The sequence below is a fragment of the Barbus barbus genome (assembly GCF_936440315.1).
Source record: "Barbus barbus genome assembly, chromosome: 45".
NCBI classification, from domain to species: Eukaryota; Metazoa; Chordata; class Actinopteri; order Cypriniformes; family Cyprinidae; genus Barbus; species Barbus barbus.
Genome location: NC_136723.1, coordinates 20,251,816 through 20,395,994, shown reverse-complemented (window position 1 = coordinate 20,395,994; position 144,179 = coordinate 20,251,816). Strand labels below are relative to the sequence as shown.

General features: G+C 37.3%; 7 protein-coding genes and 1 pseudogene across 17 annotated transcripts in view; 6 read left to right on the top strand and 2 right to left on the bottom strand.

The window, feature by feature from the left end:
- Window positions 1–19,119, bottom strand: part of LOC306864565 (leucine-rich repeat-containing protein 75B-like) — a 48,243-nt gene extending 29,124 nt beyond the window's left edge. The window contains exons 1-2 of the mRNA XM_079408662.1: window positions 18,582–19,119; window positions 12,998–13,126 (exon numbers count right to left, since the gene is read on the bottom strand). Of these exons, the coding sequence (XP_079264788.1) occupies window positions 12,998–13,126; window positions 18,582–18,854 (402 nt within the window). The 5' untranslated portion in view covers window positions 18,855–19,119. The remainder of the gene's footprint in view (window positions 1–12,997; window positions 13,127–18,581) is intronic.
- On the top strand, window positions 677–6,181 carry LOC306864567 (uncharacterized protein). The gene is made up of 3 exons (XM_079408664.1): window positions 677–1,447; window positions 3,963–4,137; window positions 4,241–6,181. Exons 1-3 carry the CDS (start codon window positions 1,368–1,370, stop codon window positions 4,295–4,297), a joined length of 312 nt encoding a protein of 103 aa, XP_079264790.1. The 5' UTR covers window positions 677–1,367; the 3' UTR covers window positions 4,298–6,181.
- Window positions 19,120–24,538: 5,419 nt separating the features above from the next.
- LOC306863815 (glutathione hydrolase 1 proenzyme-like) lies at window positions 24,539–32,593 on the top strand (annotated as a pseudogene). The gene is made up of 10 exons: window positions 24,539–24,689; window positions 26,106–26,195; window positions 26,549–26,741; window positions 26,926–27,024; window positions 27,764–27,843; window positions 28,595–28,744; window positions 30,631–30,767; window positions 31,646–31,845; window positions 31,962–32,084; window positions 32,331–32,593. The product of its transcript is annotated as a glutathione hydrolase 1 proenzyme-like (transcript).
- A 3,015-nt stretch (window positions 32,594–35,608) lies between these two features.
- On the bottom strand, window positions 35,609–49,096 carry LOC306863750 (glutathione hydrolase 5 proenzyme-like; the record flags this gene model as incomplete). Of its 2 annotated transcripts, XM_079407287.1 has the most annotated exons (12): window positions 35,609–38,400; window positions 38,614–38,724; window positions 39,150–39,256; window positions 39,347–39,438; window positions 40,388–40,569; window positions 41,007–41,140; window positions 41,237–41,383; window positions 41,499–41,656; window positions 44,079–44,274; window positions 45,432–45,527; window positions 45,904–46,031; window positions 48,871–49,096. In XM_079407287.1, 12 exons carry the CDS (start codon window positions 49,029–49,031, stop codon window positions 38,248–38,250), a joined length of 1,665 nt encoding a protein of 554 aa, XP_079263413.1. In that variant the 3' UTR covers window positions 35,609–38,247. The 2 variants fall into 2 exon arrangements, with proteins under 2 accessions (XP_079263413.1, XP_079263412.1); XM_079407286.1 differs by having other exon boundaries at window positions 35,611–38,400; window positions 39,150–39,438; window positions 48,871–49,031.
- A 26,727-nt stretch (window positions 49,097–75,823) lies between these two features.
- Window positions 75,824–100,536, top strand: LOC306863700 (calcium-binding protein 1-like). 2 transcript variants are annotated; one of them, XM_079407201.1, is made up of 8 exons: window positions 89,428–89,776; window positions 93,603–93,761; window positions 95,576–95,606; window positions 95,926–96,069; window positions 96,327–96,436; window positions 97,474–97,548; window positions 97,633–97,705; window positions 99,508–100,536. In XM_079407201.1, the coding sequence occupies exons 1-8, from the start codon at window positions 89,648–89,650 to the stop codon at window positions 99,531–99,533; spliced, it is 747 nt and encodes a 248-aa protein (XP_079263327.1). In that variant the 5' UTR covers window positions 89,428–89,647; the 3' UTR covers window positions 99,534–100,536. The 2 variants fall into 2 exon arrangements, with proteins under 2 accessions (XP_079263326.1, XP_079263327.1); XM_079407200.1 differs by lacking the exons at window positions 89,428–89,776; window positions 93,603–93,761 and adding an exon at window positions 75,824–76,499.
- Window positions 100,537–101,735: 1,199 nt separating this feature from the next.
- On the top strand, window positions 101,736–114,638 carry LOC306864272 (glycerol-3-phosphate acyltransferase 4-like). Of its 4 annotated transcripts, none has more exons than XM_079408192.1 (14): window positions 101,736–101,921; window positions 102,360–102,844; window positions 106,825–106,886; window positions 109,975–110,541; window positions 110,626–110,908; window positions 111,691–111,765; window positions 111,902–111,991; window positions 112,104–112,197; window positions 112,290–112,405; window positions 112,516–112,571; window positions 112,861–112,946; window positions 113,031–113,159; window positions 113,769–113,848; window positions 113,959–114,638. In XM_079408192.1, exons 4-14 carry the CDS (start codon window positions 110,487–110,489, stop codon window positions 114,065–114,067), a joined length of 1,173 nt encoding a protein of 390 aa, XP_079264318.1. In that variant the 5' UTR covers window positions 101,736–101,921; window positions 102,360–102,844; window positions 106,825–106,886; window positions 109,975–110,486; the 3' UTR covers window positions 114,068–114,638. The 4 variants fall into 4 exon arrangements, with proteins under 4 accessions (XP_079264318.1, XP_079264317.1, XP_079264319.1 ...); XM_079408190.1 differs by lacking the exon at window positions 106,825–106,886 and having other exon boundaries at window positions 101,794–101,921; window positions 102,360–102,453; window positions 102,565–102,844; window positions 110,472–110,541; window positions 113,959–114,632; XM_079408191.1 differs by lacking the exon at window positions 106,825–106,886 and having other exon boundaries at window positions 101,766–101,921; window positions 110,472–110,541; window positions 112,885–112,946; window positions 113,959–114,632.
- Window positions 114,639–121,771: 7,133 nt separating this feature from the next.
- On the top strand, window positions 121,772–137,691 carry LOC306864267 (uncharacterized protein). 5 transcript variants are annotated; one of them, XM_079408173.1, is made up of 7 exons: window positions 121,772–122,296; window positions 129,075–129,502; window positions 130,457–131,202; window positions 131,365–132,230; window positions 133,867–135,102; window positions 136,584–136,695; window positions 136,826–137,691. In XM_079408173.1, the coding sequence occupies exons 1-7, from the start codon at window positions 121,947–121,949 to the stop codon at window positions 137,030–137,032; spliced, it is 3,945 nt and encodes a 1,314-aa protein (XP_079264299.1). In that variant the 5' UTR covers window positions 121,772–121,946; the 3' UTR covers window positions 137,033–137,691. The 5 variants fall into 5 exon arrangements, with proteins under 5 accessions (XP_079264299.1, XP_079264298.1, XP_079264297.1 ...); XM_079408172.1 differs by having other exon boundaries at window positions 130,457–132,230; window positions 133,867–134,868; window positions 134,944–135,102; XM_079408171.1 differs by having other exon boundaries at window positions 130,457–132,230.
- A 925-nt stretch (window positions 137,692–138,616) lies between these two features.
- LOC306864273 (transcription factor IIIB 50 kDa subunit-like) lies at window positions 138,617–143,703 on the top strand. Its single transcript, XM_079408194.1, has 6 exons — window positions 138,617–138,759; window positions 138,852–139,001; window positions 139,096–139,155; window positions 141,836–142,157; window positions 142,235–142,412; window positions 142,942–143,703. Exons 2-6 carry the CDS (start codon window positions 138,854–138,856, stop codon window positions 143,551–143,553), a joined length of 1,320 nt encoding a protein of 439 aa, XP_079264320.1. The 5' UTR covers window positions 138,617–138,759; window positions 138,852–138,853; the 3' UTR covers window positions 143,554–143,703.
- Window positions 143,704–144,179: the final 476 nt, after the last annotated feature.

Below are 144,179 nucleotides of genomic sequence, written 5' to 3'. Positions count from 1 at the left end.
AATGCATTTACGTGGACGACGCTACTGTTAATAGTTCTACAACTTGAAATGTTTGTAACTTGGAAGTGGAGTTGAGCAGGATCGCTGGTATCGGAGAGACTGAAGTTGGATCCTATTATTACTTGCATGTGAGTAGTGTTCTCAGGTCGAAGAGGGGATGATGTGCTTCATTTTGGGGAAGCCAGATGTGGGAGGGGGGTGGTTGACTTTGTCCAGAAGAGTTCTATATGTCGATGTTTTCTTTTTTTTTTTGGTAACACTTTATTTCGATAGTCCACTTTAGACATTCGACTAACAGTAAGTAACTTTGCAACTAAATGTCAACTAGCAGTCATTAGAGTATTAGTAGACTGTCTGTTTATTATCTCCTAACACTTTATTTTGATGGGTCCACAACATACAATATACTAACTATCAGAAACTTTGCAAGTATATGTCAACTTATTCTACTAACCCTAAACCTACAGTCTAATCTGAGAGTTAGTAGACATGTAGTTGCAATTTAATGAGAATTAGTTGACATGTAGTTGACATATAGTTAAAAAGTTACTTATAGTTAGTAGCATGTCTAAAGTGGACTATCGAAATAAAGTGTAACCTTTTTTTTTCTGGAGTGCCTCATTTCAATGTCTTATTTTATCTTTAATTGTTCCAAAGACTGATGACTAATATTAATGGGGAAGCTATTACATTGGCTTCTTGGAATGTAAGAGGGCTTGGTCATGTAATTAAAAGGAGTAGAGTGTACAAACAGTAGTTTGTACATTTGAAATCACTCAAGGCTGATATAATATTTCTTCAAGAAATCCACCTTAGTGTAACTCATCTATGTAGACTCAGGACCAACTGGATAGCTCAGGTTTACCAGGCCCCATTCAATGCCAAATCTAGAGGTGTAGCTATTCTTTTTCGTAAGAATGTTCTTTTTCGACTTTCATCAATGGTTGCTGATCCTCAGGGAAGATATATAATGGTGCCTGGGCATATTAATTCTCTCCCTATAACTTTGCTTAAAATATATGGCCCTAATTTTGACGATTCAGATTTGTTTTTGCAAAATCTTTAGCGTAATTCCAGATGCGCTCAGGAGGCACAGGCATAGCATGCGCATTCGAGGGGCTGGCACTGGAGGGTTCATTGTGCTGAATCCGGAGGCGCGCAGGGAGACTGAGACTGTGTGTTACCTTTAACTCTCTCAACTCACACATCACGTCGCTGAATGCCCTTCGCTGTTGGTGGTGTCTGGGAGTTCCGTTGGCCGGTGGTAAGTGATCCCGAGCCGGAACAGTGTCACGAGGACCTCTCCGTCGAGGGCGAGCGGCACGAATGCCCTCATGTAGGTGAGTGGGTCGTGGCTCGCCTGAGCCATGGCGACGAACTTGGCTCGTTCATCCATGTTAATGGTCCGGTCTTCTGTCACAACACATAGGAGCCAGGGAACGAGGAGGTGAGGAACTACTTCAAAACATTGACTTTATTCATCAAAACTTAGGGAACGCTAGAGACACGGAAAGACATGCACAGAATGACGATTGAGACTGGGCACAGAGGCAGGGAAGCAGAGGACTTATAAACACTGGGGAAAACTAGATCATTAATAAAACACGGCTGGAGACTATAAATTATAATAAACTAATGATGAGAACTAAACAAGAACAGGAAACCGACCAAATAAGGGCACGAGAGGAGGGGAAACACAAGACACAGGAAGACAGGACTGACAATTCACATATCCATGGTATCTCTCTGGCCAATACTGAAAGTCTGATCAGTTAATATGCTGATGATCTTATAGCGCTGATGATTCATATGCTGATCTTTTACTGTGTGTTATGGATCCTGTTGTTTCAGTCCCTAACATTTTTAATTACATCGACACTTTTAGTAAATTATCAGGATACTCAATTAATTGGAATAAAAGTGAATTTATGCCTTTAACAAATAACTTCAGCGATACCTTTTTGAATAATATATCATTTAAAATAGTGAAGGATCACTTTACATATCTTGGTTTGAAAATTCCAAAGAACCCTAAATATTTGTTTAAATAATTTTTTTTAGATATGTTTAACAGAGTTAAATTAAACATTGAAAGCTGGAAACTACTCCCTTTATCACTAATTGGCCATGTGAACGTGATAAAGATGGTTGTTCTCCCTAAGTTTTTATATCTCTTCCCAAATCTTTCGATTTATTTGCCTGCTACTTTTTTTAAACAACTTGATTCAGTTATTCTTTCATTTGTATGGAACTATTGTATGGAAGAAATTCTTTGAAGATTTTGAATCAGATTAATACATTTTATAAATTACCAAAAGTTTCAGTCAATACACTAATATCATGTAATCCTTCCTTTGAGCCCTCTCAGATTGATGGTACTTTTTCAGGATGGAGGAAAAAAGGTTTATACTGTATAGGAGATCTCTATATAGAGGGTCAATCTGCATCTTTTTCACAACTTAAGAGTAAGTTTACAATCCCACAGTCTCACTTTTTTCGTTATTTGCAAATTAGAAATTACGCAAAGAAAAATGTTCCACAGCTTATAAATAAACCTGAAAATCATATTATTCATGATCTTTTATCTTCTCATCCTGAAACCAGATATCTGGTATCTTGCTTTGTTCGTGCTTATGCACTAAGCACCTTAAAGCAGTCTGGTCTACTGAATTGAATGATGAAGTGACTGATGAGATCTTGGAAGAAGCCTTGTTGAGAATAAAGAGTTGTTCGGTAAATTCAAGATATAAATGAATCCAGTTCAAAGTTATACGTTGTGTTCATTATTCCAAAACTAGATTAAATAAAATATTTGCCTCTATATCTTCTCAATGTGATCGATGCAATAGGGCGGAGGGGACACTGGCACATTTATTTTGGTTTTGTCCTGTTCTGTATGTTTTGTGGTCTAAAATTTTCAAATTGTTTTCTAGTGCTTACAAAATTAATATTCAACCTGACCACAGTCTGGCTATTTTTGGCTATTCTGATGTAATGGATGCTCTTCCCCATACTCATCAACAGGCTCTAATGGTAGGCATGATTACAGCCAAAAAAGTGATACTACTCAATTGGAAATCTCCACAAGCCCCTTGTTTTCAGAGATGGTTGAATGAGATGCTCTAGTCTACATTATCCAAATGGAACAGTTACATTTTGGTGAGCTCTCCTCACAGAAAAGATTTGAAGCCACATGGGGAGCTATCTTGAGAATCTTGGAAATCTAATTACTGTATTCTGGAATCCTCTCCTTCTATTTTTTCTAAATATACATTCCTGAAGTATTGGATTTATAAAACAATTGTGAATATTGTCATTTATGTTACCTATATATATATTATATATATACTTGTTTGTTTTTTTATTTGTTTTTTCAATTGAGGCAGTCCGTTTTTTTTTGTTTTTTTTTGCTTGTCTGTGTGGGTGTAAATATGTGCATTTTGTTATCCTATGTTGGTTACCGTTTTTTGCATTTGTGTTTGTTAATATAACTTCTAAACTTTGAATAAAATATAAAAAAAAAGAAAAAAAAAAATCAATATAAAACAACTAAGGTAAGATTTTTTAATGTTTTTAATAGAAGTCTCCTTTGCTCACCAAGGCTGCCTTTATTTGATCAAAAATACTGTTAAAACAGTAATGTTGTGAAATATTATTACAATTTAAAATAAGCTTTTTCAATTTGGACAAAATTTTAAATGCAATTTATTCCTGTGATACAAAGCTGAATTTTCAGCATCGTTACTCTAGTCTTCAGTGTCACATGATCCTTCAGAAATCATGTAATAAGTGGATTAGGTGTTCAAGAAACATTTCTTATTATCAATGTTACAAATAGGTGTGATGCTTAATATGAATGTGAATTAAATTATTTTTGTTATCTCCTTCCCCTCTGCTACTACTCAATAAACCAGTTGATTGTATTGCACTTACCTCTGTGTCCTGTGTCTGTCTGCTGACAGAAGATCAGACCAGAACCGACGACCAGAGATGGAGTTCCCGAACCCCGCTGCTGCGGATTCCCTCGAAGAGATGGTCAGCGCTCTTCAAACAGCTCTCTCTCTGGTCACACACCCTCAGTCTGCCTCTGCCAGTCCCATGGCCATCCCTGCAAACTATTCGGGTGTGGCGGTTGAGGTGAGGTGACATCCAGCGGTGAGTACCCTCCAATTGGAGCCTGCTATCTCTGCCCTACCACTGCTAACGGTACAACTGCTCACCCCACGTCATTTCATTTCAGTACCCGCCCTCGTGGACTCGGGATCCTCAGGCAATTTCATCTCACAAGCCCTCCTAAAACAGCTTGATTTACCCCGCCAGAGACAGGCCGAGCTGAAGATCGAGACCATACAGGGAAAACTGCTCTGGAGTGGGCACATCAAGTTCTGGTCTCCGCCGATCACTCTGCAAGTAGGCTGTCTTCATCAGGAGAGGATTTCCTTTCTGGTTCTGGAGGGACCCACCGTCGATATCATCCTGGGACGCCTCTGGCTATCTCAACATTCCCCCGAAGTCAGATGGGATACCAGCGAGATCCTCCAATGGAGTAAAACCTGCATCCAAAACTGTCTCTCCAACGTCCCTGTAACCCTGGTTGGTAACCTGAAGCTCCAAGTTCATTCCACCCTACTGGAGAGCCCCGAACCTCATGAGGTTCCAACGATCCCATCTGACTACCTGGCGTTCCAGGATGTGTGCAGCAAACAGGCAGCCACGAAGTTACCACCGCACCGGCCATGGGATTGTGCCTGCTGCCTGGAGCTATACTCCCCAAGGGTCAAGTATACCCCCCGTCCATCCCGGAGCGCAAGGCGATGGAGGATTACATCAAGGAGGCTCTCCAACAACAGTTCATTCGCTCTTACACCTCTCCGACGGCCTTGAGCTTCTTATTCTTGGGCAAGAAGGACGGAGGTTTGCGGCCCTGCATCCCGTGTCTAGAAGGCATTCTTCAAACTCCTTGATGTCACCGTCAGTCTCTCCTCCAGGTATCACCCCCAGACTAACGGCCAGACTGAGCGGAAGATTCAGGAGATTGGGACATATCTCCGGGCCTACTGTCATGACAACCAGCACAGCTGGAACCGCTTCCTCCTGTGGGCCGAGTATGCACAAAATTCCCTCAAGCAAAGCACCACCGACCTCACCCCTTTCCAGTGCATACTCTGCTATCAACCCCCTCTGTTTCCCTGGACAGAAGAGCCCTCTCACGTTCCAGCTGTCGACGACTGGTTCTGAGCGAGAGAGTTTGGGACTCAGCTCATGTCCAACTCCAGCAGGCAGTGTGGAGACACAAGACCTATGCAGATGCCCGTCGGTCTGCAACCCCCGTCTATCGTCCTGGAAATAAGGTCTGGCTCTCCACCTGTTATCAGCGTTTCCGCTATATTGGTCCCTTTTTCATCGAGAGGCAGATAAATGAGGTCACCTTCCGTCTCCAACTCCCTGTACGGTATCGCATCCATCCTCCTCAAGCCTGTCTCTCCCTCTGTCACAGAACCCGACGAGCCTGCAGTACCTCCTCCCGAGATCATCGAGGAGCCCCTAGTCTACAGGGTGCAGGACATCTTGGCGACGGGGGTGGTTGCCTGGAATATCTTATAGACTGGGAGGGATACGGGCCGGAGGAAAGATCCTGGGTGGCCTGGGACTATGTGCTGGATCCCTCTCTCCTGGCCGAGTTTCACCCGAACCACCCTGACCGTCCCGCACCCAGAGGCCGTGGCCGACCCCGTCGCCGTAATAGGGCATCAGGAGTCGCCCCTGGAGGAGTTGGTACTGTGCGAGTCACCAGTCCCCGCAGTCTCCACCAACGACACTCACCAGATCCCAATCCCCTGATTTCTGATCACCGCCACCTGTCAGCACTAATCAGTAGCACTATATCCCTGCACTCCTCCCGTTCACTCACTGTCTGGTCTCAAACATTCCATATTGACTAACCTGACACACTTACCCTTTGTCTACTTATCAGTTGCTCCAGTGTTCCTATCACTGTTCTCCACCGCTCCTGTTCTCCACGCTCCACTGTTACCTCCAGATCCCCTGGAAAAGGAAAAATGACCTTCACACTCAGATAAGCCCCTAGAGACATTCCCATTCCCCGCCTGCTTACCTGGACATTCTGCTCATCGCCTTCCACTCTGCTACTACTCAATAAACCATCTGATTGTATTGCACTTACCTCTGTGTCTGTCTGCTGACACATGGTGACAAATTAATTAATATTTGAGGGGAAAATGTGCTTAATGGTGATGTAAATAATGTCACATTGTTAAAATCTTAATGGTCCTAAAAAAACTCACCATCATGAATATCATTTTGATTTTAAAAGCAGCAATTAGTACTTCAAAGAGCGGTACTTTTACAACATGTAGCTTGCGATGAAGATGAGAGTTCAATTCAAATGTCTTAGTTATTTATGCCATTTTGAACTACTGGGTGAGAGGTTGGTTTAAAACGATCTCAAGGCACTTCGGTCAACAATGTCTGCAGCCATTTCTGCATCAAAACAGGCTTTGGCTCGCCTCTCTCTCTTTAAACGCATTGGCAGAGCTGAGTAAATTTAATCAGTGCTGAAGCAAAACAATGCAAGCGAGGCAGGAAAACAAAAGACTGGGCGAAGCCGTCGACTAGCTCGTACTATCAGTCTAAGAAATGACAGGAAATAAACATGTACATCTGGTTGGCCTCCTGATGGCTAATAAGTCAAAACAAAGACGTTTGTTAAATCTTTAATGTATATTAAGTTGGTTTCTGGTAGCAGAGAGTGACAGCAATTATCGGACTAGTTTTATTGAACTCCCTTAATAAAGACACCATCCATTTGATGGCGTGCTCTCCAGAGGGAGTTTTATTGTTGGAAGGATTTATGTGGACTTTCAATCAGCGACTGAACATTAAGACATTAGCCATAGCTCAAGATGCAACTGCCAGAGTTTAATGAAAAACTGTCAATTGTAAGACCGTTAAATGAAAAAACTAAATCTATGTGCTACGCACAAACAAAAGCTCATTAAAATGCCTTTCCATATTTCCCATGATTCCCATCATGAATAACTGCTGCGATTGAGGATCCCCATCAGCTGACTCCTGGGACTCAAAACTTCATTATTTGCCGGTGTAGTGAGACACACATTATACTGTATTATATCTACCCACGTAGATGACGTTAAACCAGAGACAGACGTCTTATAAAGATAGACCACACGCAGCTGTAAAGTCCCACTTTCCAGTGAAAAGAGCCACCTGTGTACAGCTTTTCAGTGTTTCGAGCAAAAGATGCTGATTTTATGACACAACTGTTGTGCTGTTTTGAAAAAGTGACATCATCTTTCTTATATGAAGTTATTTAAAGGGGCAAATTAGGACAATTCTAAGGGCCCGACAATGGAGGGGGTCCCCCGAGGGGGAAATGTGATTTCTAGCGAGGGACCCCCCCCCCCCCCCCCTTTAACACGATTGCAATTTCTACTGAGGGGAAAGCGGGGGCCCGAGTGAATAAGCTGTCCAGGAGGCCCAGAAACCATAGCGGCGCCCCTGTTGAGATGTACACTCTAAAAAAACACTGGGTTAAAACAACCCAATTTGGGTTATTTTAATAACCCAACGCTGGGTCAAATATGGACAAACCCAGCATTGGGTTATTTTAACCCAGCCATTTGGGTTAAATCTGTGACCCAACATGCTGGTTTGTTTAAATTAACTCAAATATTGATTGAAAACTACTTTACTATTGCTGGCTTAAAATAAACCAAAAATAGGTTGGCAATTAAAAAGCAGACACAGTATTACTAGAGGCAACAGTAATAATCAAAACATGGACATTTATTAAGTGAAAAAACCCAATGACAAAAATATAAGACAAATTGAATTACGCAGCATAGTTTTCAACTTTGCATATATTTAAACTCCTTTAACAAGCATTTTAGAAATAAAAATATAACATTTAAAAATAATATTTTAATTCAAGTGTATTAAACGGTTGTCTGTTATCATTTTTAACCGAAATAGTGCCGATTCTCGTGCCGGTGGGTTGCTGAAATCTGAGCCAGCGATGGGCTGCTATTACCAGGGGAAACTGCGAAATTCAGACTGCCGCTTCGCGTTTCACTCATAGCTGAAAGATGCTGCGACTGACTTCATAACCTGTCCATAAATAAATAGTACAGAGTTTTGAGAACATATTTTATCATGCCAAGTAATTAGAAGCAGTATTATAACGAATAAATTCAGTTTATGTTATGCAAGGCAAGGCGTTTCCATCACGTGTAACGACCGTTGCTGACACATTTAGCTGACTGACATCTTGTCTCCATGTTGCGTTGTGTAAAATAAAATAATTTACAGCACAATAAAGACTTTAGAGATGGAATAAAATGTATACAAACCTTAATTTAACTGAAGAAGTCCACTAAATTGGCGGAGTTGAGGACTCGCTCTCTCCTGAGGAGAATGAAAAGCCTGTGCTTTGACTGTAACCCAACAGCTGAATTAAAGTCGTGGGAAGTCGTGGCCTAATGGTTAGAGAGTCGGACTTGTAATCCAAAGGTTGTGAGTTCGAGTCTTGGGAATTGTAGGTGTGGGGGAGTGAATGTACAGCACTCTCTCCACCCTCAATACCACGACTGAGGTGCCCTTGAGCAAGGCACCGTACCCCCAACTGCATAAATGGCTGCCCACTGCTCCGGGTGTGTGTTCACGGTGTGTGTGTGTTCACTGCTGTGTGTATGCACTTAGGATGGGTTAAATGCAGAGCATTGATTATTTCATTGGAGGGAAATAACCCAGCCACTAACCCAACATCTGGGTTACACACAAAACTACCCAACACTTTAACACTGATGAATAAATAAATAAATTCATTACCTGATAAATGTACACTAATAAAACTAAAAATAAATAAATGACAGATAGAAAGAAAGAGAGAGAGAGAAGTTGGAAACAACTATTTTGCTGGAAATGGAACTAGCGACACACAAACTATCCAAAATTGAAATGAATCAAACTTTCTAATGCCACTTATTAATTTGATGAGTTTTCCATCAGTGGATTTCTTTTTTATCTGGTTAATTCACTCAAACTGTCCAAACAAACTGATTAATTTAAACGAATCAACTTTCTGATGCTACATATGAGTTTAGTGAGTTTTCAAACAGATAATAATTTCTTTTTAATCTGGTTCATGTACATGAACTGAACAAATGAATGAATTAAAATGAATTCCAACTCTACATACAAGTTTTCTACTTTTAGTTACCCCTCAACACTAATTACAAGCATCACAAACATTTAACAGGTTTGGCTTTCAGGCAAGACATCTGAATGGCGTGAATCCATTTCTTTGAGAAGTAAGGTGGCTTTTCTGAGCTCAATGGGATGGGATTTGGTCTACCTGTCAGCAGGTAACAGGATGTTTATTAAGTCAGAGAGGCAGAAAAGAAGCAGAGAAAATTGAGAGCCCTTCAATCCCTCGCCCTCGTTTTCTGGGTTTAGATGCTTAGCTCCTCAAGGCTTCTGCTGTGAACGAGGCTAGCAAGCATTTTCACAGCTGCAAACTAAGAGTCCAACTGAGAATAAGAGAAAACTTCACCACAAATCCAGCCTGAATACTCTTTTTGCCATGTTAATACATTCCCTCTAATCCCACTGTCCGGCTCAGATCTGATCCAAACATTTTTCCTCAGCAAGTCCAAAACTACAGCGCAAATGTTTATTGTTGGTTATGGTGCTTGCATAACCAAATTTTTATTTTTTTTGGTCTGTGTGTGTGTGTGTGTGGGGGGGTTACGTTAAATCTATCTATCTATCTATCTATCTATCTATCTATCTATCTATCTATCTATCTATCTATCTATCTATCTATCTATCTATCTATCTATCTATCTATCTATCTATTCCAAATGCCTAAAAACCTTCAAACATCTTAAAGGCATTTGAATCTTTTTTTAAAACTTTTAAACAAGGTTTTGTAATGTTTGTTTTGCTTTTCTAGTTCAAAAATAAATGTCTTTCCATTTCATTTGATTTAATTCCATGATGTGTTTCTGCATGTTTGCAGCTCTTTTTGAATTAAATTCAAATTGAACTGAAATTTTCGTTTGGAATTTTCTGAACAGTTCACAAACCTGCTTTCTAGATCAACACATTTACAGGGTACTAAATGAGTTGCATCCTAATTCAGTCTATTACAATTGTTTATGCTCATGACGTGCTCCTGTTCTTACTTTAGCGAGCTTCACATTGATTTACTTTCAAATTGGACTGTTGCAGTACGTGACAGGGAATCGAAAGGCAATGTCAGAGTCAGCCGTTTAGTCATGACCTCGCTTTCATTCTTAATCAGGGAGTGCCGATAGGTTACGTTAGGTTATCCAAAATGTCTGCTAGTGGGAATCTTCCTTTATCAGACATGCAAGTAAGTGACAAAGTTTGCTCTGCACAATGTTTTATGTAAGAAATATGCAACCCAGGCACACTGCACTGTGACTATAAACGTGACTGTGGCGACGTGTCTGAAAAATGACATTATGTTGCTTCTTGAAAGTTTCACAACACTTTCAAAGTGAAATATCTAGGGAATAGTGCCAAAAGCACATTCAGTTTAATCTAAAACAAATCTGTTTTATTTTGTTGGTTGTTATACGCATCACATCAGTTCAGAATTGAAAGTCTGAGGAGTTGCACTACAAGATTAATGCTCTATCACATCTGGAATGCACCACCTACACTAAACCCTACCTTAAACTTAACCAATAGTGTTAAAAAAGGCAAACATGAGACAAAAATGCATTTGATGAAGTAACAATATCATTTTAACTCGATTCTTTAAGTAATTCTTTACACTGACTCACTTCCTTGGTAAACATGAGAGTTCATATGATTCTTTAGGGTCTTAATGAAAAGTCTATAACATACTTTGGTTAAAATTTCTCAATGGTAGTGTAAAACAACACCCTTTTAACCTGTCAAAAACAGCTCTGTTTACAGCAAGCCGTTATGGTGCATTTCCCTTTAAATGCTAATGAGCTCCGCTCACCCCACCCCTCCCTTCTGTGGGGTGATGTGCAGTTCTCTGAGAGACTGTAAATTTTAGCCCCATTCATTGTGAAACTTGCTAACTAGCATGTTATTAGGAAAGGCGATTTGCAATTTTACGATTCATTAAAAAACTTATACGTGGGACCCTCACTTCTTCTGGAGGTAGAGCTGGACCACAAACGTTTTGCGTGAACATAAACACATTTAGGTATATCGGGGCGCATTCCCTTCAAAAACAAACAGCGTCTTCAGCGGCTCAGATGTTGGGAGTAGATGGCGACTATTATGTTCATTATTACACCCAACAAAAAAACACCTCAATCGCTTAGGAGTCATTCTGGTCTACTCCTGCTCTGACGTCGAAACAATGGCGGACTGTCTACATGTCACTCAAGGTAAAACACCAGTGTCATTCAACAATTGTGGGAGGGGCCTTGGCCTGTGTGATGTGAAGAATCTGAGAATAGGGTGACCAGACGTCCCGAAAAATTCGGGACAGTCCCGAAATCTAAGCTGCTGTCCCGAATCCCGCTCTAATTGTCCCGAAAATTATACTGAAGCAAAATCTTAAATAGTTATTGTCTGATAAAACATAAAAAACTGTCCGTGGAGCGAGGTTGAGTCATCCTGCAGCCTGGCAACCAGCCCCCGCCGGCTGCTCATTGGCTGCAGCATCTTGTTTTTTTTTTTTTTGGTTCATTAACTTCAGTTTGAAGTATAAAAATAGCGTAACGTTACTTCTATATTATATAAAATTATATGTATATGTAGGCTACTTATATTAATAAAAACATGATTGGTTCAGTCACTTTCGTTTGAAATTCATTATCTTTATTATTCATTATTCATTACCAATGAATGTAACCCCCCCCCCCCGTCCCGAATTTCAACCAATCTCATCTGGTCACCCTATCTGAGAATGGCTTGATTTTTGAAAGGGGTCATAATTTATCAATATTTAAAAAAAGCACTGGGTGGATCTTTATCATTATTGTGTGTTTGTGTACACACACTGCCAAGACACATTTCAGTTCAAACAACATGTAAAAGTGAATTTTGCATCCGATGACTCCTTTAAATGCAAATGCAGTGCTGTACCAGGTGAGCTAATGAGCAAGTTTACTGAAGCTGGTTATGTGATACAAATGTCAAAACGTATTCGTTTACAAACCATGCACCATGGTAAATCATGCACTGAGGTCATATCATAGTATCATGCAAGGAACTGTGCAAAAATAAAATGTTATTAAGCAATAATTTGCCCCTGTTATAATCATTTGTGTGAAAAGGAATAAGAGTTGTTGGTGTTTTACAGCCACTAGCGTTCATTTTAGCTGGAAACTGCAGTCAGTTGTATGTATATGTTTTTGGAGTTTTGAACATTTTTCCAAAGATTCTATGTTGGAAACATGACAAATGTTGATTCAATTTGCTATTCAAAAAAAAGTCTCGAAAGAAAAGGACAAGTCTTGCCCCTTCAAGTGGATCTATAATTGGAAAGTGCTCCTCTCGCTGCCCTTTCTGTCCAATTAAGTCCAAACAGAACTGTGGAATTTCAGCATGGAATGAAAACATCACTGATGGCTCTCTTGAGCAAAATAAAGGTCAGTGCCATCTTTCTGTACTTCTCACTCTTTGCAAACTAATTTAGGACAGGGCTGAAGCGGGAGCGCCCAAACTCCAGTCCAGGCCGTAGGATGACAGCTGCCCGTGGTCTTATACAGGCGGCGAGGCTATAGAATTGGCCTGCCAAGCCTCTTACTGCCAGCTAAAAATAAACGCTCTACATATCTGGAGACTGAGTAATGAACATGTGCACAGGTTTTGGCTCAAGCTAAAGCAGGGATTCAGAGCTAATGTTGACAGCTGTGGGCTGGTATCGAGTCAAACCCTTCGACTAGCCACCTCCTGAATTTGTGTTTACGATCATCTTCGCTTATTAGCGCTGGTGACTTACCCTCTTTGGACACTGCATGTCTCGGGCCAAACTGAGCAAAAGCTCATGGGAAATTGGATCCACTAGGTTGAGGAAGGCAGCGTTCTTGTACAGGATGTCGTTGAGAGATGTTCCCTCAAGACCCAGGTCCTGTTGAGAAAAAACACAAGAGAGATTTTTAAGCACGAAGGATTACAAATGCGAGTAAAGGTCACTGATAAACCTCGATATTCAACAACTTAATCCTTAATCACGAGATTACACGAGGGGCTTTTTTGAATGACATGGAGTTAAAGTAATTTTTGGATCATGTTTACTTCTAGCGCTTCGGAAGCAAGAAAACTCTAAATAGAAGCCGAAACGTTTGTTGATCTATTGCTAGACTAGCACTGCTAAACTTTAAATCCAGCTTCTTTACGCAAGCAGGAGAAAGTGTGTGCAGACACAGTGACAGCTTATTAGCTGGGTTTATCGTAGACATCTAAAGTGTTTTCCCCCACTGAACTGCTAAGGCAAGCGAGTCTGATACAACCAGCCCGGGAAGAAAAAAACATGTGGGAGAATCAAGACAAAAAATTCCCTGAGGACCACGCTTCTTGTTTAATCCACTGGCTAGCGCAATTATAGGGACAAAGTGAACATATGTGGCCCTGGACCACAAAACCAACTGTCTTAAGTCTTAAGTGTAAATTTTTCGAAATTGAGATGTATACATCATCTGAAAGCTGAATAAATAAGCTTTAAATTAATGTATGGTTTGTTAGGATAGGGCAATATTTGGCTGAGATACAACTATTTAAAAATCTGGAATCTGAGGGTGCAAAAACATCAAAATATTGAGAAAATCGCCAGCATATTACAATGCATAATAGCAATGCATATTACTAATCAAAAAACGTTTTGATATATTTACGGTAAGAAATGTACAAAATATCTTCATATAACATGATCTTTACTTAATATCTTAATGATTTTTGGCATAAAAGAAAAATTAATAATTTTGACCCATACAATGTATTTTTGGCTATTGCTACCAATATACCCCAGCGACTTAAGACTGGTTTTGTGGTCCAAGGTCACATATAGAACTGAAAACAGGGGGCGAAACACATTTGATGCCTTCAGGCAAACGTCAGCATCACAAAGCAACAACTACACCACCCTGTGAATCGATTCAGAGACAGATCCCACAGAAATTGAAGAAGAAACTGGCAGGAGGAGGAAAGCTGTTGAGTCTCACACTGATATATTGCATGTCTTTTTCGCAGGGATTCCCAGACATCTGGAAGCTCCTCCAAGCTCTCTGTTTTTCATCTATAAGGCATAAGCACAGGCCATTTCTGTTCTGCAGTACTCTTTGAACCCTGTAACTAAATGAATATGATTGCACTGTAATTTAAGAAAGATGTTCTATAAAAGCATTTAGCAAAACTCTTTGTACTGTGTATCTTTACACACTGACAAGAACAAGTGGAATAAAAAGCTCAAGTTAGCCATTGCTCAGTAAAAGATTGAGAGGGTGTCAATTTAAACTTAATTTTTTAACCTTTTAAAACTGTGATAATACAAGTTGAGGCAAGCCAACAAATACGACAGAACATAACAGAATTCATCAAACCAACTACTAATATTTTCTAACTTTTTTTTTTCAATAAAATTATGTCACTTCCTGAAGGATGATGTCATTTAAGAACTAGCTGTTGTTGAAGAAAAAAAAGACAAAAGTTTTTGTTAGTTAGATAATGCAAGATAGTAAAACCTATACAGAAATATTTTAAAATGTAAGAAAAAAAAATTAAAGAAAAAATTAACCTGAAATATCATTTAATATTTCTTTTTTTATAGTAAAACTGATCAATCAAGCCAACTACAGAAGTTAAATGATTTCAAATTCATCCTTATACTTATTTAAGTGTTATTTTAGCATTATTTATACACAATTAGGGTATTTATTAACATTTTGAAGTAGCTTTTTATTAAAGTTTGAATTTTAATTTAGTAATTTTGTTATGTGTTTATATTATTTTATTCGTTTTTGATTTTTTACATTACTATAAAGCTTTTAATATACATTTTTACGTTTACATTTTTCATATTTTATTTTATTGCAGCTTTATTTCAATTGCCTAAAGTGATTCTTTAGTAAACAATAACAATACTGATTGTGATAAAAGTAAACTAACTCATTTGATTTCCATCTTTATCCAATGTATTAAGACACATGATGGAGACATGGATGGAGACCCAGACAATATTGCAAAGCAGAGTCCTATCTGGGAGATTAACATGCAATCAAAGAGACAGCATTTTAAATTCAATGTTATTATACAACCACAAAATCTTTGTAGCATTGACATCCACTGCATGTGCTCAGTAGAGCATGTAAGCGTAGTTGTTTCCTGCCTTTGCTCAATGAGAGTCAACGGTGGAAAATGAATTGCACTCATTAGGGCACAGGAAGAGCTACAGCAGAGATAAGAGATGTTGTTTTTGTCCTCCTCTCTTTGGTTCATTTTCTCTCTCTCTCTGCAAAAGGAAGCATCCCTCTCCATCATTATGACCCCCAGTTGATTAACATCCAATCCATTTTTCCCAGAATTGAAAAACTGCTTTTCAATGCACAGTAATTAATTTCTTTCAGCAATCTACAGTCTTAAAAGGTAGCGAGCTTTGCCTTGACGTGACCCCTCTCTCCTACAACAGGGTGTTAAGAGCTTCTAGGGCTGGGGTGATTGAGACAGCTCCATGTTTGGAAAGCTTTTCGACTGGCTGGGCATCCACGTAACAAACTGCCATATCTAGTGATGACTGAAAATGCACTTAACCGTGACTAAATCTGAACTATTTAACAGATATTTAAATGATTAGAATAATTCGAACAAATTAAGTATCACCTACCAGCTGTCACGAATGATACTTTAAATCAAATGGATTAAAAAAAAAAATCCAATGGACCAAAAATTAAAGGTGCTGTATGTAAGTTTTTGACTCTACTAAAGCATAAAAATACCATAATATGTTTGCAGATATTTAAGAAACATGCTCAGAAAAACAATGCTACAGTCAGTTATTCTCCTTTGAAAGTGTGCGTTCCGGGACGGAATGTCGGTCTCTGTTTTGGTTTGTGAAACCCGCCCACTGCCAGTTTACCCAATTGTATTTCGGCATGCCGGGTTGCCAGTTGGCGGGAAACACAGCGTATTTCATTTCAGTCATCGTCATGTGCGCTCGTTCTGGTTGGTGTCGTCAATCTGGCAACGTGCGTGTGGGTCAAGTCTGAGGAGGAGGAGCCGGGTGAAAAAAACCCTCTCCAATATTTTGAATTTGGGCTGCAATACCTAGTTCAATTCTACATACAGCACCTTTGTTTTTATTTTTTTATATTTATAAGATATGACATAGCCTAGTTGAGTAATATAACTCGAGCAAGAGTGGCATTTTCCTGAATATTAGCTAACGTGAGCACGATCGCAAATGTGATATTAATTTTAGAAAACAGTTAAAAGAAATTAATATTTATTGAGTAAAATTTTAGACTTAATATTTTTTTCTGTTTTGCCAAGGAAAATGAAAACAAACCTGGAGCAGAACATTTGTACATCTCAGAGAAACATGAATAGCGGAACGAATCATTTGAGTCAGTGATTCAATGATCCATTCGCAAAGAGAGCCATTTGCTTCATTTTCAAATGAATCAGCTGTTTTAAATGAATGATTTGAATGAATGATTCAATGAATCACTCATTAAGGGACTTACCGCCACCTACTGGTGATTGTAGTGTCTTTTTTTATTTTCAGGCCTAAACCAGCCAAGGTAACATTGTTTAATTATCATTATTGAAAAAAATCCAGAAAATATCGAGATATAAATTTTTGTTGATATCATCACAGAGAACACCTTACCAACCTCATAACAATGTCCTGACAACCACTTGGAAATCTTTTTGCACAAACAAGCACAGAAACTGTGACAATCTAGCTTTAATTTACTGTTTTCAAGCTATCAGATCTCCCATCATCTCATTCTGTTCCAATTATCTTTTGATCCAGATGTCCAGACTCTCCCTCCAGATGTTCAACAAGCTAGAAAACGTCACATTAAATTACTCACGTTGCAAGCTTTTCTCAGCACCTTTTATCTAGTGATGGTGGAACAGGAGGACCCTCATCATCAGGTTGCATACATTGAGTTGTTCCTTGATTTGAGGACCCTCTTGACAAGCTAATCAATAAACACAATTCAATGGCACAAAATCCTTCATAAAGTCCATTATACGTTCTGATTCTATCATAAACACTTCAAAGCTGGAACTGTGGTGCTTTCATTAGCATACGCTGGATCTGCACCACTGGTCTTACTACACAGGGTATCAAGACAATCTTACTACACAGGCCATCAAGATAAAATTATGGACTTACAGAGCACTGAGGTACCTGTCAATCATCAGCTGCAATATCTCGGCACTGGACCTCAAAAGCTGAACTGTTCATCAACATAATCGAGACATCAATTGAATAGCTTTGGAGAGGTTGGTTTTGCTCTGAGCAGTTTGTGACATCCTGAATGTCTCCAGATTTTGGAGACCAGCTCATCCTTTTTGACAATTACAGTAAATGTAAATCAGAACATTTATGAAGCAGTTATGTAAAGGAAAGTTTTGAGTCATTGTGATGATTTTGGATTAGGTTGCGAAGAAGCTGTGAAACAGGTTTTGTCAAGCGTGATGTACAGAAAAGCTATTACTATTAAGCTGGTTTGTCCATCATAATCTAAGATACAACACAAAAAGAAACATAAAACATAATGGAAAATCATATGAGAATCTGAAATGTATTTACTAACAACCCAGAGAAAACATTTAATCACTCAGTTTTCTAATACAAAAACACGAATGTCCAAATGAAATGGTAAAAAAAAAAAAAAAAAATACATGTCAACACCATGGTACTTTTCTGATTTTGACATAAATGAGTGTCCATATTTATGCCACAGTATGAATTTAAAAGAAATATGATTATAACTGTTATAACTATAACAGCTAACATAACAGAATTCATTAATAAAAACTTTTTTTTAAACAATATTTATTATTAAATAACCAATTTACTAATTGTAATTCTATTTTGGAAAAGGGTCTTAACATGTGAGTACCATAATATACCATGGTATTTTACCTTATAAATACAATGGTGCACTACGGTAGGACTTGTTTAGTACCGTGGCACATCACCATGGTATTACCACCCCCGTACCATGATACTTCCAAAGTACTTTTTGTAAAGCTTATAACTTTAGCAGTGCATACAATTAATTATTTATTGCACCCAGATTTAGGTTCTCTTTTTGGAATTTCATACTTTTCATTGCAGAATTTAGCACAGTTTGAGAATGTATTCATGTTTTACAAGGTTATATTTTCAGGGTATGATTTAAATACTGCAGTCTATACAACAAAGAGATATCATTTGTGATTTTTCTTTTCTTAAGTGAAGACATCATGCTACAACAGCATCATCTTCATCATCAGCAGCAGCAGCAAAAACAACCTGTAGTTCTGTGTAAGAAACTACACAATCTGGTTTATTAACAAATGATGTCTTGTACCTTTCTAAGCAGTTTCAACACATCGATGGCTTGCTCCGCCTTTTGCTCCTTCAGCAGGGTTTGGATCTCCCGAACCCAAGCCACTCTCCGGACATACGGGCTGGGACTGGATTTGCGCAGCATCCCGGGGAGCTTGTCCGACTTGAGCATGAGAGAACTGAATAAAAACTCTCCTCTTCCTCCGCTCCTCTTCTCCTCATGATGCTGTCGACCCCTCCGAAAGAAAGTCGCCTGGCTGTCCAAACTACTTTGCCTGGTCAACTTCGATCCCATGTTTCAACTTTCCTATTTCAGTATCAGAATCAAATAATTCAGCGTTTTTTTCATATAGCATGTGTAAAGTAAACCTTATAAGATCTCTTTAGTGAGTGCACGCTCATAATTGCACTTTCTCGTGGTCAGTTGCTCGTATGATCAAATTCATCAAGTCAAATTCATATTGAGCGCACGAAATGATAATAATGTCACTTTCTCCTCGTTTCTCTTGCCCCTGCGCGAGTCCGCTGTGTTTGTGTTCTTCCAGGCTTCCCCAAACGCCACGCCCATATCTCACTCGCTGTCCAATCAGAATACTCGATTCCCACATATGTTTACAGGCGCCACGGCTCCGCCCATTTTTAACAGCTCAGTGTTTATGATGGTATGTAAATGTATAAGTATTTTTTCCCACGCAACTATATTCTTAAAATATCAAGAGAGTTTTTTTTTTTTTTTTTTGCTATTTCAGCAGTTAGAGATCCATCCGAGCTCGATATATAGGTCTGGATCGCTAAAGACCCGAATTAGGGGTGGGCGATATGGGAAAAATATCATATCACGATTTTTTATAGAAATATCACGATTCACGATTTTTATCCCGATTCTTTGTTAGTTTTACTATTTTGGTTTTACAAGTTGTCTGAGCATTACAGCCAAACTAGAAAGACAAAGATGCATGGCAGATATTTAGGCCAAAGTGGGTGAAGATAAAAAATCTTTGTCATTATTTTATTTTTCTTATTAAAAAATAAGAACAAAGATACACATTACAAATACACATAATATACAAATAAAACAAACAGTGCTTTATATTACATATTTTGTTTATATTACGTATTTGTAATATTTTTCTCTTTGCGTTTTGTTGTTTTGTTAACATTAAATGAATAGTTCCCCCACAAATTAATATTCTGTCATCTGTCTGTCAATTCTGTCATAATGTTGTATTTTTATATCATCATTTACTCAAAAGTTGTTTTAAACCGGAATGAGTTTCTTTCTTCTGCTGAACATTTATAAATGCTATTTTGAAGAAGGTGGAAAACCAAACAGTTGCTGGTCCTCAGTGACTTCCATAGGATTTTTCTTTCCTACTATAAAAGTCAATGTAGACCAGCAACTGTTTGGTTTTCCACTGAGTAAATAATGACAGAAATTAAATTTTAGGGTGAACTATCCCTTTAATGACAGTCGACAGCATGTTTAGTGTCCTGTCCCTTTAAGAGCTGCACGCATCTAATATACAGACACGCATCCGTTTCTCTCTTAACTATTTACTTTCATTTTAGAGATAACCAACTCAGTCTGTATGTAAACCTTGTGTGTTTTGACAGTATTAGCGCAAAATATAACTTAGTTGAGTAATCAGGCGCTGTTAGACAGGCGTTTTAGTGCGCGTGCTTCAGGTGTATGCGCTCAGAACAAGCGCACGTCAGACCAGCGCGCGAATTAAACATTTAACCAGCAAGGCTTGTATGCAAATAATGTACTTTTGCGATCGCGAATAAGTGCAGTGTCCTGTCAGAGTAACTCTACTGCTGTATGTCGTGTTGTACAGTATATAGAGACGGCGGCGCCAGAACTGTATTTGACAATGTGCGCGGTAGCGCGATACTACGATATTTCTTCAAAAGCAGATCGTGGAGACATTTTTATGGTCCACGATCAAAAATCGTCATATCGCACACCCCTAACCCGAATATGTAATAATGGTTGGCAAAACATTCATGCATTTAAGGGTTAAAACAACATCAAAACTGTGTAACTTTATGGAATAAAATGTCGACCAATGAAGAGGTAATAATGACTGTCAAGCTTTGGGGTGTTGATCGACTCCATCTACGTTTTGATTATCATTCTGAATCCAATTCATAGTCTTTTTTTCAGCTTTTTGTTCAAAATGTTGTTTAATTCTTTATTTTTAATTTATTTATGAAACTTAACCACATTCAAGTGTTTTTAAAAAAAGAATGCATGAAACTAGAGTAAAATGTTTTTGTTTACAAGCAGATAGCCTGTTCTATCTTTTGATGTTTTGTGTTCAAATATTCATACAACAAAATATGTACAAATTAATACCTAAATAGGGACATAGTAGTATACTTAAAGTATGATGTAAAGTTCACTTAAAGAAAACTTACGAGTATACTTGCAGTATAAAACTAGTACTAAACTAGTAGTTTACCGAGGCTATACTTCAAAGTGTACTACAAATGCTACTACAATTATTTAATTAGTAAATAATCAGTACCTATGAGTTCACTTTTAGTATAGTTGCAGTACAAGCTAAAAACGTTGACGTAAGCTAGTTGTGTACTCAAAGTTTACTACTGTTATATATAAACAGTATACTTAAATGTATACATTTATATACTAGAAAGTGGGTCAATTTAGTCCCAAGGAGTATTGAAATAGTACACTTAGAAATATACTACTAGTACACTGATATTTGTATACTTACTACATAAAGTATACTTATACTTGAAATTTACTTAAGTATTCTTAATAAAATAAACTTGAAGTATACTACTTTTTGGTAAGGGTTACTTGCGATTCTGAACAGCCGACTAGAAATGAACATTAATTAGTTTCTGGATTAAAAGAGAAAATTATTCTTGTGTCGACTTTAATCAGTTATTAATCAGTTACAGGCTATGTAACTAAATTTATCTAAAGAAGCTGTTTGCTAAATCGGGACTAAAGGCGTCCTAGGCCTACTTCACAGTATTTCAAATAATAACAATAATAATCATTTATTTAAAAAAAAACCACCATGGTGTCAGTCCTGTCTTCCTGTGTCTTGTGTTTCCCCTCCTCTCGTGCCCATATTTGGTTTGTTCCTGTCCCCGTTTAGGTTTATCAGTTTATTAGTCTCCAGCTGTGTGTCACTAATTATCTAATTTACTCCTCTGCTCGCCCTGTGTTCCCTGAGTCTGGTGTCAGTTGTTATACGTCATCCCTTGTGTTCTGTGTCTCCTGTGTTCTAGCGATTGGATAAATGTTGTTTGAACGATTCCCTTGTCTCCTCGTTCCCGGTCTCCAGAGAACGTGACACATGGATATAGGCTATATCATGGCATAACCATTTAATACCATCACCATTTTTTTTTTTCTGTATGGTTAGGTTTTTGTTAGCAGCAAAACAAATTATGCAGTAAAATTATCACATACAGTACAAATCATATACTGACAATAAAATAGTACAGAGACATCTATCAAATTTTTTTTTTTGGACGTGGCAATACCATGGTATTTTGGACAGTTTGTATTCACTGGAAGAGCTGTGTTGAGCAAAGGCATTGAAGAGGCTTGTTGTTAGACCAGTGTTGTTTTTTGCAGACGTCCTTCTGCTGTGATTGTGGCACAGGTGGGTTTACCATAACAACACAACCTGTGCCCTTATCACCGGTGTCCATAAAACAATTATGGATGATTTCACAGACTGATTTGGTTAAAGTTTGATGGCCATTATAGTTAGACATTGAGAGCTAGACGTTTACAGCATTGGCTCGGTCAGCCTGTGGGAAGGAAGCTCATTCTATGGGACACTCTACAAGAGGCCTGTGAAGTCTACAGGTAGGTGATACTCCATATACTCAAACCTCAACATACATTAAACTCAGAATTTTTTTAATTAATGGAATCATCACAAGAGGTTTGAATATTTTCACACAGAGAGCAAAGAGAAAAATATAAGGCGGCAGAAATATTGTGCAGCATCCTTCCCGTTGTTATGTCTTTTATATTGGAACACACTTAACTCAGAGGATTGTAATTTGTGCTCTTTTGTTGTGATTTGTAGGAGGAAATAACAGAAATCTTTTGCTCTTTTCTGTGCGTGTGAGAAAATTCTAGTCTCATGTGTGGTAGGTTTAATTTTGTTGGCTGCAGGCACTGCAGGTTTCTCTGAGATGTGCTGCAGTTCATTCCCACACACAGCACAGTCTGACAGGATTTAATGTGGACAGTAGAAGGGCTTTGAAACTATGAAAAGGTGCTTTTCTGAGGAGGATTTCACTTCATAAAAGCCTTTTTTATTCCAAGTTTTCAAATTATAAATGCATGAAATCTGGCTGCCTTTGGCAGGGATACATGAAGCTACATTAAGCAACATTTAATGTAGAATACAAAAGAGCCAGGATGCATTTTATAATTCTTTATAGTGCTCTTTTTGTGCTCAAATAATATGGAATCAGGAGTTGAATGACACTGGGAACCAATAAGCATGTGTAAAATTATCAAATGAGCAATTCATTACAAACATTTTTAATAGCAAAACTAGAGTAGAAACAGCAGCAATGGAGAATCCTGATTGGCTACAATCTTCCTCAGAGGAATACTAACAGCCAACTAACAGAGAACAATTTATTACACTTTTTTTGAATGCATAAATATGCCTCGACTATGTATTTAGCAAGAAGACCGTGCTTAAGCCAGAATTTGGCCATAGTTCAATTAAGACATTTAAGTAGCTTTTATAAATATGCCATAGATTAAAAACATTACTGGTGTGCATCTTGAGGCAAAACAATGAATCTAACATATTTTAAGATGACTCGGTGCAAGTTTCTTTCAGCTGAAATAGCCCAGACATGCATTTTAGTCTAGGACCAGGCTTAAGCCTCGTCTATGAAAGCGGGGGTAAGACATGTAGTTTCTGTGAAATTTAAATAAAATGAATTACATTCACATTACATCAGAATTTACATTATTGTAAACAAACAGCAAATATCTTAGAAAGGCCATAGGAGGAAATCACTGTTAAAATGTTTTGTTTGGTAACATCAGAGATCGTATTTAATAGCTGAATCATCCACATTTCATCCTCCCATACCACACACCAAAGAAAGATTTTAAGCATCACATCATGCAGTAATTGGTTTTTAAGGTATCAACTGCAATGTTACATTTTTGTAGTGCAGATAAACACTTTTCTTGTACTATTATTGGTTTGTATCAATAGCTCTGTGAAAAGCCATGTGAGATGAAATATTAGAATACTTTGTCAGGTTACTTAAAAATGTGCTCCAGGAAGTAAAATCCACTTTAACTGGTTTTATGTAAGTGATACCTATTATTTAATACAACTGAATCAAACCGAGCACACTAATGAACATCATTTTAAAGGTCACATCCGGTAGGAATAGATACTTGAGACTCAACACCAGAGGTGATAGGGTAAAAAGTGTTAACTAACAGGTATCATCATACTTCCCCGGTTGATTAATCATTAATTCATCAAAAATGTTTTAAATGACATGTTTTATGAAATGTTACGTAAACATGCAAATGAGGCATTATCTAATTAAATATGCACACATTTGAATACATGTCCAGAACAGAAATCTGAACGCCAGACAAAGCTAGGTTCAAACTTGTTTCATTTGGTTGACATCATAGCTGAAGGTTTCTTACAGAGGAGATTTTGGATCACTCTTTTTATCACATAAATCAGAAAATATTGTCAAGAGCCAGGAATAAAGGAATGGAATGTTTTATAAATCAGGCAAGTGGAGATTTGTGCAAAAGAAAAACAGAAACTTTGGGTACAGATGCAAAAAGATAAATTTTAATAAAATGAACAATCATATTGCACATTTTTGTCAATGCAAAATATATTTGTAGTGTTTTTCATCAAACTCTTTTAGTTGTTGTGCATACTGATATTTCAAATGATCATGTCAAGGTTTGCATGCCAAATGCCCTCTCTGTCCTCCAGGGATATCCTGAAGAGAGGCGGTGTCGCTGTAGATCCTGCCATTGCTGCTCTTCTGTGCGTAGGATTGATGAATGCCCACAGCATAGGCATCGGAGGAGGGCTCTTTTTCACTATTTATGATGCCAAAACAGGTATGCAGTCACTATTACCTGTCTGATTCAATCTGATACACCAGTCTGCACTGTCTGTGTGTACATAAAGAATTTCTGCACATACTTTAAGGATCTATTTTTAGCATTTAATTTTTTTAAAATATAATTTACATTTTAATAATATTTGCTACATTTGTTTTAAAGCTATTGCATTTTTATATTGTATTGACAACTTTTAGTTTTTATGCACACTGCATAAATAAAAGGTCAATTATGGTAAATAATATAATATGTAATGTAATTTGTGTGTGTATACACTGTAACTGGGTGAACGAGACGTGAGACGTGCGGATCCATTTGCAAGCTTTTATTAATAAACAGAAAAATAGCAGGCAGGGTCAAAACACCAGCAAACGGGTATGGCACGGGCAAGACACAAGAGTAATCCAAGGGCATGCGTGGGTCCTCGATCGGCGAACAATATCCAGAGGGCTTGAGATGAGGGGTAGTCCGATAACCTGAGCAATAATCCAAACGAGGTACACACAGAGTCCGAAACGGTGAGACAAGGGTAAATCCACGATACAAGGGCGGGAAACAGGAAACGAGACCATAAACAAAACAAACTAAACTTAGAGAACACAGAATGGCTCGGTAAGGCAGCTAACACTTGGAGAGTGTTATACACAGAACCAGACTCAGAGCTTGACATACACACAGCAGGCTCGGTAAGGCAGCTAACACTTGGAGAGTGTTATACACAGAACAATACTCGGCAAAGACAGAGAGGAAGTTCAAGGCTTATAAAGCGTGTGTAATCAGTGCAATCAGCTGTGTGATCAGAGCAGTGTGAGTTTGGTGACAGCTGTGTGTTGTCAGTGCAATGGATGATGGGAATTGTAGTTTGTGGGTGAAGTGCAACACTAGTGTGGTGCAAAAGTCAATGTGATGGAGGAGTCACCTCTGGTGGTGAGTAAACGGAAGTCCACAGACCAGATTCGTGACACACACGCACACACACACACATATATGTATATAAATTATAAATATATACTGTATGTATGTATATATATGTGTGTTTTATGCACACACTGTTTATAATTTAATATAAAAGTAAGTTTTATACATACTAGTGAATTTAAATCTATTTTTATATTTTATTTGTTTATTTTTAATATTTATATAAAAATGTATGTATATATACACATAGTTAGGAATACAGTATATGCATTATTTGCAATTTTGTATTTATATATTTTCATGCACACTGCATAAATAAAATGTAAATAATTGTAAATAATACAAATGTTAAAATGTGTCTGTGTACATATTTTAATAGTTTAATATATTTTATATTATTTTTTTATTTTGTATAATTATATAATAATAATAATAATAATATATTTATATTTTTGGATTTGTTTATATTTATAGATTATTACTTTGATTTTGCAGGAAAAGTCGAAACCATCAATGCACAAGAGACGGCCCCTGCAAACTCAACCAGAGACATGTTTGGAAATAGTACAGACCTTTCCCAGAAAGGTATCTTTTAACTACATTGCATTAACTGGGAAATCATTAGTGAAACAGGATTTACACGATTAGTGGCCTTGTGAAATGGTGCTAGCATGGAGAGATAAGCATCAAAAACTATTAACACAGTTTCAACAATCAATAACTCACAGTACATCAGGCTCTACATATGGTTAATATAGGACTTTTCCAGGAAAACCACTGAAAACATTGTACACATGGTCGCATGTCACAAGTCATCAACTGCCATATATTATTTTTAATTGCAGCATTTTTGTTTTTCTTAAGTTCAGTGTTTCAGATCTGTTGGGGGTTTTAAATAATAAAACATGGAATAAAGTGTTTAAAACATTCATCCACAGGTGGTTTGTCCATTGCTGTTCCTGGAGAGATTCGGGGGTATGAAATGGCCCATAAATGGCATGTCAAGCTTCCATGGAAAGAGCTGTTTTTACTAAGCATACAACTGGCCAGAAACGGCTTTCCTGTTGGCGGAGCATTGGCAAGTGCCATTAACTCAAACAGAAACATCATTAAGGGTGATAAGAAGTTATGGTTAGCACACATGGAGCATACACAAATATTCTTACTTTTAACAAGGTGCACAAAGTAATTTGTCTTTGACAGTGGGGTGACATTAGGGGGTTTTATATTATAAAAAAAAATATATAATGTAATTTGTAATATGGTATATCCACTGTAAAACCACTGCGTTTATGCACTAACATTTTCGGTTCGGTTCTGTGTTCTGCGATTCCACCGGCAACATCCTAAAGGAAAACGACACCATCACCTTCACAAAACTGGCTGACACTTATGAGTTCATTGCAGATAATGGGTATTACGTCCGCTAGGGGTGAGACGCAATAAATAATAAAAAACAAAAAGACTTCCAGCAGGCCGTCAGATCAAAAAGAACCCGAACAAATCACAATAAATTATAAAGTAAATTTATTATGGATTACAAAAGAAGATAAGAAACACCAATAATTAGTGGATCTCCCAAAGAGACCCACAACCCAACCAGAAAATCATTAAAGCAATACAATTAAAGCAATACAATTAAATATAAAATTAATTAATGAAGTGGCATTTTTCGTCAGAGAGACCCAAAGCCAAAATAACAAACAAAACCCAATCTAATCAAATAAAACGGCAATATAAATAACCTACCCCAAAGAAAAGAAAAATAAATACAACCAACCTTACCTAAACTACTCTAAACATAAACATCATGAAAAATGAGGATTAAATCAAAAAGGCAGGTCTCTCCTACATTTCTACCACATTCCAAACTAAGCAACAAAGAAAGAAAAAAAGACAAAAGAAACACTAGAAACACATTTGGTCTGGCGGCTAGCAGGAAGCCCGGAGCAGTGCGACCGGCCCGATGTCACACCAACTCGCTTCTGAGAAACGGAAGAGGCGTTTTAAAGGAAACCGCCAGCTGATCATCCAATTACCGTTGCTAGGCGGCAACACTTAGCAAATCAGCGGCGATCTGAAACTCAAGAGAAAGAAAACATCCAACAACATATAAACATTATAAAACATAATTACACATAACGTAACAATGGGCCTGATGCTTTCTACAGCGGACAGCTTGCTGAGAACCTTGTGAGGGATATCCAAGCTGCAGGATTTTATTCACACATATGTCTATTCCATTATTTGGCATCAATAACTCATAATCTGGACTAAATCAAAAGTGTGGTTGTATGACGTGATTTAGAGGTTTTCAAACTGTACCCCAGAGGACCTTGAATGTGAACTATGTGAACAGCAACAAATAAAAACACAGTATACATACACATACACTGTATATGCATTGCTTAAATTTGAGTTCTTATGCACAATGCATATAGATAAAATGTAAATTTTTATTACAATGTAATTTATATGTTTATATGGATTAAACATAATTTTATTTATTTATGAAGCACAAACCGCACAAATAGGGTCTGTATTACTTAAAAATATCATAATATTTAAATGTCTGAAATCCCCTGAGCTAACCCTAAAACGTTTCTCGAGTCTTCTTTAGTCTTAAGCCTTAAGTCAAAATCTTGATCCAGGAATACATTCTGCTAGTAAATCACTATAAGCATAGAGCCACATTTTTTAGTTCCTGTCAGATGTACTTGACTGCCCATATTAGTGAGTTAAAGATGCTAAATTGTGCAGTTTCTAGGCTTCTTTTGTGGCTGGCGTGTTGTGGTTCATTGATTTCCAAATATTTTACATCCCACTAATTCCTGCAGTGCTGTCAATAGTCCACCCAGGCCGAGGTGTTGAAGGATAACACACAATTGGTTGTTAATGACTAAATCAATAACTCTGTAGGTTTGATCTCATTAAGTTGCTTAGCATCATGTGTAATACGGGTGTCTGCGTCGTGTGTGTTGCAGATGGGATAATAACTCTGGAGGACTTGAGCAATTACAAGCCCTTGCTGGATGATTCCCCCCTCACTGCCACTGTGGGTGATTACACAATGGTGACACCAAACGCACCTGCCAGCGGCCCAGTCCTCACGCTGGTACTCAACATCCTGAGTGGTAGGTACAGAGTTCACACACTGGACAGCCTATCCAGGGCTGCCTTTCCCAAAAGCATTGTGACCCTAGAAGATTGTAGAACCATTGCCAACAATGGTCACAATGCAGCCCAGGACACACATTAACTATTCATGCCTAAAATTGCTTTTATATATAGGGGCATTTTATATATAGCCTGCAATTTCAATAATATAGGCTAAACTAAGGGGTTTTTCTAAATATTATTTTGAAAGAATATTTCTGCCCGCTAGAAAAACCCCCCCACACAAAACCAAAACGTTGAAATGGTTCCAACATGTCACGCAAACGGTCATTGGGATACTATTAGTTTTTTTTTCTATATTTTCCGTTTTCGTTTTAATTTCATTTATGATTTTGTAATTATTTTTTTTTATTTTTTGTCATTTTTATCATTTTATTTTTTTAAATGTCTGTATTTTTTTTATTTATTTTTTATTTCAGTTTTAGAAATGAAAAATTGGGCCTTCAACTAACTGAAAAAAATATTCAACGTTTTTTTTTATTTGAATTTATTTGTTACGTTTATTTTATTTCAAGTAACAAAATTTTTTTTCTTTATGGTTTTAGTTTTACTAAACTACCCTGACCCAAACTCAATAGCGATTTTAACAACCAATTAATATAAGTCTGTATAGTAGGTTTATTGTTCATTCAAGTTGGACATTTCCAAAAAATGACTCACTGTTCTGATTCAGCACTGACAATCTTTAATGTGCTTAACTGTTTCCTCATGCCGAACAGTGACTTCAGAACATCCCAACTTTTCTTTGCTACAAGCCATTAAAATTCCTCCACCCTTCGCTCCTGTCTCCCACACCAACACTAACGTGGGCTGTTTGCCACTAATTGGACACAAACCAAGCATGGAAAAATCCATGCAGTCAGTGTGTTCCGACCCTTTCCTTGGGGTTCCACCAGTAGGGGATACTCTGAAGCAGCCTGTTATCTGAGATTCATCAGCTTTGCTTTCTTTCGGCGAGCTGGACGCTCTCTATGGCTCTGTGTCTTGGTCTTTTTCAGACACCCACTCTGTAGCTTTACTGATGAGATACTTAGTCATTAAGTTGCTGCCAGACAGGGCACGGCTGTCGATAAACACTGTTAGCACTTGTTTTTTTCCACAATTTAGCTTGATTTATTCAGTCGTTATGGAACATCTTCCATGGTGAGTCATTCATAATTGTTCAATTATTTCAAATAGACGGGTCTGGCATGAATGGTCGAGACAATTTGAGAAGTTTTCAGACACTAAAACGGGGTCAGTTGTCCAACAGTAAAATAATAGTTGACCTAAAAGTGAAAATGACAGCACCATTTACTCACTGTCATGTAATTTCCTAAACCATATCACTGACTTACTTTAGTGGAACACAAATGAGATGTTTTGCAGAATGTTCTGCAGCATTTTCGGTCTTTAAGAACTGAAATTTTCCATAATAATCACATTTGTGCTTCTGCATATTCAGATTTGATTAGATGAAAGAGAAAAACAATTGCATTTGGCTTCACCACAGATTGATTACCCAGCTAACAAAAATGTTCTAAGAACGTTTTGCTGACATTCCCATTATGTTATCAAAAATGTTATTTCTGAATGTTCTCAGAACGTTCATAACGTCCAGTTTTTGGAACTTTTTTTTGGGGTTATGCAATCATTAATTAAACATTCCATTGTATCATTTAGCAAACATCATGGGAATGTTACATTTGAATGTTCTCTGAACAAGTAAAAGGCTTCTGAAGACCTTTCTATGGCAGTCGTCTTGATGATTGGCAGTTCTAGCCATTTATATGACAACAGTTAGCATGGTTGAGTAATCACAGAATGTAGTGAATCTAACTGAGCCCTCATTCTCTTTCCTCAGGTTACAACTTCAGTTCAGACAGTGTCTCCACCACTGAGAATAAAACCCTCACCTATCATCGCATAGTAGAGGTGTTCCGGTTTGCGTATGCCAAGAGGAGTGTCTTGGGAGATCCAGAATTTCTCAACATCTCCAGTGTAAGTTGTAATGAAAGCGATACTTCATTTAAAAAAAAAAGAAAAAAAAGGAAAAAGAGACATTCTGTCATTTACTCATCCTCATCTCATTCCTAACCTGTATGATTTACGTTCTTCTGTAGAACACAAAGATATTTTGTATCATGCCTGTTTTGTCTTCCTTTTTTTCCAGTATTTTTATTTTTGATATTTCTATATAAATTATTTAATTTAATTTCAGTTTTAGTAATTTTAGAACTTTATTTTATTTTATAGATTTTTTTATTTATTTTATTTTATTATATTTGTTGCCAATGCAACATTTCTTAAGTTTAAGGAAAAAGTTTTTTTTTTTATAATTATTATTATTATTTTAATATATATTATTTCAGTGATCAAAACTGATTTTTGATGAGTTTAGTTTTAGTTAATATTAACAACACCATTTTGGACTGGACTGATATTATGTGACCAAAAACAGTTAAAACATTCTTCAAAATATCTTCCTTTGTGTTCTGCAAAAGTCATACAGGCTAGAAACGACATGAAGGTGAGAACAGAATTTACATTTTTTGGATTCCTTTAAGTGACTTTTTATCAGAAGAATATCTCTAAACCTCAACCAACATGCATTATCTTAATGTAAAAATGCTCACATGTGTCTTCAGCAGCTGTACACATTGACACAGGCGCATGTTCGCCAGCTGTGATCAAAGCCATTACTGAAAGCGGCGTGCTGTATCTCACACTAATCAGAGAGCATGAAAATAGTGCGCTATTGAACGGCTCATTGTGCGTTCGCCCTTTTGATCAGCTGTTCTTTCAAGCTGTAGATTACTGTGCCGCCAGCAGGGCCGCAATAATGATCTGCTTTACCTCCTCCTCTTTCTCGCTGACAGTTCATCCAAAACATTACCTCGAAGGACTACGCTGACATGATACTCCAGAAGATCACAGATAATATGACTCAGCAAGAGAGCTACTATGAACCCGAGTTCTACCTTCCCGACGATCACGGCACATCACATGTGTCAGTGGCGGCAGAGGACGGCAGCGCGGGCGCCGCCACCATCAATATAGTGAGGCATCTCAAATATATGTCATTATTTATTCAGAGTGTTTACACTTTTTAGGAAAATCAGCTTCTAATTGACTTACTTATTCATTTAATATTAATATTTGTAAATTTACATCATATTCTTTTTCTTCTCCCAGTTTTGGCTCCAAGTTTATGTCAAATTCAACTGGAATTATACTGAACAACGAGATGGATGACTTTAGTTGTGATCACCAATAACTTTGGAGTTCCTCCTTCTCCCAACAACTTCATTGTCCCACGTGAGAAAACATAACTATTTGGCAATAACATATTTTTTGTAGTATATTATAAGCCACATGAGGCCATACTTTACCTTAAGTTTTATGCACAATGTTTTCTTATCATTACATATAGTAAAATTACTGTAACAACAATATGAAATTACTAGTAAAATGTAATTTTTTACAATGCAGGTGAGTATTTTTGAGTGCAAGCACTGATCTGTGGTCATATTTTGCCCTAAAATGAAAGTATTATAACCACAGATATATTTAATGTTGGAGTGAAGCATCACCCGGATATTTTCTTGATATTTGCTTTGGTTGTTCTGAATACACATGTGGTTTTGGCTAAACACAACCCACTCACTATCAACCCACAGGCCATTTTGGAGGGTCTTGCTGCGAAGAACCATGTAATAGAGGTGTTGAAGTCCATGGGCGTAGTGGTTCAGGCCGTGGTGCGGTACAGTGCTGGCCTCAGCGCTGAGTCAGACCCCCGTAAGGGAGGATATGCAGCTGGGTACTGACATCCAGGTACGATCCACGTCTCCGGTCCATCTGGAGGCAATAGAGATGCTACTGTGAGACCCCAAGGACACTTTCCCCTCATGCTGCTCTGAAACAACCTAGTGCCTCCATCAGAGATACAGGCGAATCAGCTCTGGACAATCAAAAGCTCTGGTAATGTTGATCTCTGCACACTCCATTTTCAGTGAATGAGGAATAAAACACATTCAAATACGCTTAACAATGGAAACACACCCTCTTTCTTCAGCTGTTTCTTCTGATAACTTCCATTCATCAAAATCTCTACAGCTCTTGTTTCTGCGGAGTGGTATTTATACGCTAATAAACGTGTTTTGATGGCCATTATGAACTTTCTTGCGTGACTTCTGTCCATACTGAGATTTACATCCTGGCAAGAGAACATTTTTGCAAGACTTAGCAGGAGCATCTCAGGGGAGGAAATTTTAATCAAGCTTCTAATAAGAGCTGAAGCATGAAGCATGTCCCACGAGTATGTGGTCCTACCCACAGGCATCGGCCCGACATCAAGCAGCATCATTAATGCTGAAGTTGTGGGGGCCAGAGAAAAATGACATAAACAGTCCTTAATTAAACTTTCAAAATTGTACTGGACTAGAAAGTAACTAATAAAATGTATGTACAGTTTATTAAATTAAAGGAAGAGTCCACCCAAAAATAACAGTTTAGTCATAACAAACCTGTATGGCTTTCTTTCTGCTGTGGAACACAAAAGAAGATGTTTTGAAGAATGTTGGTAACTGAATAGTTTCGGGTCCCACTGACTTTAGTCATTTTTGTCCACAAGTCAGTGGGACCCGAAACCATTTGTTTTCCAGCATTCTTCAAAATGTCTTGACTTTTTTCCACAAAAAGAAATGCATACAGGTTTGACACGCCATTTATTTCAGTAAATCACAGTTTTGAGGCCAGACGTAGGATATTTCAGCCTCTGCGCTCCAGAAAGGAAAGCTGATTTGCACTTTAAACAGAAGTTCACGAGTTCACACTTACATATATTTAGCACGAGTTACGTAATGCGTATTTGGCGAGTATGGTAATACGTAGTTGGCGTGCTGTCCTGGGGAAGGGCTCTGAGCTCGGGAATGGCCCGAACCCAGAGTATCCCCCCGTGGTAAGGTGAGAACTTAGTGAATTTGGTGGAGAAGGGGTGGTGGAGGGATGCTGATAGACCGTCAAATGAGTGGAGGTATGTCAGCTGTATTTATGTCTGTGAGTTGATTGACTTGATTGCGTACCACTTGTGTTTAATTAGGCTAAGTATCTGACGTGCTCCTCCCGAACTTTGTTAATAAAACATCATTTCAAAGCTTGTCGTTATTATAGCGGCTCATAGCTGTTATTAAAGGTCACGTTGTGAAGTCTGTTTAGATCATGTTTTCATATAGCAAACTCTACACAAGTACATGGACATATTTTGAGCACAGTCCCTGCCCCTTCATTTGCCAATATTTTAGCATTGTTTTGTGGTTTTCGGGGGCGTTTGTTCCCGTCGGGTGGCTTTGAGAGCTTTTGGGTTCGTGCTAGGAAAAGGTCAGGCTCTTTCACTGTTCCCGGCCCTCCCATAGGGGCTGACAATAAAGCCCTGTCACGTGGCACTCGTTGCTACAACGGCACCACCATTTAGCCCAGAGCACAGCCCAGACTTTGAGTCTAATTTTTGAGGTGGAACACAGTTTGAGACTATACAGACCCATGCGGCAGGTTCAGACATTGGCTTGCTAATGATTTTATGCCGGTTGAAGACTGCTTGTATCTGCTGCATTCACATCCAGTCAACAAACTGCAAGGCTATGGCAAATAATATTGAGTTTAAAGGTTCACCTCATCCTGAATGCAAATTTAGGCAAAATTTTGCAGGCAAATAAGGTCCATTGTCTATTATCAACAATGTAATGATGTATGGTGCGCATGAGTCTCTTTCAAACCAAGAAGCTTTCTGAACCTGAATTTGTGTGAAAGTCCATATTATGCTAATTCAAATTACAGTACCTTAACCAGCTACACCTTATCAAACTAGTTGTGATGTCACCTGAGCACATTAACATACGGCAACTCATGCATGTGCCCAACTGGTTTGTGAAATGTGCTTATGTCACATTGTTACATATTACTAGGTATATTTAAATTAGTTATTAAAAGCCATTTTTGCACTTTCATAGACTGAATAAAGGTTAGACACTATACTGAATTTAACATCAATGAAAACAAGGCTGTGATGAATATATTTACAGTTTTCAATAGCAGGTGCTACATCAGTGCTACATATTTTCATAGCTCGCTTTCTAATTTTAAAAACCGTTTTATGCAACTTTCGGTATGCTGTTAAATAACAATAGAATAACACTTGTATAATTTCTCACAGCCTTTTTTTCAACATTTCTGTCAAAAATTAAATACAGTAGCTACTACCCTGACTGGGCTATATGGCTAGACTGGCTGGATTAATAAAAATGTATTCAACTGACACTATATGTACATTTGAAAATGACATTTGTGTAAGGGTGCTTGTGTATTGTTGATAACTGATTTTGTTGACCGTGTACAAATAATAATTGACTATATGTTTTTCGTGCCAGTGTGAACACGTGCCGTTGGGTCAAAGAAGATGGAAAACACTCACGAAAAACTAAAATATGACTGTTTTGTGCAAGAAACGACAAAACGTGAGGTAAGAGTTATGATCTGTAATTAACCCGTGTATAAAGAACAAAAAGAGAATGAATTCATAGTGGGAGTCGCGTGAATGAGGATCATTTGCATGTTTTAATAATGCATATCTCTTCCCTCCGAGGGAAAGCCGTTTGCATTCACCTCACTGTGAACACACATAAAACTGAATTTAATCACATTATGCTTTGTAGACTATAATTTCTCCCGTCTTCATGATTTATGCACGGCCTCATTTGAGCTTGTGCCTGGATGGTGGACAGCGAAGGCTAATGCTCAAACTGAACCATTTTCTTAAATAATAAAAGCCAAATAAAAGACTCATTTAAAGACATTAGGAAGGATTTATTGTGATGTATGAAACAAAAAGATTCGAAATGCACTTAAATTCCGTTAATATGTCATTCTGTAGTGCATCATGGGACATGGTTATGTTGAATATCCGTCAACTTCAATGTCTGAACAGCTCCAATAAACAATATAAAAATAGTAGAAAAGTAGAAAATATTTATGATTGAAGTTCAACCAACATATGATGCTGTTTATAAAAATATCACAATGGAAGATAAAAAAGTGCATATGAAAACTAGAACATATTCACAAGCAGTGTTGGGGGTAATGCATTACAAGTAACGCGAGTTACATAATATTACCTTTTTCAAGTAAATAGTAAAGTAACGCATTACTTTTTCAAAAAAGAACTAACAATTGTGCTTCATTTGTTTTTTTTATTGCTGAAGAATGTTGAACCTTCTCCTGCGTTCTACTGTACAGACGTGAATTTACTTTTCCTTCAGTCTGAGGTTTATTCATTACACTTTATGGTGTGAAAGGGCTTTTATATTTGCTATGATTAGAACTTCTTGTATTAAACACAAACAATCAAGCCCTGCTCATATTTAAAAAGTAATGTAACGCATTACTTTCCATAAAAAGTAGTTAAGTAACTTTTTAGGGAGATTACTTTTAAAAGTAACTTTCCCCAACACTGCTCACAAGTAATAAAACAATAATTGCTAAAATAATCTCGTAATTACAGTATTTGATATTCAGTTTAGTGACATTCAAATTTCGATTTTCTTAAAACAGTTTTTCCCAACATTTACAGTAACAACTTTAAAAATGGAATAGATTCAGTAAGATGTATTTAGAAACACTGACCTCAGGTTAATCACTATTAGCTCTCATGAAATAGTGCTGCTTTGTACATAATCTGAAAATGGCTATGATGACAGTTTTTGCACATTGCTAAAAGATTTGGCTACAAAAACGTTACTTGACATTTCCATAGTTACTGGCCAGGAAAAAAAAAATACAGCTTATTTAAAAAAAACAAATATAAAATAAGTAGAGTGCTGCTGGGATGGTGTATTTTTGTAGACCAGTACCTGCAACGATTTAGCATTTTCATTGAGTGAAGGACAATGTTCTTTTTAATGGGTTTCTGGTTAAATGCCAGAAATAAGGTCTGTGGTGAACACACACTCAAGATATTTTCATGATTTATTCTACGACATAAAATACATCATTAAAACAACAAGTGGCTAAATGGGACTACAGACATTTTCGGGGACATTAAATGTCATCACACCGAACAGAAATTCTCATCTACTCGCTAGTTTACTTTTACAGCCTTGTTGTGTTTCTAATCATGCTCTTGCAAACTATTCTAACTCCAACTTTCAGGAAAAAGTTTCTTTTTTTTTTTTTTAAATAAAAACTGACTGAAGCTTTATGATGGTGGACGGTTATGACGGTTGAAGTCATGTGGCCATGGTGTAGTTCAGTTAACTAACTCTATAATAAGGCGCTTTCGCACTGGAGGAAACTTTTCATAGTTCCTAGAACTATAGGTGGAAGTTCCCACTTTTTGGCATGCTCGCACTGCAGGAACTAGGAACAGTTTTAGTTCTAGGACCTCCGTTTGGGGGAACTAATTTAGCTCCTACTTCAGAGTGGGGTCTAAAACAGTTCTATAGGAACTACCAGTGATGCAGGTGTACGCTGATTGGCCAAATGCATACGAAACACCGGCTAGTTATCCAGAATTTTTAAAAAGCTATGTAACAGTACTTACTCCGTGAACATGGAAAACAGCAATAACGGCATTTACCTGTTGTCTGCAGCATCCCGTGCAGAAACCCACGACAAACACAACAAAAACAGCTCCGAACACGTGTCCAATTTTCACCGGATGTTGATATTTGTAAATGGCGTGGATAAAGGCATTGCTGTTGGCTGCTTCGGAATTCCTGCTGCCAGTGTGAATGCAACCAGGAAAACGGCCTGAGAGGGAAATTGTTTCTCTAGGAACGACCCTGTTGGCTAGTTCCTAGAACTACATGGTGCGAAAGTGCCTTTATACTTCTGGCAATTGTATGTAGGCTTCAAAATGCATAAAAGTTTATTTGTGGAGATGAATAAAATGTTTAAGAATCATAAGCTTTTGTTGGTCTTTTTTCAGCAATTATCCAAAAGCAAGTGGAAAAATCCAATTGGGTTTCTGTCGAGACTTTCTGGGTTGGCCTACAAAAATACATCATCGCTGCAGCACTCTATAACATGTGCAACAATTTATGGTCAAAAAAATGTCACCAACACAGTTCAGCCTATCAGATCAAATCTACCTTCATTATATAGTTGACTCTTTCCTAAATGAATGCCAGTGTGGTTTTTGAGATGCAACCCTTCCTCTGTGTGACAACTAGCCCCTGTCTCCCTGACATACAAAACATACACATTTACATAAACATTTACATGCACTCAAATCTTACTGTAACTCTCGTTTGATAGAGTCCAACAAAAGTGGACATAGACGGACAAATGCACACCATTGTGCACAATCCCCCCATATTTGAATTTATGTTGTTAACAGGCCACCCTTTGTTTCCACCCTCACTTCCTCCCAGGTCTGATGAATCACCACACCAGTTTCTAACAGCTGACGGCGCAAACAGAGGCAGGGTCAGTATCCCGCTGACCCACCGAGCTTCCTGGCATCAGATACGGCACAGATGCACTGCCCTTCTTTCGAGATGCCGTTGACCACATTGAAAAATGGGTACATGTTGCCCTTCATGTTGTTGTGTCCTATCTTTTGCATTGCATCGATAGAAGACTGAGAAGAAGAAAAGAACAAAATGTTTCTACTTAAGTCATTTTTGATGGCCTGCTTTATAAAATGATGATTATAATCAGTGACCGGGGGCATTTCAAGAGGAGGTAAGAGCAATTACAATCAATACGGCCACACTGTCAATATTGGATTATGGGATTGTGATTCATGGTAACCTCATAATATTAGAGCGGACCTACATTCCAAAGGACTTACCTGGTCGTATCCAGGCTCAAATAGAACAGTGTTGTTGGAGTCCACAAATACTATTTTAGCAGCAATAGATTCTTTAAGGTTCATCCCAAACCACAAGTGGTTCATAATGGACTGAAATAGGAAAAGAACAAGGGGATGTTCGTTAAAGAGGATTTGTCAGGTTATTTTCAGCAGGACATCTCCATACTGCATCTGTGGCATGCTGCCAACTACCGCATACAATAGTTTTTAATGCAGACAATTTTATATTTAATGTTTTCATACACATTTTAATACAACAATTTTACTAAATTAGGTTCTTTACAGCAGGATATTTCTGTACTGCATCTGTTGGATGCTGTCAGCAACCACAGACAATCATATTAGAACACATATGAAATTTGTTTATAGAATGTAAATGGAGGACTAAGACAATTTTATAGCTCAAGTAACTTTTTTACTGGAAAATATATGCAAGTGCTTTAACAAAAATATGTTTAAAGTCAATACTGACTGTATTTCAATGATTTTCTGGGAAAAAATGGAGTTTGACTCACCAGGGCCATGGCTGTGGTGATATAACTTCCTCCTGATCCACCAATCACGACAGTCTTCTCCTTGGACTGCAGGATGGTAGGAGCCATGGAGGAGGGAGGCTGCTCACCTGGAGAGGGGGAAAAAACAGACAATATGGTGACAAGAAGTTTCAAGACATGCAAAATGTCAGAAGATATATTTGGTGAAGGATCTTCACCTGGTTTGACAGAATCTGCTCGGTTGCAGAAGTCAGCTAGCTCGTTGTTGAGGATGATACCCGTTCTAGGAGAGTAAACAGTTGACCCAAACCTGAAGAAATAAGATTTAAAAATATTAGTTTTCATAAATATTAGAGGATTTATTATTTCATTTATAATATTATTGAATTTGTAATATTTTTATTAATAATATTGTTTATTTTTTAAAAATAATATAGGATATCTGAAACAGAGTGTCTAGACTTAGTGTCTATTTACACTAAGTACAAATAGGCCATCTTTTTGGCAGAGGCTATTTACGCTAGCTCTGCCCACCAGCACATGGTCGGGTTAGTCAACACTACAAAACAACAGCAGCTCCAGTGGAGTAGATGGTTAAGCGCATGCCATTCATTGTCTTTTTGATGAAACAATCCAATAGTTATTGTTACATACCATGATTTCGGTTATATACATAAAATAAAATAAAACTAGAAAGAAAAAGCAAAACTAAATAACTGAACACACAAGCACAACAAACATATGGAACAAAACAAAACAAAACAACCCCTTATCTCCCTCCCCACCCTAGGGACTTAAATCCTGCCACACTAATGGTGCGGTCAGCACCGCATGATTACTCAGCCTGCATTATCAAGATATAAGAGAAGAGGAGGCCAAATCTTATCAAAGTTATCCAAACTGTTTACCAACCGGAATCTAATTTTTTCCAGATGTAGTACCTTAATCATTTCTTCCAACCAAAGTTTCGCTGATGGGGTTTCTGTCGTTTTCCAAAACCTTAGGATAAGTTTCTTTGCCACAATAAGTCCATAGGACAGCAATTGTTGTTGAGATTTTTTAAGTGGCATGATTTTATTAGAAAGAAAATCCTGCTATTTTCACTTAGTGTAAATAGCATATAATTGCTATTTACATTTAGCGCAAATAGCCACTGCTTATATAAAAGGTGTGTGTGTGTGTGTGTTCACATACTATCCTTTTAAACCTTGAAACACAAACAGGATCTCTGCTGAGCATGTGCTGCAAATGTGTCTCACATGTGGTTGATGGTGCTGGTGACTGACACAGCAGTGCCATCTTCTGCCAACACTGAAACATGCGTGGTGCCAGTGTGGTCAGCTGACGGCGTGATGTTGTAGTAAGAGGTGTTGTGCGTGGAGCCGTCAGTGATCAAAGTCCTGATATGCTCAATGAACTTCTCATCTTTGATGTACTCCATCTGCATTCACAGGGCACAAGAAAAACATGAATAAATCAAGTATACTTCCCAGACAAATTTATTCAGTTTAGTCTGATCATTATTTGCATTTAAAAAAAAAATCAAATTTTTGCCTGGTGTGGAATTATTAATGATGTTTCTAAATGAGATCAAATCTCTTTGAATGCATGCTTCGTTAACAAATATTTAGATTTAATTTCAAATATTAATTGCTTGCATTTGTGTGGCCTTCATGAAATAACATCCGGCCTTTCATAGTATTTACTCAACCCTGCACTTGACATCTAGTGATATTATGCTTACTACTGCCAAAAATAGCAAATACAAGTAGGCTAAATGAAGCACATGAGAAACTCTGCTGTTGTGTAATTTTTAAATGAATGTTTCAGACAGAAAAGCATGCCATTTTGATTTTAACATAAAACCAACCCAAGTACATTATTTTTGGAGCCGAAGTTGGGGTCTTTGAGGTTGTGCTTTTGTCCGTTCGCAAACTTAACCGCCTCAAGGAACCGATGCAAATTCAAGGTTTTCTGGTCCCCTTGGTTAGAGGCTGGAGAAAGCCTGAATCCTGAGGAAATCAAAGGGAGGTTTAATATTTATAAGTAAGAACTGCTTCAGTATAGCAGGGCAAGTTGAAAGTCTTTCTTTTGTGATCTACTCCTACCATGCATTAGTTTGAGGATAAAGCTGAGTATTGCTCCCCCTGCTGGTGGAGGAGGGAAGTGCATCGTGTAATCACCAAGTTGGACTGACCAGGAGTCATTGACTCTGACCTGAAAAGTCTTCAGATCTTCTAATGATAAGATTCCATCTGGAAAAAACAAAAGTAAACTGTGTAAACAAGCACACCTGCCAAAAAACTATTTCGAAAACACTACATCTGTTCTGATTACAGCGACTGCCGTATATATACAAACAGTTCGTACTTTTCTCTTTGACATCCAGTATCAAGTCCGTGGCAATTTGTCCAGTGTAAAAGGCATCAGCGCCTTCTTTAGAAATCGTTTCCATGGTTTCCGCTAACTTAGGGAACCTGAGGGTGTCCCTTGGGCTAAGAGCAGTCTTGTCCTCGTAGAACAGTTCACTGTACAAAAAAATAAGCTTACAAAACCAGACAGAAAGCAACTCAAGTAACATAAGCCAGCCAAGTGTAACAAAATGTGATGAAACTTGCCAAAAAAAGGAGTGGGTCATATTTCACCCCAAAACAGTAACAATGAAAAAAATAATAAACTTGAAACATCATGGTATTTCTTGTAATGCCAATATTACTGAATAAAATGCTGTTTAAAGATGTATATACTATTTATTTAATAATGCTCATCAGAGCTGCCTTAATTTGAGCAAAAACACAGGCCTAAAACGTCATAGTGTCCAGTACTTTAATATTTTAAAATAACTGCATTATTATAAATGAATAATATTTATTCCCGTGAGATAGCAAAGATGAATTTTGTGCTGTTTAAAGTTCTTGTTTTCAAAACAATATTTTCCAGAATTATTTGTGACCCTAGACCACAAAACCAGTCATAAGGGTAAATTTTGGGAAATTAAGATGTATCCATCATCTGACAGCTGAATAAATAAGCTTTCCACTGATGTATGGATACTTTGTTAGGATAGGACAATATTTGGCCGAAAATGTGAAAATCTGGAATCTGAGGGTGCAAAAAAAAAAAAAAATTGAGAAAATCGTCTTTAAAGTTGTCCAAATGAAGTCCTTAGCAATGCATATTACTAATAAAAAAAATTAAGTTTTGATATATTTACGGTGGGAAATTTACAGAATATCTTCATGGAACATGGTCTTTACTTAATATCCTAGTGATTTTTGTCAAAAGAAAAATCGATAATTTGGACCCATACAATTTATTGTTGACCATTGATAGCATATACCTGTGCTACTTATGACTGGTTTTATGGTCCAGGCAGGGGCGGACTTAGTGATTTGGGGGTCCTTAGCAAATTTCAGGTACGGGGTCCCAACATAATAACTATATACTCTTTTACGCCTAACCCTTATTTTGCTCGCTAGCTCTCTCTCTGTCATGAATCTGGTCTATGAACATCCGTTAACTCACCACCAGAGGTCACTCGCTCACCACATGGACTCTTGCACCACACTAACTGTTGCACGCCACCTCAGACTACAATTCCCATCATCCATTGCACTGAGGACACACAGCTGATTGCACTGATCACACACCCTACATAAGCCTTGAACTTCCTCTCTGTCTTTGCCGAGTATTGTTTTGCGTATAATACTCTCCTAGTGTTAGCTGCCTTACCGAGCCATTCTGTGTTTTGTAAGTCTAAGTTTAGTTTGTTTTGTTTATAGTCTCGTTTCCTGTTTCCTGCCCTTGTATCGTGGATTTACCCTTGTCTCACCGTTTCGGACTCTGTGTGTAACTCGTTTGGATTATTGCTCAGGTTATCGGACTACCCCTCTTCTTAACCCCTCTGGATATTGTTCACCGATCGAGGACCCACGCATGCCCTTGGATTACTCTTGTGTCTTGCCTGTGCCATACTCGTTTGCTGGTGATTTGACCCTGCCTGTTATTTTTTTTATGTTTATTAATAAAAGCTTGCAAATGGATCCGCATGTCTCTCGTCTCGTCAGCTCCGTTACACTCTCATTATAGCTATAACTATTATTTATTATAACTATTACCCCTTCTTCACAACTTAAGTAGCCTAAATAATTAGTCAACCTGATGCTATTCTAAAGCCATACCTTATTTTTTTCGGATCACAAAAGACATTATATTAAAAAATGCTTGCACTTGTCCATTTATTGAATTGTAAACTTCTTCAGTCTTTTTACAAAAAGGATTAAAAAGTCATAAAGATTATCCCATGCAACTCCTTCTGTATTCCAAGTGTTCTTAAGGCATAAAATAGGGTTTGCCGAGACACAAATCGAAAATGTAATCTATTAAGCGAAAATCTCCAGTCATTGCATTCGTGCATTTATACGCATTTTTAGTTTATAATTCATTTGCATTTATAGTTCGCTCTGGCGCGCCTAGGAAAATTTTGAAACATCAAGACAAAAAAAATTATGACTTGAAACACAATTTCTTTACAGAGGTGAATATACAGTATCTGTTCGGAGACAGTCAAGCGGACTTAACAATTACCTCGCCTATTGGTTAAGTCCGCCCCTGGGTCCAGGGACACATTTGATAAATACAAAGTTATTTAGCAAATTGTGTTTTACAATAGACAAAAATGGTATTTAATAGAAAACTAGAGATAGACTCAATGTTGCTTTGATTCATGCAGCAGAAAGTTTCTTATTAAACAACAATGAATGAGGTCTTATATTTCTTGCAGTTTGCCTGCAGCTAAGTCATAACCTACTTCTTTGACACTGATCGTTAAGAATGCTCGTCAAGGTTCATCATACTTATGCCCTTAAATAAACTATTACATTGAGATGTCAGTCATAACAATAGTGTACATGATAGTGTGTTTGTGTTTGTGTGGAGAAGATACATTACCAGAGTTCAGTGCCATTAATCAGACTTTTAATAGGCTTTTTCTGCAAGAAATCAGTGAGGTAAGCTGGCATGGGGAAGCCCTCTCGTGCCAGCTGGATGGAGGGCTCGAATAGTTTGGCCCAGGGCAGCTTTCCATACAACTGATGAGCTTTTTCATAGCCACGGAGTTCTCCTGGTACACCTATCCAGTGACTTCCTGTTAGACGCGTGGACAGATAAAGCATAAAATAGTTGCTGGAGTACAATATTTTTCAAAAGTTCTGATTTGCATCACAGGAATAAAATACATTTAAAATATATTCAAACAGAAAAGCTCTTTTAAATTGTAATAAAATTACACTTTATTACTGTTTTTACAGAATTGATCAAATAAATGCATTAACAATTGGTATTGTTTGCATTACACATTTTGAAAAAATACATTTAAACTTGATTTTTTAAATTTTCTGAAGATCAATTATAGGATTTTGTGCATGATTGACAGGGTGTTGTTAGGCTGTTAGTTATGTGCCAAAGGTTAATATTAGGGTTAATTTAAAGTCTTGAGTAATACTGGTCTAAAACAAAAAAGAAAAGCCCTTTTAAAGAACCACTGAACACTGCCAAATCAGATTATTTCCAGTTTTAGAAACCTTTTGTTTTGTTTTCAGTGGACATTACTGCAGTACAAAGAACAACACAGTGAGTTTCGTTCTTATACAAGTTACATAAACTTCTGCTTTTAGGGAAAAAAAACTAATCTCTTTTATCTGGGAAGTAAATTTGTTTTACAGAAAAACAGTCATAATTAGAGTTGCATTTGTATGCATTCACAGCATGTGAACTTTTAGGCACCTACGCAAAATTTGTCGACAGTAGAGTCTAGCAGGGTAAATATGTTTGGCAATAGTGACTGTCAAAATGACATTTTAACTGTCCGGGAAGTGCATTTAAGACTAAGAAACAAGCAAAACTAGTCCACTTAGGTACATTATTCCTCTTAAGAGAGAATTCCCCTATCCTACGCACAATGCTCCATTGTACTTCTATATTTCCAAATGGCATGTTTATGAAATCTTTAAAAAATATGTCATTGTTTACTCATGCCACTTATTATTTTCCTTCTTCCGTGAGACACAAAAGCTGACTTGTCCAGACTTGGTTTTTACACAATAAAATTGAATGGTGATTTATACATCTAAACTGTTAAAACCCAGTTTTTATTGGAAGAAAGAAAATAATGTAGGGTTGGAATGACATAGGTTGAATACATGATGTCAATTTTGGGTGAACTTATGGGTGATTTTAAATTCAATTCTAAATGAGAGGCCAATGAGGGATAATTTACCCTGCTTTCATGTGGAAAAGCTTTACCTGTAGCAAATGTTAAGGTTTTCGGACACTTATTCAGCAGATCCGCTTGGACACCTTTTGGGACTGTTTCTCTTGAGCTGATGATTTTCACTTTGCCTTGAAAAACAGAGGACTCCGTAAACTGATGGAGATTTTATTTTTTCAAAACAGCGTTCATTATTTATGTCATGTACATTTTTCTTAGTCTCTTTAAAGAACACTGTTTAAACAATAAACAAACAGGTCAGTCCACCTCTCCATAACATTTCTAGAGAAACTCAATGAGCTGTACCAATGAAAACTAAACTTTTATGAATTATGAGTCATAGTAAAAATAAAGTAAATGACATGTTCTGATTTGTTCATAAAAAGGGCAATAAAGAAATGTTGGTTCGAAAGACTTATCACCTCAAATCACAAGACCTAATATGCTAATTTCCATTGAATTATATAGTGCTTTTTACGCAACTACAATACATATACATAGACATACCTGTTTTGTCCATAATGGTAAAGATGGCCCCTCCGCCCAAACCCATGCTCTGTGGGTTGACCAAACTAGTGCAGAGCAGAGCTGCGATGGCTGCGTCCACCGCTGAGCCCCCCTCACGCAGCATGTCCCTGCGAACAGAACACGTCTCATAAATTTAGCACTGGGTTACAGCAATATTCTGAAAACAAAGTTCAAGTGGCTAAATCTGCAAACTCCAACAATGAACATCATATGTATTTTTAATGAGCATAAATTAAATTCTGCTCAATTTATTATTTTTAGCATGAAAGTACTGATAATATTTTTTTTTAAATGTGAGATCTTTCAATGGCAGGGATGGAATAAATCAAACATCCGAAACGTAAAAAAAAAAAAAAGTACCACAGTCTTTATATCAGTGTTAAGTGATACGACAATGACCATCAATCACAATGATGCATCACTCATATTGACGATAACGAACAGTCCTTGAAAGCATATCAGATTGTGATGGTGTGCATTGATGAAGTCAAAAATGCCGTTAGGACGACAACAATCCAGTGTTTGTTGTTAAATCTGAAAATTGAGATTAAAGATTAGATCAGTGTTACAGTGTGAAGCGGTAATGTTATACAGCCACTTTTACAACAAAAACAAGTCAAGAAAGGAAATTCCCATAGGAAAAACATCAAATTTCCCTTTTCCCATTCCTAAATAGCAAAGAGAACAAATGGAGAGCAAATTCCATTTTTAAAAATGCCAGTTATGGTCTGAACAAACAGAGCCTTGTTGTTCCAGAAACTTTAACCTCCCTGTATCTCACTATAAAAACATTACAGTAGTTTGCTTAAGTCAACAATAATAAACCATGCTTCGCACCACGAGAAGGTTGAGAGCTGTTGTCCCAACCAGTGTTGGGGGGGGGGGGGGGGGTCAACACATTACAAGTAATGTGAGTTACGTAATCAGATTACTTTAAGTAACTATAGTCAAGTAATGCACTACTTTAGAAGGATATATCTGAGTTACTTTTTCAAATAAGTAACTCCAGTTACTTTGTTTTCACATGTGTCTCTCCTGTCCCCATGTTGAGAGACATCGGGAGTAAGTTCAGAGGCGTTGTGCATGCTGTGTGAAAATGCTTACTGTATTTCTAGACTAAATATGAACTTGTATTTACTCATCTCACCTGCACAAAAACAACATGTTAAATGAGACAAATATCATTATCGTCACAGGTTGCAGTGTAAAAAAGGCGCACGAAAAAGAAGAAGAATTCAAACAATCTTTACTAAATCCACAAGAGGGGTAACTCCACAGAAGGCAGGAAGGAATCACACGCACAACACAGCATACAGACACAGACAGAGCACATGAGGGAGAAAACACAACAAAACAGGTCCATAGGTCTGACAATTATGTATTTAATCCCATTTTATTAACCAATGTCTTTGCTACTGACCTTCAATAATCCAATTCAACCATACTAAGCAAAAATGACACAATTGTGTTTAATTTCTGTTATTGGTGTTTAACTTTCTTCTCCTGCTTCATATTCTTTATGCAATTTGTTTGAGCTGCGACCTCTACTGTACAGACAGGAATTTACTTCAACCTGAAGCATATTCATTTCACTTTTGGTGTAAAAGCGCCTTTACATTTGTAAAAGAATAACTTTTTTATATTAAAACAAACAAGCAAGCCCTGCCAAGATTTAAAAAAGTAACTCAAACGTAACAAACCTTTTTTTAGGGAGTAACACAATATTGTAATGCATTACTTTTAAAAGTAACTTTCGTCAACACTGGTCCAAACCACGTAAGTTTGCGATATATATATTATGTATTATATATACATATATGGTCTGAATGAGCCACCAAAACTTATTTACTTTATCCCTGTAGGGGTTGAATACTGATCAACAGCACTCATTAAGATGTGTCAATAATGCCAGACACACAAAAAAACTTTTAAATGAAGCAGGCAAGCGAGAAATAACCTCGGTTAGATGATGTGCCAGACTCTGGGTAACAACAGTGTCTGTGGAGACGTAATGTTCTTTACTTCTTTAACATTCAGAGGTTGTTTTGTTTGACAAAATGTGAGTCGAGTTCCAAGCATCACATGACATTATTCTAAAAGAGGACAAATACCTCCTCTATCCAGGACATGCCTAGAAACCTTAACTAACTCCTCTATCCTTTTAGAGCAGGTTAAATTGTGACCCCAGATGAAACACCAAAGCCAAGTTCTTTGAAATGCAGTCATAAAAGACTTCACACATTGAACAAGGAAACACTCTGTAAGTTTGGCACAAACTGCAGGAAATGTGGACGAGAGACAAAAAATGTGCCAATCTAAGAGCATGACTTCTTCATAGGGGTTTGTGAAGCTGGTTGATCCAGTTTTGACTGGCAGGAGGTCTTGGCTGTCACTAATGCCATGGCTCTTGTCAGTTTAATGAGTGCTCAGAACAAAAGATCTTGGATAAGGTTGTGTGCAGCATCACAGAAAATATTTTACACAGAATGCACAGAATGTCAACAAGATTGTATGTACACAATAGTATGGACAGACCCATTCTACATTAAACTTTTTAGTTATTTTTTCATATGTCATAATTCTAGTCATTCTAAATCTATAAGATCCATCAGTACAAGTGTATCCAAACTCAAGTGTCACCATATGTTCAGTGCTGCATTATCTAATCTCTTAAATTGATTATCTCTACATTGTTTATACTCATTGTGGTTTGAAATAATAGGCTATGTCTTCATATTAAACACTCTATATTTAAAACAAACTTTGCCAACAGCTTATTAAAAACTATTCTTGTAGCCAATGTTGCAGCTACTGACATGCAATTGAACTCTCTGAACTTGTACTGCAGCTGTATTGCATTGAACTGAAAGTCAGTGTAGCGTCGATGTAATATTTTCGATACATAAGATTCAGATCTTAATTCGCATAACGCGCACGTCTTCTTACCTGCCAATGTCGGAGCACCTGGAAGAGTCCGCAGAAACAGCAGCGTGCGTAAACGCGCATCTCTGTTTGGTGGCTAAAATGATGCAAATGCAGATAATCACAACACAGCACACTATAGCGAGTATGCAGAAGCAGCAGCGTCTCGACTGAGATTTGGCCATGCTTTGATCAGCGCGAGTTCAGCAGGTAGAATGAGATGCGCGCGCTGCTCACTGACTTTTTGAGTGTCGGGGCGGAGAGGAGGCGCGCGACTGAGTGACTTTAGGAAGCACTTAAACAGAAATGAGATGGTTGTTTAACTTCATAAACTAAAATGTAAAACATTTCAAATGTATTTTTTTTTTTTTTTTTTTTTTTTTTTTGGATGATTAGAGTTTACAGCTCATGAAAGTCAAAAATCAGTATCTCAAAATATTAAAATATTTACATTTGAGTTTCAATGAATGACCATCCCTACAGACCCCTGACTTGGCAATGGTCCAGAAGATGAACAATGACGCCCTCCACAAAGAGGGTAAGTCACAGAGGTTCATTACTGAAAGGGGTGGCTGTTTACAGAGTGCTATATCAAAGCATATTAAATGCAAAGTTGACAGGAAGGAAGAATTTGGGTAGGAAATGGTGCACAAGCAACAGGGATGACTGCAAGCTTGAGAATACTGTCAAGAAAAGCTGATTCAAACACTCGGGAGAGCTTCACAAGGAGTGGACTGGAGCTGGAGTGCATCAAGAGTCACCACGCTCTGACATCTTTAGGAAAAGGGCTACCAAGCCACTTCTGAACCAGAGACAACGTCAGAAGCGTCTTACCTGGGCTGTGGAGAAAAAGAACTGGACTGTTGCTCAGTGGTCCAAAGTCCTCTTTTCAGATGAAAGTAAATTTTGCATTTCATTTGGAAATCAAGGTCCCAGGAGGAAGAGTGGAGAGGCACAGAATCCATGTTACTTGAAGTCCAGTGTGTTTCCACAGTCAGTGATGATTTGGGCTGCCATGTCATCTGCTGGTGTTGGTCCACTGTGTTTTCTGAAGTCCACAGTCAACGCAGCCATCTACCAGGAAATTTTAGAGCACTTCATACTTCCTTCTGCTGACAAGCTTTATGGAGATGCTGATTTCATTTTCCAGCAGGACTTGGCACCTGCTCACAATGCCAAAGGTACCAAAAGCTGGTTCAATGACCATGGTGTTACTGTACTTGATTGGCCAGCAAATTCGCCTGACCTGAACCCCATAGAGAATCTCTGGGGTATTGTCAAGAGGAAGATGAGAGACACCAGACCCAACAATGCAGATGACCTGAAGGCCGCTATCAAAGCAACCTGGGCTTCCGTTACACCTGAACAGTGCCACAGGCTGATTGCTTCCATGCCACGCCGCATTTATGCAGTAATTTATGCAAAAGGAGGCCCAACCAAGTATTGAGTGCATAGAAATGAACATACTTTTCAGAAGCCTGACATTTCTGTTTAAAATATCCTTTTTTTATTGATCTTATTTAATATTCTAATTTTCTGAGACACTAAATTTTGGGTTTTCATTATCTGTAAGCCATAATCATCAAAATTTCAAGAAATAAAGGCATGAAATATATCACTCTATGTGTAATGAATCTATATAATATATGGGTTTCACTTTCTGAAATGAGTGACAAAAAATATTGACCTTTTTCAAGTCAAGTCAAGTCAAGTTGAGCTTTATTGTCATTCTGCTACATGTGTGGACATATAGTGGAAAGAAATGTTGTCTCGCAGGACCACGGTGCTACATACTAGTTAAACATAAGATAAACATACAACAATGCACGTATAAGAAAAAAACAATAGACCATCTGACTATACATATACTATAAATACTATAACTACTATACCTAGATGCCTAGACATGCACAAACTGAGACTGTACAAGAACTTTACATATATACCCTAACCCTAACCCTACATGAAATTGTGCAAAAAAAGAAAAAAAAATAGAAAAAAACTATATGTATTTCGTACATTAAATTGTTGTGCAGATTAAAGAGAGATTTTGTGGGAAGCAGCACATAGTGCAAAAAGATTTGTAGTGCAATGCTCAAGTAAACATTTTCTTATTGAGTCTTTGTAGCAGGGAGTGTTTATAGAAAGTGTCTAGTGTGCATATAGTGGGATGAGTTCGTTATTACAGGTGCTTTGTATAGCCCACTCACCTGTGTGTAGCACACTCAGAATTGCACTTAGGGAAAGTTGTCAGCTGTATTAATGAGTTGGGTGGGTGGCGGGTCAGAGGGGGACAGGGAGATTAGAGTTAAGAGCTCTCACAGCCTGGGGAAAAAAGCTGTTGAGCAATCTGACAGAGCGAGCTTTGATACTCCGGTACCTTCTACCTGATCGTAGGAGCTGGAAGAGGTTGTGGGGTCTTTCACAATACTGGAGGCCTTGCTGGATCATCGTGCAAGGAAAATGTCCAGGGGAGAGGGGCACCGATGATCTTTGCGGCAGTGTTCACTGTCCGTTGTAGGGTCTTGCGGTCAGTAGCACTGCAGTTCCCATACCAGACAGTGATGCAGGTGGTCAGCACATTCTCAATGGTGCCCCTGTAGAAAGTGGTGAGGATGGGTGGCGGGAGACTTGCCCTTTTCAGCCGGTGGAGAAAGTGGAGGCGCTGTTGTCCCTTCTTGTTGAGTGACGTGACGTTGGTGATCCAGGTGAGATCCTCTGTGATGTGCACCCCCAGGAATTTGGTGCTGCCGACTCTCTCCACAGTTGAGCCGTCGATGGTCAGTGGGGGGTGGTCAACAGAGTTTCTCCTGAAGTCCATCACAACCTCTTTTGTCTTACTCACATTGAGGGACAGGTTGTTAGCACCACACCATTTCGCCAGCTGCGCCACTTCCTCTCTGTAGAGCGTTTCATCGTTTTCGGCGTTCCGGATAGGGGTGGGAAGATTATTCCACCAGACAGGAATGGTGAACGAGAATGTTCTGGAGAGTGATTTTGAGCCTCTCTGTGATGGAACCACAAGGCGTCGCTCACTAGCAGATCTCAGACTTCTGGAGGGGATGTAGTTTCGTAATAGTGAGTGGAAGTAGGAGGGTGCTGAGCCTGTGGTAGTTCTGTACGCAAGCATCAGTGTCTTGAACTTGATGCGAGCTGCCACTGGTAGCCAGTGCAAGGAGATGAAGAGAGGTGTAACATGCGCTCTTTTGGGCTCGTAGAAGATCAGTCGTGCCACTGCATTCTGAATCATTTGTAGAGGTTTGATTGTGTTTGATGGCAGACCAGCCAGAAGAGCATTGCAGTAGTCCAGTCTAGAAACAACAAGGGCCTGGACAAGAAGTTGCGCAGCATGCTCTGTCAGAAAGGGCCTGATCTTTCTGATGTTGTGTAGTGCAAACCTGCAGGATCGAGCAGTCTTTGCAATGTGCTCTTTGAAGGTCAGCTGGTCATCAAAGATTACACCAAGATTTCTGACCGAAGTTGATGGGGTAATCATTGATGAGCCTAACTGAATCGTGAAGTCATGCTGTAGAGTCGGAGTGGCAGGGAAGACCAGAAGTTCCGTCTTTGCCAGGTTGAGCTGTAGGTGATGTTCTTTCATCCATGCCGAGATGTCCGCCAGGCAGCCTGAGATCCGTGCAGCTACCGTTGGGTCATCTGGTTGAAAAGAGAGATAGAGCTGTGTGTCATCGGCGTAGCAGTGATAGGAGAAGCCATGTGCATGTATGATGGGACCCAGCAATGTAGTGTATGTGGAGAAGAGGAGGGGTCCAAGAACCGATCCCTGAGGAACTCCAGTGACCAGTTGATGTGGTTTGGATACCTCCCCTCCCCAGGCCACCCTGAAGGATCTACCGGTGAGATAGGATTCAAACCAGCGAAGTGGAATCCCAGTGATGCCCAGTGATGAGAGGGTAGACAGGAGGACTGACGATTTGGAATCAGCCTTTGCAGTTCGCAGGGCTTCAGTGACTGAGAGTAGCGCAGTCTCTGTTGAATGGCCACTCCTGAAACCTGACTGTTTAGCATCCAGTTTGTTGTACTGTGAAAGAAAACGCGAGAGCTGGTTGAAGACAACTCGTTCGAGTGTTTTCCCTACGAATGGAAGGAGAGAGACAGGTCTGTAGTTATCTAAAAGAGAAGCGTTTAATGTAGGTTTTTTGAGCAGTGGGGTTACCTGAGCCTGCTTGAATACTGTGGGGAAGATGCCTGTGAGGAGAGATGTGTTGATAATGTGTGTGAGTGCCGGTAAGAGTGTGGGAGAGATTGTTTGGAGAAGGTGTGAGGGGATCGGGTTGAGAGGACATGTTGTAGGATGGCTGGAGAGGAGAAGTTTGGATACTCCTGCCTCGGTGAGGGGACAGAAGGAGAAGATGGGAGTTAGAGCAGTGGATGTGGTTGATTGGAGGTCCTGTGGAGTTGAGAACTGGTTACTGATTGTTCTAGTTTTGTCTGTGAAAAAAGAGGCAAAGTCATCAGCGGTTATCAAAGTGGTGGGAGGTGGAGGAGGGGGACAGAGGAGAGAATTAAATGTTCTGAAGAGATTACGCATGTCTGGAGCGCTGGTGATCTTGTTGTGGAAATGTGATGATTTGGCAGTGTGGACTTCAGTAGAGAAAGATGAAAGCAAAGACTGATACCTACTCAGGTCCGACGGATCGTTTAATTTGCGCCATTTTCTCTCTGCCACTCTGAGTTTGGTCCGATTCTCACGAAGAACATCGTATAACCAGGGGTTAGAAGGAGCAGCCCGTGCTGGCCTGGAGGAGAGAGGACAGATGTCGTCTAGACAAGAGGTTAAGGTAGAGCATAAAGTGTTAGTGGCTGCATTTACATCCAGAGAAGAGAAATGGGTAGGCGAGGGAAGAGAGGAGGATACTAGCAAGTAAATAATTTAAACAACAGAACTGCGACCAAGTTATTCAAAAAACTTACGCGAACTGTCGTCCGTCTCTTCTGGTGACTAATCGGCTTTCCCAACCTTAGAGCAGGGAACGAGCAGTTTAAATACTTTCACAGTCGCTGTTGCCAGCTTCTGATCAGCCCAGCCAATATGGTAGGACTGCTAATAGCTCAAGACGAAACTAACACTTTGCACAACTATTCCTTCCTAGTAGCAAGTAAATAATTTAAACAACAGAACTGCGACCAAGTTATTCAAAACACTTACGCAAGCTGTCGTCCGTCGCTTCTGGTGACTAATCGGCTTTCCCCGTTTAGCCCATGCAGATGAATGGCGGAGTCTGGGATGTTGTCGTTTAGTCATGTTTCAGTGAAAACAAACACACAACAATCCCTTGCCTCATGCTGTGTAGACCGACTGAGTTGAATTAGGTCCAGTTTGTTTTCCAGAGAGCGAACGTTTGAGAGCATGAGTGTTGGAAGAGCCTTGTGGGGTTAGCTCTTAGCCTAGCTCGTATACCTCCGCGCTTATTCAGCGGCTGACCATCGACGGCTCAACTGTGGAGAGAGTCGGCAGCACCAAATTCCTGGGGGTGCACATCACAGAGGATCTCACCTGGACCACCAACATCACGTCACTCAACAAGAAGGGACAACAGTGCCTCCACTTTCTCCACCGGCTGAAAAGGGCAAGTCTCCCGCCACCCATCCTCACCACTTTCTACAGGGGCACCATTGAGAGTGTGCTGACCACCATACATTCATTCTCTGCCTTCCGTCCTCTCTTACACCGCTTGCGATGCTGCCTTGTGCGGGTAGCGTCAGTAGGCGAGGCCGCGGTCTCGAGGTCCGGCTTCAGCAGTAAACAAAGGCCTCGTAGCTTCTCAGTAGCCGCCGGCGAGAGTTGGTGTTTGTATGCGTTGCTGATATCCAAAAGACTTTGGCGATCATAGATGTGTTTTGGAGTGATTTCCTTATGAATTGGCGGTAGACTGACACTATTTGGAGACGAACAGACGACATTAAAAGACATAAAAGATCAAGATGTCATCTTTTTTTCACGATATTCTAATTTTTTGAGATGTACCTGTACTGTACTGTGACTTTTATGAAGCCACTCGCCCCTTGCCGTTATAAAACGGTGTCTACTGAAATCTGATTTTAAAACGTTATATAAATGTTTACATTTATTATGTTTAATTATTCAGTTGAGAAAAAAACAGCAATTCTTTCACCAATTAATAGGCTACAGTTCGTGGTTGCCAACGAAATTCGTGAATGTGCAGCTCGTGCACTAGGCTATTTATCGTTATTTACAACTTCCTGCACGTTCATCAGTTAAGAATTTATAGTCAGAACAATATATTTTTATTACATTAACACCATAGTAGCCTACATAAATATAAATCAAATTTTAGAAGAAACAGTAGTAGCTACAGAAGACTGGAGTTGACATCTAAAAATGTATATAGCCTATAATTACACAAGTTTGTGTGCCCATATAATCTTAGCATTAGTGGTAAACAGATTTGGCTTTATATCTGCAATGGAGGGCTCAGAGAGGCTATTCTACTTGAGCTCCGATAGCCTCGTATAGACAGAAAGATAAATAAATAAAAATGCAAAAAAAGGAGGAGATGGGGAGGAGGAGGGAAGATTAATTGGAACATTAGATGGGTGTACTCCTGTCAGGATCCTGCCCTTACTGTCTTGTCTGTGTTTCATGTTTCTATGTTTGTTTTGTGTTTGAGCACATGGCTCTGTCTTTGTTGTTGTCTGCCATGTGCTCCTCCTATCCTGCCTCCTTGTTACCCATTACCGCGCCCCCTTGTTTAGTCCTCGTTGGTCTGAGTGTTGTCACCTGTCCCTCTCGTTCTCCCCTTGTTTGTCTGAGTGTTGTCACCTGTTCCTCATGTTCTCCTGTCCTTTTATATTGTTCTATATATTCCATCTAGGCCGCCTGTCATCATTCATTCTCTGCCTATTGTCTGGACTGTGTTCTCTCCCCTCCTCACCATCTCTTGTCCTGTCCGTTATTTTAATAAATTGTCAACTCTTATCCTGCATTTGAGTCCTCTCTCATAGAAACCCTGACAACTCCTCCCTTAATTATGTTAATAACTTCACTTGTGTTGAATTCTTTCTATTATTTTTACTTTTAGTCATGTTTGTTGTTTTCAACTCTTGACTAGTCTGTACCAACCAACTTTAGTAATTCATTAGCCTAACAAAAGTTAATAAATATGTAATTTGCCCTCAAGGCGGTTAGTTTATAGTTGCACCTAACTTGGTTATCACAGTTTTATTCCAGTAGAGATATTTAACAAAGAATGAAAAGTAACCGAACTTCGCTACCTCAAACTTTAAAAAAGTAAATTAATAGCCTATACTTATGAGAGTTAGATGATAAGCTATCTTGATGATCTCAATTATGGAAGTGTGATTCCTGAGAAAGACTCCATCTCTCCTAGAATTTCATATCAACGATTTCTCATACTGCAGTCACATTTGGTAAGAAAAACAATCAACTCACTTCAGTCAACTCATCACCATACTTATCTATCATGAATGATGACAGCCATAACCGTTAAAGTTGTTAGGTGAGTTTGATTACACTAGGGGAAAAAAAAACAAATTGGCAAGAGACAATGTCACAATCCACAATGGCCTTTGAAACTTTTCTTTATTAGCCTGGAAAAATTCACAGAAGTTGATAGAAGGCACACTGAATTTAATGAACCGAGATAGTGTTTTTATTATTATTATTATTTATTTATTTCTATTTACTGTAAATTAGTTTTTTTTTTCCTGTTTGTTTTTTGTTTTGTTTTGTTTTCACAGCTTCCTCTTCAAATGAACTCTACACAGCTGTCTTCCTGTCACTTCCTTGGAAGTTCTGTAGGTCAAAAGCATCACATAAAATTGATTAAATGTGTCTTTATGCCCATTTCTCAAGAAAAGATGATTAGCTCGATCGTTTACATTGTGAACTTTTTTCTTACCATACAGAGGAAAACAAGATATTTCCCAAAGCAAAATATTTCCTCATCCATGTATAGGCCTACCTGAAGAAACAAATAAGGTACAGACAGTTTTCTTTGTAATTGTAAAAATAAAGAACTCTATTCTTAAACTTTTAAAGGTATAGTTCACCCAAAATGAAAATTTGCTGAAAATGTATACTCACCCTCAGGCTATCCAAGATGTAGATGTGTTTGTTTCTATTTCTAAAGCAATATTATGGATAGAGGACTTGTATTTTAGCTGGAAACAATGATTTGAAGTTAAAAACACCTTAATGATGGATACGCATCTTTTCATGTTGCAAGACTTTAACTGATGGGCTGGTGTTGTGTGGATTACTTGTGGATGAATGTGATGTTTTATCAGCTGTTTGGGTGCCGTCAGAATGAGAGTCCATTCACTGCAGAGGATCCATTCGAGAGCAAGTGATGTGATGCAAAATTTCTCCAAATCTGTTCAGATGAAGAACTCATCTACTTCTTGGATGGCCTGAAGGTGAGTACATTTTCAGCTGATTTTCATTTTTGTGTGAACTATTCCTTTAAAAATAAAGGTTTTAATTTGAAACAACAAGGGTGAGTAATGAGTAAGAAACTTTTTAACCTGTTTTCTAGTTCTTTAGAAAAGCATCAATGTTCTGGTGCTTTAGAAATACTTCGAAATTAAAACACTGATCTACAGAACATTTCATTTGAACTTTCCTAAATTCCAAAAATATTTAGCAAAAAATGGTTCTAGCTAAGAAGAATCTTTATTTTGAGTGAAGATTCATTTTTTGCTGTAGTTTAAGGTTTCTTGACTTGGTTATCAGAAGACACAAAAGTTCAGCGTAAAATTTTAAAGCTTTCAGAGCAGAGTATTTCTTTAAAACACCACCACATAGACGTTTTTCTGAAGAACACAAGAATAAAAATAACTTTAAAGGCATTAAGCTAAAGCCATTTTTGGTTCTAACTGGAGCTTTTTTTATATGTAAAAGTTGATTGAAAACAACTGTGTGCTGTTACATGAAGAATGAAAGTGAAGTATTTGTTTTGTCCTTGAACTGAAAGCAATTGTTTTGATTTTCACCACTCTGTGCCTGTTACAGCATGTTCCCATGAAAAGACATGGACATCTGAGAGAAAGATCTTGGTTTGGACATGTGATAAATATGCTGTTTCGATAGATACTCATTATTCGGTTGGCACTATTAATAAGGTACAGTCAGAATGTCATTATATATGATCTTCAATATTTAAAACAAAACCTTGTCTTTTAACAGTATATATAAGTGTGAGGAAATGTTTCTTGGGAAATCCATCATTGTGCTGGAGAAAACTAGTCATAAAATAAATTAGACTTGACCTTATTAGTAGTTGTGTAAACAGCACCTGGAAAGCCCCAAAGTGTGTTTTGTAAATTGCGGCAAAGATAACAGTAATGATTAGAATGATAAATATGAGGGTTGATCTGGTGATGAGTGATTTTTTGTATAGCCAGTTTAAAGATGAAGATAAGAGATACGATGACTGTTGAAGCTGTATGAAGTTGGCTTCATAAACTTCTTTGAGATGAAAATGTCTTGAAAGTCCATGACTAAACTAAACCTCATTTGAATACCAAACAGATGCCAAGTTAAGCCCTCTAAACACTCTGGTAACAGTAACCACATTGGCAGACACACAAAGTTCAGACTGCACCTTTTTGTGTAGCCAAAAATTGCATCATCATTTCTTTACCGTCTTGTATTTCCAAACCCATATGACTTTATTTCTTCTTCATTTCTTCTACTTTATATAACGTTTTTGGTGAATGGTGTTGCAAAATATCTTCTTTCGTCTTTTGCAGATGAAAGAAAATATACAAGTTTGTAACAACATGAGGGTGAGTAAATGATGACAGACTTTTAATTTTTTAGTAAACTGTCCCTTTAAGCAATATCACACGAGTAAGACTGCTGCTGTTTTACTGAAAATCATATGTGATTCAGTCTGTTCAGAACTGTGATATTTCTCAGCACTTGGAGAACTTTTTATCAATCTTATGTTAATCTGAGAGGGAATAGCTTAGTTTGCACAGTCAAGATCAACGACGCCCGATCCCTTTTCATTTTTTTGTCAATTATAAACTCTCCTCTTCAATACAAGCCCTGACAAATCAAATTTCAAAGCAAAACAAAGAATGAAAGAAGACTGCAGGCGTTGGAATTCAACATTATACACCTCATCCATTCACAGTAAATACAACTGATCCTGGAATTGTAAGATTCAGCTGACAGCAGACAACCTCCTTAGCACAGGTAAATAAGCTTGAGGAGTTGTTGAAACGCTGAGTCTCACATACAGTATGAACACAATGAGAGAGTTCCTCTTGTGGACGGAAGAGAGCAGTAGTGGTCTGGTAGTTTCTCATTACAAATATGATAATCTGTTATGTCATTTATGACTTACTATAGGACTATTGTCTCATTTTTTCTTTTTATTTTTTCTTTTAAGAAAGTTACAGAGATGAAGTTTATTCTTAAAGGGATCATTCATCCAAAAATGAAAATTCTGTCACTATTTACTCACCCTCATGCCGTTCCAAACCTGTATAACGTTCTTTCTTCTGTGGATATTTTGAAGGATTTTCATTTTTGGGTCCCATTGGCTTCTTGTATGGTCAAAAAATGCAATGGAAGTCAATGGGGACCGAAAATGTTTGGTTATCAACATTTTTCAAAATATCAGCAAAAGAAAGAAATGCATACAGGTTTGGAATGACATGATGGTGAGTAAATGTCTTTCTTAATTTGCATTATAAGAGACTTGTTAACTGTAATTTATAAACTGTATTAACTTAAAAACTCTATTAGCATGCCGCTTTATTATCTGATGAAACTAATAATAAAATCCTGTCATATTATGATTTCAAATGAATTAAGTGGTTAAAAAATATATTTTGTAAAACGTATGAATGGCAGTTACAATTATTTTGCCATTTCTAGTGACAAACCACAACTAGCATAGTTAAAAACAATGTGAACAAACAGATGAAGAAACATTTAGTACAGGAGACACGAGCCTGTAAGAATGCTTTAAAGTGTCTACTCACCTGTTTTTCATAAGATGAGAGACAGATTTTATTGGTTATAAAGGTTATATTTTTGTGCTCTTTCTAGGCTATATTATCCGTTTAGAATTTGAATAAATCATAAATTATATGGTTTTCATATAAATGTGGGATTCCTCTTTGAAACTGCAATGATTGATATAGGTGATAACCATAGTAATAGATTAGGGAAAAATATGAAATGAAATATTAAGTCTAGAGCACCCTTACTAATTTCAGAAGCAGCCTTAGTGATTTGATTCTGGAACCGGGCCTGTGCCGATTAGAGTTAGATAGCCACGAGTTTAGTGTGGCAAATTTATTTAAATCTTTTTATTAAGGTATTCAATGAAACAATCCAATAGTTATTGTTACATATACCATGATTTCAGTTACATACATAAAACAAAATAAAATAAATAAAAAAACTAGAAAGAAAAACAAAGCAAAACTAAACTAAATAACACATAAAAAACTGAATACACAAGCTCAACAAACATATGGAACAAAACAAAACAAAACAACCCCTTATCTCCCTCCCCACCCTAGGGACTTAAATCCTGCCACACTAATGGTGCGGTCAGCACCGCATGATTACTCAGCCTGCATTATCAAGATATAAGAGAAGAGGAGGCCAAATCTTATCAAAGTTATCCAAACTGTTTACCAACCGGAATCTAATTTTTTCCAGATGTAGTACCTTAATCATTTCTTCCAACCAAAGTTTCGCTGATGGGGTTTCTGTCGTTTTCCAAAACCTTAGGATAAGTTTCTTTGCCACAATAAGTCCATAGGACAGCAATTGTTGTTGAGATTTTTTAAGTGGCATGATTTTATCAGAAATTCAAAATATCACAAGAAGTGGGTCAGGCTCTAATACACAGTGTAAAATATCTGACAAAGTTTGAAATACTTCAGTCCAGAATGAGATTAATTTAGAACAAAGAACATAACTATGCAAGGGAGTGGCTACATCAGTCTGACATTTGTCACAAACTGGGGAGACATCCGGAAATAGTCTATATAATTTATTTTTAGTATAATGGAGTCAATCTTAAATTGAATAAGGCAGTGCCTAGAGTTGACAGAGCATGTATGAATATTCTCTAGTACATCAGCCCAAAATTCTGAACATATCTCCTCCTCCAATTCTTGCTCCCACTGCAATTTTAAACTTTCTGTAGAAGGTAAATTCTTTGACAACAATTCTTTGTACAGTACGGATATCAGATGACTGACCCCACCTCCAAGTCCCAAAAGATCATCCAAATTAGCAGGAGTAGCCTCATTAAGACAGGGTGTGTGCTTTCTTACGTAATCCCTGATCTACAAATATCTAAAAAAGTTACTTGCATGCAAACCATATTTATCCTGCAGCTGTCTAAAGGTAGCAAAAGTGCCATTTGTGAATAGATTTCCAATAGTCTGAAATCCCTCCATTTTGTAAAAGCAGCATCCATAGTAGAAGGGGTAAATGAGGTGTTCCCGCTGATTGGTAACAGGAAAGACAATGGCTTTATTGAAAATTTTGATTTGATCTGCTTCCAAATACGAATTGTACGAGGAATTATACAGTTATGTTTATATACTGGCTTGTCTATCTTTATAGGGGACAGTAAGACTGCACCAATATCGTATGGTCTACATGCCTCTCTTTCCATTTGGATCCAAAGTATGATCTAGCCACAATATAATATTCTGAAGAGTACAAGAATAGTAGTAAAGGGCAAAATTTGGAAGTGCCATTCCACCAACAGCTTTCAGTTTGCAAAGGTGTGCTTTACTTATTCTATGGGCTTTGTAATCCCACAAAAAGGGTATAATAATGGAATCTAGTTGTTTGAAAAAAATCTTCGGTAAGAATATTGGGATGTTTTGAAAAAGATAAAAGAATTTGTGGGAGAAAGATCATTTTAATAATATTAACCCTTCCTATTAAAGAAATGGGCAGGGATCGCCAGAACTGAATATTATTTTGCAGTTTAGTCACTAAAGGGGCTTTAAATTAGCTTTAAATAATGGCTGAAAATCTTTTGTGACATCAGTTCCTAAATATGTAAGTTTATATTGCATTATTTTAAATGGGAAGGTTTGGAGAACAGAAATATCTCTGAGGCATTAATTCACTCTTAGACCAGTTGACCCTTTAACCTGAAAATGTGCCGTAATGACAGACCGTTTCTAAGATTGTTGAAATAGTAGACTGATGTTTAGTGATATATAACAGGATATCATCAGCATATAATATTTTGCTTACTGTGTTATTTGTGGTATATCCATGTATGTTGGTGTTAGAGCGAATAGACTGTGCAAGGGGCTCAAGGGCCAAGGCGAAGAGTAGAGGGGATAGTAAGCAGCCCTGTCTAGAACCTCTATATAGACTGAAAGGAGGAGAAAGAATTCTATTAGTAAGAATCCTTGCGCATGGCTTATGATAGAGAATTCTTATCCACCTCTCAAAATTTTCATCACTTTCAAATTTTCTTAGAGCTGCGAAAAGATAAGACCATTCTAATTGGTCAAAAGCTTTCTCTGCGTCAAGAGAAACAATGACCAGATCATCTATGTGTGTGTTTTGAGAGTAAATTATGTTAAAAAATACGTCTGAGGTTCGAAGACGAATGCCTATTACGAATAAACCCTGTCTGATCGGGATGAATAAATTTGTCCATTACAGAACTAAGTCTATTGGATAAAGCCTTAGCCAGGATTTTTTGGTCACATGGCAAAAGTGATATTGGCCTATAGCTACTTACTTCTACTGGATCCTTCCCTTTCTTAGGCAAGACTGTTATGATGGCTTCATTTAAAGTAGGAGGTAACCTGCCAACATTATATGCTTGAGTGTACATTTCTAATAGATGAGGTGAGAGCAGATGGCCAAATTCTTTATAAAACTCACTGGAATAGCCGTCTGGCCTAGGGGCTTTCCCACATTTCATTGTCTTGATAGTGTCTAATATTTCTGAAACCGTGAGCCCAGCATTGAGGGCATTACGATCTTTTTGGACTAGAGTGGGAAGGTCACAGCTGTCTAAGAAATCTTTGACAACTAGATCATCATTTGAGGACCTAGAAGAGTATAATTCTTTGTAGAATTGTTTGAATCTCTCATTCATTTCATTATGTGATGTTAAAATGTCACCATTTTTTGACTTTACTCATGGTTCGATCACTTTCTATTTTCCTAATTTGTCTTGCCAGTAGCTTATGGGGTTTGTCACCAAATTCAAAACATTTTTGTTGGTGTATAGGAATCCTCGGATGATCTGATCTGAAAGTATCTGATTATATTTAAATCTTAAAGAAAGTATTTTCTTATAAGTCTCTATGGATGGATGTACAGCGTTTTCTTTATCTAAACAATTTATTTGCTGTTCCAGCTCTACCAATTTAGCCCTTTTTCTTTTTTTTTCTTGCAGCCTGGAAAGAGATACCTGATAATAATTAAGGTAATAATTCAATTAATTTCAAAAATTCTGATAATCAACCCCTGATATAAGCTTTCATAGTCTCCCAAAGTATTGAGGGGGATGTTTCAGGACGATTATTCATCTCAAAGAAAAAGGAGATTTGTTCTCTTATATAATCACTACACTTTGGTTGCTTTAGTAGCTGTGAGTCAAGTCTTCATATCCTATCACAATGAGGCATGCAAGAAACATTTAAAGAAAATGAGAGAGGAGCATGATCTGAGATCACTATGTCATGGTACACGACTTTACTAGTGAGGCCCTCGGCCCGGCGGAGTCGTCCCCCGACTCTGATTAAACCAAGTGTTTGATCATACTGTGAAGCAAGACGACTCTGGGCAGATATGGATTTACCTTTGGTTAGCGCATTCACCTCTTCTGGGAAGCTGTCCCTCTGAGCTTGTCTTAACAAGTGAAGTTCAGTTGATATGGCATCTGCTGCTGGAAATGCGCTTTGCCTTTGGCTTTAGCTGAAGCCATGCTGATAAGTCCATAAGAGTGTATGTTTTGTCTGTCCCTGTGATAAGTATACCACGACTTAGACAATGTTCCACAAACCCATCACGGTAGCTGGGAGGTAATTTGACTAAAAGTCTGTCTACATGTGAGCCACATTTCAGTTCATAGCCATTCTCACCCTCCAAAGAACATAGCATGCCCACTAGACCGTGTACTGAGAGCGCAAAGTTATCAAATGCTTCAGCATCCCCTACTCTCACTGGTGGAGAGTTCAATATAGCCCCGAGCTCACTCTGTACAAGCTGACGGGGTTGCCCATATTTGTCTTGGAGGGCTTGCAATGCCGTGTTGTACAGAGTGAGATCATGCATGTAGGCTTGTGCCAATTTGTAGGCACTTGGTAGCTTTAATCGGTCTAGAAGCACTTAGTATTTAAACTGCTCTGTAAGATGAGCATGGCCACAAATGAGACTGTCTAGCGCCATTTTGAGTAAGGCGAAGTCAGACTCTTTACCACTATCAAATTTAGGCAGAGCTGGTTTGGGTATACCATATGAGCTGGCAATCAACATGTCCATCATATTGACTGGAACTGGTGGCTGTACACCCGGAACACTAGGCATTGATAATGGCTGTGGGCTAAACTGCAGTTGTCTAACAGGTTGTTGTAGCTGACCTGTTGGAGGATGAGGTTGAGACTCTGCTGGGACTAAAAAGGAAGGTTGCTGGGCATAGCTAGTCCCTGTTGAATCTTGAGACATATTTGACTTAGCTGTAAACGTAAGTTTAGTACCAGGCTGACCTAGACTATAGGTTTGTCTATCAAAAGACAAGGATGACTGCACTGTGGTAGGAGGGTCGACATCTGCAGCTGGCAATTTTACCTGTTGGGGGGACATGCTCGACAATGCTACAGGATAGATAGGAGAAGAAACAACTGTTACAGGCTCTGCATGTAATAGTTTGGATGTAGAGAGAGATGTAATGTGCTCAGTAACAGAATGTGAAATCGTGGGCTGGGTAGTGACAGGGTTACTCTGATGTAGGTTAGGTGTAGAGTGCTGTGTATTATCAGAAAACTGATGTGGTGTGTGGTGAGCAACCTCTACCTTCTGTGAACAGAGTTTATCAGTCAGTACCTGCACTGAGTCAAGTTCACTTCTGGTTTGTGGAACAGCTGCTGCATAATCAGTCTCTGATTCTCGAAGAAGTGATGCGATGAGACGTGCTTTCTCCAGCTCCATCTCCGTCTGCTTAATGCGGCGCTGTCTTTCAAGCTGTTTGGTGATCAGTGTTTTGGTCTTGTGTGCTGCACGAGCCTCTTCATCTAGCTGCAGACTTCTCCTCCGTTGCTCACTGAGTAAATCTTCCCTCTCGTATAACGCTAGGCGTGCTTGTTGATCCAGGAACTCACACTGCTCTTCAGCTTTGCTCTCCTCCACCATCTGTCTCCGCATCTCGGCAAGCTCCATGCTCTTCAGCTTCTCCTCTACAATAGCTGCCTGTAGCTCTGTAAGTCGTGAAGCTGTTGACTGGATGGATCCACCACTTCTGCTGGTCTTTGTCCTGGATTGGCTGTGATGTGAACTTGCAAATGAATGCACTGAAGGTGCTCCGCAAGGCAGTGGCACTTCGTCTGTTTGTGCATCTGGAATGGTAGCCACTGGCATCATACTGCTGATATCTGCAGTGGAAGCTGAAATGTGGCTCGGTTGATACCCAACATCATAATCACTTAAGTAGGCTGGTGGATGTCTCTCCCGCTGAGTACGAGGCCGCACAACTGGCTCGGTGACCTCATTCTCTGACTGCATGTTGTCTTCAAGGTTACTACCATCTGGCTTGAAGGACCATTTGTAGAGGAGAACCTCTGGATTTTCTTGATAGACCTTGAAAACTGGTGACTCCGGTAAGAGAGTAAGGGCTCAGAGAGTTATATCCAAGAAAGTTTAATGAGTTGGGTCCAACTCATTAAATACAAGTCTCGTGGGTGAGCAATGGCGTTGCATAAATGTATACAAGTACAACGTATTGGCGTTTAGGTGTTTGTCAATGTGTGGTCTGAAATAGAGGAAAATTGTGGAAATTAGATATAAAGTATATTTCAGTCTTTCTATTAACAGCTGTTAAACATTCACATTGTGAGAATAAACAGATAAACAATCATCAATGGTCTGAAATTCACATACAAATTCACAATTCTGATAGTGTAGCATCTCAAGTTAACTTTAAACGACTAACAGATCAAGATTTATATGTTAAATTAACAACTACGCACCATTGCCCGTGTCTCTGAAACTAGCATGTTAGCTTACCAACGTAGATTAATGAATATCATAATATTGTGCAGATATACGCTTACAAGATTAATATAACATCATCACAATAACATCAACATTATTAACATGCATGTTTCTGCTAGAGAATGCAAATAAACATACTTTTCTGCATGAACGCACAATAATTTAAAGTTCGGTTGCTCAACATGACCCAGCGTGTGTGGTGTATAAAGCACAGGGTTTTAAAGGGAACGGAAATAGGTATCAGTAAAATGAAAGATATTGGTTAATATCTAGTGGTTAAATATGAAGGTGCAACTAAAGGGAAAGACTTTCCTACAGTGTATGTTCGGCTAAATTTGGAACCGTCTCATCTTTCTTATCTGATTAACTCTAATTAAGCAAAATATCTAATGTGAATTTATACAGTGACTCACATTTTGTAGAATTATTCAGGAAACCTAAACCCAATGGTAAACCACTTACTATACTTCAAATCTGATGCACGCCAGTTGAAAAGCGACACACCATCACATTCAAGGCAACAGTCCAACATCTAATTACCAAAACTAATCAGGAAAAAAGTTTCAAGAATGAAAATAAGAGAGCAATCTATATTATTATGTCTCTCTATGTGAAGCATAGACTTTATTCAGTCCACATAAAGTCAAATGTATTATTGAAAATGTCTGTACACTCTGAGGATGAAGTAATTATGTACATTAACAACGATGTGAGAGAAATGTTGTGCACTTCTTGTGCAATGTGCAACTACCTTTGAACTTATTCTTTTGTATCTTGCAACCAACTTTAATATTCTCTTAATATCCAGTGTTTATAAATTAACAATGTGAGGTGTATGTTTTTTTGTTAACAACTTTTATTGAGTTTTATTTTGTGGAACAGTAGTACAAAACAAAACTCAGCTGTACAAATTTAAAACCCACCCCAACCCATCCCACCCCTTGGTAGACTTAAAAATAATAAATAAATAAATAAAATAACATAAATAATAATAATAAACACATATTAATTAATATTAATATATAAACAAATAACAATAAAATAATTTTTACAAAGATTTTAGAAAAGAAGACACAACATTAAAAGCTGAATGCCATGAATTTACAGTTTTCACGTTAGATCCATGTATACGAGAAGTAGAGAGTTCCATCGAGATAATGTCCAACAAATACACAGTCCAGGTTCGTCTGTCCATTGTGTGAGGAGGATTCCAAAGGTTGACAAGCATTTTTTTTGCTGCTGTGAGAGCAGCTAACAGTAAAGATCTTTGTTGGAGGTGTATGTTAAAACAAATGCTTCTTTATCAAGAGGTGAAATGAATCATCAATCATCAAACTGCCAGCAGCGAATGAAAATTTGGGGTATTGCAATTGAACAGGTGTACCTAATAAAGTGGCCGGTGAGTGTTTATATATATATATATATATATATATATACAGTGCCCTCCATAAATATTGGAACAGTAAAGACAACATTGCTCTGTTGGCTGTGGAGTCAAGGCATATGCAGATATGATTAAAAGATGAATATGAGACAAAACTACATAATGTCACATTTTATTATTAGCCGTTTCAACACATACATGTTTTACCAAATAAAAAGAACAGCACTTTTAGAGTTCATCCTACTCATTGATGTGAGCATAAGTATTGGGACAGTTGAACATAAGGCAGATATAAAGGATTAAAAGCTATCATTTAGTTGCAGATCCCTTGCGCACAATCACAGCAGTGAGTCTGTGACCCATAGACATCACCAGACTCTTGGTCTCATCCTTTGAAATACTTTTCCCAGCCTTTAATGCAGCCAATTCCAATTGTTGCTTGTTTTGGGGAGTTTCTGCCTTTACTCTCCTCTTCAGCTGGTGAAATTCATGTTCAATCGGATTTAAATCTGGAGATTGACTTGGGCAATCTAAGACTTTCCATTTCTTTGCCCTTATAAATTCCTTGACTGAACTGGCAGGGTGTTTTGGGTCATAGTCCTCATGCAATATGAAGCACTTCCCAATGAATCTGGTGGCATTTTCTTGAATATTGGTAGGCAAGATGGTTTTGTACCCTTCCAAATTCATTCTGCTACTGTCATCATACATTAAGTCATCAGTAATGTAGAGAGGGCCTGTTCCAGAGACAGCCATGCATGCCCATGCCATGACACCACCTCCACCATGCTTTACAGATGAGGCTGTATGCTTGGGATCATTGCAGTTCCCTTTTTTTCTCCACATTTTTGCTTTCCCATCACTTAGATAAAGGCTCATCTTTGTCTCATCGGTCATCTATAACACAGTTCCAAAACTCTTCTGGCTCACCTCTTCTGGCTCTTCTGTGCTTTTTTGCAAACTCTAATTTTGCCTTTCTATTTTTGGTGCTGGTCAGAGGTTTGCATCTTGCTGTGTAGCATCTGTAATTCTCTGTCAAAGTCTCCTGAGGACAGTAGATTGTCAGAGCATCACCCCAGCTTTCTGAAAGTTGTTGGTGATTTTACAGACACGTCTTTAGGATTCATTTTCACAGCTTTTATGATTTGTCTGTCATCAACTACTGTTGTTTTCTCAGCCGATCAGGTCGTTGTTGGTTGCTGGTGTCGCTGGTGGTTTCCAAACTCTTGATTTCTCCATGCCCTTTGTTTTTGCTATAGCTCTAATTGACTTTCTCTTTTCTTTTAGCATCTAAAATACTTGCTTTTCTCTCAAAGTCAGCTCCCTCATCTTCATCCTGGTTTGTGTGTGTCATCATCGAATGCAAGGTTCAGAATACAGAAGTAATGGATATAACTGATACGACACATTCCCTGCTTTTAATATCTGAAGAATTAATGTAACAGGACACAGCTGATCACTTAGAAAAAAAAAAAAGAAAGAAAGACCTGTGAGGCAACTGTTCCAATACTTATGCTCACATCAGATAGAGGGATGAAACTCTAAAAGTGCTGAACTTCTTAGCTGGTAAAACATCTACATGTTGAATCACCCAATAATATAATGTGACATTCTATAGTTTTGTCTCATATTCATTTTTTAATCATATTTGAAAATGTCTTGACTCCACAGCCAACAGAGCAATTTTGTCTTTACTGTTTCAATACTATTGGAGGGCACTGTATATATACAGTATATATACACATATATTGCCAAACATTCTTGGAACATATTTTTGTTAGCTGGGTTTTTAGGTTGTTTACTGACCTAAATCATAAGAGAGGTTTTGACTGTTTTATGGTCTGTCTGAAATGTGAAATCTAGCCTTTATATTCATCAGTTTGACATAATTCATGTCGTGTAGGTGCATTTGTACAGAACCTAATGAAACGAGGGTGCACTACCAGTTCAGCAGTGTCGGGTATCACGTTCACATTATTTGCTCTAATGGTTAAACCATGAGGGGATTTGCTCCCTAATTGCTTGAGTGCAAACCGATGCCTGCAACAGCACCCTGATATGGGCCATTGATGAAAATCTGATATCTCTTTCCTCTCTGGTTCTCTTTCAGACTCACACACAAGTCATGTCTTATGTACCACATGTGCTCTTTAAAAAGCAACATGGCCTAGTTTGTCCTCGCTGTAAATAAACTGACCTCACCTTCAGCACAGCATTCACCCTCAGGTAAAACACAACATGAGAATGAATCCATCTGCTCCTAACTCACTTCCATTCACGATGTATGTACTTTAATGTTCTTATTGAGAAAGATAAATGTACTGTTTGAGTCACTAATTTTAGAAAGATTATATTGTGTCTGAGATAAGTTCTCTAAGGAATATTTCACCCAAAATGATAATTTTGTCAAAGTTTACACTCGGTCATGTTCAAAATGATTTTGTAAAGTAAATGCAGAAAAAAGATTTGTATTTTCTACATTCAATAAGTTAGTTCAAGTAAGTTCAAGGATATTCTACGCTTGTACTCAATTTCAGTATTGATTCTAAAGTATTTAAAACCTTAGAATTAGAGATTTTTTGGGTACTTTTCAACAATATAAAATTAAATAAAATATAAAATTAAATAAAGTTAAATAAAATCTATAATTGCACAATGCAGGTGTTCCCAGCATGCACCAGGACAATTTTTTACAGTTTGCAATGGTGTTATTTTGCTGATTTTGTTGATGATGTTTTGCAATTTGGTAATTTTGTTTGTGACACCTGCAGTTTATTTTTTACTCTTTTTTTTATAGTTTCCTTTCCTTTATAAATGTTTTCTTTGAAGCTTGAAAGTCAGTCTACATGCATTATAATTGCAATGAAAAGCATCAGCAGTTTTCAGAATAATTTTTACTCAAGAAAAGAAAAAGTCAAAAGAAAGTCATAGGTTTGAGGCGCAATAAGGGTGAGTAAATGATGACAGAATATTTTTGGGGAGGGTGAACTGTCCTTTCAATTCTTAAATTCAAAAAGGTACCAATTTTTTAGGCCAGCTCTGTTTAACAGCCGTGACGTCGATGTTGAGCTCCAAGCTCATTAGGATCCTCTGCCTATTAGAGTTATCACATTAAACCCAAATTGATTAATTGAAAACGAGAACCCACAGGGAGGTTTCAGAAGTGCTGTATGAGTGGCTTCCATCGTTGTGCTTCCATAAATAGACTTAATAATTATTCTGTCCCCTTTGCGTCATGCAAAACCCCCACCCTGCTTTCCCAGCAACAACCCTTCAGAACACGTTATGCTTTTTTGCATTTGCATTTATTATGCCTTTTTCATTACCTCTAGAATGAAACCGTACCAGATTTGTTTTGGCTACCGCATTAGTTTGTCTTCCTTATTAGGGGACATGTGCATTCAAACTTTTCAGCCTTGCTTGTTTTTAAGGAGGGGGATTACATAGTGACATAATGCACTAGGGGGCACACAGTCGAATTAAAAACACATAAGCCAAGTGCACATCTCTCCACTCAAGCGTGAATGGTTTCCAAAAGTATCTTCATTCTACTGAGTCAGCCCTGCATGCACAGGGATAGGGTAAAAAATAAATATATTAATGAATGAGATGAGAGAAAAATGTTTTAAAATGCATTGCAGTCTAAATTGGATGGAATGCAATAAGAATATTTGTGATCTCCCAAACAAAGCATTTGAGTCCAAATCTGACCAATTAACCCTTGTCAAAATTGTTTTAATTTGAATGGAATCATATTTTGAATCAATCCTAAGAATCACCTTTCAGTTTATTTTTTCAAACACTATTAAATTCTTCATTACAGTACTTTTGGATCATTTTCTAACTATGATAGAAACGCCACTGCAGGGTTATTATAGTAAATAAAAATTTTTATTAAACTAAAACCATAAAAAATGTAATTACTTAAAAAATCTTTATACATTTCAATTACTTGCCCAGGCAACATTTTTCTTTAATTTAGTTCAACTTGACTAAAATACCTACAAATGAAATAAATAAACAATTAATAAAAACTATATAGTAGTGCTGGGCAACAGTTAATCGCGATTAATCACAACCAAAATAAAAGTTTCTGTGTAAATAATATATATGTGTGTACTGTGTATATTTATTATGTATATATAAATACACACACATACAGTATATATTTAGAAAATATTTACATGTATATAATTATATTAATATAATTTATATTATATATATTTAATATAAACATAATCTATTTTTTTCTTAAATATATACATGAATGTGTGTATATTTACATATACATAATAAATATACACAGTACACATACATATATTATATACACACAAACTTTTATTTTGGATGCGATTAATCGCGATTAATCGTTGCCCAGCACTACTATATAGACATATTAAATAAAAATTACTTAAATGTTAACTTTTTAAATCATTTCAAAATATTAATAAAACCTATAATAGTATAGATACTAAGACCTTGTTCCACTGTCATTCTGGTTTACACATGCTTATGTTTTATAATGTTTAATTTATGCAACTGGGACATCAGAACTTTCATATTCACTAATTTGTTTATAAAGCTCATAAACCGAGCAACACATTGTGCCTTTGTGAAGCTATTTGGCTAATGATGCCTTCATATTTGGCTGAACTTTGCAGCACTGATGTGTTTATACAAAAGCAGAAGTGTAGAACATTCGGTCCGTCACAAACTCATGGGTCTCAAGCTGCTGAATGTTCAATTATTAACCTATAACATGAATGTTTCAGAAGCAGCAAACAGTGCCAATAGACGGGGGTTAATTGAGAGGGTAAGCCGTGGCCAGATAGTTGAGTGGCAAATGCTGCTTTCTGGTAAGTGCTTTGGCTGTAGTTTCTCAGTCGAATGCCCTAGAGTGTTTTGTTAGGGATTCCTTAACAGTTGCTGAAGTTAACATACTGAACGTATTGCAAACAGGAAAGTCTGAAAAATGAGCTGACGGAATTGAGCCATCAGAGACTGTAAGATGAGCACTTGAAATTTTAGCCTAAATGTTATCAAGTGGAACAACAAGTACTTTAGTCTCAACTAGTATTTTGACTACAGGCTCATTTACTAGGGAAAATACCTGCTGTTTTACTTTATATTTCCCCCTAGAATGCACATAAAATTGATTTGTGCTGTGAAATGAGACTTGAGTGCATGCATAATTGCACTAATTTAAGATTTGCACTATTGTTAAAATGTGTGTGTGTGTGTTTATGATGTCAAAAGTAAAAAATTCAGCTTTGCATGACAGGAACAAAATTACATTTTAAATATATTAAAATAGAAACTGTATTTTTGATCAAATAAATGCAGCATTATGCATAATAAATAAATGGGCTTAATAAATCTTACTACCCTTAAACTTTTGGATAGTAGTGTAACTGCGCAACTAAAAATGAAATTTCACAGCTAAATTAGGTTTTTGCATTTTCTAAGGAAAAAACTGTGTTTTTCACAGAGCTAGAGTGTTTTGGGTGCATTTCAAGTTGTAAAAATGGCTGCTTAGATGTTCTGTCTGGTCACTAAAAGTTCACAAGCCTATGAGTTCACAAATCTGTATTTTGACATATAGAAAAGCTCAGTTCCTTTTACAGTATGTAACTCTGTGGCAAGCCACATGATTCAAAGTGTATACATTTTATATTTGTTTCAAGAAAATGTATGAGCCCAAAGTTTAATACTTCAGGATCAAAGATTTCTTCAAAACCTCTTGCAAACACCTGATTATCATATAAAGTACCTACCTAAAGCACATCTGATAAGTGTCATAATGTAGCATATGAAACAAAGTCTGTTTTTCTGTTTACTGGAGTGTGAGATGAAAACACATCTTGTTTTTTTTTTTTCTTTTTTGCTCACTTGAATGCAAATGGGCCAGATTGAACCCTGGGGCTTTAGTGTCCCCTGCTGCAGACAGAGAGGTGGGAGGGGAGTATCTCTTTAAAGAAACGAAAAATTCATCATTTTTAGCTTGATAAAGAGTTAAACACAACTCATGTAAAAGCAAAATATCCCAGAAGTCACAATATGTGTTCCAGGAGTTACGTTGAGACCAGGGGAGCCACGTCAGTCAAAAAGAAAGGAGGAAGTGATGCGGGGCAAGAGATGGTGAGATGAAGCGAAAGATTCCATCTTTCCCTGGAGCGAGTGAGATGGAGACACAGATGTCAGTGAACATAATGTCCCAGGAGACTGTGTGAGACAGAAGCTCCACTTTCCAACATCTCACACACTGTTCAGACACAATTTTTAGTTCTTTAAATGGGTCCATGTATAGTGACATAATGCACATACGTGCCTGAACACCCTGCGCAGCTGCTCCGAGACTGAAGGAACGCAAGCAACCAGATGGGATTTCACGATGGTCCTGTTTGAAGAGGAAACGTCTCATCTACTTCTAGCCAACCTGCATTCATTATGTAGCTCACACAGTACGTCTTGCATCTGCATGGAAACAAGTCATTAAATGTGAAAGAAGTTTAAATTATGTAAAGATAGAGAACAGCCACTTCAGATTGACTGCAGTGTCCATCAAAACTCACAGCATGTGACTGCCCTTCAGAAAACAAGCATGATAAGCAGTTCTGTAGCCGGTGCATCAGTTAAAATGGATTCAAAGCAGTGGGATGTTTTGACTCGTGTATATATGGCTCAAAGTCGACATTCAGAATTTTTTTTTTTGGCATTGAAGCTTTTGGTTTGAAGAACATATCTTGCCAAAATGCAATTAAATTTGTGAATAGATTTTTTTTCTTCTGTTTTCAGTTGTATTACTGTGCACAATTACTTGTTTTCCCTAGCAGTAGGTGAAACACCTTTTAATTTCACATATTTAAAAAGTTAAAACGAGTGCTGTCAAATGATTAATCGAGCTTAAACGCATTCAAAATAAACGTTTTTGGTTACATAATATATGTGTGTGCATGTGTATATTTATTATGTATATTTAAATACACACATGCATGTAGCCTACATATTTAAGAAAAATATGTTGTTTGTATATTATACTGTATGTATATATACATATATATATATATATATATATATACACACATATAACTATTTTCAAAATATATAGCCTACTGTATGTGTCTATATACATAATAAATATACACAGTACATACAATAAATGTACACATAGTACATATGTAAACAAAAGCTTTTATTTTGGATGTGATTAATCGCGATTAATCGTTTTACAGCACTATAACAAATTGTCACTTGTGTTTGTCATTTTTATAACTGTTATATTCAATACGTTTTGTTAAGCAAAACAAATTGATCTATGTTTGTATATTGCCATTAAGAGCAATTTATTAATTTGTACTCTTATATTTTTTTTACTGAAAATCTATTTATAAGCCAATTGATAGTTTCAGGCTCGAAGACTTGGAGGGAAAAACATCCATAGAACTGCAGCACAAGCGTGTCAATTTTTCATCTGTTCTCATCACCTCTCAGAAGAATAAAACAAAGGTATTTCTAAACAAAATGCAAGTTGTGGCCATTTGCAATCCATATTAAGTACCCGTGGCAATATTTCAATCATAAACAGTGCGACAAAACATTGTAAGACGGGAAACCATTTAATGTGAAACTTTGCACATTGCGTTTATATTCTGGCTTCATCTTCTTGCCTGTACAAAATATACATCATCAATAAGGTGTCCACTGAATCTCGCTTTTTAATACCTGCGTTTTACTACATTATTACTAGATGCAATCTGCGTAAAACTAGCTGGCGGTCAGTGGAGCTAAGCTTTCTCCAGGTGGGCGTTCCTATGAGGGTGTGACGTCACGTGAAAAAAAATCAATGTATGTATTGTCTATTGTATTTATTTTATTTTTATTGTTTTTATTTATTTTTCATTTTTGGACAATATTTAAACACACACACACACAAAACGCATTCTCAGATCAATGTCAATAAACAGCAAGGTTCCCAATGTGACTAAAAATTTACTCCATAACTGCTATTGGGACATGTTGTCACACGAGTTTTTTTTTTTTTTTTTTTTTTTTTTTATGATGCAAATGTTCAAGAACATTTTTGTAGTCAATGCTATGGAACTGCCTGTAAAGGTTGAATAGAACATTCTCATCAATTGCTGTCAATGTCTTTTTACCGTCACTGTCACCTGCGCACAATTCAGGTCATACTGTCATTAATATTTTGACGTCCTTTTATTCTTCAATGGTTTCTCGAGGCAGTTTGACGTAACTTTCATCCTTAGAGAGAAAGAGAGAGAGAGAGAGAGAGAGAGAGAGAGAGAGAGAGATTCACTTGTTAATGCTGAATTTTGGTGGCAGCGCGCGCTCAGTGGGGTCACGAGGGACCGAACAAACTCCGCGGAGGCGACCTGTGTGATGCTCTCGCGCTCTATAAAGTCCTTCACTCGGCGTTCACCGGAGAGATTCCCACCTGCCCAACGACACGTTTAAATATTCCGCCTTTATTACTGAGATACCTGACTCAACTACTTCACGAGTCTGTGGGGGGTCAAAATGAGCTCCTCGCTTCCAAAAAGCGAATCCACCACATCCCTGATCAAAACCAACCGGAGAGTCCGAGTGGACCCCGCGAGCCACCGCAACGGGCACCGGCACACGGGAGGCGGCGGAGACTCGTGCTGGACCGAAGAGTGCGATGCCACCGCTCGGAGACCCCTGTGCCAACCGAAACACGGACGAAAAGCAGAGAGGCTCCAGAATCCCCGCGGTCAGGATGGATATTATCAGGAGGATGGACCGGAACACCGCAAACCGCCACGGCACCACCACACCACTGACCCTCCGGTCCAACTCCACGGGAATCCCCGCACCAGCCGCACACCCTCGCCGACTTCATCCCTCTCCAAGCGCTCGGAGCAAGCCGCGCTGTTCTTCGAAACGAAGGACAAGCGTCAAAGCCTCACCTGTCCACCTCCAGCGCGTCAGCCCAGCAGCGCGTACAGCGGCGCGCTTGATGCAGACCTCCATCCCATAGTCAAATCAGTCTTTGGACAGGTAGGGTGACTACTGTGCTCTGCTACTAAGCTGATTCTTGTATCTAAAGTGACATGCTGTGCATTTTCGAAGTAGCCTACACTAAAGATGCAGTGTATCTACTCAAAAACATAATGGCAACAGATCACAATCTTGATTGAGCGAGTTTCAATCAAAAAGTGAATAATTTCAAATGAGTTAGATGGTTTTAAATTGTTCTATATTATGTGCGTCATCTCATGTGGTACATATATAACGTGTCCATGCACCAGGACATCAAGGTTTTTAGAATAAAATATATATCAAGGGAAAATGGGACAAAATGGTACGACAAAGTATTATCATTATAAAAATTAAAATTAAAAATAAGAAAATAAAATTAATATTACTAAAATATTATTATTGCAACAAATACTGTATATATATATAAATAAATAATAATAATAATGTAAAAATAATATAAATATATAATTAAAAAAATAATGAAAAAAGCATATAGCTATATATATATATATATATATGTATATAAACGAGGTCATAAAATTATTAATTACAAATATTTTTAGCTATTATGTTGTCACACTGCTGTAGGGTAACAATCAACTAATCAACTGTGAATCAACATCACACTAATTTTCTAAACATGACAACAACAGCAGTGTAAAACAAATTGGCAAATTGTCAAACCATAATTATTATTTATGCCTCGATGCATGCTGGGAAGACAGTGAATGGGACTGAACCATAAAAATTGGATTCACTCAATAATCTCATTATTAAGAATCGTTCAGATAGAATGATTATACCCTTTGTAAAAGAGTGTAGTCATTATTCCAAATATGTTTATATTATTCATATTATGTTAACACAAATATGGCCACAGAACATAGTATTATTGAAAATAAAATAATAAAAATAAATGAAACGCAACAGGTGGTCAGTGGAGAATTAAACAGAAATCCAACCAAGTTTGAAAAAGTCTTCTGCATTCTAGCTCTAGAGTTTGGATTTGTCTCAGACATTTAGGGCTCTACAAAGACAAATAAGTATTGAGTCACTTTATATAAAAGTTTCACTAAATGACTAATCATTTGTGAATGTTCTCGCTTATAATAATGCTGTCCAGCTGAATTATGGTTTATGACACTTCAGTGTGCATCACAGTGCCTCATAGAAGACGCTTTGAATGATGTGTAATTGGAGAGCATGTGTCTTTGGGGATATGATCTCTCTATGATCAGATAATGATGATAAAACTGAATTATGCATGAGTATTTGAGGATTAAAGTGAAACAGAAGTCTCAAAGATTTGCCAGGTTGAGGTCAGAGTTCACAGACAAAACAAAGCCTGCTGAGGAGTCAAATGCTTGATCTGACCCTACGCTGTCACATCTGAAGCCACAGCAATGTTAAATGACTGATGGATAACTGTTATGTTATATAGTGAAATGAGAGAAGCTGCTTGTAACCGCATACGTGGTGTAATCTGAGCATCATTTCTGAATCTCTGGTTATTCAGCTATTAACATATGAAATTATTTGAGATCTTTTGAAGGTCTACTGAAATTTTGAGTTTTATGACTCTTTCCATACTCTCATACAATGCAAGATCATTCTCTTCATCACTGTAATTTGATGCCACTTTCTCTTGTAGCGATTTGTATCGTAAAAAGCGCTATACAAATAAACTTGAATTTAAACTTTCTTTTTCTGAAGGACAATAATTACTGCTACTTTACATTTAGCTGACGCTTTTATCCAAAGCGACTTACAATTGCTATATATGTCAGAGGTCGCATGCCTCTGGAGCAACTAGGGGGTTAAGTGTCTTGCTCAGGGACACATTGGTGTCTCACAGTGGATTCGAACCCAGGTCTCTCACACCAAAGGCATGTGTCTTATCCACTGCGTCTTATCCAAATGTTTTGCAAATGAATGCAGAGCTTCTCAGGGGAACGCTATATAGTTTTGTAAGAGAATGCAAAGTATCTTCGGGGAAACACAATACTTTTGCAAGAGAATGCAAAAGCATTGAAATATAATTTTGTCCTCCTATTATTTTTTTATTTTATCACCATGCCCCTTTAGGGGCTCCGTATGAAGTGCAAAATAATAGAAAGAAAAGTTGTGGTTTGCAAATTTGTATTAATAGCAATGCTTCTGGCTGGAGCATAATTTGCACTTTAAACAATAAATTATTTATATAAGTTTTAGCTTTGAGGACATTCTGGTTTTGTCAGATTTAGTTGACTTCTGGAGACATTTTTGCCTCGGAAGTACAGTAAACAGTAAACACTCACTCACTCACTCTAACTGTCCTTATATGTGACCCTGGACCGCAAAACCAGTCATATATCACAGGGGTGTATTTGTAGCAAGAACCAACAATACATTGCGTGGGTCAAAATTATTGATTTTTCTTTTATGCCAAAAATCATTAGGCTATTAAGTAAAGATCATGTTCCATGAAGATATTTTGTAAATTTCATACCGTAAATATATCAAAACTTAATTTTTGATTAGTAACATGCATTGCTAAGAACTTAATTTGGACAACTTTAAAGGTGATTTTCTGAATATTTAGATTTTTTTGCACCCTCAGGTTTGAGATTTTCAAATAGTTTTATCTATATATATTGTCCTATCATAACAAACCATACATCAAAGGAAAGCTTATTTATTCAGCTGTATGTATAAATCTCAATTTTACACGTGAGTATAAATCTCAATTCCAAAAGATTTACCCTTATGACTGGTTTTGTGGTCCAGCAGGGTCACATACAGTATTAGTGAGGAATGAGGATGCAATGATTTTCATATGAAATTGAGATTTACTAAACCAATACCTTAAACCCATTCCTCAAACCTGTTGGCATTATTACATTTAAAGCAAAACATGACTTGACCCATTTATTAGCATTGAAATCGCAAGACAAACAGCACAAATAACAACACTTCAAATGTTGATTTTCAACGTTTCACTATATCTGTGAGCACATTTTGAAAGAATTATAGCCCAAGCTGAATACTCAAGCACGCAGGATTTCTTCATTACTCTGTGCCTGAGCTGGAATAAAACAAACCACAAATTAAATGAGAGTGAATTTGTTTAATTTGTATGTGAAGAGAAGGGCACTTATCTGAAAAAGCATTTATAAAGAGCTGAGTGAGTGTGTTAAACTGCAGTTTCCAAAGCCCATTCAGCAGTGTCATTATAATCAGCACAATTTTGATCAATCATTATAAATGTAATACAGGTAACAGAAATCACATTGTTACCAGAAAGCCTTTTTTGAGAGCTACACCTGATAACGTCACAAGATGCCAAGAAGTTTTTTTCTTACAGTCAGAAACTCAAGATTCAGTATTGCCAGGAACCAGGTTGAGCCGGTCCCAGTTTTGACACAGTTTTGTTTGAAGTGCCTCCCAGGCATCATTAGTCTTTGGCTTGTAAATATCACGCAGTCATTTTGTCACAACCCCTCAATGTATGACCTGCGCAAAAGTTAATAAGTATGCATGTTTCTTGAAGGAACATTCAGCCATGACTGCGATTGCGATGTCGTACAACATGTTCGCACACACATGAGCTCGCCTCGCATCCAGAAAAGCCCTGCATCTTAATGCTAACGGAAACACTGCTGTATTTATAGCACCGCCGTGTCTATTTTTTCCTCGTAGTGGATTGATATACCTCAAATGCAGTGTTTCGTATTTCCTTATGTAACATCAAGGCCTGCATACAATCCCTACAGAAATCATTCTCCACCAGCAGGTGCTAAATATAGCAGCTCAAGACCTGATTAGAGAGGAGAGGGGAAAGCTGTCTTTTGTGCTGGAGTGAAAAAATTCAAATCCAACCTGACACGTGGGGTTTGAAACCGTGAAACTGAAGTGTGGATTCGAGCGTAGCTCATCACCCTGTCGAGACTTATCTAATGTACATGATGACAGAACATATAGCCATGTTTGCACATTGGTTTTAAAATGATCATCAGTGTTTGACTGATTGATAAGTGTGATTTTAATTTTATAATCAATCAGGGCTTTAAATATGCAAGCAGTGTGTTATATGTGACCCTGGACAACAAAACCAGTCTTAAGTCGCTGGGGTATATTTGTAGCAATAGCCAAAAATACATAGCATGGGTCAAAATGATAGATTTTTCTTAGGATCATTAGGATCATAAGTAAAGATGATGTTCCATGAAGATATTTAGTCAATTTCCTACTGTAAATATATCAAAACTTCATTTTTGATTAGTAATATGCTTAGTAATATTGCTTCATTTGGACAACTTTAAAGGCGATTTTCTTAATATTTTGATTTTTTTGCAGCCTCGGATTCCAGATTTTCAAATAGTTGTATCTCAGCCAAATATTGTCCTATCATAACAAACCATACATCAATGGAAAGCTTATATATTCAGCTGTCAGATAATATATAAATCTCAATTTTGAAAAGCCTTATGAGTGGTTTAGTGGTCCAGGGTCACGTATATAGCTACTCTTAAAAGAAGGTTTAAGGTTTAGTTTAGATTCATATCTTCTTAAAGAACACTTTAGATGCTGAAATAGGGAATGAATGAAGAAATTTGGGCTAAAGTAATGCAATGAATCACTTCAGCATTAAAAAAGTTTCTTTAGATATGGCTCTAAATTCAAATGTTTTAATCGTTCATCAACCTGAAAGGATGTTTTATTTCTTAAAGTGTACCCTAAAGCACCCTAAAATGGTTCTGCTATTGCCAAAAAAGCTCTATAATCTGAAGAATTTAAAAAACAATACATTTACAGAAATCAAAAAAAGATTTATTTTTATTTTTAAAATAGGTTTATGGCTGTCAGACTAAAATTTCACTACACCTGTTACTGTACATACCCAACATACACAAATTTCCATTAATTTAATTAATTCTACCATTATACTCTTGCAGATAATAGAAATTTCTAAAAGCATATTTATAGTTGCTGACTGATCTGACAAACATACAAAAATGCGCACAAAATTGTACCAAAACGTATTATTTCAATACAGACTCTATGACTTACAATATTCACGTTTGTATTAGAAAAGAATGCAATTTGTTTTTCAACAGGCATGTTTACATGCATAAACCCTAAAATCACATCTGATTCACATATTCATATCTATTCCATACAAAACTTCAGCACATGCACATTTCAGTTGCTGCGTTCAGGACAGAGAAAGCCATAATGTCACTGGATTTAAAACTGATTATTTGGATGCATGCAAAACTGAAATCCTTTAAACAATTTACTGAATTAGCATCATCTCTTTTTTTTGTGCAGATGTTTTAAACTACAAGCATATCATTCCACAACATCTCCATCTGGTCAGTTTCCTTGTCGGATTCTTTTCAGCCGCTGTGTGTCGCAGAAGTCTTGTGCTTTGCTCACAATCTTCTTCTTCCTCTCTCTCTTTTTCTTGAGGCAGGAGAGATTAATATCCTAACTGTGGCATCACTTGACCTGACTTACGCTCACTAACAACAAATTATGCCACTAACCTGCTTTTGGAGATGTGCTGCGTACATCAAAAGCACAATTTTGTGCATCATTGTTTTCACGGTGAGATTTCAGATCAATGCCTGTGCTCTGCCAGCAGGGGCTGCCCGTCTTAGGTTCTCCGGCTCTGGCAGAGACACACAGCTACTTCTGACAAAATGACATTCTGTAACTCTTTGTCAAGTCGCTCGCATCCTTCCTCCCTGCTGGTGCCAAACTGGGATGGATGGATGCAGGAGATGGAGGTGCAAGGAGGAAGGAAAAGGGGAAGTGTGAGAGACCTTTATGTATTATGAAAGAAATATACAGCACTCAGTGTTCAGAATCAAGTGATGCAGAACCACTTTAGCTCTTGCCTCTCACTCACTTGGTTCCATTTGTGCTCATTCTTTGGGCTTTTTCCGGAGCATTCAGTCGCTCCCGCCCTCCCTCTCCAGCCCACTTGGGTCACACCGACCTTGCAAAGGGTGTGAGGAGGGGATAGACAGAGAACAAGAGGGAGGGCGGAAGGCAAACAGAGGGACAGTTGAAAGAACCGGGCTTAAATATGGGCAAAAGAGGATATGTGAATACAGGCGGTGTCGTAAATTCCACGTCATTTCTGTCTTCCATACAATTTCAAAGTCCTGTGCTATTTATAGGAGCCAATGTGTGTGTGTTTTTTTTTTATTCACCCATGGATTGCAGGGGAGGAAATGCAGAATTTCTAAGCCTTTCTCAGTCTGCGTAATCGAGAGAGAGAGAGAGAGAGAGAGAGAGAGAATAGACCTTGAAATTCCATCCTCGGCACATCCCAGAGGAACACGTTATTGCTTTGAGCTTGATCTTTCATAGCTCAAGAGACTTTATCGAGTTCTCACTTGTTTCATTCCTCAGGAGAAATAAAAAAGGTGATTCTCACAATATGCAGGTCACATTTCACTCCAAAACATTTTTATATATAAAATATAATGAAAAATATTATCAAATATAAAAATATTTTTATAAAAATCTATAATATATAAAAAAAAACTGAAAATATAAAATATGCACTCTTAAAAATAAAGGTGCTTAAAAGGTTGTTCACAGTGCCATAGTAGAACCATTTTTGGTTCCACAAAGAACCATTCAGTCAAAGGTTCTTTAAAGAACCATCTCTTTCTTACCTTTTTATAATCTGAAGAACCTTCTTTCGCCACAAAGAACCTTTTGTGAAACAGAAAGGTTCTTCAGATGTTAAAGGTTCTTTATGGAACCATTTAGACAAAAAGGTTCTTCTATGGCATCGTGAAGCACCTTTATTTTTAAGAGTGTAGAATTGAGTATAGAAAATATGCTAAATTATGTGGATAGCAGTTCAGATCATTTGAACTGACAAAAGTTCTAAAAGAAAACATGAAATCAATTAAAAATCTAAAATTAAAGATACAGTGTATGACAAACATTTTAATGTCATTAAATGTTAATGCTCCTAAAAGTACAGCTTGATTTTCATTTATTTATTTTTATGATCTTGAGACATTTTGCAAGATTCACGGCAAAATAGGCACAAATGATGCAATTGTCGACATATGAGTATAGAGCATATACAAAAATTATGTGGATAGCAGCTTATTCAGATCATTTGAACTTGCAAAAATTCATATTGAAATAACATTGTTAGATGTCTTCTGAAATCCAGAATTGGCACGCGGGCAAAAATGACAATAAATCGCACAGAAGTCACTTTTTTCATTTTTGTCCCTATTCACTGGTATTGCATGGAAAACAGCAAAGACATTTAGCTAAATTTCTTCTTTGGTGTTTCGTGAGTTTGGAAAAAACAAATAGTGACAGAATTTTCACTTTACCACAAGGCTCCATTTGCTCTGCATTTAGTCCATGTGAAATTCTTTCAATATTAAAGATATTCCATTTGCTAATTTTTTTTTTTTTCAAGATTCAAGGTTCAAGATTTTTATTTGTCACATACACAATTATACAGAGTATAACCAGCAGTGAAATGTATGTCAGGTCCGCTCCAAGGACAGTGCAATTATATAGAATACAAAAAACACCGAATGTACATGAATATTAAGAAAAAGAAAAGTAGAAAAAAAATAAAAGAATAAAATAAAATAAAAGATAAAAAATATAAATGTGCAGGTCAGTATGTTTGTTGACTTAAATAGCAATAGACGGAATGTGCAAAAAGTTGTACAGGGTATTTACATAGCAGCAATACGAGATAGAAAGAAATTATGAATAACTTATTGATATAGTGATATTTACATGGAGTCATGTGATGTGATGTTATGACACAGAGTTAGAGTTTAGGAGCCTGATGGCCTGGGGGAAGAAGCTCCTCCTAAGTCTCTCAGTTTTTGCCATCAGGCTACGGAAGCGCTTGCCAGATGGAAGCAAAGTGAGTAGACGGTTACCAGGGTGATTAGAGTCCTTGATGATTTTCACAGCTCTATTTTTGCAGCGTTTGAGGTAGATGTCCTGCAGAGATGGGAGAGCAGACCCTGAGATGCGCTCAGCTAAGCGCACAACTCTCTGTAGAGCTTTGCAGTCCTGATTGGAGCTGTTTCCATACCACACTGAGATGCACTGAGTCAATACACTTTCTATGGTTTTTCATACGACATCAGAACGTGTATTCAGGTGCTTTTGAACAAGCATTCATAAAAAATGTACTAAGAGCACCTATGTGTTTAGCACAAGTCTTCATAACAAAAAACCCGAGGCGAGTGCTTGACACTTGGGTACGGCAGGTGAGTGCAAAGCGTCGAGCACAGAGGAAGATGGAGTGAAACCAGAGCTAATGAAGCGTTCGGATGGGGAAAAGAACAACAGTTTTGAAGAGCTGCTACATTTTTGATGCTCTTAGAATGAATATTTCAAGAGAAATGTCTAATTCTGAGTGTAAATCCAGCTCCCCTTTGAGAAACCGACATGAAATGTGTATTAAAGCAAATAACCTATTCAATACTTCCCAACAGATCAGTGCTCACATTTCCTTCAGATACTGTAATAATCTACCTTTCATTCTATATTTTTAAAGCTTATGTTTTCCTGTAAATGTTCCCAAGGTCAGGGATGTTTCTTTGATCTATGATCTCGGAGGACGGCTCCTGTCCAAGCATGTGTGTGATTTTGTAAGCTGAAGCAGGAAGCTCAAGATGAACATGAACCTCTCTGCTCGTCTTCCTGTCTCTCTGGCTGCCTGTCGCCGTGTCCAACAGGATTATCCATGACCTCACATCTTCGTTAAAACGAAGAAGTACTTATTAACATTGCTGTCAGAATGATCCGTTTTGTGTGTGTGTGGCTCAAACGCTCGAGTTCCTGGAGCTCAAATGCAGAAGCGTGACGCCAGCAACTTCAAGGTCATGGGGTTTGTTTCTCTTCCTGATCTGCTTAATGAAAGAAGAGATACTACATGTCATTCACTGAACATACATTTAGCTGAAGAAACAAATGACATACAACAAGTAATTAATCATAGGAAGTTGACAAGATTGCAATATATTCTAAGATACATTTACTTAAGAAGCAATGACATTAAGTATTCAGAAAAATGTATCAAAATTAATAGTTTCTGCTGAAAACAAGAAAAATATCTGCTAATGGGGTAAGACAACTAATCTTGTTTTCTTGTTTTATATTTGTACTGGAAAACTACTGAAAAATACTAATTAGAGTAAAAATTTTTTTTTTTTTTTGCAGTGGCTAAAATATGTTTATCTGAGACATCACACCTGTTTCTGCATTAGCCAATCAGAAAACATCATAGCACTTTTCTTCCTGTCAATGATTTTACAGCTACTGACTGAAATACTAGCATAGTGCACAGTATGTTGTGTACTTCATACTACTTTTTAAAAATATGGTAAAAATTTGTTGTAAAAATAGTATCTGAAACAGCATGTCTATGCAATAATAAACAAGCTAAACATTAGTATGTTACACACTGTTGTCACTTTGATCTTGCAAAATTAATACCATAATTCTGTATTTTTAGATCAGTTTTGTGTAAAATATAATACATTTCGATCACCCAAATAAATAATCATATTAGAGATGTTAAAAATTCACGGTTGAATGTGATTATTAGTATTAAAACTATTAAAAACATTTGTCAAAAAGCTGAAATAAAATAAAGTCAAATGTAAAGAGTAGATTAAAACATAAACTAAACAAAAATTAGAAATGTTGGCAATTAACTGAAATTTCAGTTTGTTGAAGCACGAAATAAATAAAAACTAAAGCTGAGCTAAAAATAACTATTAAAAAAAACTAATAAAAATAGTAAAAAGCTTATTACAAAATTACTATTAATTAAATGGAAATTAAAATGAAAACTGAAAATATACAAATAAAAGTGATTTCCAAACATTAATAAAAACTATAGAAGTAAATAATACTAAAATAGCACTAGAAGTAGCACTAGATACAGCATCTTAATACTCTCTGAGGTGTTTTTATTCAGTTTAAGTTACCACAGGTGTGGATTTTATGCAGATGTGACTAATAAAATGCAGTTACGATGACATTAAGGGGCATTTTGGTAATTTCGGTAAACTCAGCATTTAGGGGGCAAGTCAGATTTGATCAGATTGACACACTGTGATTCTGTCTATTGTATGTTTAATGCATGCAAAGCAGCTCTTCAAATAAATAAAAAAATAAATAAAAAATGTTTTTGTGATTGGCTGAAACAGATGATGTCACTTAAATGTACACGTACAGTAACATCAGCTAAACAGGTTGTGATGAACCCAGCACTAAATCAGAACTGTTTATTTAACCTCGACACACTCCTGTAAGCATTACAGTAGTGGAAAGATGACTTAAATCACCATGTGCGGATGATTTATGCATACATGCACGCACAGTTATTAGTCTGAGCATGTATGGATATATGCGAGTGTGTGTGCATGTGTGCGAGTGTGATTCTGCGCTGCTGGTGCGTGTGCTCTTGCTGAGTTGACATTATGAGAGCGGACGGCGCCTGGCTCTGATTTCTGATGTGTTCTGAAGTTAACAATGAGCCTCCGGTGAAGAGGCTGGCTTCAGCTAGATGAATCATCCTCACCGACAGAGAGAGTAAGAGAGAGAGAGATCAGCCATACATGAGTAAACCCAATAGAACGGCTGAGAATTAATCAGGGAGGTTAAATGTGCTTACAACAGAGTTATTGATGATGCAGAGGAAAATTGATGTCTTCAGAGGTTGCTTTTTCAGAGCTCAGGAGTTCTCATCGAACTGGTGCTTCTGGTGGAGAAATTAGATTAGAAACAAATGAAGCAAATATTGACATACAGAAATATAAAATGAATGGGTAATCGAATTACATATATAATTTAGTCTGTAGGGATGTTGAAGATCATTTTTTTGTGCATTACTTGATATGTTCACTAACAATCACTTGCATCTTACTAACCACCCAGCATACAGCTTAACTAGTTGCTAAATACATCTAAATATTAGAGCATATTAAAAAAAATTGTAATTATTTTGAGTGTGAACATTAGGTTTGTTATAGATTGCACCTTATTTACAAAACACAATTAATATTGTGCAATTATAGCCTGCAGAAATGGGACAGTAGTGATTCATCAAAGAATGATAGCATTATGGATAGAAGCATTTTTTATTGCTGAAAACTCAAAGGAAAATTTAAAGAACTGAAGACTGTCAAAAAAAAATTAATAAATCAAAATAAATAAGATTTACATAAAATAACGAACAAAAACATCATCTTAATACCATACAAATGCCAGAATCTTTAGATAAATTTAATTTAAATCAACTTAAATAAAATTAAAAATAACACTCTCCTTCACTTTTCAATTTGTAAAACTCAAAAGTTTACAATGGGTTAACAAATGCATTTAAATTGTATCTTTTTTTCCTTTAAAAATATAAATAAATAAATGAACAAATAAATAAATAAAAACTGCATATGTACATCTAGTATACCAGTAGTATCCCTAATGTTATGTCATAAACTCCAAAATTAACTGATTAACTGGCTAATTAAAGTTAATTTAAGCCAAATTAACTGAATTTTTAAGCCAATCATACATATTAGACGAAAAAACACTGCTAAGAAGAGCATTAGAACAAGGCATATATCCAGATTTTGAAGATTTTAAAGAGCCAAATCACCTGCTTGTGTTTCAATAGTGGGTGTGTTTGTGCTCTTACCTGATTTGCAAAATAATTTGCTATCATGCTAAAACAATGCATGTAACATATCCAAATAAACATCACTATCATTTTTATTGAAATCCCCTCTCAGAGTTTGATTAGGGATACACACTTTGGCCGATAACCGATAGCTGGGTTCATTTTTGAAGCCGATAATGATAATATTGGCTAATGTTAAATATCTAGATTTCTAGAGGATTATGTTTCAAATGTCATCAAACATCCAGTCCAGTGGAAAACTATTGGGACCAAAAAAAGTAAATTATGCATGCCTGCTTTCTTATAGGCTATTTATGATCTTGTCGTTTTGGCCAAAAGTCTCCATTTGCTCTCTATTTCATATCACTGCTGTCTAGGAAATACATTCAAGATGTTAAAGATATAGTTAAAAAAAAGAAAATTCTGTCATCATGCATAATGTAACCTGTGTGACTTCCTTTCTTCTATGGAAAATAAAGAAGGTATTTGGAAGAATGCTGGAAACCCAACAGCTTTGGTGACCATTGACTTCCATTGCATGGTCAAAGACATTTCTGAAAATAACTTCTATGTTCCAGAGAAAAAAGTTCATACAGATTGACATAGAGGTGAATAAATAATGCCAAAATAAATACATTTTTGAGTGAGCTATCCCTTTAAAGAACTAAATTTTTTTTGTTTCTTATGAATATAATGAGATGTGAAAAACAGACAGAGCGAGGTGAGAGCGGCCTAAACAGGAAACGAACGGGCTCAGTGGGCAAGTGCCAGCTCAGCGGGTGAATTCTGGGAAGGGCTTCCTGTCCTCCCCTAATAACCTGCCGTGGCCTTCGAACGGTGCGCTGTGATTTGGCAGCCTTGGTGCATCCGTGCCCGGTGCGGCCCAACCTCACCTTTTCACATGCACCTTGTGTGTTTCGCCGGCCGGTGTTTGATCTGAACGTTGGCCCTCATAGCTGGGCGGCACGACTACACGCCAAGTGTGTGTATTTTTAGCTCCATAGCCCCACATCCGTATGTGTGTAATCGACTGTGTTCGTACACGCGCGCTCGCCAGTGTGTGTGCTTTTGGATTAGTGTCTTCAGCATCTTGCTTGGGGGAAGGTGATACGCTCGTCCGCACAAGCCTCTTTGTCTGTTTTTGCCTTGTTTGGATGGACGACTTTAAAACTGAGCAGATGAGAGTGAGGGAGAGAGAGAAAGAGGGAGGGAAGTGAGTGAAAGAGAGAGTGGGGAAAACGAAGGGAGGGTGAAAGGGAGAGAGAGAGAGTGCAAGCAAGTGAACAAGCAATCTTGGCTTTTCTCTTCTGAGCAGCCCTTCACGTCTCCGTTTTCTGATCTCTCCATCCACTTCTTCACTCCTCCCTTCCTGTCACCCTGACATCTGCATTGCCACCCCTGGATCATCTACATCCTTCCCGTAAAATCCATCTTTCCTAGAAGATAAGCCTGCAGACCTCATCTCACCATCCGTAATCCATGCATGGAGACATGTGGACCCTCACACACGCGCGCAAGCGGCTGCATTGACTCTCAAGCGCGTACAATTAGCAGAAGGGACTTTACTATGGGAAACTGTGTTAAATCGCCGCTTAAGAATTTCTCCAAGAAGGTAAGATGCTCTGTCTGATAGCTGAGAGTGTGTGTGTGGCATACAGACTCAACCCAGACTTGGACTGTTTTGCATTGACTGTCAGAGACGAGTTTAATAGCCATGCTCTGAATTCCTCTACACAACTGTATACAGTATCATCATGGTAATTCTCAAAGAACACTCTGGACTGAGTGAACCTCATCAAATTGTTGAATTTAGAGTTTGTGCATGCTAGTGTAGACAACTAGCTGTTGTATTTTGCTTGAAAACCTAATGAAACCAAGCAAAAACATTAGTATAAACGGACTTGTCCTGCATCAGGATGTTGGGTGTTTGGTTGCTATCTTTGACCTTGGAAATGGTGTACGTTAATACGTTTAATGATATCCTAGATCACACTGCTTTAATGTACTTGCATTTAATGAGAGTAAACCGTAAAGTTCTTGACAATGACGATTGAAGTAGCTTCTGAAAGTTCTGAAAGTCCTCTGAAGTTCTTCTCAATCGTCTCTAGATGACTTGAGATGTATGCGCTCAAGGATTAGCGCTGGTGCCTGCTAAGAGCTTCTCTCCCAATGTGCCCAATGGCACAGGCAGGTTTCTTCGGAAAAACGTACGAGCTGGCACCTTACAGCCTTGGCAACAGATGGAGTGTGAAGGTCATGTGCAAATAGAGAGGGGATGTTTGCAAAGACACATATGTGCATGCATCATGCTGCCATTACATTATAAAGGCTTTACCAATAATAGCATAGAAGATTAGGCTCATGGCAAGATTCAGTATACGAGGCCAAATGAAACTGCTAGTGTGTGTTTGTAAGTGTATACCTCAGTTTTGCCCACCAGTCGGATGCAGATTACTTTAGCTGCATGTGGTAGGACAGGATAACAGGAACGGATGAGAGGGGGAAAAGAAGATCTAATGCAAGAATATGATACTTTAAGACAATAAAATCAATTTGATGTCAACGTAAAAAACAGTTTTACTTACGTAATCTGTATTTGCATGTAAAACAGGATATTCAGTTAGAAAAAAGTGGGACTTTGGTTATTTAGAAACTGATTAGATCGTAAAAAGAGAGCAAGTCAGATGGCTGGAGGAAAGGAGTTGAACAAATAAAGGATACGTGAAAGGAAAGTTGTTTCAGAGGCAGAGCAAGTTTTTATATTTTGATGAAAGATTACAATTGCTGCATGCCAATTTGCCCTATATATATACTATGACTTAAAAGTATGTATTCTCACTTTGTGAAAGAAAAGTATACACTTTTGAGTGTATAGCAGAAGAGATTTTCTTTATCTATATTTTTTATCTTTTATTTCAGCTTCATTTATTATTTTAATAGTTTTAGTTAACAATAATATATTATTCAACAACTTGGAGAGAAACATATTGGAGAGAAAAGAAGAGGCACATTGATCTGCCAGTCGTGGATATTTTTGCATAATGATGAATTTATAAGTTAATGGACAAACCTCTTATCTTTATGAAAGTTCACAATGCAGTTGCAGATGACATAAGTATTTTTCATCAGATTAGATGCTGTTTATTAATCACTCATACTCCTTTATTTTAAGCTCTCTTCTGTATGTCTTGGACATCCAACCTGTTTGTAGCTTTATTATTACTTTTTATTTGTGTTTGTAGTTCTGAACCACATCCTTCTCCAAAGCGCAATGGGTTGTGGGCAATATTAGCCATTGGAGTGTGGATGGATCTGCACTTCAAATTTTCAACGGAAATTGTAAAATATGCGGTACCTTTGGGATACTCATTTCAATATACTACAATTTGGGGCAAACTTGAATAGTATTTAGGATGAATAGTATGCAAACTGGGACACAGCAAAATAAAAAAAATAAAAAAAATCCTCCATTGAAATAAGACATTTTTTGATTTCATTAGTTTTAATTTCATTATTACTATATTTTTTTTAAAGATTTTTTTTTAGCATTTTTTGCCTTTATTTTGAGAGGACAGTTAGTTTACAGGAAGTAAAGTGAGAGAGAGAGAGAGAGAGAGAGGGGGTATGGGATCAGAAAGCGTCCACAAGCCAGGATTCGAACTTGGGACGCCCGAAATGCAATTGCACTACATGCCGGCATGCTGCCCACGAGGGTGTTGGCGCCAAAAGTTTTGATTTTTATGTTGACTTAAAGGTCATATGCTAAATTGGTGTAGGATTTACTTTTTCAATTTTCACTCAGAAATTGCTAGTAAATTTCACTAATAATTAGAAAGAAATGGCAAGTAACGTTGAATTAAACATGGACATTTTAAAGTAGAAAGAGTGAAATAGTGTTTTATTGTAAAACATACTCCAGTAATCTTCTAATAATCATTTACAGTGTACTACTATCTAACTGAAATAGGCTACTTAAATCATTTGAGTCATAATTTATAACTATAAAGGCAAATGTTTATGGTTTCAGAACATTTCAGTATATATATATATATATTTCATATCTGTTTAGTTGACGTCAGTCTTCTCTTTAATTAACCCATGGGTCTGTCTTTAATTGGAGAGATGCTCTTTATGAGTTTGTGAGTTATATTCTGCGTGCTCTTCACCTTCTCTGCCTGTCTGCTAATTGGTCATTATAATGTGCTGGCTGACTGGTTTCATTCATATCCTGATTAGCCCTTGCTAAACATGAGCAGTTTTACGTTCTCAAAACATACTAGCCTTCTAGGTTATTTGATCATCTACTCTCATAATGACGTTGGTTAACCCACATCTTCACCCTTCGATGATCAAAATGCCAAACATAGTGAGTTTCATTTGTTAGAGCAAGCCGAGAACCACTTGGATTTGGATTTAAAACCGTTTTAACGCAGCATGATCATTTGTTTTCATGGCAGCAATCAAATGGCATAGTATTGCGGCAGTTCGCCGCGAGTATGAAAGTGGATGAATTATTCAGTTTGAATGATATCTGATCTTAAAGGTTCTGTCAGTTGCTGAGAGGGAAGAGAAAATAGAGGGCAAAGTATGGCTCGATGTGATTTACCCAAGTAGGACATGTTCCTGGCTCAACAGCCCTTGTTGGACTCGGAACAATGTTCCTGTCAAACAACCATCGCCCTAATGGTACATTTCATGCAAAAGTGGATGTGGGATATTGTGACCTGATATCTCTGGCTTCTGAATATATAGCATGCAGTTGTCTGGTGCTTGAGATTAGAACCAGAAAAATTAAATGAACTTTGACTCATTGATGCATTTTATTTGTTTAAAAGTTGATTAGTAACTCTTTGGGTGCCACTATGTTCATGTCATACAATCTTAAAAAATATGATTAAATGAACGTTGAGGCATAATTTAGTTTTGTGGTGGCGTTCATGTGCGTTCAACTCATGATTTGAAAGCACCATTAAAAACCATCAAACACCGATTAGACACCTACTGTGCTTCCTCTTTTTCCTTTATGTTGCATCGGGGGCAAAATAAACCTTCCTGTGTTAGTCAGGAAGTGAAAAGTAGAGAGAATGAAACATGAAACTGTCAAGAGAATCAATTTTATTCCAACTATAATCACTCGTAAATAGGACCTTCCCAGGAGGACCTGAACAGAAGAATGCTGATACAGAAATATTTTATACTCGGGTAAATTACATTAAGCACAAAGTCTGAAGGTAGAGCTCAGCTTTGTTTTCTAACTGTCTGATGTAGAAGCACGTAACAGAAAGAGCCAATCGATTGACCTGACGGCTGACTGAATTGACTGACTGACCCGTCCATCCAATGTGTCCAGCAGACATCCATGTAGTTTCTAATTGTGTCTTTACGTTCACTCTTCACTTACTTGTTTGGGACTGCTGGGACATGACGGCCGCACTCAGGACCGGAAGCGCAGCTACAAAGCAGTGCAGTCATGTGATGAAGGGGTGATGTCTGGAGAGGCCCTCGCGGCCTTGGCTCAGAACTCAACATACATGCACAATGTGCTCGGGCCTGCCTGCATCTTCCTCCGCAAGGGCTTCGCTGAGAGCCGGAAGGCTGTACGTAAGTCAGGACATGCACATCTACACACACATGCCAAGGCAAAAACAAGCTCTGGCTTATCTTGTGAGTGGAAATTTCAGAATTCAGGGCAACAAACTCATATGCATTGAATATTATATTCATCTTCAATGAATAAATGTCTTGTATTATCCCGAAAGAGTTTATTTTGCAGTATTGACTGGCTGACTTTACATATTCAAAAAACAAAATAGACATTTAATTATTGATTTAAATTGAAGTTATTCTGAAATTTGGTATAAAGTTTCTACATACAAAAATATTACAGTATTTAACATTGCTTTTCTTGTGGTATGACATTCTATGCTATCTATTTTAAACAGTATTTATTTTTTGCAATTCTTGTATAATTCTTTATGCATACAGCTTTTATGAACTCACTGAGAGATTACTATACTTAAATTGTAGATATTTGTCACTCCACAGGACAGTTTCAAATGGACCAATAAAGGGAAATAGTGTTTAAAATGGACAAATATGACTTAATGAATCTTGCACTGCATTTCAGCAGCAGTGTTTCCCTGCTGTTGAATCTTGAGCGGTGCAGCAAAATAAATTTTTTTTACCTGAGCTGTGAATGTGATGCAATATCACATAGTCTGTACTGAATGTGATAAATATATACTTACAGATAATGGCAAGAAAGAAATCTCTCTTTATTGATTTGACTTCACGGGATGCAGGCATAAACAAACATACAATACCTACAACTTGACCATTGTAGTACAATTCATAAATGAATGAAACAAATGGTTCTTTTTAATGAATCAAAAAAGTGTAGTCTGATTCACATTCGAGTGACTGTTATGAGCTGGTTCTTTTTAATGACTCAAAAACACATAGCGTGACCAATGTAGTCTGATTCCTGAACAAGTGACTCTGATTAGCTGGTCCTTTTTCACAAATCATACATAACTGCGGCCAGTGTGGTCAATGTAGTCTGATTCCTGAACCAGTGACTTTTATGAGCCGGTCCTTTTAAATGAATTAAAAAACATAGAACGCAACCAATTCTCAATCGACTGACTGGTCCTTTTTTAGCCAATCAAAAACATATATTGTGACCAATGTAGTCTGATTCTTGAACGAGTGATTCTTATGAAACGGTTCTTTTTAGTGAATCAGAATCAAAAATATACAGTGTGATCACTGTTTGTACTGAATTACAAATACAGCACGACCAGTGTAATATACTGTATACTGAAGCACTGATACACTTTCAAGGCTGTTCTTCTCAAATGCAGACATTTTGCAGACGGTCATAAAGAAGCAGTGCTACGTGCTTGGGTTTATATACGAACTGCTGGGATCTGCCTTTATTAGCCTCTGCAGGGGTCTTGGGTCAGGCTCACGTGATTGAGTTCTTCTGCAGGAGCTCAGAGAGTGTTTGGAGGTGAGCCCTGCATGCGCTCATGTTCGAGGAGATGTGTGAGCAGGGAATGCTGGGATCAGAGAAACTAGTGGCTTGAGCTGATTATGAGAGATCAATCCTGAGTTTATATGTGCTGTTCCAAATGACTTAATCCAAGTGGGAAGATCGAATTTAAAAACCAGACATTAATTCCTTTAGAGGCAGGGGAGAAAAACCCTGAAAAGGTTGGGTGTATTAGTTTACACGTGCCATTGTGATCATAATGCTGTAATGAGTTTCTCTCTAGCAGGAAATAGTGCTTAGAAATGACTGTATTCTTCTTCAGAGGAGGAGAACGCCAGCTGACTTGTGTCATTAATGGAACGAAATTGCACAAAGTAGCATGTATTGTCGGTGATTACTTTGTTTATTTTGTTGCAGAACAGAGAGCTGAGACCAGAGGAAATGGATGGTACGTTCTAAACTCAACTAGAGTCAGAATGCTTAAGTGTTTTGATCACATGTAATTTCTGACATTTCGAAGTGCAAATTCTATAATGTGTCAGTTGTTCCATTTTAATTTGAAGAGCTTTTATTACATTGTGAATAGAAAAGGTTTGCAATGAAGTACTCAGTTACAAGTGTTTTGGTCATTCAGAGATGCATTGTTGTGCTTTGTAAGTGCTTTGTAATTGACTTCAAAATTGTTTTGAAAGCAGAGCGCATGAGAGAACTCCAACTCCAACTCTCTCTGTCTTCTGTTTTTCCTGACCTGGTTTCTATCTTCACAGAGCTACGAGAAGCCTTCAAAGAGTTTGATAAAGACAAAGACGGATTCATTGGCTGCAAAGACCTGGGGAACTGCATGAGAACCATGGGATACATGCCCACTGAGATGGAGCTCATCGAACTGAGTCAGCAGATCAACATGAACTGTACGTAACAACATGTTTTGTTCAACATTTATTTAGAAATGTAAGTTATATAGGGCTCTGTTTAGTGCTGCCTACATACACTCTTAAAAATAAGGAGGTTTTCACAGTGATGCCATAGAAGAACATTTTAATGATCTAAAGAACCTTTTGTGCAATTGAATGGTTCCATGGATGTTGAAGGTTCATCACGGAACCAAAGATGCTAATAAAGAACGTTTGTGGAAGCTCACTAACAGCTTGTGTCCTTTGTCTTATAGTGGGAGGACATGTGGACTTTGAGGACTTTGTGGAGTTGATGGGCCCCAAACTTCTGGCTGAAACGGCAGATATGATTGGAGTAAAGGAATTGAGAGATGCTTTCAAAGAGGTGAGGTGGGCCTGCACAATTTGTGGGAAAAAAAAGTAAATTGTGTTTTTTTCCTGATATATTGATTTAAAATGCAATTAAAAAATAATAATTTTTAAAAATGCAATTAAAAAAACTTAAATTATAATTATTATTTATTATAAAAATGACTAAAAAACTAAAGAAAAATATACTGTAAAGTAAATTATTGAGAATTTAAGAAAAATAATATCACCATAATTTTATTTTACATCACAACTGTAAAACTACAATACCAATAAAACACACAGCACATACATTTAATATAATCACAGCCTTTACGATTAGGCAATTGCACTAAGCCATATTGATTTTATTTCAAGTAATAGCGGTGCTTTTAAAAAGGTGAGGTGCAATTTTTTCTGATAATGTAAAATGTACTTTAAAATGTGATTTATTTATTTTTAAATGTTCCGATTTTTAAAAACAATCTAGGCTTGATGTGCTTGTTTGTAGGCCTGCACAATTTGGCCATAGTAAAATAATAATAATAATAATAATAAATTGTATTACTTTATTATTATTTCTAAATAAAATATAAAAATAATAAAAAACAAAACAAGAAATATTACTACTGAAATATTTCACTGTAAAATTAATAATAATAATAATAACTGTAAAATTACAATACTGATAAAACGTGCAGTGTATATATTTATGTATATATTTATTTATTTAACACACAACCTTTGGGATTTGATAATTGTACTACGAAATCTAAGCCATATCACAATTTTGATTTTGTTTCAATTAACAATGCAGCGCTAGAGTGAGAGGTGCCAGGTGACGCGACACAGAACAAAAACAGCACACAAATAAAACGGCAAAAAATAAGCCGTAAATATGCATGAAGAAGTAACATTAGACACAGAACACTTGCTCTCAGCTTAAATGCACATTTCACTTCGCATTCATGGTAAAACATAGTAAAATTGCCCAAAATTGTCATGAAGAACAGGAAAGTATGCTCGAATACATTTAAACCTCTTACCGCTCTTCTTTTGTTCCCTTTCTCTCAGTTCGACACCAACGGAGACGGTCAGATCAGTACAGCAGAGCTAAGAGAGGCCATGAAGAAACTGCTGGGCCAGCAGGTGCTGTTATTTACTTTGCTAAAAAGCTTTTATAGCTCTCATCCAATTCCCCTTTCATCCTTCTATTGATTCTTATTCCCTCAGGTGGGTCACAGAGATCTGGAGGACATTCTGCGGGACATTGATTTAAACGGAGATGGGCACGTGGACTTTGAAGGTGAGCCACCTTGTGTTTGCTATGCTAATTAGTAATGCTAATTTCACTGCCGCAGTGTTTTTATTGCTGTGCTAGGTGTAGAGAATCGGTTTATTTATTCATGGGAGAAAATGATCGTAGTGATCTGTCTACAATAATCCAAAAAATATTACATTCACGTTCCCTTCCGTGTCTCTTGTCAATATTTTGGAATGCACAGTAAAATTTAATTATGGAAAATTTGTTAATCCCAAATTTAATTCGTTTTTTGTTCTCATTTTGATCTCAAAGTTATTAAAGTAGCAATCAACCTATTGAAAAGTACATTTCTTGAGGGAAAACGGATTTTCCTTGCTCTTTTGGAGGGACAAATACATAGACGTACTCTAGTGTTGACAGCGCAAGCTCTTCAGTCTTACCAGAATGTTTATTGAAACTAATTGCAAAAACGGTTCTGTCAGAAAAAGTGGAAAATTACTTTTTTTGGAAGAAACCTTGACTAACAAAAGTAGATTTAAGAAAAAAATGCAATGCAAAATACAGACTGAGACAAATGATCCCTATTTTTGGATCCATTATTATTTCTTTTGCTCCCTCTTGCTGTGGCACACAGTTTAGCTGCTATTGAATCTCATCCTCGTGAAGGCGGTAAAGTGACAGTAGTAGAGCTGTCAACCAGATTATCTCTTGACCACGGGATTATTTCACCTCTCAGATTAACCACGCTCAAAAAGAGCATGAAAACGGCAAGGACAAAAATAGCTAGCACTGTTATTCTTGCTGATGACTGGAGGTGTGACAGTTGAACCTCCTCTTGTTGTATTAGGAGCTCAGGCTAACTTTGACTCATCCGAGGTCAATAGTACATTTGTTTTTGTTTTTCATGTTTTTTTTTTCTCTCTTTATTTTTAAAGCAATAATTTATAGAGCAGCGGTTCCCCAATGATGGGCTGCAATCCAAAACTGTGTCACAGACAGCAGAGAAAAACAATGCAAATGCAAAAATAATACCACACTAATAATATAATTATGCAGAGTTTGGATAGCAAATTATATGCTCTAAAAGGGAGAAAAATGGGTTGTTGTTCATGGCATAACCACACACACACACACACAAACAGGAGACAGTCCTATAATTTTCTACAATTGGGTGTAATAAATATACTGACACAAGCGCATAAATTGTGATAACGTGTTGTGTCACCACTTGATGCCCAATATAAAATCTGGATCCTTAAGCAGTGGAGAACCACTGTTATACAGTTTTATTAAATTTTGGACATAGACATCACAATTACATTGGACAAACCATATGCATTTGCTTAAGTTTTTTGGCATGTATGCTAATTTTCAACACCTGTGCAAGGGAGGCTTTAGAAAAAAATAAAAACAGTAATAATAACAATACACAAAAAAATGTATAATAACAATGCTAACAATAAAAGCAATAAAGGAAAAAGAGAAAATATACCATGGAATTACAAAAGAAAAAAAAACATATATTCAGAATGATTTATATGCATAAGCAATAGAGTAAAGGCAACATGATCAGACAATATCCCAGTGGCTACCACTGTTTTGTTTTTAACCATTGTTTAAGTCCTCTCTTAAAAACTTTGCCATCAGTCTCTAATTTGAAATTAGTATTTAAAGCATTCCAGTTTTGGCCCCTTTGCAGAGAAAGCAGACTGACCAAAAGAGGTCTTATACTTTGGGACCAGACAGTCGCCACTAATAATGGCCTATGAGAGCTCTGGCACCTACAGGCTAATTTAGATAACTGACTGTTTAAATAAAACAATTTCTGGTCTGTCTTCTATTAGAGTTTGTGCGAATGATGTCCCGCTAGAGGAAAGGTGGACAAACCACGTCATACTGGATCTCCTGTGCTCCGGCATAGATAGAGGAGGATGGAGGAGAGGAAAGATCAGGAGGAAACGGAAGGAGCCTCACAAGAGGAACTTCTGGAACATGGCCTCTGACCTCAAAGCACATAAGAAAGAACCCTCCAGAGCAGCTTTCGTGAAGCCCAGAAGCCAAAAGCGGGAACGAGAGGACGAATCTGATTCTAATACTGTGATCTCTGAAATATATTTGTGTAACGGGGTTTTTTCCTCCCAATATAAAGCCTGCGAAGGGTCTGATGCAAAAAATAACCAATCAAACCAGCAACTGATCAAATCAATTTAATTTACTGGCATCTCACACCTACTTTGTTACAGTAGGGAGCATCAGATAAATTGCAATAACATTGCCGTTTCATATTTAAGCTATTTATTAATATTTGTAAAATCTAGAAAGATGAGTGTTTATAGTTTCCCTTTAAAAGACTCTGGCTGTTTTACAGTAGCCTATGATAGATTATTACTCACAAATATTTTATTTTATATATCAATGTACTGGGAAATGCTGGAAACTTTGCTATCAATCATTTGCTATTATTGTACAATACATCGGACCTATGCACTACTGTATGCGTGGACATATTTTTGAAATGTAGAGAAAGATTTGCCATAAAAAAAAAATTAAAATATTAAATTGCCCTTGTTTGCACACTGTCTTGCATGAATGCTAGTGCTGATACAATGAGTCAACACAGCCGAGTAGCCTACACTTGTGTAGTTCTGTCATGTATTTAAATGTTGTAAGTTTAGTTAACAGTCCAACAAGCATCTTTGACCTTAATACACTATTTGAGATGTACTTTGTGTGAGTGTGTGTGAGAAAGAGCGGTTGGATTGAATTTCTTGTATCTTATTTGTGTGATTTCTAGTTTGTCTTACCTGAGTTATTCTATGCATGCCAAAACAACTTTTTGTAGAGTGTAGATTTCATTAAAGAGTTGTACAATCAAACAGTTTCTGTTTTGATCTTGTATTTTCCAAGCCTTCATTTGTCAATAATAAAGCAATTGTATTATTGAGCCATATCTACCTTATAAGAATGACTTCCGTTGCGTTGTTATTTAGCACAAACAGTCCCTTATGCTGGTTGATTTTCATATAATTTTAATGTATTATTGCATTCATAAACACTGGTTTGTAGAGCAAATAGTTTATGTTTGCACTTTGTTATTGTTCTGGTAATTTGACCTATAGCGTCTAATGAACTGTAAGTTTCGCACATTTACAGAAAATAGCTTACGTTCATCTGTCAAAATAAGGTGGAAATGCTTTTGCTGTTATAAAGTGCAATCGACTAGTTAAGTGTCACATGTTTGTGTTACCTGCAAACACACTTTTCACACTCTCTCTAGATGTTTTAATGTTTTCTACCAACAGTGCACACACATATCATATCACAGTCATTTTGTGAGCCATGAACATTTCCATCACATCACAAATTGTGCAACTTATTTTTAACATCTTTGGACCAAAATGGTTGATTTAATTAAGGCTGAATTCAAAGCTGACATTAAATGCATCCTAAATACACCAAATTAATTAACATTTTCACACCTTTTGCACAAATTAAAGAATGACGCACAACAGACTCGCAAGAGACTTTTTTACTATTTACATTTTACCTTTTTGTTTTTTTCTTTCTTGTCTACATCTCTTCACTGACACTGTTGTCTCTTTTGGTAACAAGAAAACTAATGTTTATTTGTGGCTGAATTGTTCGTTTTAGAGGAAATTACACCACGTCTGACAGTGATAATTACAATAAATAAAATTAAATAATAAATAGTTTTGGGACAGAGTAAATTAGTAAAAATGCATTTGAAAAGTAGCAAATGCAAAGTATGGTTCACAAGAATGCTTTAGTGTGATGTTCATGTAACAAAAAGAAAAAAGTGAACCTCTGGATTTAGTAAAAAAATAAATAAAATAAATTTGAATGTATGTAAAATATAAGCATAATGTTTTTAAAAATATAAATATATTTTAATAAATTAATTAAAATATTAATAATTTAATAAATATATTATTTGATAATGCAGACGCCGCTGTTCTGGAATCAGTTTTCCCCGCCACTATCCGCTCTCGAAACACAAGCTGCGTAGAACAACTGCGCGGAGATCAGCGGTACGAATCATCCAATCTTCATCAGCGTCGAAGCAGCCGAGCCCACCGGAAGCGGAAGTTGCTGCAGCCGTGCCTCGAGCCGCTGCTGATGCGCTTAAACTTAGTGCATAACAACAACAACAACAGCAGCGTCTCACGATGCTCAAATATCAAAATTGTGTTTTATTGAGAATACAAATCAGCATGTAAACGCTCTCTTCCGGGCACAGGTCAGTGTAAACATCGTGTTTCATACATTTAAAGACGTTTGGCGGGTTAATTACGTGATTAAAAGAGAAGCTGGTGATTAGCGCTTTAGCATCCACTCATTTACATCTGTAAAGCAAACAATGTTTCATACAGCTGCAATTTTGATCAGTTTATGGTGCTTTTTAGATATAATTGACTTCTATCTCAGAAATTAAGATGTAGAATACGTTTAGAGTGTTTTATTTAGAAAAGTAGCTTTTTGAGTGCTTTTGAATTGTCCATTACAGTCCATTATATAGTGCCTATCGACACATTTCGTTATTTAGAATATAATTCTGCTTTAAATAATTAATCTAAAAGGCACGTATCAGTTTATTCCGTAAATAATGCCAGAATATTTGATCAATTTATTCTGAGCAAATCTTCATATAACGTTACATATTTCTGTGTTTTTCTAGATGTTACAGAAATGGCAGTGGACTGATGTGAGACCGTTTGAAGCACAATATTCTTCCCAAGAGACTGTAGAAGCAGGAAGGATTGGATATTCAGGTTTTTTTAAAACCTTGACGTGTCCTGCTGATATGTCTATTGCGTTAATTTAATGGATATTTGTCCACAGGCTTAATAATAATGATAATTTTTCCCTATATGCCCATGAAGGCTGTGTTTCAGCGAAGGCTTCAGAAACTGAGGCACTTTAGAGGAGTCCAGCAGTCTGTGTTTAGGTAATTTTGTCACGTTTAAATAGTCCGGTCTCCACGTTTTGGTCAAGATGGAGTCCTACCTCTTCCCCTTCGACAGCCTGATCTGTATGCTCTTGGGTATCTCCTTCACGGTGTGGTTCACCCTTCTTTTGGTGTTCATCATCGTACCTGCAATCTTCGGTGTGTCCTTTGGGATCCGCAGACTGTATATGAAGTCCCTCATCAAGCTATTTGAGGTGAGTGAGTTGATGTTGAGAAGGCCTGTCATTTTATAGTAATTAAATTACTCAACGAGAATATCCGAGGAGCTTTGGAGAGTTACAGCAGGTTTGATGGTGTGTCTGTGGTGCAGTGGTCTTGTAATATAAGTTGGAACGTCATTCAGGGAGTTTTTACTACTTAGTTCAGTTGCAGTCAGCACTCTTTCCCTTTACTGAGGATGCCAGAGGCCCAAAATAAAATGTGGATTCACAATTGACTGAATTAGTAAGACTGCAGGGTCTGGCTGTCGTTTGACTTTGCCTCACTTTATTCTGTGCTGTCACATTTTCTTTCAACTTCAAAACTTTATGGACAACATGTATTGTTGCAGGACTCTGGCAGTTTGGGTCATTTCAGAGTGGTTTGTAAAGGTGAGAATGTGAATGCCACAAGTGACAGTTTTAGAAACGTGTTAGTCTGTTTTATTAAGCACATGATATGAAAGTTCTTTTCATAACAGAAAATTCTTCTCTTTACTTGAATTTGTGAAAATGGAAGCCTATAAACATAAAAGGTCACTAAATGTACTAGGGATGCACCCTTATTGGATTTTTGCTGATATCCGATATGACGATATTTTTCATCTAATGTTGGCAGATGCCGATATATAATTCTCTCCTGTGCAGAAATTATAAGAAAATTATTTTTAGTTTTTAACAAGAACTTATTTATTAGAATAAAAAATAATGAAGTTTTTTTTGACAGTGCATTGAAGCTTTGAAAATAACTATAAATAAACTATCAATTGCTTAATTTTCCCCTAGAAAGATGCAGTGTTAACCCTAACATTTTATTTTAGGATTTAACATCTGTAGATGGTCTAAAATAGAGTTGTAAAAATTCTGAAAATCTTTTAGAGCTCACGATTTGTTAAAAAAAATAAAACCCATTACTAGGGCTGGGCGATATGATGATATTATCGTATATCGACAATGTCTTGTAAGTATCGCGATGTCGATGTCAACAGTCAGGTAAAAGGCGATTATCGAGGAAAAAAAAAGACGAATGATAAACCTAGTAAATTGCAAACACAAAAAATAATAATTTTACATGACCCCATAGTCACCATACAGGTCTTTTTGCATGCAAGAATTAAATAATTTAGTAGGAGGGTTGGGAATCGAAAAGCTATTCCAATTTATGAAATCAGATGGAAGGTCAGGAACCGAATTGCCTGTTATAAAATTCAATTTCGATTCTGCTTCTCGATTTCTGTATGCGCATTTATTGTGATTTCAAAAGATTCAACTACAAGAAGACAAAGAAATAGAACTCGCTTCTGCACTCGGGCGCTGTTTTCCGTGCTGCACGCACGTGCACACACACACACATACATACACACACACACACACACACACCGCCTCTTATATACACGAACACTGGACTCAGCTCTCTTTCGCGCATTCTTACACATTTGAATGGACAAATACACACAGAATGATATCAAAATATCCCATAAATACAATCGGTTATGTCTTAAGTGAACTTAAAGATTTGAGAAAGAATACAAGGGTGCATTGGATCTGTGCATTGACAGCAGCCGCAGCCGCCAGTCATTAATGTTAATCAAAGAACAAAAGAAAAGAAAATCCCTCACTGATCTTGACTGAATCACTTTTGTAACCTCGGTTTATATTTTATTTGACGTTTTTCAGCGCTGACTACCATAATGGCAACGTGCATCTGTGTATGCGATTTTGGAGATGCGTTCCAATCCTATTTATCCTTATTTAGGGTATAGACCTATTCTATTTTGATCTGCAGTTTAATAAAAGTTAAACAGAAAAAAGAAAAATAGTAGCACTGCATGTGTTTCTGAATATTTATTTAAACGATGTATAACGATGAAAAACCACAAACATGACGGTTATAATTAAAATACGCAAATTTCTTCACAACACACATTTTTACAGATTTTTTAAAACGGTGTATACAGTATAATTAAGCTGAGATATAGCACTTTAAATTCTTAATTCATTTGCAACAAAACTATAAAGTTTTGTTGCAAACAGATTAAGGCATTATAGTTCTAGCCTATGCCTATCTCAGCATGTACGCGTTCGGAGTTTCGGCAGCCCAACACTGAAAATTATATTGTGGGCATTGTATTTGCCGATATTTACATTTAAAGCCGTTATCGTCCGATTCCGATATCAGTCCGATAATATCGTGCATCCCTAAAATGTACCCATATTGATGAGTCAGGCACACTACAATTAAATAGTTTGGGGTCAGTACAATTTCTTTTATTTTAAAAGAAATTAATACATTTATTCAGTCAACATGCATTAAATTAATCAGTCACAGTAAATACATTTATAATGTTACAAAAGTGTTACATTTCAAATAAATGATGTTCTTTTGAACTTTCGATTCATAAAAGAATCCTGAAAAAAAATGTCATGGGTTATACAAAAATATTAAACATTACATCACAACTGTTTTCAACATTGATAATAATAAGAAATATTTCTTGAGTAGCAAATCAGCATATTATAATGATTTCTGAGCGATCATGTGACACTGAGGACTGGAGTAATGATGCTGAAAATTCAGCATTATCATCATAATGCAATAAATTGCATTTATATACATTTGAAAATGGTTGTTTTAAATGGTAAAAATCTTTTCACAATATTACTGTATTTTTCATCAAAGGAATGCAATGCTAATAAGCACAGCATACTTTCACAAACATTTAAAAAATGTGACCGATCCCAAACTTACTGAACACGAACTGAGAAAAATTATACAGAGATTCTTTTTTTTTTTTAGATGATTATATGTTCATTTAGGAATTCTATTTTGATCTGCAGTTTAATAAAAGTTAAACAGAAAAAAGAAAAATAGTAGCACTGCATGTGTTTCTGAATATTTATTTAAATGATGTATAACGATGAAAAACCACAAACATGACGGTTATAATTAAAATACGCAAATTCCTTCACAACACACATTTTTACAGATTTTTTAAAACGGTGTATACAGTATAATTAAGCTGAGATATAGCACTTTAAATTCTTAATTCATTTGCAACAAAACTATAAAGTTTTGTTGCAAACAGATTAAGGCATTATAGTTCTAGCCTATGCCTATCTCAGCATGTACGCGTTCGGAGTTTCGGCAGCCCAACACTGAAAATTATATTGTGGGCATTGTATTTGCCGATATTTACATTTAAAGCCATTATCGGCCGATTCCGATATCAGTCCGATAATATCGTGCATCCCTAAAATGTACCCATATTGATGAGTCAGGCACACTACAATGAAATAGTTTGGGGTCAGTACAATTTCTTTTATTTTAAAAGAAATTAATACATTTATTCAGTCAACGTGCATTAAATTAATCAGTCACAGTAAATACATTTATAATGTTACAAAAGTGTTACATTTCAAATAAATGATGTTCTTTTGAACTTTCGATTCATAAAAGAATCCTGAAAAAAAATGTCATGGGTTATACAAAAATATTAAACATTACATCACAACTGTTTTCAACATTGATAATAATAAGAAATATTTCTTGAGTAGCAAATCAGCATATTATAATGATTTCTGAGCGATCATGTGACACTGAGGACTGGAGTAATGATGCTGAAAATTCAGCATTATCATCATAATGCAATAAATTGCATTTATATACATTTGAAAATGGTTGTTTTAAATGGTAAAAATCTTTTCACAATATTACTGTATTTTTCATCAAAGGAATGCAATGCTAATAAGCACAGCATACTTTCACAAACATTTAAAAAATGTGACCAATCCCAAACTTACTGAACACGAACTGAGAAAAATTATACAGAGATGCTTTTTTTTTTTTAGATGATTATATGTTCATTTAGGAATTCATTTAAACGATTAAAAATTTTATTGGAATATTTCACATTTTGGCAATGCTGTTTTCTGCCAGTGCTGTATCAGAAATGGTCATATTGCATGTTTCCACCTAGAAATGGCGAAACAGTGGCCTGTTCTTGATGCTTGAGGATTCTCTTTTTGGAACTGACAGCAAGTATCAAAGATTTCACATACTTTGGATAGCGTGTGACGCAGATCACTAGGTCTAATGCATGACTTAATGAAAAAGATTTGCATCCTTACTTTGTGATTGAGGTGCATCAAGACTAATTTTGTTCTAAATTAAAATCAAATCCTGATGTGCCTAAATGTTCCTAATTTTTGCAATCATTTGTTTATTTATTGCATGTTGGCAAGAGCTCTGTGTGTGACCTAAAATCGATTCTGATGATTTCCTATGGTGCCACTCTCCTCTCATCCATCTGGACTGATGTAGCTACTCTTTTTTTTTTCCCGACCCTCTCCAGACTCCCTAAGAAACTCCAGATGGCTGTTTTCTAGTGACTAACTTCCCTGTACTCTGCTGTCCTGTGACCCTGAACAGGGGAGCGAGATTTAGTCTGACAAGCAGCTTGACTGTTCACTCTTTCTCTATCTCGACCTTCGCTTCTGCATCTCTCTGAGTCACAGCATCATCAGCACCCGCGAGAGTCACTGTTTACTTTCATAGAGCGCATGGACATCTTTCCACACTCGGTGCTCAGCTGCTGTCCTTGCTTGACTAACCCACTTTAATTATCCCTAAGGGAAAATTCAGATGCAGCAACATCAACATCAAATGTTGTGTACACGTGTACATACATGTGCAGGTTGGGCTGGGGCGATATGTTATCAAGATAATTTTTTTTCATATCAGTTGATATCAATAATTATCACGATAAATGTCAAATCTTTATTTCTTTCAAGTTTAAAGCCAGATTTTTTCTCCAAAGTGAAAGTTGTAGAAACCAGACCATTAATTTTCTTTAACAAAATAAATATCTAAATAGAAAAATGTATTTCTCAGTTTCTGCATGTTTTAATGAGTGATATTGTTTCAAGTCAAGAAACAGGTTTGGGTTGCCTGATAATATTAATATCACTTTTTTGTCTCTTAGAAATGCACATTTGATAGTAGCTTGAGTTAGGATGCAGAGGTAAATTTTTGTTCATTTATCAAAATCAGTAACATGTAAAAAGTGTAGCAACCTCAGTTTTATATGGTTAAATTTATTCTTTCAGTAGTTAAAAACATTCAGTATAAATGCACACATGCTATAGCTTAACCACACATACTTGCTATTATTATATACCTTTACTCCTGTAATAAAATTCAGTGTGAATATCCCACATTTCTTCCACAATACCATAGTGCAGTGAGTGTTACTAACATTACAGTAAATCCATGGTAAATAATGGCGATGTGTAGATTGAAAAGCCTTCTGACTGTCTCGTTGCACAGTTTGTGTTCTTCGCTGAATTCAAGCGCTTCTCACAGCCCTGTTTAAACGCATCTGCTCTAGTGAGCTCACGCCGCACGGCAGTTTGAACTGTGATCAGAGCGGATAAACGGCCCGTGTGGCGCTTTTTGCGCATAAACATTATATCGAACATTTACGAACTCTTCATATCGTTTTATCGAGGAAAATTATATCGAGATAATTATCGTTATTGAATTATCGCCCAGCCCTATGTGCAGATATAGATAAACAAAGCAAAATAAGGAAAATATTTACAGGATTCCTGTGGCTCTTTAAAAAGTCTTAAAACTTCTTAAATTAATTTTGAGCATAAAGTCATAAAATCTGAAATTGTTTAACACGAGTAAACCTCTTTTCAATGATTCTGTGATTCTCTTTTCAACGGTCACTAACAATCTGTAAAACTTATTTGAACCCTCATTAAGAAGTTATGTTCAGTTTTTAATCAAAATGCGGTTTCTTGTCGTACTTGATTCAAAAGAATCAGTTCAGGAAACGTTCAGAAATATTTAGGAAGGAATGCATTACATTTTCTGGATGGTATTGGGATTTTGGTTACACAAACTATATCTGGCATTTAATACAATGTTAACACTTGTGTTCTGGGCCACCCCTTCACAGGAAGGAAATACTAAGCACTAAGCACTTCATTGGTTGCGTTCCACTCCACTTTTAGACACGCACTCGCAAACTTCCCTACGCACTTCCCCTCGGGGGCATCTCCGCTGCCATTTTGAAGTGCATTCCACTTCATGAAGTGGACGAGGGAAGTTTACATGGACAGACCCTCGACAACTCGATTTTGACCGAGGGAGTGAGTCTGGTTCATATGCACACTTCAGGCCGCTCCATAGACCACAATGCAACACGATTATGACATTATCGCAGATTGCGTTTAATTTATCCCCACCCTAAACAACTCTATAATATGTAAATTATTTTTTTAAACATTTATAACAGCCCAAGCATACCTATTTACATATATAATGCTGCACCAAACAAATTCATAAGGGGAAAAATGTAAACAATAAACCAACTCCAAGGGCTTAGGAAGTTACGATTCAGCCCATTGCAAGGGTTCCGCCCACTGATCAGTGGTTCCGCCAGAAGTGTGCACTCATGCAACTTAATCAATGACGTACATCCGAGTAAACAAGACTGAGGGAAGTTTGCGAGTGAAGGGCATAAAATATGGACTGGAACGTGGCCATTGAGTATATAGACTTCTAGTATTGGCACAAAATTTTATTTTCTTTTAAGCACATTTTCATTTCAGCAAAATCCAGTACTGATCAACATCTAATTTGTGTTGATGTAGTAGTGCATAAACCAATTTCAGTACATATGTGCATATGTTTGAATAAAATCTTGGATTCATGGTTTATTTTGGAATTGTATGAGTTTTTTTTTTTTTTATGGACATAAAATAAAAAAATGTAAAATCTTAAAAAAGGTGACAAGTCTAAAATTAGTTTTTTAAACCTATGCAGAAATCCTGTATTCTGTTCGGTATGAGGCAGCAGGTTTAAGACAGACAGGTTATTTTAGCTTGTTCCTTTCAATCTGAACTGATTCTAGGAGTCAAGTGCTCCTAGAAACTGAATTATAGGTAAATATTGGGTTGGAAGTTGTTTATTGCTGGTTTCAAATAGGTTTTAAAAGTTTCATTATTGGTGATTGAGTTCTAAGTGATTGACAAATGCTTTGTGAATCATTTTGACCAAATCATTGAAAATAACTGGTTCAAAAGTTTGCTGAACTGTCAGTGGTTGTGGTTTTCAGGTGTTCTCTGGCTGAACTCCAGGACCCAGCAAGGACACACGGATCAGCTGTTGTGTTCTCCTCCCCAGTGGTGTTTTGGGCGGCTGGCTGTGATTCTGTGGAATTGTCTCCCCAAAGGCTGTTTACCGCTTGAATGTTGTTCGTTTCCCCATCCTCATGACAGCTGTATGAGGTCTCGTGGGGTCTCAGTCCAGCCTGCCTTTAGGGATGTAAAATGAATGTTACATGGTGTAACAAAAGGACGATTAAGTGTTTCAATTAAGACATCATGACTCTTGTAATGTAATTCCCTAATGATCCATCACCAGAACATGATGCAATGGTTCAGTAAAAATTTTTGCACCTTTAAATTGGTCAAATACCACAGTTTGAAATATATTATTGCTGCTTTGAGGCTTTTAACGTGATACAACAGTGGAGACACCAGGCTACTGTGTTGAACTATTACAGTTTGTGATTTGCTTAATTTGTGTGTCTAATTCTCATTCTGTTTTCAGTGGGCGACCTTAAGAATGGAGCGAGGAGCCAAGGAGAAGAATCAGCATCTCTACAAACCCTACAGCAATGGTGAAACACTAAAAAGATCATTACCACCGACATTCATATCTTCAGCATTATCATAAGCATAACCCTGCTTTTTTTCCCCCTCAGGGATTATTGCTAAAGAACCAGTGTCCCTCAAACAGGAGATCCAGGAAATGAGGCGTGGTGGTGCGGAGCCTGAGTTTGACATGTCTGATATCTTCTATTTCTGCCGGCGAGGTGTGGAGAGCATCGTCGATGACGAGGTGACCAAGCGCTTCACGGCGGAGGAGCTGGAGTCCTGGAACCTGCTGACTCGAAGCAACTACAATTTCCACCACATTAGCACCAGGCTCACAGCGCTCTGGGGAGTGGGAGTGCTCATCCGATATGGGTTTCTACTGCCACTCAGGTGAGAGGAAGATCTATGGATGCTACATGAATGCTTTGTGGATGGATATTGTTAGTGATAGTAGTGGTTTTTAAACTGGTAATCACTTTAAAGGAGTTGAACCGCCTCTCATTTTCCTGTTCATTCTTAAAAGCATGCTAGCAGAAAGATCAGCTTTAAGACTGGATTACTTGACACAACTTTTGCGCACAATTTTCCCTGGTCGGAACCTGTCTGCCGATTTTAGAGTTGATGGATTTCACTGCAAATTATATGTGAAAGGTATATGTGACCTTGGACCACAAAACCAGTCATAAGGGTCAGTTTTTTTAAATTGAGATTTATACATCATCTGAAATCTGAATAAATAAGCTTTCCATTGATGTATGGTTTGTTAGGATTGGACAATATTTGGACACTACTATTTGAAAATCTGGAATCTGAGGGTGCAAAAACACAACAACATATTGATAAAATCGTCAAAAAGTTGTCCAAATGAAGTTCTTAATAATGCATATTGCTGTTGCACCTGAAGTGGCATTTAGATGTTTACAAACTGTTTAATGCAAGACATGAATGCATTTAACCTGCAGTTACAAATGCATAATAATGTTTTGACATTTTAAACGTAAAATGTTGAATACTGATATTTGAAATTATTTAAATAATAAAAGATACTTTGAATGTGAAATTAAAACCGCTAGTAGGTGGCAGCAAGTCACTCTTAATAAGTGAGTTATTGCGATCGAACCGAATCTTTTAAACAACTGATTCATTCAAAATTTGCTGTGTTGTCTTAACAGGGTCACGCTTGCTTTCACCGGTGTCGGCCTTCTCGTGGTTCTGACGTCAATCGTTGGCCTGTTTCCAAATGGAAGGTATGTCTTGGTAGACTTCTGCAGGTTTAACACCTGAAGTTGTTGCTGCTGAAAATTCTGCTTTACGTCACAGGAATAAATTAATCTCTTTTGACATGTAAAAGTGTATATTAACACTGATTTCTCTACTGGGCAGAATGAAGAATTATCTCAGTGACAAGGTTCATCTGATGTGTTACCGGATCTGTGTGAGAGCCCTCACAGCCATCATCACCTACCATGACAGGTACTGACACATAAACACTAATATATGCCAATATTAAACACAATTAAAGATCTCTATGCCTGGTTTTACGTTCCTTATTTCTTAGTATCCACTTAACTTTTTTTTCTTAAAGTGAGAATAAACCCAAAAATGGAGGAATCTGTGTGGCCAATCACACCTCACCTATCGACGTCATCATTCTGGCCAGTGATGGATGCTACGCTATGGTAGTGTGATGTTTGTGGTGATGATTTGGGTTCAGTGTTGATATTGATTGTTGGCGATATATGCATTAACTCTGTCTCTCTGTGTGGATCAGGTGGGTCAGGTCCATGGTGGTCTGATGGGGGTCATTCAGAGGGCGATGGTGAAGGCCTGTCCTCACATCTGGTTCGAGAGGTCTGAAGTGAAGGACCGACACCTAGTGGCCAAACGGTGACATTGCATTTCTCTCACATATACAGTATTCAACTCCTCCAAGATGAACTTGCAGTTATGATTTGAACATTTCTGTTTGTCACAATCAAACTGATTTTATTTTTTAGATTAAGTGACCACGTTGCAGACACAAGCAAACTGCCAATCCTCATATTCCCTGAGGGTGAGTGTTAAAACTCCTGCATTTCGTACTGAAGTATATACATTTACATTTATTCATTTAGCTGACGCTTTTATCCAAAGCGACTTACAATTGCTATATATGTCAGAGGTCGCACGCCTCTGGAGCAACTAGGGGTTAAGTGTCTTGCTCAGGGACACATTGGTGTCTCACAGTGGATTCGAACCCGGGTCTCTCACACTGAAGGCATGTGTCTTATCCACTGCGCCATCACCACCCCACCAAGTATATGAATATGTGGAATAAATCCACTGTTTTGTCATTTCCAAAGGAACTTGTATTAACAACACTTCAGTCATGATGTTCAAGAAGGGAAGTTTTGAGATCAGCTGCACTGTTTACCCTGTGGCTATAAAGGTCAGAACAGCCTCCTTTTTCTGTTATGTGCTGGCTTTTTTGTTTATAAAGTGTTTTAAATTCCTCTGGCTGTTATTTTGGCAGTATGACCCTCGTTTTGGTGACGCGTTCTGGAACAGCAGCAAGTTTGGGATGGTGAACTACCTGCTGCACATGATGAGCAGTTGGGCCATTGTGTGTAGCGTCTGGTACCTTCCACCAATGAGCCGCATGGTGAGTGGTGAAGCTTCGAAAGAGACATATGTATCACTATATATACACACTGCTCTTCAAAGGGTCAGTAAGATTTAAGAAATGTATACTTTTATTGAGCAAGGATGCATTAAATTCATAAAAAGTGACAGTAAAGACATTTAAAACGTAACGATTTCTATTTCAAAGAATAGCTGTTCTTTTGAACTTTGTTAATCCAAGAAACATGAAAAAATACATCCACAAACATATTTAGCTGCACAGCTGTTTTCATCTTTGGTAAAAAGCAGCAATATTTCTTGAGCAGCAAGTCAGCACATTAGAATGATTTTTGAAAGATCATTAGATAATGATGCTGAAAATTCAGCTTTGATGAAAATAAATATTTTAAAATATACTAAAAAAAACTTTATTTTGGATTGTAATATTTCACAATTTTACTGTTTTTACTATATTTTTGATCAAATAAATGCAGCCTTGCTGAGCTTCTTTCAAAAACATTAAGATCTTACAACCCCAAACTTGTGAACAGTGTTTGTGTTTTTCTTTTCAGAACTCTGGGACTATTTTTGAGCTTTTTGGTCACTCATTCACTATATTTATGTGAGTTTTAAATTCTTATATTTATAGGAGGGGGAGGACGCTGTACAGTTTGCCAATAGGGTCAAAGCTGCCATCGCTAGAAAGGGAGGACTGGCAGATTTGTTATGGTGAGTTCCCGTATTAAAGAGTGTCAAACACACAAGTGACTAAAAAGGATGTGCATTGACATTTTGAAATGAAATGAAGCTCAAAGCTTTTGTGTTTTGCATGTTCACAGGGATGGTGGTTTAAAACGAGGGAAAGTCAAAGAAGTTTTCAAAGAGGAGCAGCAGAAACTTTACAGCAAAGTTTTAGTGGGCAACAGCGAAGACCGCAGTCTCTCTTGAAGAGATGCAGCTGTCTGCTTGACTTTACTCAAGCTGCTCGGTGCTCATAGCGAGAGCCTGGCCCCTCAGCGGATGCAGTGCGGCCCTAGATTGGCCCCTTCCTGAACCTGCTCAGACTGAACTATAGAGCTGAACTGATGACGTCATTGTGAGTTGGTGGGAAACTGTGTTGCCAGACCCTTGGCTCACTGCTTTTCCATCGTTGCACGAAAGTGTCTGTGGCATTCAATTCCTGGGCCGACTATGATTTCAGTTTGGAGTGAGAGTTACACATGGCATTCTTGAGTGAATTTTTTTCCTTCACAGTCTGTTACAGTTTTGAATATTTGTGCTGTTGCTGTAATGCATGATGTCCCAGGAGAAGAATGAGTGAAAGAGTTTGAAGTGATTTATTTAAGCTTGTAAAAGAAAAAAAATCAGAGGAATGGATGGTGTGCGTAGAACTTTAGTGTTGGTAGAACCATGAAAAACAATATCTGTTACGTGTTCAGCTGCTCAGCTTTCATCTCCTCATGGCATCTTCTCTAGTGTGCTGATGTTCTTTTTTTAATAAAATGTTTTTTTAAACATTGTGAGTTCATTTCTACTTTTTAATTAGTACATTCAATCTATCTATCAAACTTGTAAAAAGGTAATTATTTTATCATGTCTCAGAATTGAAGGTTATCTCGCAATTCTGCCTTTTTTTGTGATAATTGTGAGATAAAATTGCAATTTTGGGGGAAAAAAAGTCAGAAATTTGAGTTTAATTGCAATTAACTTATTTTTACAAAAAATGCTATGTAATAAAAAATAGCCACATTTTTTGAAAAGTTGTATCACTTAACTTGTCCGATGCATTTTTATAAAGCGTTACCGTGACAAGCGCGAAACGTTACAAAAGATTTGAAACATAATGTTTGTTTACTTAATTGTTTACTTAAAAACGAGATTGAAAACGCTTTCTATGTGAACGGCTCTCTATAATATAGTAATCAATATTGACAATAATTAGTCTACCTTTTATCCATGTATTGTCCGATACAGCAAACTGCTATGTTTAGCCTACCAGTCGAAAGCATTATATGTACTCCTAAGAGTAGTTTAACGCACTTATGAATTTGTGTAGTTGCTAAAAAGTTATAATACCATGTCGTAACTTAATCTTAAAGTATTTTACGACCTCTCCACCTTAATTAGCACATCAAAACCCCCCTAATTGGTTATTTCCAGTTTACAAAACATTTTATTTTCGTACTAATTTTTAAATGTATCTTTGCGACTTGATTCTGTTTACCAGAAGGTGCAATCAGCTGAGAACATCATGTGCAGATGTTTAAGGGTGGTGCTGACTCCACACAGCCTCCATATCTCTAAGCTACAGAAGAACTTTAAAAATACGCCATAAACACGGCTGACCCCTTTAGTCTTTCTGGCACAGACCAGAGTGTAAACAAACCAATTTTGTTGTTCTGAAAGGGCATTTATATTGAAAGCTTGTGGCAAACAGATGACATTTCGACTGAATTTGACAGGTCCACCACCATGGGGGTTTCGTATCTGTGGAGGAAGAGACTTGAAGATGACCCTGACTGTCTCAAAGGTGAGTTGAAGATATGTGGCCCACATTTTCATTTGAACAAAATATTGAAAGTGTTCAGCATAAGATGCCTTTGATTTCTGGTGTGTTAAGGAGCTGTGAGGACTTACCATAGAGTGGTTTGTCAGGTTCGTGAAGATAGCCGGGCAGGTGATGCTGGGTTGCAGGTGGGGGACGTTATATTGGAGATTAGTGGTCAGGATACTGGAGACATGTTGAATATGGAGGCTCGGAACAAAATGAAGACATCTGAACATCATCTGTGGCTAATTGAAAGGTGATAAAATTAAAAACTATGACTTTGCTTTGGCAGAATGACATGTGGTTTCATAACTAAATGCTACAATCTTTATAGGTTACAGGTTTACCATGGTAAGGCATATTTATTTCCCCCCTAAATTTACCCTAAGGACAAATATATTTTGGGGACCAGGGGCTTGTTTTTTTTAAAGCATTATTCTCACAAGAACATTTTCTCACAAAACTCAAAAATTAGTAAAAATAAAATTAGTCTCCTTACTGTAATGCAGAAAAATATTTAAACTAAATCATTTTTGTATTATTTCATTAAAAACCCATTTGAATTAAATTAGTATGTTGTATTCATTTAAGAACATTTCAATAAAATAAAAAAATGCAGATAAACATTCTATGAACTTTTGCTAGCGTTCTTCTTAAATATTTCTGAATGTTCTATGAATGTTCAAAAGTTGTTTTATCGATTTTAAAATGTTTTTCTTGGTTATGCAAAATTGTTATGGGAACGATTCATTTTAAATGTTGTGTGAACGTTCTGAAACAAGTAGTACCATTTAAAAATTGTTAATTGTCCAACAACAACCTGAATTCCCGAAATGTTGGGACATTTTTTAAATTGAAAGAAAATTAAAACTAAAAGACTTTCAAATTACATTAGCCAATAGAACATAGAGAACATAAATGTTTAAACAGAGAAATTTTACACTTTTATCCACTAAATGAGCTCATTTCAAATTTGATACCTGCTACAGGTCTCAAAACAGCTAAGACATTTTGAAAAGATTCAGCTGGGAGAACATCTAGCAACTAATTAAGTTAATTGACATCAGGTCTGTAACATAAAAGGGATGTCTTAGAGAGGCAGAGTCTCTCAGAAGTAAATATGGGCAGAGGCTCTCCAATCTGTGAAAGAGTGCGTAAAAAGATGTGGAAAACTTTAAAAACAATGTTCCTCAATGTCAAATTACAAAGGCTTTGCAAATCTCATCAACTACAGTGCATAACATCAATCATTTCAGAGAACCTGGAGAAATCTCTGTGCGTAAGGAACAAGGCCGAATACCTTTGTTGGATGCCCAAGGAAAAAGGACTGTTTCAAAGTGGAAAAGTATTCTATGGTCAGACGAGTCCAAATTTGACATTCTTGTTGGAAATCACGGACGCCGTGTCCTCTGGGCTAAAGAGGAGGGAGACCTTCCAGCGTGTCATCAGCGTTCAGTTCAAAAGCCAGCATCTCTGATGGTATGGGGGTGCATAAGTGCATACGGTATGGGCAGCTTGCATGTTTTGGAAGGCACTATGAATGTTGAAAGGTGTATATAAAGGTTTTAGAGCAACATATGCTCCCCTCCAGATGACATCTATTTCAGGGAAGGCCTTGTGTATTTCAGCAGGACAATGAAAAACCACATACTGTAGCTATTACAACAGCATGGCTTCGTAGTAGAAGAGTCCGGGTGCTGAATTGGCCTGCCTGCAGTCCAGATCTTTCACCTATAGAGTACATTTGGCACATCATTAAACAAAAAATACATCAAAGACGACCACGAACTCCTCAGCAGCTGGAAACCTGTATCAGGCAAGAATGGGACCAAATTCCAACACCAAAACTCCAGAAACTCATAACCTTGATGCACAATAGAACATAGATATCAAATGTTTAAACTGAGAAATTTTATAAGCGCAAAATTTGACAATTTCTCAGTTTAAACATTTCTTATCTATGTTCTATTGTGAATCAAATATTGGCTCATGTGATTTGAAAATCTTCGTTTTCAATTTTTTCAAATTTTTTTTCAAATTTTACAATTCGGGTTGTAAAATGTCAAGAAAAAGCGTTACCTTTGCAATGTGTGTAAATAACATTTTGAGATTATTAAAGACCAGATAACTTTGAATGAACATTCTGTGAATATGCTGAGCCTGGTTTCTCCCAAGGTTTTTTTTCTCCATTCTGTCACAGAGGGAGTTTTGGTTCCTTGCCGCTGTCGCCTCTGGCTTGCTGGGGACACTTAATTTCTAGTGATTATCGTCAATTTGATTTCACAGATGCTATTTAAACTAAACCGAGCTAGACAATGACATCTCTGAATTCAATAATGAAATGCCTTTAACTGAAAATTGAGTGTTTAATCTAATTATTATACATTACTGACACTCTATCCTCCAATTTGATACTGTTAAGTGCTTTGACACAATCTGTATTGTTAAAAGCGCTATATAAATAAAGGTGACTTGATTAAAATTGTTTATATAACATATATATTTTAGTTGTTTTTTTTAGGTGAAAAAGTTAATGTTTGCAAACACTGGTGTGTGATGCTTTTTTTATTGAAACCCAGAATAACCTAGTTTCTTCTTATCTTACAGACCTGCAAAGACAGACGTCATGCAGCGCTGCGGTGATCCAAGACTTCCTGTTAATTCGGTTAGTTATTCACACCGTTAACTGACCAGCTCTTTGTGAACATAACGTTAAGTTAAATGTCGCTACAGAGAAGGCCCATTCAGCTTGTTTGAATAAGATTAGAGAGAACCATCCTGTTTTGTGTCTTGAAACATCCTGCTGTTCTCCTTCAACCCAGGAGCCCTCAGTCCGGCCAAAACAAACCCATGAGTCAGGACAGGGCCAGTCCAAGAGGTCCGTGCACCAGAACCATACCGAGATGCCTTCAAACAACATCACATGTGTTTCTCATTGTTCATGTGTTCAGCAGCTCTCAAAGCTTCAGAGCGCCACTGGAGAGAAACTACAGTCCAGAGCAGCTGAAGCAAGAAGATAAGATGGGAACATGCAAGTACTAATTTTACATTGTAGTAATGTTTGGCTTGAATTCAAGTTTGTACATGTAACATAAAACGGACGAACCCTAATGTTCAAGTCTTTTGAAGGCTTGCCTCCATCTTGTGGTCCAATAACAAACCAAGCCTATTCTGAAGAAATCATTTTTAATCCCGTGTTTTATTGGCAGTATTTAATTATCAATCATGTACTATTACAGTTTTTCTTTTTTACATGTATAGATATTATTTTTCCATTTTCTCTGCTTCATAAAGAATAAAATGATTAATTTCTTCCAAGCATAGCCCATGTCGTTTTGTCCCATACCTGTTGAACTCACATTTTTGTTTGACTCTTTTCTAATTATCCAGTATGGAGTTACGGGCCTGTTGATCCTGAAGCGCTGATGAGAGTCAAGAGAAGGCAAGTTCAACCTCAGCAGCCCAGACAGTCCAACACTTTCAGAATACTACAGGAGGGACCGGAGCGTGAGTGTTTTATTTCACTGCATTTCTTGCATTCAAACCTCTTGACTAAAGCATAAGGATGCCCTATGTAATACAAACGCACATGAATTGTACAGGAACATCACTGCCATCTGGAGCGGTCCAGCGGAGTCAAAGGTTTCGCTCTTGTGAGAGATGTGGTTACATCATTGTGTAAGAACCCTTTAATTAAGCTCATATTATATATTTTCTTGAGAAAGAAAAGTGATTGTGTTTTGATATTGTCTATTTTTTCAGTGTGTTTTAAGTATTCAAATACTTTTGAGGGCAATTGATGTCAGGAATGCATGAAGATCACACACACGTTTAGTTCAGTTGTTTGTGTGTCCTGCTGCAGAACTCGGGTGGTGAAGATCAGAGAGAGACGCTACAGACACGTGGAGTGCTATACGTGCAGGGACTGTGGTTTCAGTCTCATGGAGCGAGGATATTTTTGTGTGGATGAGGAGCTGTATTGTGGGAAACACACTCAGCAGAGATGCCTTCACTCACCCCTAACTCCCTAAAAACACTGGTGAGGAGCACTTGAATACAATGCCGTGGGTTAGTATGCTCATTTGTTTGAATGTTTTCCGCTGTTTTATTTTACTATTATTGAGCTATTATAGTTCTTATTAATATTTTGAATCAGTTTTTATTTTTATATTTTCAATTTAAATTTTTATTAATTGTATCGTGTGTTTTTGTCATTTTAGTAATTGCTTCATTTTGAAGCATTCTATATCTATACAGTTTGTTTTATTATTTAAAAAAAATTAAAATATCAGTTTTACTTAAATTAATATGAGATATTTGCCTTGCCAGCTTGCTGGAATATTTATTTAATTTCAGTTTGTTAATTTTATTTCGGGTAACAAATGTTTGTTTATATACTAATAATACTGGTTTTCAGTTAGAGTATTTCATAGACCATACTCATAATTTTTATAAGAGTGGCAAACATATAATTCACCTAAAAATTCTGTCTTATTTTATTCTATGGAACACAAAAGGAGAAATGATCTCTCTAATCAATCAAAGTGGATGGTGACCAGGATTATCAAGCTTCAAAAAGGACAAAGAAGCACCATGAAAGCATCATAAACAGTCCTGAAATCTTAAACTGTGAGGAACACACTGAAATTGAAGTCATAATCAATACAAATCGAGCATTAAAAAATTCAAACTCTGTCATTTACTCACCCTCATCGTTTCAAATCTGCATGTGACTTCTTTCTATAGAATATATGTGAAGATATTTTGAAGAATGTTGGTTACTAAACACTTTTGGTTCCCATTGACTTCCATTTTATGTTTTATCCATATGGAAGTCAATGGGACCCTAAACTGTTTGGTTACCAACATTCTTTAAAATATCTTCTGCAGAAGAAAGTCATACAGGTTTGGAACAATATGAGTGTGAGTAAATGATGAGAGAATTTGCTTATTTCTTTGTTGCATATGCTCTTAGTCCTCTCTAGAGGGCACTATTTTCTCATGTTTCATTATTGCATTACAATAAGTAAATACCTGCCATGTGTGACTTTGAGCTGTGGCTGAATGATGAACTTATGCTTTCAATAAATGTCTGGCATCATTGTGAAAGAGATGACATCATCAGAATGCATCCCCAGCTATAACATGGAAAACAAAAGAGTGTGGCATTACGTGAATAGCTATTCGCCTCAGTATAGCGTGCAGTCTGACCTAACTGTATTATGGTAAAGGAATACAGTAAAAGAGAGTTGTTTGAGGGACGTGCCCTGTTGACTTCCACTCCCCATGCAGAACTATGAGGGCCCTGAATGACGGGTTTCAGGAACAATACAAGCACATTATCCTCATGTTTATTATTAAAACCATAAATGACAAAGGAGATTCATTAGTAAGGAATGATGGTGACTTGGTGTTAATACTTGGTGGTTTGTTTACCTACCTGTGGAAAAACAACATATTAATGTACAATTATGAAACATCACAAAGATTCAAATTAGCTTAATATAAACAGCAATATAACAAAATTCATCAAATGACTTCAATTTCAGCTGTAAATGCTTATTTCTGTGGTTTGCTATATATGAGAGTGAGGAATGTTTTATATGCTGAAATGCCATTGTAGTCTTTTTAGTTTAAACTCTTTTTCATTAAAAAAAACAACTGTGTATTTCCCTTTTTTTGTGAACAATGAGAACTGGTCACTGCCTGCATGACAGTTCAGTATAATTGTAGCTTTGTGTCAGAGCTCTACAGTTCTCTAATGTCTAAATTTAGTCATGAGACATTTTAATTGCCTCTGTTAAATTGTCATAAATGAAGGGAACATCATGGAATTATTCTTATAATCATTATAAAGCAAATACAAAAGTTGTTATACCCTTAGTGTGTGTTTCATAAAACATTAATGGGTCTTAAACAGGAATGAGTAATCTGTGCGGGATGTTAATATTCATTTATGTATGTCTTTACTTACGCTCACAGCAAGACATCAGTCAGCAGCATTAGTCAGGGTGTCATTTTGGCATATAAAGTAAATTATGCCAAGATTGTTTCCAGGCACTACGTTGCGTCAAGCCAGGCCACGCCCACACGCCGGTGCTCATGAGTGTGGGCGTGGCCTTAGAGTGACGCTCACTTGTTGCTTCACTGGATTAGGTGAAACTTTTCCAGAGAAACATTAATGGACCTTTAACACATTGAAACTTCTCACAGGGCAAGACAGTCGCGCGTCCTGCTGACTTTTCAGTCCCAACTGAAACGGGTTGGGTTTTCACAGAAATGTCTCTGGCAGAGCAAAGCCAGCAGTGGTTTCCCACCAGCGTCCAGGTAACGGTGTTCCAGGCGAGGGGTTTGCGGAGCAAGGGGAAGAATGGCACCAACGACGCGTACGCTATCATGCAGCTGGCCAAGGAAAAGTTCTCCACCTCGGTGGCGGAGAAAAGCGTCGCGCCGGTGTGGAAAGAGGAGGCCGCGTTCGACTTGCCGCTCTTTCACCGCAGTAACGAGGAGCGCTGCACCCTACAGGTGTGTGTGATGCACCGTGCTCTGATGGGACCTGATAAAATGCTCGGACAGGCGACCATCAACCTCCTGGAACTCCAAGACAATACATCCCGTAACAAAACTGAGTGAGTCAACATTATAGCCTATTTTATATAAACAACTACAGGTACAAAAATTAGAATATCGTGAAAAAGTTGGGGGGTAACGCATTACAAGTAACGCGAGTTACGTAATATTACTTTTTTTAAAGTAACTAGTAAAGTAACGCATTCATTTTTAATTTACAAGAAAATATCTGAGTTACTTTTTCAAAAAACTAACACCAGTTACTTTTTCCCCATTTATTGACTGACAGTGCACTGTGTGAACATGCTGTAGTTCTAGACTAAATGTGAATTCATCCCACTCGCGATTTAGTAGCTATTCATCAAAATGAATTAAAACAGTGAAATGCAAACTCAGAATATGACGCAATCCTGCAATAATTAAATGTTAAGCAACACATGTATTTATTCCCATTTTATTAACCAATGTCTTTGCTGCTGACCTTTGATGATCCAGTTCAACCATACTAATAAGCAAAAATAACTTTAGATAAACTAACAATTGTGCTCCATTGTTTTTTTTTATTGCTGAAGAGTGTTGAACCTTCTTCTCCTGCGTTCTACTGTACAGACGTGAATTTACTTTTCCTTCAGTCTGAGGTTTATTCATTACACTTTTTGTTGTGAAAGGGCTTTTATATTTGCTATGATTAGAACTTCTTGTATTAAAAACAATCAAGCCCTGCTCATATTTAAAAAGTAACGCAAAAGTAACGTAACGCATTACTTTCCATAAAAAGTAGCTAAGTAACGTAATTAGTTACTTTTTTTATGGAGTAACGCAATATTGTAACGCATTACTTTTAAAAGTAACTTTCCCCAACACTGCTTGTAAGTTATTTCAAAAAGTTAAACTTTTCATATATTTTCGATTCATTACATGTAAAGTAAAACATTTAAAAAGTGTTTTTGTTTTAATTTGGATGATTAGAGTTTACAGCTCATGAAAGCCAAAAATCAGTATCTCAAAATATTAGAGATATTTGAGTTTCAATAAATGACCATCCCTACAGTATAAATTCCGGGTATCTCTAGTTCTTTGAAACCACAATAATGGGCAAGACTGCTGACTTGGCAATGATCCAGAAGATGAACATTGACGCCCTCCACAAAGAGGGTAAGTCACAGAGGGTCATTACTGAAAGGTTTACAGAGTGCTGTATCAAAGCATATTAAATGCAAAGTTGACAGGAAGGAAGAATTTGGGTAGGAAAAGGTGCACAAGCAACAGAGACGTCACAGACCTCCAGAAATGACTCAGAATCCAGTCGTTTTATGTTTACAGAAGACGGTTTCTTAAGGATAAGAATCAGATTCCTAAATGGAATTTAATGGAATGTGGAGACATTCCATTCCTCTTTTCTTCCAACATAATTTAATGAAATTCCATTAGTATTCCTTTGGAATGTTTGTTAAAGGTCAGTGCAAATCCGTTTGACTGGATCTGGTGGTTATTCCATCTCTCTGTAATCTAGGGCCGCACGCGTACATTATGCACAGACTTCATGAATAAATTAATTTAGCTCTAGACATCATTGTATCATCAGTCACGGCAAGCAAAGTTTCGTACTGACATTTACAGAGCAGCAGGCAAATCCATCACAGCATTCTGACCTTGTGTTTCTTCACCTGTTCTCTGAATGACTTCCATTGTTTTCTTGTAAATGTTCAAAGCCTTTGATTAGAACCTGCTTGGTCATTTTCATTATGAGACCTAATTCAATCTCATGCACAAAGGCAGCCAGCGCTTGTCTGGCCTTCTGCCGAATAATTGTTTTGCTCTATAAGTTCAGCTGACGTTTGAGTCAGAATGAAAGCTGGTTTCTAATTAACTAGGCCACTAGAGCTCAGCTCCTGGGTCTTTTTTGGGTCTGACTGAGACATTTCCTGTTGTCAAGTGTTTGAGCTTGTTATGCTAAGTAAGTCATCTTGTCGTGTACCCACGTGGGCTGCTGTTCCCCCAGGTCAGAGGAACCGGAAACTCACTCAGGTCTCTCAAAGTAAGCCGACTCTCATGAAACTGGACCTCGGCATTTCTTGTAAACCGATCTGCGGTTCTGATGGTGATTTTGAAGTTTGACCTCTCAGGATGTATAAGATTGACAGTCTTGCGGTTGACATCAACAGGGCGTTATTGGTGGAAAACATCGCTTTATTTTGATGTCACTCTTTTTATGTTAGGAACAGCTTGATCATTTGAATATTCTGGGTTCAGTGCAAGTTGAGCTTCCACTTTCAACGTGTCCTTTTTCTTTAATTAAAAAAACAAAACAAATCAAGGTTATGATGAGGCTCTTACAGTACAAGTGAATGGGCCAATATTTGGAGGATTTAAAAGCAGAAATGTAAATTTAGGTTGCCACCATTCACTTTTATTGTAAGTCTAACCTATATTAGTGTTGTTGTTTTTTAAGAAATAAGAAACTATTATTATTTTTATTTTTTTGGGTGGAAACCTCGATTAAGCACATCTTCTGTTGAACCCAGAATATTGATTTAATTTCCATGTAGTTGCTTCATTCTTTCTGCCTACATGAATCCGAAGACTTTAATTGCTTCCTATTCTTCTCACTGTTGTCAATTTCACTGATCTTCATATCAGTGTTTTCTAATCTGCTGTTCCCAGAACTAGTTCCTGGTTTTTCTTTTATCGTAACCTATTAAAATCATAATTTGAGAGAGTATTACTTATAAACTTGTATTTAATAATTTCACTGTTACTTACTGTTCAGGGTCACATATATTTATTTATTTTTGAAAGAAATGTATAGTTTTAGTAAGCGAAAGAGCATTAAATTAATAAAGAATGACATAAAATGTATTTTAAAAAAATGTTTTCTATATTCATCAAAGGATCCTGAAAAAATATAATGGAAAATATTAATTTACTACGCACAACAGTTTTCAAATTTGATAATAATAATAAATATTTATTGAGCAGTAAATCAGCATATTAGAATGATTTCTGAAGGACCATGTGACACTGTAGACTGGAGTAATGATGCTGAAAATTCAGTTTTTCCATCACAGGAATAAATGAAATTTTAAAATATATTTAAATAGAAAACAGTTATTATAAATTGTAATAATATTTCAAAATATTGCTGTTTCTACTGTATTTTTGATCAAATAAATGCAGCCTTGTTGAACATAAGAGACCCCTTTCAAAGACATAAAAAATTCTTAAAGATCTCAAACTTTTTAACAGTATAGTGTCGGCATTTTAACAACCCTCAGAATCTGAAAATTTAATTTTGTCATGTAATTCACACCCTTTTGTGCACATTTGTTCGCACACTCAAATTTCCTCTGTTATATTGTGCAGCCATTTAAACAAAGCAGTATTTTAGAGAAGGTTAAATATCTAACATCCCTTTTCTGGCATCTGATTGTTCTGTTTGTGCCCCAGTTCTCTCTCAGGCTTTGACATGCATCACATGCGCTGCCTGAAAACCCATTTTCTGTTAGCGTGGCATAAAGTGTAGTCTTGTCAACTGCTTCAGACTTCAAAGACTTGGTTCTCTCTCTGTCACGCATATAGAGGATATGCCTAAAATATGCTAAATGCCTCATGCTAATACAGAAGGCATCAGCTGTTTCTTTCGGCGTGACCTCATGCGCTGACACTTTATACACAGTAACTCTTTCCTGATTCGAGGCAGAATGGGAGCACGTCACCTGTCTGCTCCGACTGTCACCTAACAAAGTTTAGTTGTTGTTTGCAGACGGTTTTCTTAATACATAACCTGTAATATTACAAGGAGAAATGGTGTTAAATTCAATGTCTTTTACCTCAGCAGAAATAATTCAAGATTATGAAAACTTGGCTATTGAATCATATCAAAACAAATATTTTGCCAGTTAGAAGTATCAACAAAAACCCATGTTATGTCTCACATATCCTATTATCTGAGCTTCATGCATAGTTAATTGAATATTTTACAACAAGTGAAACTCTATAGTTGAGCTTAGGCAAGGTTCCTGCGCTGCTGCGTGTGATAAAACAGTCCTGTCACATAACGCCCTTATCAGCGCGCTGGCACATGCAGGAAGTCAAGCTGCTGAGAGAGACACTGAAACAATGAAACATCCAGTGCTGATTCATCTGATGCTACCTTCACTTCCTGTCAGGGCACAGCTGTTATTAAGGATCTTTCAGGGCGAGACAGATGAATTTGTCAAGAACTTTGCTTATTAAAGTCTTTCATTATCTTACACAACACTTTCCAAAAATAGGGCCTAAAAATCATGGTCAATGAATGGAGGAGTTTAAACAGAAACTTTGAACTGTCAGCTATATAAACAATCAATGTATATTCCGTCTTTGCAGGAACAGTCAACATGTCACAAAACCATGAAAAAACATTATCATAAACATTAACTGAAATAAATGAACATATAAAAGCTTAAACTTGTTTTATTTCAACTAATTGCCAGGGCAGCATTTAGCATGTTTTAGTTTAGGTACAAAAATAAACTATATAGAGATATTTAAAAAAATAAATAAATGAGACCACACAAAAAAATAAACATTTACTAAAATTAAAATGAAAAAATTAAATTAAATTGACTGAAAATGTTACTAACAGTATATCTAAATTTTAAGTGAATTTCATCATGCTGTAACATCAAATCAAATTGTTAAAATGATGAATGATTGCGTGGTTTTTTTTTTTTTTGTAATCGAAGGTCAAGTTATACTACAGACCAAAAATCATCATTTTATGGTGGGATGCAGACTTTTAATTTTTATAAAATTAGCAGATTTTTATATTAGGTTAATATTTATAAAATAGCTTTTCAAGCTTATCTAAAAGGTCTGAACTCATCTCAAAGCAGGCAACACCCTTTTGCAACTTCCCTCCTGTGATGTGTGAAGTGTAATGCAACTTCTGTGCAGTTCACAGTCATCTGAGTGACCCCTGCAGAAGCTTCTTGTTTTTGCATCGGTGCATTTCTATGGCTGCGAGGTGTTGTCCGAACATGTCGTGTCAAATGAGCACCTCCCATATGTGCAAAGCCATTTCTCTTGTCATTGTGTCATTAGCATTAAGGAAATGTGGTTTGGCCTTAATTGTGATCGCTTATGGTTCACTCCTTCCAGGATTTGATTCAGCAACTTTCTGGTTACCAGCCGTTATTTGCAGTTATTCAAACTTGTAGTTTAATGGTTAGTAAAGTCTAAAAACTCTACCATGTCAAATCGTAGATTGTTTGTATGTTAAACTATGCTGTGATTCAGAAATGTGGTCAAGTGACATTAAAAGCCTGGTGATTTAAAATTTGTACAGAGTATTCAGTATTATATTGTTGGTAATACTAAATTTTCATGAAATTTTACATGCTTTAAAATCATCTAGATAATATATTGGTGAATATTGTTTATGTATTTTTATGTTGGTGCATATAAACCATTAGTTTATGTTCATTTAATGCAAAGCAGTGTGCAAAACAAGACTTGATGGATGTACTAGTGTAGGTTTTTTTATTCTTGTTTCACTTCTGCTTGGCAACATTAACGGTCTATATTGTGATTTATGATCTCTCTGGGAAAAAATAAAAAAAAATGCTTTTTAAGCCATTTCAGAGAAAATAAATATTACTGACAGAAATGAGATGCTTTTAATTGTACTGTTTATCTCAGCTTGCTAGTATGTCATTCTCTGCCGTAAATATGGGCTGCGTAGTGGTGCTAAATGTTGAGGCATAGGTGGTCCATTCACTAATAATCCCAGAGTGCGTTGCTATATTTAGCTTCAGACTCATCGCAGTATTTAGCAGGTAGCCACAAAGTCATTTAAACACACGCCCATCATGTTATTTTCTCCATAGCGTTAGAATTGCATTACTCCCTGTGTCCAGTGCACTCTCTGTCGTCATAAACACTAAAGTAGCAGCTGCTGTTGAAAAGGCTGGTTGAGAAACAAGATGGTTAATGCTTACTGTATTGAGAAGTTCGGAGATGCCAAGCTTCACCAGTGCCCTGTTGACTTTTATACGGTTTTAGTGAATTTCCATTTTTCCTGACCCTAATCTGCCAATGTGTGTTTTCTACCCGGAGTGTCAGTATTGTGGCAATCTCAAAATTGCTTTTCTAAGCCACCCATTGCATTCTCACAGCCATACACTACTGCAAACATAAGCTTCCATGAAATGAGTCCTGCGTTCAGTTACCGCATCCTTGTATCCTCATCTTATTCCTCTCTGTTTTTCATGGATCTAAGTTTGTTGTTCCTTACAGGCATGTTAGCTCACCAGTCTAGACATTCATTTCCTACAACATTTAGCCTGGAAAACAACATGATACATCTCTCTTTGTAGCTAAGAAACCGCTTGCTCTAGGCTTTAAGTTGTATTTTGGACTTTTTAGATTGATAGACCTATTTTATTGATGTCTGAAGGGAAAATGAGGGGTTTTAATATCTAAAAACACATTATTTTGAGACTTTTAGACCCTGCAGTCTTTGTTCTTGACTAGTGTCCTTGACTTATGACAACACAGTGTCTCAGTCATTGAACCTTAATGTGCTGTTCTGGTTTATAGCCGTTGAGGAATGTCAACAATCACATGAAACTATTTACTCTGACTTTGGGATCCCATAGTTGTGTGCACAACAATCTTGTAATTTTGGCAGTTCTGACTAATTTTGTAAAGTGTTGCTATGTGACACAACATAATTTCATATTTCATCTCATGTCTTGCTTCTAGCTTTCTTTTCTTTGATAAGGTAGGTGCTTTGGGAAATGAAAAATGCTTGAAACTAAACATCCTGTGCTATTTTTTTTTTTTTTCATACAGATGGTTCAAATTAATGGGCAAGACGGGGAAGGCTGACAAAGACCGGGGTGAGGTGCTCCTAGACATTCAGTTCATGAAGAATAACATGACGGCCAGCATGTACGACCTCTCTGGCCAGGACAAGTCACGCTCACGGCTTGGCAAGATCAAGGACAAGCTGAAAGGGAAAAAGAAAGATGGTATGTCGGATTCTGCTTCTGCCATTGTGCCTTCAGTCGGCCAGGTACTGACTGACAGCGAGGGAGAAGAACCACCTGACACCACACCTGGACCCAAAAAGAAGAATAAACTCAAGTCCCTCTTTGCACCCAAGCCGGGTTTGCACCGTAACATTTCCCAGTCCATGTCCACACTCGCCACCCTGCCTGAAAAAGACTCGGCCATCAGTCTGAGCAGATCGTCTGGCCTAAATATAGAGTCTCCTGAAGGTACACACGAGATTGTTGCTGTAATAATTTCAATTTTAGGAATGGATATGTCTGCTACCATATTGCTCCTGCAGGTCAAAAAATACAGTATGGTGTTAGCAACACCAGCGTCTTAGCCTAGGTTTGATTACCAGGGAAATCATGAACTAAAAAATGGATGCAAGTCCCTTCCATCTGCCAAATGCAATGTAAATACTGATATCTTCTCATATTATTATACTGTTGAAATCATATTTATTTACATATTTATTTATTTAAAAATTAAAACAGTAACATTTGCCCATGACATTAGAGATTATAAACTGATAATTCATTTGATTATTATTAAAAAGTATTATTATAATTCAGTTCAGTTTTATAGTTTTTAAAGATTAATTTTAAGTAGTGTTGTTATATAGTAAAGTAAAACTATAAAGAATTGTTTTATTTGAAATAAAATGAACTTTAACTGAAATAAAATGTAAAGTATATATTTGCCAAGGCAATATTTCTGATTTTCACTTAGTTCAACATGATGACTGAAATAACTATATAGACATACTTAAAAGAAAAATTACAAATAATTGTTTAACAAAACATAATTACTACTTTTTGTACTATACACTAAAAATGTAAAATAAAAATATAAAATTATTTTAGTATCATTGAGATATTAAGTTAGCGTTAGATTAAGATGAAGGTAGTCTAAATGTACAAATAGGGAAAATGAGAATGATAAATGACTGGTAAATTATCAAAACATTACTCAAATCACCAGTATAATATACAGATAATTGCTGTAGTACCGATATATTGTCCACCCCTACATAATTAAAACACAAATTAAAAACATAATTAGCAGAAGTTAGGGTCTGCCAAAATGGATAAATTGGTGCAAAATTTAAATTGTGTAGTAGTATTCTGATTTTCCTATTTTTTTTTTTTATTATTATAATTTTTTTTTTATCTTCAAAGGCAAAAAGAAATTCAAATTTCTGAAGCACAAGCGGACCGGAAGCTCTGACAGCAAGGTTTCCCAGGGTACTGGGTCTCTTGGACTAGGCATGGCACAGAGCAACGTGTGCATTAACGGCAGTCATGTCTACACAGAAGAGCCAGAGACCAGAGGATCCAGGGCCGGTTCCACCTTCAGCCTGAACAGCTCCGGCCTCGGATCCATGGAGGACCTGCGCAGAGGTCATGACAGGAAAACCTCCAGCACCTCAATGGACTCCTCGGACCAAACTCAAGAGAATGCAGTGGAAGAGATGCGCAGAAGACAAGTGGAACAGAGGGAAGAGGAAGTCAGGAAAAGACTAGAGGAGGAAAGAAGACAGGCTGAAGAGGAGGAGAGGAAACAGATTGAGAGAGAAGAGGAGAGGAAACGGTTGGAAAGAGAGGAAGAGAAGAGAAAGCTAGAGAAAATGGAAGAGGAGAGGAAAAGGATTGAGAGGGAGGAGGAAAGAAAGAGGATGGAGAGGGAAGAGGAGAGGAAACTGCTTGAGAGGGAGGAGGAAAGAAAGAGGATGGAGAGGGAAGAGGAGAGGAAGCAGTTGGAGAGAGAGGAAGAGAAAAGGAAGCTAGAGAAACAGGAAGAGGAAAGAGACAGAAAAAGTATTGAGAAGGAGGAAATGATCAGAATAAAGAACGAACAGGAACGAGTTAGACTGGAAGAGGAAAGAAGGAAAGCTGAAGAGGAGAGGATCAAAGAGGAGAAAAGGGTGAGAATGGAGGAAGAGGAAAAGGCTAGGAAGGAAGATAAATGGAGGAGAACTAAGGAAGAGGAGAGGGAAAGGATTGAGAGGGAGGAGGAAAGAAAGAGGATGGAGAGGGAAGAGGAGAGGAAACTGCTTGAGAGGGAGGTGGAAAGAAAGAGGATGGAGAGGGAAGAGGAGAGGAAGCAGTTGGAGAGAGAGGAAGAGAAAAGGAAGCTAGAGAAACAGGAAGAGGAAAGAAGAAGAATTGAGGAAGAGGAAAGAGAAAGAAAAAGGATTGAGCAGGAGGAAATTATCAGAATAAAGAACGAACAGGAACGAGTTAGACTGGAAGAGGAAAGAAGGAAAGCTGAAGAGGAGAGGATCAAAGAGGAGAAAAGGATGAGAATGGAGGAAGAGGAAAAGGCTAGGAAGGAAGTTAAATGGAGGAGAACTAAGGAAGAGGAGAGAATGGGACTTGAGAATGAAAAGTTGCAGAAAGAAGAGGAGGCTAGAAAGTTGGAGATGGAAAGAAGACACGCTGAAAAAGAGGAAAGACTACTGAAGGAAAAAGAAAAGATGGAAGCGGAGGAGAAGAGGAAAAAGAAAGAGGAAGAAGAGAGACAACTGTCTGAGGAGATGGAAAGAAAAGAGCAAGAAAGGGTGCGACAGGAAAAAGAGAAGTTGGAGCTTGCGAGCAAGAGAATAGAAGAAAGGATGAGAGAGGAGCAGGTGAGAAGAAATGCTGAGGAAGAGGAGGAGAAGAGGAAGCTGAAAGAGAAAGCAGACCAGGAGAGAATTGGGCAAGAGAAAGAAGAAATGGAGAGACAGAAGAAAGAAAAAGAACAGCGGCCCGAGGCGAAACCCAGGAGTGCTCGTCTGAATACGAGTAAAAAAGCATTTGACGAGATTAACTCGGACCACATCCTTTCCACCAATCCCTTTGAAGACCCTCTCTTATTCGATGAGAGCTCCACCAATCTCTTCGAGCAACCCACCAATTCTCAACCTGAAGCCCTCAGTCGTTCCACCAAAGTCTCTGCAGTCAAACCAAGGTCAGTGTCTTACCTGAAAGCACAGAAGTTTGTGTTTTTAAATTACATCCCTTTAGCCTTATTCATGAAACATAAACAAACTTTTTATGTAAATTGTTAGTGAAACCAGCTATTGCCTAAGAATAAAAATGCGTTACATGATGAATTAGGCCCAAAAAACACATGGCAACTTAATTTTATCTGTTCTCAGTGAAAGCAAAATGCTGTGTGAGGCGTTAAATCAGCCACTCAGAACATCTTTGATGTTTAATATACATCTATGAGGGGCACATTTTAGACCAATGGTATGTCACTGTGGGTGGGGCCACTTTTCATGAAAAGTTCTATTTATAATGTAATCAAACAACCGTGACCAGTAAATTTAATACATTTAGCTTCTGTTTACTAATCAGAACCAAAAGGAAGCACTCCTTTTTGATGAAGTTTGTGTTTTGACAGACATCTGACTGACTCTAACAAGTCTTTGCAACTCTAAGAACCCTCAACGTTCTTCAGAACTCATACTTTTATCATTTCACAGAGCTGTTTCAAATCCTTCTCCAAGCGTCTGCTTTTTTACCAATTCTGCTGGAAGGCAAATCCATGACCCATGTTCACAGCTTGAATATTAAAGGCATGGAAGTGTTTCTCGGTGTTTCTGTAGTATGGTTAGACTAACTCGATGTCAGTGTGGTAGGGCCCATAACACCTCGCTATCATGATTAACACCGTCATATAAGAGCATATAGCACGATTACTGCCATATGCAGTAGTCTCTGTGTGTCTGTGTGTGTTGGTTATGAGTGCGTATCTGTACAAGTCCAAAAAAACATCTGGCATGCAACTCAGTTCTTTTAGAAACTATTTCAAGGACTCAAAGTAAGGACACTCCACATTAATTTTGTTTTTCTCATCATATTTTCTGAAGATGATTATCTTCCTGAATAAAATGAGTAACCCTTAACCAAATTAAATACCCAAACCTGAATAAAGAGTCTTTCTCACCATGGTCTTATCTGTTTATTTCTGCTGAGCTTCATTAATGCTGACAGTTATTTTTAAGGTCTCTAACCCTCATTGTGTTAGCTCTCGTGTGGTACTTGATTGAGGTCTAACCCAGGGGAAGCTGAAGAAATCTGTTTTCCTTGAAAACAGCTGATCAGGCAGTTACTTTTCTCTGACTCATGCACTTGAGGGCTTCATGAAACGGTTTTGGAATGTGTAGGAGACTGCAGAGCAAATAGCATGATTTGAGGGTCGCTCTTTAAATCTAAACCAGCTATCTCTTCAAGGCTGCAGTTAAAGTAAGGAAGTTTTGTGCGAGTTTCTCTCAGAACTCTTTATTGCTCAAATGTAATAAATGTCCATAAACGTATTCCAGAAAGGTTTGGAATGACATGAGGATTAGTAAATGGTGACAGAATTGTAATTTTGATGTTAACACTCCCTTTAAAAAGTTTATGGATATTGATAACATTTGTTCAATAACATGAAAGTAAATAGGGTCAGTTTTAAAGACTTAAAAGTGCCCTTTCAGTGGTTTTCATGGTTGTTGACCAGAGCAAAGTGGCTTTAACTTGCTTGCCAATGTATTTCGATATTTAGCAGATTTGTTTGATCGAGTTTAATGTTCCCTTTCATTATCCTGCTTCTTCAGTTCTTCCGTTTCTGGAATCTTCTTTTCGCAAGCATCTGTGCCGAACACCAACCTGCTCTTAGATGACTCTGATGTTCATGGCGGAAACACTGAGAAAGTTGTCCATCTCGGAGACACTGCAGAAAGGTCAGAGAAGAAACTACGTGCCCCAATGCCTCCCCAGAACAAGACGCAGATGGGAAAACCAGATGTCCCTCCAAAAGCACCAGCAATTCCTGAAACCACACAAGATTTTCCATCTAGAGCATCTGAGGATGGTGGAAACTCTGATTCCTGCAGTTTACGAAGGGACAAACGTCCTGCCCCTTTACCACCAAAGAACAAACAAGTAGTGCAAAACGCACATGCAGACCAAACTACCACTCCTCTTCATACCGGTGAATGGAGAACTACTAGATTCCAGGAAATAGACCAGACTAACAAAGTGTGCCTGGTTTTGCAAGAAGAGTCAAGGACCTCTGATGCAGCCGATTTTGGGAACACCATTTTATCGCATCTTATCCAGGGTCATCCCAGTAACAGACAAGAAACCAACCCTTTTATATCTACCGAGGTCAAAACCACTAAACACAACAAGGGTCCAGCTCCAAAGCCTTCATTACAGTCAAAATCTTGCAAGACAGCTGCATCTGAAACTGAAACAAGCAACCAAGCAAGTAGTAATGTCCATTTGACTGAACATGAAACCAGTGCTGCCTCAAATTCTTGCATTGATCAAATAGATGAGGACCTTTTCTCACGAGAAAGTAAACATGACGATTTACCAGAAAAGTCTAAACTAGACTATCTTGGAGAAGACATACCTTCAATGTCAGATCCAGTCCTTGGAAAGGTTCTCTGCAATGTGAATGATCCTGAGAATGCCGAAAATGTCCTGCTTGAGAGCGGCGTTTCCAAAAAGAAGAGTCGGGCCCCATTGCCTCCTGCCAAATCAGCATCCAGACAGCAACCAGAAGCTGCACTGATCTCCACCAGTCAACCCAGCATACAAGATCAAGACAAGTCATTAACTGTTAATAGTAGCAAGTCAATTTCATGTTTTACCCCATCCCTGATAAACTCCTCTTTAACCTCCAGTCCAGCTCCCGCTCCTTTAAGCCTGGAAGCAGGTCATGGGTTAGAGCACCGGTCTCTCCCACAAGCCAGAGTGTCACCTATTGATGTCCAGCCCATCGCTGGGCAGAAAAATGGGAGTGACGGCGAGAGAGCAGGTGATCCTGCCTTCAAACCCTGCAGGTGAGGCCACGCATAGAACTTCTAGAGATCCTTAGAAGTAGTTGCAGATGTTTACGGTAGGTTTCCATCAGCCATCCTGTGGTAGTTCTTGAAATTTCTAAAGGTTGTAAAGTTGCAAATCTTTGTTGTAGAATCTATTCTCCAAACGTCTCCCTTTTTACAAGTTCTGCTGAAAGGCAAATCCATGACCTGTGTTCACAGCTTAAATAATACATACATGGAAGTGTTTCTGTAGTATGCTAAAGCCCAAAGTTTATTTCGGACACGGAAGGTGAAATTTTGAGACAGAAGAGTCCACTTGGTAGTACTGCGAGTATGTATCCGTGGTTGAGTAAACATAGTAGCAGTAGCAAAGTAGCAGATGTTTGCTGTAGGTTCCTGATACAAAAACTCTGAATCAGAGTAGTTGATTTGTCATTTTCGATCACTCATTTTTAGTGGACATTGATGTAAAAATTATCTGAAAAGTAGGAAAACTCACCAACTTGACTCATGAATATTCATTACATGACATATTCACCTAGTATGACAACCTCAGTGGTGTCCAATCCTGCCCCTGGAGGGCCACTGCCCTGCAGAGTTTGGCTTCAACTTGCCCCAACACACCATTTCTCAAAAGCATTATTGGCTAAAATAGATTGCTAAAAATCATTTGCTTTTGGGAAACACAGACATGGAAGTTTCTAGCAAAATTGGACACCTTAATTATCTAGTTAGGTGTTTTTAATTAGGGTTGGTGGCAATCTCTGCAAAAAAAGATTGGCCCTATCCTGCCTGAATTGTTGCTTACTGCTTATGTGATAGATTAGATTACCCACAGAACCTTTTGCTTGGTCTTAAAATTCATTTGTTTTGTCCAACTGCATTTTTTTTTCTTTGAAACTTAGGCAAGGAACATAAAACTCTTAAAATGTTATGATTATTTCCCAAAAGGTAGGGAGGTATAAGTTACAATGGTTTCTGTGCCACGACTTGTGATCACCAGTTCATGTAACTTATTGCTTGACTCCAAGGTGTGCATATGTTTACGTTATTACACTCTGGACCCTAGATTACTCATTGTTGGGACTTTCATGTGACATTCCACATAACTGGCCCTTCTGAAGAACATGGTTTGAACTTTGTCTTTTCAGAGTGTCAGATCATATGATTGGGGTGTTTAATTTCCCAGTGTGAACTTTTAATTTTTGCATTAAAACTAAAACAGTTATCCGATAATTGAAAATCCCAGATATGAACGCTTTCATCTTTGAAAATAAAGGCATCAGTTTTCACATTTAACAGTTCCTCCATGTTCTTTGAAGTTCAAAAATTCAGGGCAGGATGTATTCGTCACCCTTTCTCATTTTTTACAAAGGGTTATATAAAAATTATGCACAAATGTCTTCTGGCAGAGTTCTGCAATTGACTGCTTTGTGTTCCACCCCTGCAAACTCAGATCTGCCTGTAAGACGTAACAACAGCTCTCTTTTTCTTTTCAGGCCCCATGCAGTGAAACCCCTGAGCACCACTGACAAGCAGCCAGACCTCAGAGAGACCCAAGACGCTTCCAGATCTGCTAAAATTACAGATGACATGCAAGTTAAGATGAAGGTAGCATGAGGTTTTTTTTCTCTCTTCTACTGTTGTGTTACCATTTACCATGCATTGATATGGCTATTTAAGATGTTCTCCTCTCAGCTGACTTTTAAGCATGCTATTTGTGTTCAACTGTATCTTTCAGGCCCCAGAAGCTAAAGGGACAGGGCCGTACTCCCAGTTAACCCATGAAGAACTCGTTAACTTGTTGGAAAAGCAGAAGCAGCAGCTTTCTCAGAAGGACGCTAAGATTGGGGAACTGGAGCAGTACATAGACAGCCTTCTAGTCCGTGTCATTGAGGATAGCCCCAACATCTTAATGTCCTTGAGCTTGATGAAGAAGTCCATTTGAGCACTTTTGTAACAAGAGTTTTGTATTTAATGTGCACTGTAATCACAAATATGGGGTGAACAACAGTACATGGTTGTGGGTAAATCAGAGGTTTTCACTAAATCCAGTTGCTGTAACAGCAGACTCTAGTGAGCCGAAGATCAGGGTGTACACTTGATGTCTCTGGCTGAATGGAGAGGACATGTATATTTGTTATTTGGCTTGCTTCAGATCCACCTAATCATGTGACTGATTTATTCTTGTACATGTTGAAATAAATCTTATGTTAAGTATTTTCTCCAAAGGTTTTTACTGTCCACCTTTTTCCATTTGAATTACTATTCTTTGATTAGTATATTATAAATACATCTATAAAATGTTTTGGTCAAAGCGTTCAATGGATACAACCCACACATTAAATAAGTAAACAAAATAGCGCTACATATTTTGAAAAATGTTTTATATAAATCAGAAAGCTGTATGTTATTTTGTAGACAGATCTCTGTATTGATGTTTTCTTTTCAATGAAGCACTTTAAAAGAATCAGTTCATCTGTAAATAATGAACATGTGATCCTTTGTACTTTATACCTTTTGTCATGTAAGCTGACATTATTCTCTGCTTTTGAAATAAAGAATGTCACAGGTGTGGCTTTGTAAAGAGCTGCGTCACATGATTGCATCTGAGTGCATTTTTAAGAATACAAGTTAAGCTTTAAATGATTTTATATATATATATATAAACACAACTAAGGGAATGTTAGGTGTTGTAATGGCCCATAGCAAATATGTAGGCAGTCTTCACAGGACTCCTGACAATGTTTACATGCTGCTGTACCTGTGGGATCGAGAAATCCTTGAAAAAACATAGAAATTGACCATGGTGTCCATAATTTCTTATAACTTGATGGTTATAGCCTTCGCTGTCATTTATAATAAAATGTGTGGAATCCTCTTACACTGTTGAATGAGATCCTATATTCATTTATTTAGGTTGGTTTCCACATTTAACCTGATGACGGGGGAAGCCACAGGAAGGGGCAGCTGGTCTACCAAAAAAAGGAGACTGGAGTGGTCCAAAAAAAAGGAGTGGTCCAAAAAAAAAAAATGTTTTTCCAAAAATCAGCCTTCGAACTAGCTATGACCAGGATGGAAGTCAACCAGCTGAGCTAGTTTCAGCAGTTTTATTGTAATCTTAGTTGTTTTATCAAGCTCTTATTTTTGTAGACACTATGAAACTTAACTAACACTTCCAACAAAAATATTACAGTTCAGTCAGAAAATTACAGAATATAATCATTTATATGTATATTTTTTTTTTATCTTACAAGTGTCCAGTATTACACTGTCTTCTTACAGCGCTTATCCTGAATTGAATTTGTTTTATAATTGATTAATTTTACAGTTATTGAACCAATTATGAATCAATATCTGAACTTACTCAAGCTGAATAATGACAATTGTCTTTTTAGAGATGCTTTACAGCGAAATTTGAATGTGTCTCATATTTGAAAAGGTTTTATTTTTATGATTATGTTTAATATATATATATGTTTATGAAACGTTTACTGACAGCCTCGTTTCCGCCCGGACCAATAACGTCATCAAGAAGCGCGGCGGCCGAGGCGTTCAAAACAAACGTACACTTGTCGCAAAAAAGAGATGTTGTTTGTACGCAACAGAAACAACGCATTTTGATTGTTGATCATTGTAATATTCCACCGACCATTTGAGGATCAACTGTCACCAGTAAGATGTCCAAATAAAACCCTAAAGTGTCCTGATTTGTAAAGTTTGCATTAGTTTGATGGTGGCCAGTAGTTGATCTGATTCTCATGCAGGTATGCCGAGCAGCTGTCCCGAGTGTGGCTCGTCTAATGTGGTGGAGGATGATCTGTACTCTCAGAGGCAGTGGGTGTGTGTGGACTGTGGGTCAGTGGTCTCTGAGGGACATCTGACCACCTCACTGAGTGAAGAGACCCAGGGCAGAGGTAACCCAGCACAGGACACTTCACTGTTAACTGATCGTAATTCAGTCTGTATGAAACCTGCTGGTTTGACGTCTGTTTCTTTTGTTTTGTCCAGTTGTGCCTTATCATGCTTCCACAGAGGTGCTCAAGCAACCGTGTCGAAATCTAATTGCTGGTAAGTGGTAAGATCAACAGGTCCTAATATTTAACAACCTAGTTGATAGTTTTTAAAATGTTTGGAGCTTGCTGTCAGGTGCAGCGAGTGGATTTTTATGGAAACAAAACATTCTGGTATCCTGGGGCCCGTTTCCATAAGAAGGTTCAACCAACTCTGAGTTTAAACATGAACTCAGAGTTGACTTACTCTGAGACAGGAAACTCTGAGTTTTCGGTTACAAAACAGCTGAACTGAGTTAGTTTACTCAACTCTGAGTAGGTTGACTCTGAGTTAAGCTCGTGCACCATGACTATGAAAAGTCATGATCAGCGGAGCGCCGAAATTACGATTCACCATGGCAACAGCTCCCGCCAAAAAGACATCAGCGTGCGTACTTCCGTCAATGCATAACTTTAATTCTTAATAACTGCCAATAACTTAATAACTTTTATAATATCAGAGGTGAAAACTATAAATTATTGAACTAAAATTCATTTTAATGGTATCTCATGATCACAAAAAAAAAAAAAAGAAAGAAAAAGACAGAAAAAAGAAACAAGAACGTGGCAGCAGCTAAAAATGAAGTATAAAAACACAATTCAATCAAGGTAAAGCTTTAAACATGAAAGGTTCATGGGTGTGGGCTACATGACTTTTGACATTAAATATCATTCAGTGTCTATTTCAATGCGCTGCAGCTTTTTTCACATAATTAAATATTCTCTAATCCAACCTGTTACATTTCTTAATTACAGTAATAAAATTAACTACTGACTTGTCGACAGCAAGAAGGCAGAGGCTCCCAAAAAGGGGGGAGAACCTGCACCTGCACCACTGACAGATGAAGAGGAGATGGTCAAGTATTGGAAGATTTCTAAAATCCAAAAGTAACTTATAAAAATTACTTTTTATTTTGTATTAGGAAATAAAGATGACCAAAAAATTGTGAATAATTTGTTTATTTAACAGCTGTGGTGGTGGTTATGGCTTATACTACCCTTCCATCTGGCATCCTTCCATTCCATAAAGTAATCGGTTTCATTTTCAGAAGGTGCGATGGTGGGGATATGCTTGTCATCAGTGCATTCAAGCTTCCACACTGGAAGTCCTGAAGGAAATTCGGATTATTGGGTTACTTCCAGACGTCACAGAATGATGTTATCAAGTGAACATCATTTATCAGATCAGCCTCATTTAAACCAATTTTTATACCACTGACCTACAGTCCTGTGAAACCCCTCTTTGACGGATTTATGCCCAGGAAAAAATTGTCAAAATGGATGTGAGAGGGATGCACACTTTCCTTAGAATCTGCATACAGTGGACTTATAATGTGCTCTGCATCTCCGATGTTTTAAAGTGCATTTTTCTTATTTTGCAAATTATCTTCCAATAGGGTAAGAAATTAAAAGTATTCTTGTTTCCGTTTGCATTAAGATTATTTTTCTTACCCTATGGCAGGCAATTTTACTTGTTTTATGTAAAAGGCACTTAAAAGGAAAATCCCCCAGGAAAAAAAAGACTAAATATAGACAATTATATAAGATGCATATTAAGAATTTTTATATATTTGTACTTGAAATAAGATAAAAATACTTAGTAAGAAAATCTATTTTGCAGTGTGAATGAATGAATAAGGTATTTAAACTTCGCTAACACTATAAAAAGGGGGAGGAGACCGAAAGAAACTCTGGGTTTACCGAAGAAAACCTGCTCCCGACCAGGTTAGGTTCACAGAGTAAGTTACTACGGTAACTGACTCGGAATATAAGTTACCTCTCTTTCAGAAACGGGCTTGACTTACCCTGCTTTCTCGGGTTTGACAAACCTCCCATTTTGAAACCGAAAACCCAGAGTTTCCCTGATTTTAGGGTTAACATACTCAGAGTTTTCACTTAACCTCCTTTCTGAAACGGGCCCCTGGTCTATGTCAGTGTTATTGTTGTGTGATTTTTAAACTATTATATTATTAATTAATATTTTGAATTAGCCTTTTTTATATTTTTAGGATTTATTTTAATTTTAGTGTAAGTTTTAAGTTTGTGCTTTTGTTACTTCTACTTTTTGTGTGTGTGTGTAATTTCAGTACTTTTTCACTTGGCTCACCCAGAAATTATGATTTGCTGTTAATTTAACCTCAGGCCATCCAAGATGTAGATGAGTGTGTTTCTACATCAGAACAGATTTGGAAAAATTTAGTATTACATCACTTGCTCACCAGTGGATCCTCTGCAGTGAATGGGTGCCGTCAGAATGAGAGTCCAAACAGCTGATAAAAGCATCACAATAATCCACACCACTCCAGTCCATCATTAAATGTCTTATGAAGCAAATTGCTGCGTGCTTGTGAGAAACAAATCAGATGTTTTAACTTCAAATCGGTGCTTCTGGCCAGTTAAAAAGTCCATCTTATGTTATCCTCTCACATCAAGTCCACAAACATATTCTGGCACCCATTCACTCTATTTCTCCAAATCTGTTCTGATGAAGAAACAAACTCATCTACGTCTTGGATGGCCTGAGGTTTTTACTTAAAACTTAATTTTATTTTTGCTGTATTTTATTTACAAAAGTACCAAATTTTCAATGACCAAAAATGTAATCGTAACACTGTAAATGATTTGCTGGGTTTTCATGGTTTTGTCAGTTGTTTGGACAGGATAAGTATACAATCTGATCAATTTTTCTCTCTTTCCAGGCTACTCTCGGGTCCGTGCGCTGTGCCGCATCCTCCGATTATCCAGCGACATGGAGTCAGCAGTAGTGAGTCTCTTTGGGCGCGCTTACAACCACCCGAGCTTCATCTACGTGACCTTAACCAAGAAAGAGATCTTGGGAGGCTGTTGCGTACTGTCCGTCTGTCGCCAATGCAACTGGCCTGTTGCCATGGGAACCATTGGTTACCTGTTGGAAGTGGAAAATACGACATTGGGCGCTGTTTATCGAGAGTTTACAAAGGCTCTCAACCTTGAGATCAGCTCTATTGGCATCATGGACATGCTGGAAAGCTTCTGCTATGAGTGTGTCTAACACTTTTATGACTTGCACAAGGTTTTAGTTGATGTAAAAGTCAAATTGTTAACTGTGTTTTTTGTAGATTCAAGCTGGGTCCTCAACAGGTGGAAGAGGTGTTTGCTGAACCCCCCCAACGGCTGTTGGACAGGACGTCTGCTTTGATTGAACTAGCCGCTGATGCCTGGATAGTGACGGGCCGCCAGCCTTTGCCCCTCCTCATTGCCTCAATGTATTTGGCATGGCAGTCGCTAAATCCTATGGTGAGTGATAGAATATTTAGATAATTGTGTCCTTAAACATTAACACTGAAAGTGAGACATTTGTGGTCCAGATAGCACACGCACATCTGCAAGTCTGTTAAAGATCGCTTCATCTGGAAAGCATCTGCTGTGTACAAACATTTTATAGACGTCTGTAAGATGCCAGTTTTATTTACATTCCAAATCATAAACAACTTAGACATTTTATAAACATCTGTTTGACATCTAATAGGGAAACATCCTATAGACGTGTTGCAGATGTAAATACGTCTCTGTGACTTACGTGTGCTATCATCAGTGCATTTTGTAAGACATTGAAATCTGACAAATGCATATAGTGTGCAAGTTTTTATTTTTTTAATTTTTTTTATTTTTAAGAAATAAAAACTTTATTCAGCAAGGCTGTTTTAAATTGATCGAAAGTGACCGTAAACGCACTCATAAAGTAAAAATGCTGTTTTTTTATTTTTTTCTACAATGAATGGACATTAAGTGTACCCTATATTATAGAATACATAATCATTTGCAGGTCCGCATGAAATACACCTTCAATAAGTTCTGCAAGATCGGACAAGCGCCTGAACAGTCGTGGCGCAGGAGCAGAGAGTCAGTTGTGAAGCGGCTGAAAGAGCTGCGTGACGTGCTGTGTAAACTGGGCCGAGAGCTGCCGTGGCTGAGGGGCGACGAGGTGGAGCCCAACACCGTGGTCAAACTGGTGGATGACATCCTGAAGAACCGCAAGGCGTTGCTCATGAGGGCCGTTAGAAACTACGAACAACAGCTGCAAAATGAGACCCAAACTGCACAAACAACAGAATGTGACAATGAGCCATTAGATTCAAACCGCTCTGATTCACCTTCCTCAAGGACTCCTGAGCTCGTGGATCCCGGTCAGGCAGAATGTGAGAATCCTCCTGATAAAGAAGCCACGGATTGTCAACTACCATCAAACCACTGGAGTAAAAGGTACTTGTTTTTACCCCCCTGCGTGAAGAGTCGCAAGCGGCAGAGGGTTGATGCTCCGCAGCTGGAAGTGACCGGAGATGAAGACATTTCAGACAGTGAAATAGAATCATACATTCGCTCTCCGGATGAAATTGAAATGTATCGAAAGGTTCGGAAGGAGCTAAAGGAGGCATAATTGTCATAGTGTTTACGATTAATTAATTGCTGCTGATTTCTTGATACCACCAGGGTTTTATTTTTTTTTGTTACATTGATTTAATTTATTTCATTGATTGCACTGATTGTTCTGTTCATTGTTAATAAATGCATTTTTGTTTAAACTGGTAAATTTCTCAGTTATTTCTGACTATTTTTGTTCTGTTTTATGTTGGAATGCATTATGTAATTAGTGCTAGTTCTATTTGGTTAGTGCTGAATGGAATCCAATACTTATTTTGGGCTGCTGATTCCACAAATTTTGCCCGTTGTGCCCTTGCATGTCACTTTCTCACAAAATGTGAGATTTTGCTTTTGAAAACCATTTATAAAGTGAAGAATCCCTTTAATGACTTTACAGACTGCCCCAAAGACAGGATTTCTATCTAACTTCGAACAACTCGCATATAATACATTTTATTTTATAAAGCGCCTTTAAAAGCAGCTTCTCAAAGCGCTGAACACAATGTAATCAAATACAATAAAAAGCAAAACAAAATCAATAAGCAAATGCAAGTTAAAAAAAAAGTCTAAAGTTGAGCTTTAAAACCATCATAATTCTGAACTCCCCTAAATTCAAGAGGCAGATTTCCAAAGGACAGGGGC

What these genes read in the sequence shown, in the direction of transcription:
- LOC306864567 (XM_079408664.1), top strand. Translation starts at nt 1,368, where the DNA reads ATGGCGACGAACTTGGCTCGTTCATCCATGTTAATGGTCCGGTCTTCT. An exon ending in AGGAGCCAGGGAACGAGGAG is followed by an intron (nt 1,448 to 3,962) that starts GTGAGGAACTAC and finishes GTCTGCTGACAG; the next exon opens with AAGATCAGACCAGAACCGAC. An exon ending in ATTCGGGTGTGGCGGTTGAG is followed by an intron (nt 4,138 to 4,240) that starts GTGAGGTGACAT and finishes ATTTCATTTCAG; the next exon opens with TACCCGCCCTCGTGGACTCG.
- LOC306863700 (XM_079407200.1), top strand. Translation starts at nt 75,999, where the DNA reads ATGAGCTCCTCGCTTCCAAAAAGCGAATCCACCACATCCCTGATCAAA. An exon ending in TCAAATCAGTCTTTGGACAG is followed by an intron (nt 76,500 to 95,575) that starts GTAGGGTGACTA and finishes ATTTTGTTGCAG; the next exon opens with AACAGAGAGCTGAGACCAGA. An exon ending in GAGACCAGAGGAAATGGATG is followed by an intron (nt 95,607 to 95,925) that starts GTACGTTCTAAA and finishes CTATCTTCACAG; the next exon opens with AGCTACGAGAAGCCTTCAAA.
- LOC306864272 (XM_079408190.1), top strand. Translation starts at nt 102,677, where the DNA reads ATGGAGTCCTACCTCTTCCCCTTCGACAGCCTGATCTGTATGCTCTTG. An exon ending in CCCTCATCAAGCTATTTGAG is followed by an intron (nt 102,845 to 110,471) that starts GTGAGTGAGTTG and finishes TTCTGTTTTCAG; the next exon opens with TGGGCGACCTTAAGAATGGA. An exon ending in GTGATGGATGCTACGCTATG is followed by an intron (nt 112,198 to 112,289) that starts GTAGTGTGATGT and finishes TGTGTGGATCAG; the next exon opens with GTGGGTCAGGTCCATGGTGG.
- LOC306864267 (XM_079408171.1), top strand. Translation starts at nt 121,947, where the DNA reads ATGTCTCTGGCAGAGCAAAGCCAGCAGTGGTTTCCCACCAGCGTCCAG. An exon ending in CCTGCCTTCAAACCCTGCAG is followed by an intron (nt 135,103 to 136,583) that starts GTGAGGCCACGC and finishes TTTTCTTTTCAG; the next exon opens with GCCCCATGCAGTGAAACCCC. An exon ending in ACATGCAAGTTAAGATGAAG is followed by an intron (nt 136,696 to 136,825) that starts GTAGCATGAGGT and finishes TGTATCTTTCAG; the next exon opens with GCCCCAGAAGCTAAAGGGAC.
- LOC306864273 (XM_079408194.1), top strand. Translation starts at nt 138,854, where the DNA reads ATGCCGAGCAGCTGTCCCGAGTGTGGCTCGTCTAATGTGGTGGAGGAT. An exon ending in GTGTCGAAATCTAATTGCTG is followed by an intron (nt 139,156 to 141,835) that starts GTAAGTGGTAAG and finishes CTCTCTTTCCAG; the next exon opens with GCTACTCTCGGGTCCGTGCG. An exon ending in CTGGAAAGCTTCTGCTATGA is followed by an intron (nt 142,158 to 142,234) that starts GTGTGTCTAACA and finishes TGTTTTTTGTAG; the next exon opens with ATTCAAGCTGGGTCCTCAAC.